At 41.3% G+C, this 144,179-nt stretch overlaps 4 protein-coding genes and 1 pseudogene across 7 annotated transcripts in view; 3 read left to right on the top strand and 2 right to left on the bottom strand.

Annotated features, from left to right (window-relative positions):
• pth4 (parathyroid hormone 4) overlaps positions 1 to 148 on the top strand; it is a 13,538-nt gene extending 13,390 nt beyond the window's left edge. Inside the window, exon 3 of the mRNA XM_062056138.1 lies at positions 1 to 148. This exon is cut by the window's left edge and continues 1,599 nt beyond it. The gene's annotated coding sequence lies outside the window, so the exon portion shown is untranslated.
• Positions 149 to 10,881: 10,733 nt separating this feature from the next.
• LOC133647046 (uncharacterized) lies at positions 10,882 to 11,876 on the bottom strand (annotated as a pseudogene).
• An 18,321-nt stretch (positions 11,877 to 30,197) lies between these two features.
• Positions 30,198 to 61,835, top strand: cept1b (choline/ethanolamine phosphotransferase 1b). The gene is made up of 10 exons (XM_062056057.1): positions 30,198 to 30,460; positions 37,744 to 38,010; positions 43,734 to 43,908; positions 49,192 to 49,339; positions 49,585 to 49,726; positions 49,822 to 49,906; positions 50,639 to 50,770; positions 50,848 to 51,006; positions 51,080 to 51,205; positions 59,831 to 61,835. The coding sequence occupies exons 2-10, from the start codon at positions 37,817 to 37,819 to the stop codon at positions 59,951 to 59,953; spliced, it is 1,284 nt and encodes a 427-aa protein (XP_061912041.1). The 5' UTR covers positions 30,198 to 30,460; positions 37,744 to 37,816; the 3' UTR covers positions 59,954 to 61,835.
• A 4,279-nt stretch (positions 61,836 to 66,114) lies between these two features.
• Positions 66,115 to 104,050, top strand: dram2b (DNA-damage regulated autophagy modulator 2b). 3 transcript variants are annotated; one of them, XM_062056079.1, is made up of 9 exons: positions 66,115 to 66,306; positions 81,438 to 81,587; positions 83,230 to 83,297; positions 85,032 to 85,250; positions 96,270 to 96,412; positions 96,481 to 96,658; positions 96,730 to 96,812; positions 103,071 to 103,163; positions 103,222 to 104,050. In XM_062056079.1, the coding sequence occupies exons 1-9, from the start codon at positions 66,271 to 66,273 to the stop codon at positions 103,281 to 103,283; spliced, it is 1,032 nt and encodes a 343-aa protein (XP_061912063.1). In that variant the 5' UTR covers positions 66,115 to 66,270; the 3' UTR covers positions 103,284 to 104,050. The 3 variants fall into 3 exon arrangements, with proteins under 3 accessions (XP_061912063.1, XP_061912071.1, XP_061912081.1); XM_062056087.1 differs by having other exon boundaries at positions 66,116 to 66,306; positions 85,146 to 85,250; XM_062056097.1 differs by lacking the exon at positions 85,032 to 85,250 and having other exon boundaries at positions 66,126 to 66,306; positions 103,222 to 104,047.
• A 7,335-nt stretch (positions 104,051 to 111,385) lies between these two features.
• On the bottom strand, positions 111,386 to 134,674 carry lg01h6orf89 (linkage group 01 C6orf89 homolog). Of its 2 annotated transcripts, XM_062055998.1 has the most exons (8): positions 134,464 to 134,669; positions 125,616 to 125,824; positions 122,785 to 122,950; positions 116,182 to 116,330; positions 115,968 to 116,119; positions 115,769 to 115,904; positions 115,590 to 115,713; positions 111,886 to 112,124 (listed from the first exon to the last, which is right to left on the bottom strand). In XM_062055998.1, the coding sequence occupies exons 1-8, from the start codon at positions 134,606 to 134,608 to the stop codon at positions 112,042 to 112,044; spliced, it is 1,164 nt and encodes a 387-aa protein (XP_061911982.1). In that variant the 5' UTR covers positions 134,609 to 134,669; the 3' UTR covers positions 111,886 to 112,041. The 2 variants fall into 2 exon arrangements, with proteins under 2 accessions (XP_061911972.1, XP_061911982.1); XM_062055988.1 differs by lacking the exon at positions 116,182 to 116,330 and having other exon boundaries at positions 111,386 to 112,124; positions 134,464 to 134,674.
• Between the last annotated feature and the right edge of the window lie 9,505 nt (positions 134,675 to 144,179).

Here is a 144,179-nt window from a genome sequence, read left to right as displayed (position 1 = left end):
CACTTTAAACATGTATGTACATAACAACACACACACAACTTAAACATGCATGTACATAACACACACTCAAACCACTTAAACATACATGTACATAACACACACACACACAATTTAAACATGCATGTACATAACAACACACACACACACACCATATAAACATGCATGTACATAACAACACACACACACGCACACAATTTAAACATGCAATTACATAACAACACACACACAATTTAAACATGCATGTACATAACACACACACACACAACTTAAACATGCATGTGCATAACACACACACACACACACACACAACTTAAACGTGCATGTACATAACACACACACACACACACAATTTAAAGATGCACATACATAATAACACACACACACACAATTTAAAGATGCATGTACATAACAACAAACACACACACATTAGTAGAACTCGCCTACATAGTCTTCTCCAGTTCTTTTGTGTTGTTTGTGTCAATCTGCGAATATTATCTCCTCAGTATTTGCTGTCACATAACTTATAACAACTGTTCATGAGGGTCAAGCTCTGGTTTGGATCAAGGGTGTCCAACTCAGTCGCACCTGGGACCAAAACTCAAAGCACCGTTAAGATACACAGCATAAACATTTATAAACATTTAAGAGTTCTATTTTCCGACAGTTTAGAAGTCCATAAATGTGTCTTGGCTGGTGATTGGATGAGGGAAAAGGGGGCGTGTGTGTGTGTGTGTGCATGTTGTAGATGTTGTTTCTTCTAATAAAGTGATTGTTGATCCAGCGCCTCCTCGTCATCCTTGCAACATCCAGCTAAGGCTGCGATATTTGATCTTCCCCACACCAAAACCTCACATTACAGGAGATTGGTAACTTCAGTCACCACTTTCATGAACCAAGGTAATTTCCCAGAGTTTTTGGACTGTGATTTCATCAACATTTAGGCCCTCCTGTCCCAATCCAAATTTTGGGGTCCAGTCTTCCTCTCAGGGAATAAAACACACAGTCAATCCCAAATTCTTTTGGATGACATGTATGTTAAGTAAAGAGGACCACCGAGACAGAATAGTACTTGGCCGAGTTTTACTAAAGCTTTAGGACACCAGCCCTTACAACGCGACAATAGCATCAGCTAGAGGAGGTCTAAATCCAAACAAAAAGAGTCAGTTTATGAAAAGCGAAAACAGCCCCTCTCGCCCAGAAAGAAATACAGCTGCTACTTCAGAACAGATAAGGAACTGGTCAAAACAGCTCTGTGAGCCGACAAACAGGAGCCCTTAAGACAAAACAAAGAGTTTACTAGCGGACATAAGATAAAAGCAAGGAGGTCACGAGGGAAAATACTAGCTGCTTTAAACATGACTATGGATTAAAAAAGAACACTTAAAAATATCTAATTCTCACAGGCCTCAGATCAGATCTCTTTCAAGTACCAATCCCATACTTTGACACTAGTTTATGAACTGACAATGTTTTAAAGCAAGTATTTATAAAGTGTCTCTTATTATATTTACAATGTGCTAGTATTGTTGCGAATCAGACGACCCAGTAAACATGTGGTATTGAACGCAACACCAGGCTTCACAAAGCTACTTCAGTGACTACCGTGCAGTAATACTGACGCCCATCATCAATACCTGCTTTGTACGGGTAGTCATTGAACGCATCAGAACAATGCTCACTGCACTTTCAGTTTGCATATCTTAAAGTTCTGTAGCAAATGTACACTGAAATTCACTGAAATGCATACATTTGTCTTGAACTTCACTGCAGGTCATGTCTTGTTTATTCTTAGTTGAGTGTTTTGTTTGGGTTTCAGTGCTCGTTTCCTTCCTTATTTTGATGACCTTTCTTGTTGCTAAGTGCACTTACTGTTATGATCCACTGCCCGGATCATAGTCTGTTTACGTTTTCGAGTCACTTGTGTTTTTTACACCTTTTGAGTTTGTGTGTTTCAGTTGCCATGACGGCAGATTACACTAACCTGCCTCTGGTTAGTGTTCGGGACGCTCACCTGTTTCCTGGGCACTAATCAGAGGGCTATTTAGTATATACCCTGGCCTCGCTCGGTCTGGTGGTTTTGTTTGCTCCCATTCAACAAGTTACGTAGTCATTTACGCTCCTAGTCTGTGTTGTTACTAGTATCTTTTGGCTACCCTTCTTGTTTTCCGTGCCTTGGCCACCGTGCAGCATATTTTTGTCTGCAACTAGAAGAAATAATTTCTTCTCACCTGCAAGCCACTTCCTGACATCCCTTTGCATCTTGAAAAGATGACCTCCGGCATCACAATGCCTCGCCACCGTAACAGAAAACCACCAGCATACAGTCTTTTCGAAGAGGCCGTGGAGGATCCCGGCTACGGGACGTGGCTGGTCTTGAAGGCGATGGAGACGGAGACTCTCCAGTATCCCCCCTTGAAGCTCGAAGACTTAATGTGGGTCCCAATCGACTCCATCTGGCCCGGGGATGTTCGCTCATAGCCAGCCCGGACGCGTCAGCGAAAGCGCAAGTCATCCAAGAAGGCTTCGGCTCGCGGCAGAAACGCGCCAATCCTGCAATGTCCTACTCCGGAATGCAGCACGCCACAACCTGCTTCGACTTCTCCTATGTTTGGTAATCCAATCGATCACTTTGCCAAACATTTCACTGCATGGGCGGTCGAACAAATTCCCTCTAGCTCCGATGACGTCACTATCGGAGCGTGCGGCGATGACATCACTCCGCCAGCATCATCAAGGAAAGACACTGAGCAAGATTTTTTCCCAACTTCATTGTGTCAGCCGCCTCCCAAGGATTTTAATTCCATAATCGAACATTATCAGAACATTTTTTTGAAATTTAGATCTTGTCAGTCCCAACCGCCTCCTAATTTCCAAGCTCCGCCCCCTATGGCTCAATCTCCGCCCACTTCTCTGTTTTCTCCCTCATGGTCTTATTCACAATCAGCTACTGGGGTAGCTCAGTTACTGCAAGCTGAACTGCCACGCACTGTAAGACCTTCTTTGCCTGTAACTGAAGCCTTGGACGACATTACTTCAGCTCAGGCTTTGGATGACTCTCCTCGACAGTTCCATGTTGGGGTGTCTAATAGACTTTTTGGACAATCGAGAAGGGAGTAGTCTACTCCCCTCATTACCCCCACCCTCCCACACCCACACCACTGCACCCACCCCTAAAGACTGTTCCAGATAGCACAGGAAGCGTCTGGTATCCGCTTCTTGAGGGGGGGGCTAGTGCTGGGAGCTGTGCTAGTGGGGTGGCACAGTTGCGCCCAGCCAGGCAGCAACCTCCGGCCCGGCCATCACCACCAGTCCTTTGGCATGCCAAGCCGCAACTCCCAGCCAGGCCACCTCCGCCAGAGTCACGGCCAGTACTGGCTCCACGACTGGTTCAAGCACCATTTCCCGCACCTCGGCAAGCACCAGTTCCTGTCCCGGCACCTCGGCAAGCACCAGTTCCTGTTCCAGCACCTCGGCAAGTACCAGTACCTGTTCCGGCACCTCGGCAAGCACCAGTTCCTGTTCCGGCACCTCTGCAAGCTCCAATTCCTGTTTCTGCACCGAGGCAAGCTCCAGTTCATGTTCCTGCACCTCGGCAAGCTCCAGTTCCGGTTCCTGCTCCACGGCTGCTTCCTTCGCCTGCCGCTCAAGCTCCTGAGGTGCCTCCACCTTCCTCGTCTTCGGCGGGCCCTACAACGGCGCCTCCACCTTCCTCGTCTCCGGCAGGCCTTCCCACGACACCGCCACCCTCCTCGTCTCCGGCAGGCCTTCCCACGGCGCCGCCAACTTCCTCATCTCCGGCGGGCTTTCCCATGGCACCGCCACCTTCCTCGTCTCCGGCGGGCCTTCCCACGGTGCTGCCATTTTCTTCGGCGGGCCTTCCCACGGCGCCGCTCTTGTCCTCATCGCCAGCATCGTCGCCTCCGCGACCTCCAGCTGGCCGGCTGCGCAAGCAGCCATCAGGCACCTGCATGCGGCTCTCTCAGGGGTCAATGAATGGACGCCAGTGAACCAAACAGCAGTGACGCCCAGGACGTAGGCGCAGAACTCTCCGGCTGCTGAACTTCTGGCACCACTCACGCCCACCTTCTCGTCGGCCACTGATGTGGCCTTTCCGTGGTCGCCCGCCTCACCAGTTGCAGCGGCGTTCAACGCGTCGCCGCCACCTGACTCTCCCTCACTGGCTGCGGGGACACTTGGCAACCCACCACCAAGTCCTCCCTCCGCCCTCCCTTGACTCTTAAACTGTCTCTTAGTTTTGGGGTTTTTTCTTTTCCAAGGGACATCTGGAATCTGTCCTTAGGGGAGGGGGGGGGGGTACTGTTATGATCCGCTGTGCGGATCATAGTCTTTTTACGTTTTCGAGTCACTTGTGTTTTCAGCACCTTTTGAGTTTGTGTGTTTCAGTTGCCATGACAGCAGATTACACTCACCTGCCTCTGGTTAGTGTTCAGGACGCTCACCTGTTTCCCGGGCACTAATCAGAGGGCTATTTAGTCTATGCCCTGGTGTTTTGTTTGCTCCCATGCAACAAGTTACGTTGTCGTTTACGCTCCTAGTCTGTGTTGTTACTAGTATCTTTTGGCTACCCTTCTTGTTTTCCGTGCCGTGGGCACCGCGCAGCATATTTTTGTCTGCAACTAGAATAAATAATTTCTTCTAACCTGCAAGCCGCTTCCTGAAATCCCTCTGCATCTTGAAAAAACGACCTCCGGCATCACAATGCCTCGCCACCGTAACACTTAGTGGGCACACCAACCTCTGGTTGTTGGTTAGGACGCACCTGCTGCCAATCACAATAATGTCCTTTTTATTCAGTTTTTTTATTTACTCATGTTTGCCTTCAGTACTGGTTTGCTTTACCCGAATACTTTATGTTCTAGACTTGGTATTTATGCTAATCTAGGCTTTGCCTCGACTTCTCGTCCACCTTTGAGGGTACGGTACCCAGGCATGCAGGTAGACTTTTGATTGGTTGGAAAATGGTGTTGCGTTTGACAATTGGCCAAAATGTGCAGGGAAAGTTGCCAGGTCGCGCATCATTTGCGGGCTTTAGTTGAACTTGCGCTAATTGCCACGATTGCAACATCTGAAAATCTTAAAAGGGACTGACTAATATTCCATAACTGCGATTTGGCCCACAGTTCCTTTAATGTAAACACAATTTGGAAAAAGTTTAGACAAAATTTGGACAAAGTCTGGACAAAATTTGGACAAGTTTGGACACAGTTTGGGCAAAATTTGGACAATCGTCTGACAAAGTTTGGAAAGATTTGGACAAAATGTTGACAAGTTTGGACAAAGTTTGCATAAAAGTTTAACAAAGTTTGGAGAACATTTGGACAAGTTTGGACAAAGTTTGCACAAAATTTGGACAATTTAGACATAGTTTGGGCAAAGTTTGGACACCGTTAAGACAAAGTTGTGACAAAGTTTGGGCAAAATTTGGACAAAATTTGGACAAAGTTTGCACAAAATGTGGACAAGTTTGGACAAAGTTTGGGCAAAGTTTGGACACAGATAGGACAACGTTTAGACAAGTTTGGACAAAGTTTGGACACAGTTAAGACAAAGTTTGGACAAAGTTTGGACAAAATTTGGACAAAGTTTGGATAAGTTTGGACAAAGTTTGGATGTGTATCAGCCAATTTGTTTTGAGTCCTCATGCTCCTTGACCTGAAGGTGAGCGAGCAGATGTCTCCTTTCAAAATAAACCCTGACTGGACTTTAAAGACCTACTGAAACCCACTACTACCGACCACGCAGTCTGATAGTTTATATATCAATGATGAAATCTTAACATTGCAACACATGCCAATACGGCCGGGTTAACTTATAAAGTTCAATTTTAAATTTCCCGGGAAACTTCCGGTTGAAAACGTCTAGATATGATGACGTTTGCACGTGACGTCAATGGTTGAAGCGGAAGTATTGGGACACATTGTATCCCAATACAAACAGCTCTGTTTTCATCGCAAAATTCCACAATATTCTGGACATCTGTGTTGGTGAATCTTTTGCAATTTGTTTAATGAACAATGGAGACTGCAAAGAAGAAAGCTGTAGGTGGGATCGGTGTATTAGCGGCTGGCTGCAGCAACACAACCAGGAGAACTTTGAGTTGGATAGCAGACGCGCTATCCGATGCTAGCCGCCGACCGCAGCGATGATCGGGTGAAGTCCTTCGTCGCGCCGTCGATCGCTGGAACGCAGGGGAGCACGGGTGTTGATGAGCAGATGAGGGCTGGCGTAGGTGGATAGCTAATGTTTTTAGCATAGCTCTGTGAGGTCCCATAGCTAAGGTAGCTTCAATGGCGTCGTTAGCAACAGCATTGTTAAGCTTCGCCAGGCTTGAAAGCATTAACCGTGTAGTTACAGGTCCAGGGTTTAATAGTATTGTTGATTTTCTGTCTGTCCTTCCAGTCAGGGGCTTATTTCTTTTGTTTCTATCTGCAGTTAAGCCCGATGCTATCACGTTAGCTCCGTAGCTAAAGTGCTTCGCCGATGTATTGTCGTGGAGATAAAAGTCACTGTGAATGTCCATTTCGCGTTCTCGACTCTCATTTTCAAGAGGATATAGTATCCGAGGTGGTTTGAAATACAAATCCGTGATCCACAATAGAAAAAGGACAAGTTTGGACACAGTTAAAACAAAGTTTGGACACAGTTAGGACAACAATTGGGCAAAATTTGGACAAAGTTTGGACAAAGTTTGCACAAAATTTGGACACGTTTGGACAAAGTTTGGACAACGTTTGGGCAAAATTTGGACAGAGTATGCACAAAATTTGGACAAGTTTGGACAAAATTTGGACAAAGTTTGCACAAAATTTGGACAAAGTTTGCTCAAAATTTGGACAAAGTTTGCTCAAAATTTGGACAAAGTTTGAACACAGATAGGACAACGTTTGGCCAAGTTTGGACATAGTTAAGACAAAGTTTGGACAAGTTTGGACAACAATTGGGCAACATTTGGACAAAGTTTGCTCAAAATTTGGACAAGTTTGGACAACGTTTGGGCAAAATTTGGACAAAATTTGGACAAAGTTTGGACAAAGTTTGCACAAAATTTGGGCAAAGTTTGAACACAGATAGGACAACGTTTGGACAAGTTTGGACAACTTTGGACACAGTTAAGACAAAGTTTGCACAAATTTGGACAACAATTGGGCAAAATTTGGACAAAGCTTGGGCAAAGTTTGGACACAGATAGAACAACGTTTGGACAAATTTTGATCAAGTTTGGACAACGTTTGGACAAAATGTGGACAAAGTTTGGACAAAATTTGGACAAAGTTTGGATGTGTATCAGCCAATTTGTTTTGAGTCCTCATGCTCCTTGACCTGAAGGTGAGCGAGCAGATGTTTCCTTTCAAAATAAACCCTGACTGGACTTTAAGCGGGCACACCAACCTCTTGTTGTTGGTTAGGACGCACCTGCTGCCAATCACAATGATGTCCTTTTTATTCAGTTTTTATTTTTATTGATGATTGCCTTTAGTCCTGATTTGCTTTACGTGACTACTTTATGTTCTAGACTTGGTATTTATGCTAATCTAGGCTTTGCCTCGACTGCTCGTCCACCTTTGAGGGTACGGTACATATTGCTGGGTATTGTGGCCAAATAGCTAAATTTTTGTTTCATCTGACCACATAACTTTCCTCCAGAAGATCTTATCCAGGGGTCCCCAAACTTTTTGACTCGGGGGCCGCATTGGGTTAAAACAATTTGGCCGGGGGCCGGGCTGTGTGTATATATATATATATATATATATATATATATATATATATATATATATATATATATATATATATATATACATATATATATATATATATATATACTACCGTTCAAAAGTTTGGGGTCACCCAAACAATTTTGGGGAATAGCCTTCATTTCTAAGAACAAGAATAGACTGTCGAGTTTCAGATGAAAGTTATCTTTTTCTGGCCATTTTGAGCGTTTAATTGACCCCACAAATGTGATGCTCCAGAAACTCAATCTGCTCAAATGTCAGTTTTGTAGCTTCTGTAACGAGCTAAACTGTTTTCAGATGTGTGAACATGATTGCACAAGGGTTTTCTAATCATCAATTAGCCTTCTTAGCCAATGAGCAAACACATTGTACCATTAGAACACTGGAGTGATAGTTGCTGGAAATGGGCCTCTATACACCTATGTAGATATTGCACCAAAAACCAGACATTTGCAGCTAGAATAGTCATTTACCACATTAGCAATGTATAGAGTGTATTTCTTTAAAGTTAAGACCAGTTTAAAGTTATCTTCATTGAAAAATACAGTGCTTTTCCTTAAAAAATAAGGACATTTCAACGTGACCCCAAACTTTTGAACGGTAGTATATATATACATATACAGGTATATATATATATATTAGATATATATAACCCACTTTCCGTGCGCGCGATGATGTCACGTTATCGATGAGAAAATGCATTTTTAGACAATATGATTTGCCTGAGCAGCTAGTAGACACCGTGAGTAGCAAGCGGTACAAAGTGGATAAGAAAAGACAGAAAAAAAAAAATATATATATATATATATATATTATATATTTTCTTTTTTTTTTTTAAACTTGGGACTTCCCGCGGGCCTGATTTTGGACGCTGGTGGGCCGAATCCGGCCCGCGGGCCGTAGTTTGGGGACCCCTGATCTTATCTTTGTCCATGTGATGTCAGCTGAAACCAAAATTGAGCTGTTTGGCCACAATACCCAGCAATATGTTTGGAGGAGAAAAGGTCAGGCCTTTAATCCCAAGAACACCTTCCCTACCGTCAAGCATGGTGGTGGTAGTATTATGCTCTGGGCCTGTTTTGCTGCCAATGGAACTGGTACTGTAATGGCAATCTTCACCTTCAAATGTTCCAATTTATTGTCATTACTCAACAGGTTTGAGGGAGTGATCCTACGCAGTAGCAAACATTGCATATGAAGTGAGGTCCAGTCGCAAATCCAGTTTATGCATATTTATTAACGAATTTGCAGGGTGAATGAAACATACCAGGGATTATTGCAGTGATATTGTGTTATATGTTCTCCTGCCTGTTGCTGTCTGCTGTTGTCTGCTGTTGGTAAGAACGGTTTGTGCTCCCACACCTGAGTCCTTCCTCGTTTGGCTCACCTGTGCTCCTACATATGCCTTCCCCCCTGCCTTGCTCAACCAAAAAGCCCGCCACCTAGTGACAAAAGAAAGTAATGCCAACACAAAAATAAGGATGCCTTAAATGGCTCCTACATACCGGCCCTTCATTGTTTACACTGTAACAATTACTTGGAAGGGAGCCATTCAAATTCACTTTTACGCGATTCTTCTTCTCAGTTTTTTTTTTCGTTTTTTTTTTTTCATAATTTCAAAATAAAAATGTTTGCATTTATAGTTCATTAATCTTGAATCTTCATTAATCTTCAATTTCAGTCTTTTGGAGGAGACATATCTTGGTTATTGGTCTTTCCAGTATGTTGTTTTTGGTCTTTAGTCGAACTGTGCGTACAAGACCTTTTGCATCAGGAATAGTTTCCAGTATTCTCCCCAGTAACCAGGATCCTCGTGGGGCAGTGGAATTGACCACCACCACAATGTCACCAGGGGCAAAACTTATCTTGGCTCTGGTCCATCGCTGACGTTCTTGGATTAAAGTTAAGTATTCTTTTGTCCATCGTTTCCAAAAGAGATCTGCCATGTATTGTACTTGTTTCCATCAACGTTTGATGTACAGATCCTCCTTTACAAAGAGTCCAGGTGGCAATATTGGATTGGTTTTTAGCAAAAGAAGATGGTTTGGGGTCAGCGCTTCCAGGTCCATGGGGTCATCAGAGGATTTGGTTATGGGTCGGTCATTTAAGATTGCTTCAACCTCACACATTAAAGTTTGCAATCCTTCATCATCAAGTACTTGTTGATGAAGAACAGAGCGCAATACACTCCGTATCATGCAGATTAGTCGTTCCCATACACCACCGTGATGGGACGCTGCAGGGGGATTAAAGTTCCACTTTATAACTTGCTGTAGCATAGCGTTCTGGATTTTATCCTGATTCAAGCTGTTCGATGCTTTCTTTAATTCTTTTTCCGCTCCTACAAAGTTTGTACCATTGTCCGATCTCAGAGATGAAACTTGACCTCTTCGACAGATGAATCTCCTTAATGCATGGATACAGGAGTCTGTGTCAAGTATATGTGCAACTTCCAGGTGTACTGCCCTGCTTGCCATGCAGGTGAAAATTACACCATACCTTTTAACAAGACTCCATCCTCTTTTGATTTCTATAGGACCGGAGTAGTCCACTCCTACATTCGTGAATGGAGGTTTGTCTGGTTGAATTCTTTCCAAAGGTAAGTCTGACATTTTTTGCTCTCCGACTTTACTCCTCTGTCGTTTGCACACAATACAGTCATTTATGACTTTTCTTGCAGCAGAATTGGCTTTGATGATCCAATATTTTTTGCGGGGACAAGACAGCATGTAATTTCTTCCTGCTTGTCCGAGTTGCTTATGGATGTGGCATAATAGTAGTGTGGATATGTGGAGGTCCTTAGAGAGAATAATCGGATGTTTGATTTTTTCAGGCATTGCTAGCCTATTCAGGCGACCACCCACTCTGAGAAGTCCATCCTCCAGCACTGGATCCCATTTGTACAAATGACTGTTTCTTTTGACATTTTTCTCATTCTGTAGAACAGACATTTCCCCTTGAAATCTTTCACTTTGACTGAATGAGATGACTGCATTCTCTGCTTGGATTAGATCTTGGTGAAATAAGCACTGTCCATGAAGTGTGGCTTTAAATAGTGTGGCTTTAAATACTTGCATCTCCTCTTCAATCTTCTTCTTTAATTTGACAGGATCATTTTCAACACAACTCACAGCAGTTTGAACTTCTTTTCTTTTCCTAGTCAGTTGCAAGAGTGCGGTCTTTACTTTTAAAAGCCAGGCTATTGCAATCTTCAGTCTCATCCAGGATGAGAAGTAGTGGATGAAATAGTTAGTTGGGTTCAACTGACTTTTGACAATGGCATTTACTGTGATGCCAGGTTTGATCTCTGGATCATCAACAGAGATTTTGGATTCAACTTGCAAGATTGACCATTCTTGGCTTGCTTTCCAGAGAAAATCTGGTCCTCTTATCCAATTTTTGTAGCCTAGGAAGCGATCTGCTGTCAGCCCTCTTGATGCTGCATCTGCAGGGTTTTCCTTTGTGCTCACGTATCTCCATTGTGAGACTGTTTGCTACAAATGTTTTAAAGCGTTTGGTTTCGTTGCTTATGTATTTAAGCACGGTTGTGCTATCCCTCCAGAAAAATGGTTTCTCCAGTTTTAACTGTAGATCCTTTCGCAGCATTGTGTCAACTTTGACAGCGAGGACAGCTGCAGCCAGCTCCATTCTGGGAATTGTCATTTGTTTTAATGGTGCCACTCTTGATTTTCCTATGATGAATGCAACATGCACTTCTTTGTTTTTGTTTTCCAGTCTTACATATGAGACGGTTCCGTAGCCACTCTCACTGGCATCCGAAAAGTGATGCAGCTGTGAGTGTGTGATTTGACCAAAGTGTGTAGGCTTCATGCACCGGTTAACTTTAAACTCCTTCATTTTGCTGAGATCTGCTAGCCATCCTGTCCACTGTTGAGAGAAAACGTGTGGTATGGTTTCATCCCATTCAAGCTTTTCCTTGCAGAGCTCCTGCATAATCATTTTGGCTGGCAGAGTAAATGGTCCTAGAAATCCTAAAGGGTCGTATACAGAGCTGACCACAGACAAAATGCCACGTCTAGTGTGTGGTCTTTCTGGTACAACAACTGTGAACTTGAACACATCAGTTTCCACACACCAGTGTAGTCCTAGGGCTCTTTCCATTGGTAGATTTTCCTTGTCCAAATCCAACTCCTTGATTTATTTAGCCCTGTGCTCTTGTGGAATAGATGTTAATACAGCACGGCTGTTGCTGATCCATTTGGACAGAGTAAACCCACCCATCTTTTACTAATTGTACTGCTTCTTGTTCTGTGGGAAATGAACGTAAACAGTCATCTACACAAAAGTTATGGCGTACTGTGTCTGTCACCTCAGGTGGAAAATGAGCTTGGTTGTCTTCAGCAGTTTTCCCCAAAGCGGTGGCAGGTGAGGCGAGGCCTCACCTGCCATCATGGAAAGAAAAAAAATGTAAAAAGAAAAAAAATTAATTAAATTGTTATATGTATTCAGTGATTATACTAGAAAGATTATTTTTATTCAAAATCGCTGAATTTTCACATTTGCCGTTCAAATACTGAGAAGAGACGGTGCGGTGATCAGCAGCCAGTTGAGGCACGTCACTAAGTTGTGCCTCACCATGGATTGCGCACTCAGCTAACTGCTGGCCTGCTGTGCAGTGAGACCGTATTGCTATATGAACTTTATTATACATTTTCATAGTTTAGTTAGCTGAGGTATATAATGTACAGTGTATTTTGTCAACAACTGTATGTGTGTAAGTATTTCTTGTGCTGAGCGATCATAAAACTGCTGCGAAGATGCACTGTGAGAGGCTCGCAGTAATCCCGCCTCCTTGTGCCGGTTAATGCACACCCGCCGCAGAATGCACCCCGGGCCCGCCACACCAACCAAAGCCCACACCCAAACCCTCCACGTGCAAGACCGAATCCACCCAAAAAAAGTCACTTAACAAGAAGCCAAAAAGTGCAAAAACAACAATGCTCGCGCCGGAGGAGCCGTGAACGACTGCAGGGACACAAAATTAGGTACACCGGCAGACTGAAGCACTGATTTCATATTTCATTCATTCACAACTCCTCCAACACGAACACCACTGTTCCCGCACTTATACCGTATTTTTCGGACTATAAGTCGCAGTTTTTTTCATAGTTTGGCCGTGGGTGCGACGTATACTCCGGAGCGACTTATGTATGAAATTATTAACACATTACCGTAAAATATCAAATAATATTATTTATCTCATTCGCGTGAGCGACGAAGCAAATGGCAGCCATCGTCACACACACGTCAGCAATCGTCACTCACACGTCAGCCAATAAGAATTCGGCGGGGGCGGGTCATGGCAGAAGTGCATTGTGGGTTTTGGAATGCTAACTGCTATATGCTATACGCTACTGCGGAGCTATTAAAATGGATCACATCAACGTTGGCGGTAACTTATAAAAACTGAGAAGGACTGAACTAAAATGGAAATCATATACTGCAGATTACAAACTGGACGTAGTGAAATATGCACCAGAAAACGGCGATCGCGCAGCAGAAAGAATGGACGCTAGCGGGCATACCAGGAGTGACACCGAGGAGGAAGATTTCATGTTATTTAGCGATCGGGAGTGACAGATTGTTTGGTAAACGTATAGCATGTTCTATATGTTATAGTTATTTGAATGACTCTTACCATAATATGTTACGTTAACATACCAGGCACGTTCTCAGTTGGTTATTTGTGCGTCATATAACGTACACTTATTCAGCCTGTTGTTCACTATTCTTTATATATTTTAAATTGCCTTTCAAATGTCTATACTTGGTGTTGGATTTTATCAAATAAATTTCCCTGACTTATACTCCAGTGCGACGTATACATGTTTTTTTTCTTCTTTATTGTGCATTTTCGGCCGGTGCGACGTATACTCCGGAGCGACTTATAGTCCGAAAAATACGGTAAGTAAAGGTAAGACCATAATAACGTTTTTTTTAATTAAATGTGCTTTTTTGTGTGCTACAGTTTGTATGTGTAAAGTTAAAGTTAAGTTAAAGTACCAATGATTGTCACACACACACTAGGTGTGGTGAAATTTGTCCTCTGCATTTGACCCATCCCCTTGATCACCCCCTGGGAGGTGAGGGGAGCAGTGGGCAGCAGCGGTGCCACGCCCAGGAATAATTTTTGGTGATTTAACCCCCAATTCCAACCCTTGATGCTGAGCGCCAAGCAGGGAAGAATGCTGGTATGAGCTTTTAAACATAACCCGTTAACTTCTGCCAATCAAATGGTGAATAAGATACTCTTTAGGGTTCATATGTTTGTAAATCTGACTGTGATGAAGTCAGTGCCTCACCAGTCATGAACTTCACCGCACGTCACTGCCGTCAGGCCACCATAAGAATCTCTGGTAGTCGACATGCTTATCAGACACCTTAACCTGATGGAACATGGCTTTAATGTCTGCCATCAAGGCAACCGGTTCTTGTCTGAATCTGATGAGGACTCCGATAAGTGAGTTGGTAAGATCAGGACCCTGAAGTAGTTCACAGTTCAGTGATGTTCCTTTAAAGACTGCACAACAGTCAAAAACAACTCTTAATGTTCCTTTTTTTGAGTGGTACACACCATGATGTGGAATATACCAGAGTCTTCCATCTTTTCTATTCAGCTGGTCTGCTGGTACCAATTCAGCATAGCCACTGTCAATCATATCTGTGAGGAAAGATGTATATTCTTTATGGAACTTTTCATTTTTGTTGAACTTGCATTTCAGGCTCTGGATGCGTTGCTCTGCAATACAACGGTTGTTCGACATGATGGGATCTTCTTCTTTAAAAGGTAAATTTAAACAGTAATGTTCATCTTTAATCTTTGCAGAGTGGCTCACAATATCAAGAAACGTTTCCTCTTCTCTTGACATTTCCTCTGTTTCCTTTCTGGATCTTTCACTGCAATCTTGGTTGTACTGTCTGACTAATAACTCCTCCAGGTTTAGAATAGATATTCTATTGACATCAGCAATAGGGCAGCCATTATGCCTGCTGGTGTCATCTCCTTTTAAAGTACCATAAATGACCCATCCCAATATGGTCCTCACTGCGTATGGCCCGTCCTCCTGGCTATTGACCACCTCCCAGGGTTCCAGTACCTTAGAGGCATTCGTGCCAATGAGGAGGTCGATGTCAGAGTCAATTTCAGGTAATGTGACATGATTTAGATATGGCCAGTGTTTCAAATCCTGCTGTTTTGGAATATTGTGTGGTGAAACTGGCATGGTTTTGTGCGTAAATACATCAGGTAATTGAATAAAATCATTCGTATTTACCCTGGCTATTTCCAGTCCAGTGATGTGGTAGCTGGTTTCGGGTTTCACTTGATTCATGGTTTTGAGAAGGATGGTTGTTCTTTGTCCTGTAATGTTCAGTCTTAGCATCAGTTTTTCTTTGCAGAATGTGGAGGTGCTTCCATGATCCAAAAATGCATATGTTTGTAACACTGTGTCTCCCTTGTTGCTTTTAACTTGTACAGGTACAATGGAGTAGATGGAGGGGTCATCCCCAGCCCCAATATGACCCCAAGTATGCTTGGGAGGTGGGACAACAGTATTGGTTCCAATTGATTTGGTTTGTGTTTGTTCTGTCTGTTCAATGTGGAGTATTTGTGGATGTTGTTGTTTACAGATTTCACATAATAGACGATTTCTGCAGTCTCGACTTAAATGTCCTATTTTCAGACAGCCAAAACAGACTCCTTTTTCCTTTAAGAAGTCTATTTTTTCTTTGTGCTTCTTCCTCTTGAATTGTGGACAGCACTCCAGTGTTCTTACAGAACAGACAACTGTGAGATTTGACAATCACATTCCTTTTTCCTTCATTTGACTCCACAGTTTCTATGGGTATTAATGTTATTGCAAAGCTACTTCTTGGACTGGACTTTACTCTTGGCTTAGGGACGGATGAGGGTTTGACAGTTGATTGCTTAGCGTCCTGAATGTTACCAAACAGTGGATCAGAGAGTATTTTGACTTGTTTTTCAATAAAGTTCACAAGGTCTGGGAAAATGGCACGATGGCCTTGCTTCTCCTGTAGGTCACAGGCCTTGTTCCTCCACTGCTCTCTGAGCTTGTATGGAAGCTTTAGGATGATGGTCCTCATATTAGAAACAACATTCATTTCTTCCATATAGGCCAGATTTCCCATTGCATTGGAACAACTTCTGAGGAATAGAGAGAATGCTCTCAATCCTTTTATATCCTCCAATTTAATTGTTCCCCAGGAAAAAGCATTTTCCATATACAGTATGCTGTTGCAATATGATATTCATTACCAAAATGTTCCTTGAGTAGCTGTCTTGCCTTCTGGTAGCCCTGGGACGGAGGCAAATGTTGGCAACTTTGAACCAGCTCTTTTGGATGCCCTCTAGTATATTGTTCCAAATAAGGCAAACAGTCATAGGTGTCACACTTTTTCTCCACTCTATATTCAAATGCACTTATAAAGGTTTCATACTGAAACGGATCTCCATCAAACACAGGTACGTCTCTTGATGGTAAAGAGGAATGGACATTCTGCTTAACCAATAAGGCATTGAAATCATGTTGTCCTTTTAGTAAATCAAGAATGTGATCTTGTTTGATGGCATTTGTGACAGGGGATGTAGTGTGAACTGTATGACCTTTAACATCATCTTTTTTCATTTGTATAGTTTATTTTGACAGATTTTCAGTTTGCATTAAAGAGAGAGCAGCCTGTCTTGGACTCATGTAATGAGCTTTGGTATATTTTTCATATATGAATTGTTTTGGCTTCCCAACCTGTGTGTCAGAGAGGGGCATTGTTTTCTTTGGAGCAGCAGCTCTCTTGTGTGATTCAGAGCTCATTCTTGACACTCTTGATCAGGGGTGGGCAATTAATTTTTACCGGGGGCCGCATTAGCAACCCGAGCACTGCTGGAGGGCCACACCGACAATATTTCAATTAAATTTTGCTCAAATTATTTTTGATATACCGTAAGATAAATAATAATAATAATAATATTTTCATTTAACCTAACTTATCTTTATACAAAAGCAGATGGCTTTTGATGGTTTTATTTTTAACACTTTCTTACACAACACTTCCTGATGTATATTACAATGCAAAAATTTCAATTTCTGTCACTTTATCCTGCATCCTCTTTGTTGTGAACGCAGCACGCCTGTAAGGTAATTGGCGAAGAAGGAGGAAGCGTTGCTGTTGCGGAAATGAGGAGTGAGGATAGACGTGCGTGTGGAAAGAACGAGATAAGTTGAGCTGTGTTAGTATAGGTTGCTCAATAAAAGTTTAAAAAGAGCGTCAGACTTGGTGTGCACTTCTTCTGGACGCTACAGTGTCAGAAGTGGGATGAAATGCCTCCCAGTTCGCCTTGCCATCAAACCTGGGAGTCTTCATTGAGGGCGGAATTCCCCGATGCCAAGCAGCGTGCGCCGCACCTGTAGACGCTGCCTCACTCTTCCTCCCTCTCTCTCTCTCTCTTTGCGGCGAGCTTCTCACGTCCGGGATACACACATACATCTGCAGTGCTGCCGGCACCTTAAGTGTTCTTCCCCTCCCGTTTAATCTTGACAAAGTCGCCAGGAAACATCATGGCACGTACCTTCCGATGACGTAGCAGGCTGAGCACATGCACAAGCAGCGCAGTATGCGCACACAATTAAGCAGCGGCAGTATGCACAAAGTTTTACTTCTGATACCAATTGTAGCGTCCAGAAGAAGTGCACACCAAGTCTGACGCTCTTTTTAAACTTTTATTGAGCAACCTATACTAACACAGCTCAACTTATCTCGTTCCTTCTACACGCACGTCCATCCTCACTCCTCATTTCCGCAACTCAAAAACACAACATCAACTTCAGCAGGTCGTTACACTATATTCTTTAAACACAGCAACCTGTGCAGTCCATGTCTTGTTGAAAACACGCCATTCGTCATTAACTTTTCTTTTTTTAGCGTCTCTGGGATAACCGGGCATCACTTGTCGCTGTGCGCCTTCACTCATACGCCCATAAATAACACTTTTCAAAATAAAAGCAGAACAGTTGTATCGCACGCACGACATAGATGTTTTTTTTAAATGTATTTTGTAATTTGTGATTGCCGCTGCGCGCACGAGCATACGTCCACACGAAAGTAATACAAATAACGCTTTTCAAGACAAAAGCAGCACCGTTGTATTGCACACTCGAAATAGATACTTTTTTAAATTTATTTTGTAATTTACGATTGGCCTCATGCGGGCCGGACAGGGACGTACAAAGGGCCGGATGCGGCCCCGCGGGCCGCAGAATGCCCAGGTCTGCTCTTGATCCTTCCCTAGTACCATGGTTGCAAAAACTTGCTCCCTTGCATTTGCTGCTGCCAGCTTGGTTTCCATTTCCAACTTTTCCTTTTCCATTCTGAGTTGTTCCTGTTGTTTTGTGAATTGTTCCTGTTGAATTATTTGTTGTGATTCAATCTGATGTTTTTTCTCCAATGCAGCAGCCTCTGCCATGAGAGCAGCCTTTTCGGCCTGGGCTCGAATGCGAGCAGATGAGGTAGAAGAGGTTGTTGTTATGGAACTGCGTGTGATTGAGACATTTGATGCACTGTCCTGGGCTCCAATATCAGAAAGAGTAACACATAAATGTTCATCATGGGCAAGTGGGACATGCATTTCATCTTGGACTTGCGTTTCAACTGAGCCATGTGTTTCAGAGACATGCAATTGTGACTCCTCTTCCACAGGGGCAGTATCATGTGTGGTTAGCTTTTTCACTTCTGATAACCATTCATGCACAAGTTTTATGAAACCTTCTAGTATCTTAATCTTTTCTTGAAACCAATCATTTTTTCTATCAAGTTCCTCTTCAGGCAATGGTAAGGCAATCAATGAGGAATGATTTCCCCTTGCCTCTCCACACAAATGAATCAATTCATCCAAGTGACCTCTTACAGCATTTGCATTTTCATCATTTTCATTTGAATGCATGAGTTGTTTCATTGTGTCCCTTATTTTAGCAGCTTTTTTAACACATGCTCCTATTGCTTTATGATAATTGTCAACTTTCATTTCCAAGCCTTTGGGAGTATATACGTTATGGCTCTTTTTTCCTTTTCAAAATATTGTACATTTTCCTTTTCAGGATCCACATTTTCGCCACCTTGTGGCTGTACATCATCTTTGCCACCAGGCATAATTGGCCAAGTCTCTCCCTTGTGCTGCTTTCAGCTCCACACAACTCACCCTATAGAGCTGGCAGGTGTTTCCAATCACCCTGGCTGATGAGCAGCAGCGTGGCCGTGGCACAGTTCGTCCTCTTGCGGCTTTTTGATGTCCTTTTCACTCGAAGAGCAGAATTCTTACTTGAATGTAATGGCAATCTTCACCTTCAAAGGTTCCAATTTATTGTCATTACTCAACAGGTTTGAGGGAGTGATCCTACGCAGTAGCAAACATTGCATATGAAGTGAGGTCCAGTCGCAAATCCAGTTTATGCATATTTATTAACGAACTTGCAGGGTGAATGAAACATACCAGGGATTATTGCAGTATTTTTGTGTTATATGTTCTCCTGCCTGTTGCTGTCTGCTGTTGTCTGCTGTTGGTAAGAACGGTTTGTACTCCCACACCTGAGTCCTTCCTCGTTTGGCTCACCTGTGCTCCTACATATGCCTTCCCCCCTGCCTTGCTCAACCAAAAAGCCCGCCACCTAGTGACAAAAGAAAGTAATGCCAACACAAAAATAAGGATGCCTTAAATGGCTCCTACAGGTACTTTACAGAGAGTAAATGGGACAATGAAAAAGGAGGATTACCTCCAAATTCTTCAGGACAACTTAAAATCATCAGCCCGGAGGTTGGGTCTTGGGCACAGTTGGGTGTTCCAACAGGACAATGATCCCGAACACACGTAAAAAGTGGTAAAGGCTAGAATGAAGGTTTTGGAATGGCCTTCCCAAAGTCCTGACTTAAACGTGTGGACAATGCTGAAGAAACAAGTCCATGTCAGAAAAACAACTAATTTAGCTGAACTGCACCAATTTTGTCAGGAGGAGTGGTCCAAAATTCAAGCAGAAGCTTGCCAGAAGCTTGTGGATGTCTACCAAAATCGCCCTATTTCAGTGAAACTTGCCAAGGGACATGTAACCAAATATTAACATTGCTGTATGTATACTTTTGACCCAGTAGATTTGCTCACATTTTCAGTAGACCCATAATAAATTCATAAAAGAACCAAACGTCATGAATGTTTTTTTGTGACCATTAAGTATGTGCTCCAATCACTCTATATCACAAAAAATAAGAGTTGTAGAAATTATTGGAAACTCAAGACAGCCATGACATTTTGTCCTTCACAAGTGTATGTAAACTTTTGACCACGACTGTATATACTCAGTGACCAGAAATGTGTTTGCAATCATCCATCCATCCATTTTCTACCGCTTGTCCCTTTTGGGGTAGCGGGGGGTGCTGTAGTCTATCTCAGCTGCATTCGGGCGGAAGGCGGGGTACACCCTGGACAAGCCGCCACCTCATCACAGGGCCAACACATATAGACAGACAACATTCACACACTAGGACCAATTCAGTGTTGCCAATCAACCTATCCCCAGGTGCATGCTTTTGGCGGTGGGAGGAAGCCAGGATACCCAGAGGGAACCCACGCAGTCACAGGGAGAACATGCAAACTCCACACAGAAAGATCCCGAGCCCGGGATTTAACTCAGGACCTTCATATTGAGAGACACATGCACTATCTCCTGTTCCATTGTGCTGGAGTTGCAGTCATTATTGTCTTATTATGAGATCCAATCATTGAGTGACAATATGCTTATCATTGCATCATGCTAACAGGTGTTTTTTTTAATTAATATTTGACGTCACCAAATACTTCTCTGACAGTGTCAATCGAGAAGTGAGCGTTATTATCTTTGAGAGAGCATGGTTTATTGCAATAGATCAGATGCCCTCCCGGTAACAGTTAGAGATGCTACCTCAGTAGAAGCATTTAAGTCCCATCTTAAAACTAATTTGTATACTCTAGCCTTTAAATAGACCCCCTTTTTAGACCAGTTGATCTGCCGTTTCTTTTCTTTTCTCCTCTGCTCCCCTCTCCCTTGTGGAGGGGGAGTTGCACAGGTCCGGTGGCCATGGATGAAGTGCTGCACTGAAAAAAATTTGGAGTGCTATTTACTTAAAAAAAGCTAGGTAACAATTTCCACACAGAAATTCTTTGTAACTTTTACTTAGGAAATAGTCAAGTAAAGTTTACTTGCCAGCAAGAATTATTTGTTATCAAAAACACTCAAGTAAACATTACTAGAGATTTTCTTTCTTAGAGACAAAATGTACTCACTCTTTGATAGTAAATTTTACTCAAAACTACCTTTGTATCTACTTACAAAACCCTTATAAAAATGCTTGATTTTTCAGGATAATTTAACTAGTTTTTCTTTACTTTATTCGGAGCAATATTTAAGTAATATTTACATAATATTTAAGCTACCACCTACACCACTATTGTAATATGAATGTGTTGTATTTTTAACATGGCCTACTGTTAATTAAATTAAATTATCTTAACACATCTTCTACAAATATGAAATGATAACATACTTTCAAACAAGAGCACCTTTATTACATTTTCCAGCAGCATTACCAGACAAAACATTATAAAACAGTGATTTTTTGTTTTAGAACATTCACAATAATGCGAACAATTACAGGTAAAAGATCCAATAAAATGTCCTGAATTGTAACTTTTAAGCACAACAGCAAAATCTTTCAACAAGTTCCATTGACAAGCGTCATGTACTGCTTCCACACACCAAAGAACAGCTATATGCTAGAACAGCATATGTACACTGTGGAAACACTCACAGTAGAAGTTTATTTGGCAAAGACCGTACCTTGGGTGACATTTTCAGAAAATCCAGCTCTAGAAACAGCTACTGAAACACTTCAAATGTGTATTTCAGTTTCAGTGGGTAACTCAAGTTCATGGCGTAGATTAAGCCCATGAGCAGAAGGCAAGCCTTTGCCACGGTTTTGCAGACATCCAGAACCTCTTTTCCTTCGACGATGACTGACATATGGGCAGGATTGTGGCCTTCCTGTGCTGCATTTCCACTGATGACGAGGATCTTGAGGACATGATGAACAGAGTCTTCTTCACCTACATCCTGTGAAAAACACGTGATTCTGTGCTCAGGAGTCAATATTATACACATTTTTTCTCTTAAGTTCCCAAGAGGTGATTCATGATGTTAAAACAGCCAGTTCATATAACCTATACATACAGAGACCACGGCATTGGTTAAATGCTGGGGAAGTATTTAGGTAACTATTGATTTTATTTTATTTGATCTTTGTCTGGGTTAACCCAGGTTTACACTTTAATTTGTCAGTGTACACTTGGGTCACTGAGGCAACCATCATTTTTTTCAACAAGATTGTCTAAAAAATCCAGAAGGTTGTTTTAAATACCATTTTTCATACTTTCAAAACATTTGCTTTTCAAACATTTCAGATTCAGAACCAGTTGAAAAATTGGGACACATTGCAATTAATTGCAAATTTAAGTTAATGGCCTAATATTTGTTTATCTGAATACAAATGTTTTTCCTCATATAGAGTGGCACATGTGACTTTTATGTAAATACATTAATACACAAAGAACAGAGTTTATAGTATTAGGTTGGAGAATAGATACATTTACTATGGTGAGAATAATCATCAGAATGTACCTGGCAGTCTTTGATCAGCTCCTCTCCCGACTCTCCAAGGAAGTCCATTAGGCAACGTATGATGAGATCTCTTCTGCCTTCAACATGTTGCTATAAAACAGAGAAGCAAATTTATTGCAAAGAACATGTATATGCAAACAGATACACAAAGTTCACTATGCCATGTAAAAGGCAGCAGCAGCAGCAGCAGCAGCAGCAGCAGCAGCAGCCGTTGTCAGTCCACTGCTGGACGAAAGCCTCAGCATGTTTCTGCCATAGTGAACAATCTCTCTTGGCGTACTCTTCATGCTGGTTATTAGCCTACACCTTCCACGCTGGCTTGGTGCGGGTTGGAAGGGGTATTTTATATCAGAGATCCTTCTCTTAGACTAATTGCCTTACTGGGCTGTTGAACTTAGTCTGTCCTGTTGGTTGTCCGCGCCCCAATTACCCAGGGACCCGCTCAGCTTTATGGCGCTGACCGCCCGCCAGTCACAAGAGAAGGTGCAAACGGTTCTTTGTGTGCATTTTATAGACGTTAGTTGGGACTCACTAACCCCACACACAACCTCCCATCTCATGCCTGGATGTAGTTTAACGTCATACCCATGCCTGGATGTAGTTTAACGTCATACCCAGGACATGTAAAAGGCAATGTAATTAAATTATATTAATTTATTTATTTAATTTGAGAGAGAGAGAGAGAGATAGATAGACAGAGAGAAAGCGAGAGATATAGAGAGGTAGAGAGATAGAGAGAGCGCAAGAGATAGAGATGGATAGAGATAGAGAGAGAGAGATGGTAATAGCTAGCTCAGTGTGTATGAGCCCAACACAAGATGACTGACACAAATTACATTAAAGGCCTACTGAAACCCACTACTACCGACCACGCAGTCTGATAGTTTATATATCAATGATGAAATCTTAACATTATAACACATGCCAATACGGCCGGGTTAACTTATAAAGTGACATTTTAAATTTGCCGCTAAACTTCCGGTTCGAAACGCCTCTGAGGATGACGTATGCGCGTGACGTAGACCGGGGAACACGGGTATGCCTTCCACATTGAAGCCAATACGAAAAAGCTCTGTTTTCATTTCATAATTGCACAGTATTCTGGACATCTGTGTTCGTGAATCTGTTGCAATCATGTTCATTGCATTATGGAGAAGGAAGCTGAGCAAGCAAAGAAGAAAGTTGTCGGTGCGAAATGGACGTATTTTTCGAACGTAGTCAGCAACAACAGTACACAGCCGGCGCTTCTTTGTTTACATTCCCGAAAGATGCAGTCAAGATGGAAGAACTCGGATAACAGAGACTCTAACCAGGAGGACTTTTGACTTCGATACACAGACGCCTGTAGGGAACTGGGACAACACAGACTCTTACCAGGATTACTTTGATTTGGATGACAAAGACGCAGACGTGCTACTGTGAGTATGCAGCTTTGGCTTCTAAACATTTGATCGCTTGACCGTATGTGCGCAACTTTTTTTTGCGTATGTACGTAACTTTTTTTTTAAATATATAAGCTTTATGAACCTTGGGTTAGGTGAACGGTCTTTTGGGCTGAGTGATTGTGTGTGTTGATCAGGTGTTTGAATTGTATTGGCGTGTTCTATGGAGCTAGGAGCTAGCATAGGAGCTAGGAGCTAGCATAACAAACACGCAGGTGTTTTTATGCAGGATTCATTTGTGGCATATTAAATATAAGCCTGGTTGTGTTGTGGCTAATAGAGTAAATATATGTCTTGTGTTTATTTACTGTTTTAGTCATTCCCAGCTGAATACCAGGTACCGTGAGTATGCAGCCTTGGCTGCTAAACATTTGATAGCTTGACCGTACGTGCGCGTCACGTACGTAACTTTTTAAAAATATATAAGCTTTATGAACCTTGGGTTAGGTGAACGGTCTTTTGGGCGGAGTGATTGTGTGTGTTGATCAGGTGTTTGAATTGTATTGGCGTGTTCTATGGAGCTAGGAGCTAGCATAGGAGCTAGGAGCTAGCATAACAAACACGCAGGTGTTTTTATGCAGGATTAATTTGTGGCATATTAAATATAAGCCTGGTTGTGTTGTGGCTAATAGAGTATATATATGTCTTGTGTTTATTTACTGTTGTAGTCATTCCCAGCTGAATATCAGGTACCGTGAGTATGCAGCCTTGGCTGCTAAACATTTGATAGCTTGACCGTATGTGCGCGTCACGTACGTAACTTTTTAAAAATATATAAGCTTTATGAACCTTGGGTTAGGTGAACGGTCTTTTGGGCTGAGTGATTGTGTGTGTTGATCAGGTGTTTGAATTGCATTGGCGTGTTCTATGGAGCTAGGAGCTAGCAGAGGAGCTAGGAGCTAGCATAACAAACACGCAGGTGTTTTTATGCAGGATTAATTTGTGGCATATTAAATATAAGCCTGGTTGTGTTGTGGCTAATAGAGTATATATATGTCTTGTGTTTATTTACTGTTGTAGTCATTCCCAGCTGAATATCAGGTCACCCCCGGCTCTCACAGCATCTTCCCTATCTGAATAGCTTCAACTCCCCACTAGTCCTTCACTTGCACTTTACTCATCCACAAATCTTTCATCCTCGCTCAAATTAATGGGGAAATTGTCGCTTTCTCGGTCCGAATCTCTCTCACTTCATGCGGCCATCATTGTAAACAATAGGGAACTTTGCGTATATGTTCAACTGACTACGTCACGCTACTTCCGGTAGGGGCAAGCCTTTTTTTTATCAGATACCAAAAGTTGCAATCTTTATCGTCGTTGTTCTATACTAAATCCTTTCAGCAAAAATATGGCAATATCGCGAAATGATCAAGTATGACACATAGAATAGATCTGCTATCCCCGTTTAAATAAAAAAAATTCATTTCAGTAGGCCTTTAATGTTCCTGTAACTTTACCTGGCCAAGTGAATCCAGCATCAGTCTGATTTTCGTGCCTGCAACCCTGCCCTTTGTCCTAAATATCTCCAGGAATTTGGGAGTGTGTGTGTCCAGTTTTGACAAAAAGGTTCGCTCCAGATGAACTGTTGTTATCCTTCTGAACTCGTCTTTGATCTGAAACAGAAGATAAAAACACAACTTGATCAAGACACGCACCTTGCTAGAACAATTAATACTGTAGTCTCCCCAGTATAATATAATACTACTGAGCATCAACACAAACGTCTGCCTTCAAAATTAGCATACATACCTATAGTGTTTTAACAATACTATTCGCTTGTCTGATTCAAAAATACACATCTTTCACCTCCATCTCATGTTGAGGCACCTGTAAAATAAATTAAACATCTCATAACTAAACCATATTGGTGTCAATAAAAAATTCAATTTAAACCTTCAACAGCACTAGTTTGATTTTACCTTGCGTAAGCTGTTGAGACCAAATTCCTGAGAGTCAACGTCCTTCAATATTCTGTGAAATATATTGAGAAATTATATTATGACATGTCATTAAAATACCATGTGTTGCAATATGAGAAATTAAAGCAAATGTTTATTTGAAGAACACTGATGACCCAGAAAGTTCCCCTAAAATATTTTTGACATAAAAATGACCACGGATGGTGTAAAGTAAATTAACCTTGCTCCAAAATTACGAATCCCACCAGACAGGTTTAAGTTACAATTGATATATTTTCAGGTCCTGAAGAGGGTGTGCTTGTTGCTGCAAATTGCAATTTTTTCTCATTGGAATACTTGTTTAAAGAAATAGTTGTTGTTTTTTTTTTAAATAAATCCCGCTCCCCCACAGTAACCACAAAACTGAAACCAATAGCATACTTTCTGAATTTAAAACAGCATGTCAACAACTGTTTATGAGCAGATATTACTGATATTTGCCACAGATCATATTATATATTATAAACATGAGTCTACTATGGCTGGACCCGAATATCCGATCTTTGTGGTGGTATAAGCGGTTCGGGAGGCGGAAAGAGGACCCGACAGAAAGGACACTGCTGCTGGACTACCGCCAAAAAAAAACAACAATAAACAGCAGGAGATATCCATGCTAATGCTGTCGGACTCCGGAGCAAACAAATTGCTATTTATATATATATCATAAATGAAGCCTTACAGGTTTAGTAAAAATACAAATCTCCTGTTCTGCAACCGTAAAAAGTAGCCACATGCCACAATGCCAAGTTTGCAGTTGTTAGCAAGCTAGCTAGCTGGCAGGCCGCTAAACGGGTTAGCTAATGTTAACGTTAAGTATTCCATATTCCAACACTGACTTGAACAGATAAGCAAAGGCGACGTACAAAGTTAATTAAGCATATAACCTACCCATGTGGCTCCATATCCATGAACTTTCTTGTTAAATGACAGTCCAGCCATCTGCTGTCCTCCAGTGAAAACTTGATGCCCCTGGGAGGAAAAGCGCAAACGATCCTCTGACGCATGCGCTGAGTGGCCACAAGGTGGCGAGGTTCACTGCTATTACCCAAGTATATTTTACTTTCTGGTATTAAGTTGTAAAATCAATATATTAGTTAAGTACAAATTTACATATAAAAGTGAGGATACAAAGTTACAAACAACCATCAAGTAAGACATTAAATAAAAGGTGAGATTTTAAAGTAAAAGTGAAATAATAAATCCTTGTAAAATTTACATTAATATCCGTGGTAACAATTACCAGGCCAAAAAAAATCATTTTTTTCAGTGTGGCTGTCCAGAGTCGGGACCCGGGGTGGACCGCTAGCCTGCGCATCGGTTGGGGACATCTCTGCGCTGCTGACCCGTCTCTGTTCGGGACGGTCTCCTGCTGGCCCCACTATGGACTGGACTTTCGCTGATGTGTTGGATTTACTGTGGACTGGACTTTCACAATATTATGTCAGACCCACTCGACATCCATTGCTTTCGGTCTCCCCTAGAGGGGGGGGGGGGTTACCCACATATGCGGTCCTCTCCAAGGTTTCTCACAGTCATTCACATCGACGTCCCACTGGGGGGAGTTTTTCCTTGCCCGTATGTGGGCTCTGTACCGAGGATGTCGTTGTGGCTTGTACAGCCCTTTGAGACACTTGTGATTTAGGGCTATATAAATAAACATTGATTGAATGATTGATTGATTGATCAGGCCTGGGCAATTATTTTGACTTTGGGGCCAAATTTAGAGAACAATATGTGTCTGGGGGCCGGTGCATCTGATTTTTAGGAACAATAATACAAAAACTCACAGTAAAGTCTGATTGAATGCTAAACATGTTATGACAGACTGCCTTGAAAAACGGAATGAAATTTTAATTTGTTTTACTGAATGAGACACCCAGAATGTACATGAAAATAAAGAATGTGGGATTTACAATAAGGATAAACCACTGAAAATTGACAACATATGAACGTCACACTCCCTCTCGATCCTCATTATTTACAATCAAGAGAAACACAACAAAAATGGAACAAACACAGCAAAATATGAACGCGAAGGGTAAAAAAAAAAAACACCTACAATCTGATATAGTGTCTGATATATATCAGCTTTAGAACTTTGTTGTAAAAATCTCCTTCCGCATCTGTCCCCGACACCCGCATTTCAGGCTGGCCGCTCTGGAAACACTCTGTGGAAACGCTGCTCCCCCCACACTGCTTGGTGCCTCGTCTGAGCTGCTGTGACTGTCACTTAGATCAGTGTTTTTCAACCTTTTTTGAGCCAAGGCACATTCTTTCATTGAAAAAATCCAAAGGCACACCACCAGCAGAAATCCTTAAAAAAATGTAACTTGATATTGATAATAAAAAGTCGTCGTCGCAATTGTTGAATATGAATTTAAACCAGTGGCGTGCGGTGAGGTTAATGTCTGGTGAGGCACTGCATCATCACAGTCAGATTTACAAACATATGAACCCTAAGTAATATCTTATTCACCATGTGATTGGCAGCAGTTAACGGGTTATGTTTAAAAGCTCATACCAGCATTCTTTACACAACTGTAGCACACAGAAAAGCACATTTAATTTAAAAAAACATTATTATGGTCTTACCTTTCTTGCTGGACATCCACACAGCCAGCCTTTGCGTGTGTACCACGCCGTTTGAAAAGGACGGGTCTTCTGTCCCGAAGTCAAAAGCAAACCTTTTAGCTCCGGTGTTGGTCTACCTTTAATTATTACCTCCTGCTTCGATTGAAAGTCCAGTTTAGAAAACTGTTTTATTTTACATATGTAATCCTCCATGATTTTAATAAAAGTCTAGGCGAGAGGAAATAAACAATCGCTGCAAACTTCTTTTTTTTTCTTTTTTTTCTTCTGCGGCCGAGGAATGATCTCTGGGATCACTACCGCCCTCTACCACCAGGAGGCCGGATTACTGCAAGCCTCAACCAGTACGTCTTTTGCAGCAGATTTATGAATGCTCAGCACAAGAAATACGATACACACATACAGTTTTTGACAAAATACACTGTACATTATATACCTCAGCTAACTAAACTATGCCATAGTTTAGTTAGCTGATATAATTAAAATGGCAATACAGTCTCACTGCACAGCAGGCCAGCAGTTAGCCGAGTCATTGCGCACAATCAATGTTGAGGCACAAATCAGTGACGTGCCTCAACTGGCTGCTGATCACCGCACCATCTCTTCTCAGTATTTGAACGGCAAATGTGAAAATAAAAATAAAAATAATCTAAAACTGGTGAAGTTAAATGGAAAATAACTTTAGTATAATCACTGGATACATATAACAATTTAATTATTTTTTTTTTCTTTTTACATTTTTTTTCTTTCCATGATGGCAGGTGAGGCCCTGCCTCCCCTGCCTCTAGTGACTGCACGCCACTGATTTAAACCATAAGCAACCATGCATCACTACACAACCCCCCCCCCCCCATGTACCATGAATTGATTAAGGTGGACCCCGACTTAAACAAGTTGAAAAACTTATTGGGGTGTTACCATTTAGTGATCAATTTTACGGAATATGTACTGTACTGTGCAATCTACTAATAAAAGTTTCAATCAATCAAAAAACGTGTCTCAAAGTACTGTCACATCACGCCGTGACTTATTTTGAGTTTTTTGGTGTTTTCCTGTGTGTATTGTCTTGCGCTCCTATTTTGGTGGCTTTTCCTGTTTTGTTGGTGTTTTCCTGTTGCAGTTTCATGTCTTCCTTTGAGCGTTATTCCCTGCACCTGCTTTGTTTTAGCAATCAAGACTATTTCAGTTGTTGCTATCCTTCTTTGTGTGGACATTGTTGTCATGTCATGTACGGATGTACTTTGTGGACGCCGTCTCTGCTCCACACGCTGCAAGTCTTTGCTGTAGTCCAGCATTCTGTTTTTCTTTTAGTGTGCAGTGGCACAGTGGTAGAAAAACTCTTAGATTACTATGGAGTCGGACCACAATGGAAACAAGCATTTTGGCTTTTTGTGCCATCCATTTGCCTTTTTAAATCATTACATGGATTCAATTCTTTAAGATGTCAATAAACTTCTCAATCAATCAATCAAACCACAGTAACTAGTATATCATGGAAAAGCGCAGATTCCAACCATTGAAATACTCTGTATAGTTCAAGACTTCCCGTAATTTGAAAATATCACTGCACATCATAATGGCAGCTACACTTTCCATCTTAAAGTTCTAAAAAAAATTATTTGAGAATGTCAGGAGGGCCAGATTGAAAAGCTTAACGGGCCGCCTGTGGCCCCCGGGTCTTTAATTTGCCCAGGCATGCAATAGATTGTTTGTGGTGGTGCCTTGTAGTCTAAAATATGGCATGAATAATCCCAGCTCATTAAACGCAACGCGAGACTTCCACCAGCGCGAGCGTCAACGAACGGGGTTGTGACAGCCAAAGACACCGGTTGAAGCTGACTTGTCCCCGGCCACTCATTACCGCCGCAAGTCTAAAAGGAGGCCATCTCCACTCAAGCGACCAGAGAGGGGCTTCTGTCTGTCGGCGTGAAGAGCCTTCGTCTCCCCCTCAGCCTGTCTGGAGCTGTCGCCTCGTCCTCGTCTAGGTCTGTCTGTCCTGTTCATGCTAGTTAGCATGTGGCTAGGCTAGGCTAGGGCTGGGCTGGGCTAGGCTAGGTTAGGCTAGCTGGAGCTCGCCGCAGCCCCACAGGAAGAACCGAGTGTGTTGGCTGCTCTTACCCACAAGCACTGACACGACCGGCGGCATTTTCATCGGTGCTTCGTGACATAAAATGACATTTACACAATCGCAACAGCGCGGCTTAGAAGAAGCACAGCATCACAAGGTTGATGTTTGCAGAGGAGTGGAGGCGAAAGCTAGCTGGCTAATCGTCAACATCAGCAAAATAGCCACCACTGGGAACTAACGTCATCAAAAACTAGTCATTAAAAAACTAGCTTATATGTAAGATAGTTTTTGATTGCTGGATTGTCATGTTTGTTGACGCGCACCAGTAGTGTTTACTGCATATTATGTGCAACTTTGTATATTTTTACTTCGTTAGAAATAATAAAAAATTACGTTTTTGTCTGGAGGTTTCTGCAGGCTTCACTTGGTCGTGGCATTCATCTTGCCTAGCCAGTTGTTTGATAGAAAGTATTCCAACTTTTGTTTTTGTTGTTTGACTATCTCCATTATAATCAAGTGTCATTGTTATGTTTGATTCTACTAATTATATTGTCATATGTTCCAAAGAAGAGCAATTCACTTATGATGTTATTCATCCATGTGCTGTGGCTTGCTCAAGATTCTCTCCAAAATTGCGATTGCGAATTTAAAATGCTCTGTATTTCTATTTCTCATCACTATAGAATTGTTTACTATTGTATGTCAGGTTCAAACACCAAACTATCTATTAAACGAGACAAGAAGCAAGGAATCAAGCAGAGACAGAGTTTAATTTTGCTCATGGGGAGAGACGTATTGGGCTGTACACTCAGTTACAGTTTCACCCTACGCTCTAAGGCAGTGGTTCCCAACCACCGGTCCGGGTACCGGTCCGTGACGCATTTGCTACCGGGCCGCAGAGAAACATTAAATAATTTATAAACGACTGCATTTTCTACGACTTAACTTTTGTCTGTCCCACGGGACACACCAACAAGCTTATAGATAATAAAACTCCTCATAAGAATTTTCCATTTGATGTATTTTTTTTATAACTTTGTGACATGATACAATGCACATTAATGAACATATAAAATATAAATGTGACAAATTGTAGCCAAAGGCTGATTTCCATCTGCATCTCATTGCAAAGAAACAAGTCCAGGGCTCCCACTAATTCAGCGTTACAGTGAGTTGTATTTTTCATGCCCTTATTTTTGCTGTATTTATCTGGCACAAGTGGAAAGCCGGTCCCTGAAAATAATGCCTACACTAAACCGGTCCGTGGTGCAAAAAAGGTTGGGGACCACTGCTCAAAGGTACAGTCTCACGTGCTCCTCTATTTATTTGGGAGGTCCCTAGTTAACATCACTGAGGCTGCTTCTGAAGGGAGGAGTAATGCAAGCAGCCCCAGTAGACACAATACATGATTATTCAGAATGGAAATGTGCTGACACTCGTGATTTCACCGTCTCTGTTTTATCTGCGTTGAGGTACTCGATGTCCGTCCTTGGCTGTCAGCAGGCAGGGTCTGGAAACAAACTGCTGATACGAGACAACTCGCAATGGAAGATTACATGTTGTGCCTTTGCACAGATAGAAAAGTACAACTTCAGCACAATTGATAATAACTATAGCAACGGCCTTTAAGCATACGAGTTGTGTGATAACTTATCAGAATCAGAATAGTTTTATTGCCATTGTTTGAGAACGGGTTCACAAACTAGGAATTTTTCTTGGTGCAATCGTGCAACATAAAACACATATAACACATATTTGGTAATAAAAAGAGCTGTAACTGAGCTATCAGATCTTGTTGTAGACTTAGAAGGAATTCAAGGAGCTATTGTTAGGAGTTATTGTTCATGTGCCTGATGGCCGAGGGGAAAAAACTGTTCAGGTGGCGGGAGGTGTGGGTCTGGATGGAGCGTAGTCTCCTGCCTGGGGGAGAATAGTGTGTGTCCAGGGTGAGAAGAGTCAGCTGTGATCCGACCCACACGCCTCCTGGTCCTGGAAGAGAACAAGTCCTGGAGGGATGGGAGCTTGCAGCCAATCACCTTCTCAGCAGCATGTACGATGCGCTGCAGTCTTTGCTTATCCTGGATTGTGGCGCCGGGGAACCACACTGTGATGGAGGAGGTCAGGATGGACTCTTATGATGGCTGAGTAAAACTGCACCAGCATCTCGGTCGGCACCTTAAGTTTCCTCAGCTGCCGCAAGAAGTACATCCTCTGTTGCGCTTTCTTGATGAGGGAGCTGATGGTCGGCTCCTTTTTGAGGTCTTGGGTGATGGTGGTGCCCAAGAAACGGAAGGAGTCCACAATGAGGACGGGGGTGGGAGAGTCAATCAGGGTGAGGGGGGATGGTGGGGCTGTGACTTTCCTGAAGTCTATGATCATCTCCACTGTTTTCTGGGCGTTCAGCTCCAGGTTGTTGAGGCTGCACCAGGACCCAAGCCGGTCCACCTCTCTCCTGTAGGCGGACTCATGAGCCCGATGAGGGTGGTGTCATCCGCAAACTTGAGCAGTTTTACGGACTGGTGTCTGGAGGTGCAGCAGTTTGTATACGGGGAGAAGAGCCAGGGGGAGAGTACACAGACCTGAGGAGTACCAGTGTTCGTGGTTCGACTGTCCGAGACAATCTTCCCCAGCCGCACGTGCTGTCTTCGGTCTGTCAGGAAGTCATTGATCCAACTGCAGAGGGAGTCAGGCACGCTGAGCTGGTAGAGCTTGTCTCGTAGCAGTCCAGGGAGGATAGTGTTGAAGGCAGAGCTGAAGTCCACAAACAGAATCCTAGCGTAGGTTCCTGGGGAGTCCAGATGCTCCAGGATGAAGTGGAGGGCCAGGTTCACTGCATAATTATTGTAACATTGTACTTAAAGCTGCAGCTATCTAATATTGTAGTAATCGAGAATTCTATCGAATATCCCGATCGATTAATCGAGTAATCGAATAAATCATATTTTTGCTTAATTAAGGTTTAATTATACATGTTAAAGGCCTACTGAAACCCACTACTACCGACCACGCAGTCTGATAGTTTATATATCAATGATGAAATCTTAACATTGAAACACATGCCAATACGGCCGGGTTAACTTATAAAGTGCAATTTTAAAATTCCCGCCACACTTCCGGTTGAAAAACTCCTTTGGATATGATTTATGCGCGTGACGTCACAAAATCCACGGAAGTGGTTGGACCCCATCGGACCCGATACAAAAACCTCTTGTTTTCTTCGACAAAATTCCACAGTATTCTGGACATCTGTGTTGGTGAATCTTTTGCAATTTGTTTAATGAACAATGGAGGCTGCAAAGAAGAACGTTGTAGGTGGGATCGATCGGTGTATTAGCGGCTAAGTACAATACTTACAGCAACACAACAAGGACTACTTACGGTACTTAGCAGACGCCTAGCCGATGCTTGCCGCCAAACCCACGGATGAAGTCCTTCGTCGTGCCGTCGATCGCTGGAACGCAGGTGAGCACGGCTGTTGATGGGAAGATGAGGGCTGGCTGGCGTAGGTGGAGCGCTAATGTTTTTATCATAGTTCTGTGAGGTCCGGTTGCTAAGTTGCTAAATTAGCCTTAGCGTCATTAGCAACAGCATTGTTAAGCCTTACCAGGCTGAGAATTTTTAACCGTGTAGTTACATGTACATGGTTTAATAGTATTGTTGATCTTCTGTCTATCCTTCCAGTCAGGGGTTTATTTCTTTTGTTTCTATCTTCATTTGAGAACGATGCTATCACGTTAGCTCAGTAGCTAAGTGTGTCACCGATGTATTGTCGTGGAGATAAAAGTCACTTTAAATGTCCATTTCGCGTGCTCGACTCTCATTTTCAAGAGGATATAGTATCCGATGTGGTTTAAAATACAAATCCGTGATCCACAATAGAAAAAGGAGAGAGTGTGGAATCTAATGAGCCAGCTTGTACCTAAGTTACGGTCAGAGCGAAAAAAGATACGTCCATCACTGCCTCTCTAGTCATTCACTGTAACGTTCCTCATCTACGAATCTTTCATCCTCGCTCAAATAAATGGGGTAATCGTCGCTTTGTCGCTCCGAATCTCTCTCGCTCCATTGCGAGTCATACCAAAGACTATAAAAATGGGACCCATAACCTCCCTGCTTGGCACTCAGCAACAAAGGGTTGGAGTTGGGGGTTAAATCACCAAAATGATTCCCGGGCGCGGCGCCGCTGCTGCCCACTGCTCCCCAAGGGGATGGGACAAATGCAGAGGACAATTTTCACCACATCTAGTGTGTGTGTGACAATCATTGGTACTTTAATCTTTAATCTTAAACATAGGAAAATTGTGAGGAATATTACCTCCTCTGACATCACGCTACTTCCGGTACAGGCAAGGCTTTTTTTATCAGCGAGCAAAAGTTGCGAACTTTATCGTCGATTTTCTCTACTAAATCCTTTCAGCAAAAATATGGCAATATCGCGAAATGATAAAGTATGACACATAGAATGGATCTGCTATTCCCGTTTAAATAAAAAAAAATTCATTTCAGTAGGCCTTTAAGATGTGCCCTCAATGTTTGCGTTTGGCCTCATTGTCTTTAATTTCTAAACTTCTGTTTTCATTATTGAAGGCTGACACGCACAGCTAAAATGTGTCCGTGGTTGATTGTGCCGATTTGTGTGTGCTAATAAAAACAGGTGCGCTCACAGCCCTATGTGCTGTGTGGTGTGATTGCATAAACAAAGTGCGTTTTTGATGATTATTATACGATGCCGTTTAAACGTTGGTTTCTCCACGCAAATCCGCTGAGCTGTTTTCAACCTGCCAACAGTACATAAACAATATAGAAAGACACACCACTTAATAATGACAACAGTTTAACATTTTAAGAATGCTATACAGTTCACTGCATTCATGCCATGCAAAATAGTAATCAATGTTCATTTTGCCATCATAACATGTTTGAGATGAAAACACATATATATATAAAATTAGTTCAAAATTAATATTCGCTGAGAAAGTTAAAATAAAAATATATTCTTAGTATTAAAAAGAAAACAATAAGAACAGTTTTCATTATATCAAACATAATAAGTGGATTAAGTAGTGCCTTTAATACTGCATTTGAAATGTGCAACTTCTTATTCACAACCAATATGGCTGACAGGAACTTGGCACACAAGTGCTACCACTGTGAACAAGAACTTGGAACTCTTACATTCTACAGAGACTATAGTGGATGCAAGTGCAAGCTATCCAAGTAGCATGTGGTTGCATGACTTGAATAACCCGAATAACTTTGCACGACTACTTTTAAAGAAAGGCTAATTGAACACAACAGCTTGGAAAGCTTTACGTGGACTGGCACCTCAGTATATCTCGGACCTCATCCAAATTTACACTCCTGCGCGCGCTCTGAGGTCCGAGAGCCAGCTCCAGCTCGTGGTGCCCAAGACCAGACTTAAATCCAGGGGAGACAGGGCCTTCTCTGTGGTCGGCCCTAAGCTCTGGAACACTCTGCCCCTCCATGTTCAAACTGCTCCCACAGTGGAGTGTTTTTAGTCTCGTCTTAAGACCCACTTTTATTCTTTGGCTTTTAACACTACGTGAGTTGTGTGGTCCTCTGTCCTCTGTGGGTTGTTTATTTTATTTTATTTTATTTTTTGTTTTTTTTTATTTTGATTTCTATTTACTGTTTTAATTGGTTTTTCCCTTTTAAAATGGTTTTTAATCATATTTATTTTTATATTGTTTTTATATTGGTTCTATATTTATTTATTTTTTGTATTTATTCAGTCATTGGTGGAGCTAAGGATAATATTTGATTATTGTTTTTAATATTGTTGTGCAGCACTTTGGAAAAACTTTTGTTGTTTAAATGTGCTATATAAATAAAGTGGATTGGATTGGATTGGATAGCGTTGTTAGTTTTCAACACCTTTTGGCGGTATTTGATGACTTTGCGGGAGTGAGAGAACACATCCTGGTTAACATAATGAATAACATTTATTTTACTAACACAACTTTTGCGTTTACATTTGATAATAGATGACTTACCTTGCCTCCGGACGTCCCTCAAGTCGAATGCATTCTCGACAGGTGCTGCAGTATCAAACTTGTGCTATTGTAGTATGCAAGCTCCACTTTGCAATGTTTGCAAACTACTGCGTTTCCTTCCATCTTACTATGAAGTGTTCCCACACGTTAGACAACTTTTGTTGCTTCTTAATTCCCTCGTTTTGCTATGGCTCTTGTCCACTGCTTTCTGCAGCGTCTGCCATTGCAGGTTATGTCGGCGAAAAAGTTTTCTAAACTCAAGCGTATTTAAAAGAGCAGTGTTGTGCAGTGCAGGGGGCGTATGATCTGTGACGTAAACACGCTGTGCAATACCTAAACATTCCGTGCGAAACGTGAGCTTTGACTACTGTGTATTAAACGAGGCAAAATGCCCTAAAAAAAAAAATTCCGACGCCTCGAGGCAGCAAAAATTCCTCAAATATATTTTTTAATCGAATTACTCGAGGAATTGTTTCAGCTGTAATTGTACTGTAACTGTTATTCTGAATAAATAAACAAAAAAATAAAGTGGACTTATCTGCGTAAGCAAAAATGTAACTTAAATAAATGTTGAACATCCTCACGTGTATTTTTTTCTCCAGTTGGAAAAACGAGGCCCGACATTGTCTTTTTGTTTATTGCCATCCCAGCAGTTTCCGTGTTGATGGGCTCATATTGCCCATCCTATTTGACGCTGAAATAGTCCCACAACGGGACATTTGGCTTTGTAATCATATTTTTTTCCTCTTAATTTTTGTTATTGTGCGGCACTTCTTACTCACGAGTCGTGAGGCTTCCTGTGTGTGTTAAGCTGGCGATCTCGCTGTGAGTCCACCGGGACAAAGATTGTCAATGAGTGAAAAGAGGTGTCACTGCATTCAGTTAATTCTACTGTTAAATAAACATGCTCAGGTGTTCAGAGCCATGCACAGTTAGACGTGTTTCTCCCGGTTTGAAGCGAGAGACAACGTGAGGCTCAACAATTGTGTGTGGCCAACATGTCTATCGCTCAAATGGCGGTGACAAAAACAAAAAGAACCTCATTATCTTGCGGTTATTTAAAAAGTTCGTCAATCGATTTCTGTATGATTTGGGTTTGTGTTTTCTTTGATCTAATTGAAAAAATAAAGGCTTACAATTCTAAAGTTTGACATCTAAAAGCACACTGCTCTCCCTATCTTTCCAGCTCCATAGTGGAACTCTAGCCCCTCCGTCAGGACCGTGGCAGTGTGTCGAGGACCGGCGGCCAGCGGGGCTCCATGAGTGCGACGGGGCAGCAGCAAGGGGGGACCCTGCGCTCCCGTCGGGGGCTCTTGCGGGACAAGGAGCCCGCCGGGCAAGGCATAGGCATGGAGGCGAGCTGCTGGCTAGCCCCCGGGGTCCTGCGCCGGCTGATTGAGCTGCCCTCGCCCCCCCTCTCCAGACACCAGCTAAAAAGGCTGGAGGAGCACAGGTAGACATTTATGATATGCACACATGCTTGTACAACCCTGAGTTGGTCTGAATGGTGAAACACTTTACAGGAAAGAATCTGTTCAAGGGTCAAACTCGGGCCGTTGCAAGACATTTTAATGTACAGCCAATGTGTTAAGTTAAAATTCTTGACTGTTGTTCAAGTGTACAAAAAAATTTCTGCATAAGATTAGGTTTGGTTACTCTGATTAGTGCCTGAAGGTAAACTTGTTTTACAGCCAGCAAGATCAGGAAATCCACAGACAAAAGTACAGTCTTAGACATGCAATAGATTATACTCGAAGCTCCCCATAAAAAAGGTTAAAACGTATAAAATCCCAATCAGATAAGATTTGGGACAAGCCAGAATAAAACACCATAAGTAGAATAATAAATTGCACTAAAATAAGAATAGGCAAAAAGAAGTACTACAGCGTATTTAGTTCTGAGATGGCCGCTGGGACCGTTTTGTTTTGCCTCTCGGGACTAAAAACCTCGGTCCAGATGGGAGTAGTGAGATACATCAGTTGAAATGGAGGAAGCTATTCTCGCTTCTTGGTTGTTGTAGACCAGGGGTGCTCACACTTTTTCAGCAGGGGAGCTACTTTTCGAATGACCAAGTCGAGGTGATCTACCTCATTTTCATATGTGTGTGAATATATACAGTACAGGCCAACAGTTTGGACACACCTTCTCATTTCAATACGTTTTCTTTATTTTCACGTCTATGACACCTGTGAAGTGAAAACCCTTTCAGGTGACTACCTCATGATGCCTGTCACGTCACTTTCTGTTTTGGAGTTCGCGCGCGTCTGGCTGGCTGTTTTCGACGTGGGGCTGTCGAGTTTGGCAATCGCCTTGTGCAAAGCCAGCACATCTTTTTGTACTTTTTTGTACTTTTTTTGTTTGGCTTCGCTGTGTCACTGTGCCGTGACACCTTGCAGCTTGTGTCGATCGGTGCTGCGGGCTAGGACACCGAAGCCGGCTAGCATTAGCAGCCTGAGATACGGAGGTGGGATTATTTTCTTCTGTTGCTGGATGCGTCGGCAGATAGACCATCGTAATGCCTGCACCAAGGAAAAGCCCGACATCGGAGGAGTTCGAAGAGATGAGGCTCACACTACACTCCCTATGCGGCGATATGACTGCTGTAAGAGAGCACCAGGAGCAGCTTTTGGGCCTACTGGAGGAGGTAAAACAACTACGCCTCCAGAACGTGGAAAAAGACCGGCATATTGTGGACCTGGAGCGGCGAGTGGATGAGCTGGAACAATACTCCCGCATGAATGATGTGGGCATCACCGGCATCAAAATCAAGCCGCGCTCCTACGCGCGTGCGGTGGCCGCGGACAGCGGGGAGCCCAGCGTGCAGGAGATACAGTCGGTGGAGCAGCAGGTGGCTTCCTATTTCCAGAGCAGGGGGATAGAGATGGACCTGGAGCACATCAAGTCTTGTCACCCACTGCCCATGAGGAACCAGAAATCACCAGCTGTCATCATGATGTTTTCATAAATGAACATTTGACCAGGAAAAATGCTGACATCGCAAGGATCGCACGACAACTTAAAAGGCAAAGCAAGATTCAACAAACCTGGGTAACAATCTGTAAGAACTTCATCAAATTAAATGGGACGCCGGAGGAAGCAAAAGTCTTGGTGATAAGGAACAAAGAAGATCTTGATAAGTATTGACATTGATGCAGTACTTGGTATCAATGTAGCTTTGTGACCTTTACATCATCTCAATGCTACCCACACCAAGAACACAGACCACACCAAGTATTGATATGGACATGTTACAGAAGATCCTACAACATCAACAAAAAGAACTGGACATGTGTGAGTATCAAGAGCACGCCACAACAGAGACTGATATGGAGATAGACCCTGATAATAATTTTTTCTCTGCGATTGTAAAAAACTGTAATTATTTTACCTGTGAACAATATGAAAACAGTGTAAAATCAGAAGATAGTCTGTCAATAGTCGAAGCATGTACACTAACTTTGAGGCTATCAAGGATTACTTGAAAGAATTTAGTCATCCATTTACCATTATTGCAATTACTGAAACCTGGTTCAACAATGATAAAGGTATTGATTTTAGTCTGAATGACTATGAATGAAGATACATAAACAGAATAAATAAAATAGTAGGAGGGGTCGCATAGTACATTCATAAATCTGTTACATTTAAAGTTTTAACAAACATGACCATAGCAGTCGATGGATTATTTGAATGTTTAACAGTGGTCATCCTAAATGACAAAAAGACAAATATCTTCATGAGCTGTGTATATCGGGCACCTGGTTCAAGCATAGAAACTTTCAATGAGTTTTTTGTTTTTTTTACACTGTGGCACTTTGAGGTTGTTTGCTCAACGTAAAGTGCTTTTTACAAATAAAATCTATTATTATTATTATTGAGTGGATGGGTAAACTATTTTCCTCTGTGAACCATAAAACCATATTTATCTGTGGTGATTTTAACATCGATTTGTTAAACTCAACCAAGCACAAACATGTTGATGACTTCATTGACACAATGTACAGCTTGTCTCTATATCCAACCATAACCAAACCAAGCAGAATAACAACACATAGTGCCACAGTCACCAGTGGCCTATTTATATGTGATATCACTGACCATTTACCTGTTTTTACTTTATATGACTGTCATCTCAAGAATGACAGTCATATATCATGTCATCCATGATGTCGTTCACAACAACACAACAGATGACATGTGTTGTGGGTTTATGATTGTTTGTACATTGATGTTACATCCATGATGTCGTTCACAACAGATGAGATGTGTTGTGTGTGTATGATTGTTTGTACATTGATGTTACATCTATGATGTCGTTCACAACAGATGAGATGTGTTGTAAGTGTGTATGATTGTTTGTACATTGATGTTACATCTATGATGTCTTTCACAACAACACAAACAGATGAGATGTGTTGTGGGTTTATGATTGTTTGTACGTTGATGTTACATCTACGATGTCGTTCACAACAGCACAACAGATGACGTGTTGTGGGTATATGATAGTTTGTACATTGATGTTACATCTATGATGTCATTCACAACAACACAAAGAGATGAGATGTGTTGTTGGTGTATGATTGTTTGTACAAACCCTGTTTCCATATGAGTTGGGAAATTGTGTTAGATGTAAATATAAATGGAATACAATGATTTGCAAATCCTTTTCAATCCATATTTAATTGAATGCACTACAAAGACAAGATATTTGATGTTCAAACTCATAAACTTTTTTTTTTTTTTGCAAATAATAATTAACTTAGAATTTCATGGCTGCAACACGTGCCAAAGTAGTTGGGAAAGGGCATGTTCACCACTGTGTTACATGGCCTTTCCTTTTAACAACACAGTAAACGTTTGGGAACTGAGGAGACATTTTTTTAAGCTTCTCAGGTGGAATTCTTTCCCATTATTGCTTGATGTACAGCTTAAGTTGTTCAACAGTCCGGGAGTCTCCGTTGTGGTATTTTAGGCTTCATAATGCGCCACACATTTTCAATGGGAGACAGGTGTGGACTACAGGCAGGCCAGTCTAGTACCCGCAGTCTTTTACTATGAAGCCACGTTGATGTAACACGTGGCTTGGCATTGTCTTGCTGAAATAAGCAGGGGCGTCCATGGTAACGTTGCTTGGATGGCAACATATGTTGCTGCAAAACCTGTATGTACCTTTCAGCATTAATGGCGCCTTCACAGATGTGTAAGTTACCCATGTCTTGGGCACTAATACACCCCCATACCATCACAGATGCTGGCTTTTCAACTTTGCGCCTATAACAATCCGGGTGGTTCTTTTCCTCTTTGGTCCGGAGGACACGACGTCCACAGTTTCCAAAAACAATTTGAAATGTGGACTCGTCAGACCACAGAACACTTTTCCACTTTGTATCAGTCCATCTTAGATGAGCTCAGGCCCAGCGAAGCCGACAGCGTTTCTGGGTGTTGTTGATAAACGGTTTTCGCCTTGCATAGGAGAGTTTTAACTTGCACTTACAGATGTAGCGACCAACTGTAGTTACTGACAGTGGGTTTCTGAAGTGTTCCTGAGCCCATGTGGTGATATCCTTTACACACTGATGTCGCTTGTTGATGCAGTACAGCCTGAGAGATCGAACGTTACAGGCTTAGCTTCTTACGTGCAGTGATTTCTCCAGATTCTCTGAACCCTTTGATGATATTACGGACCGTAGATGGTGAAATCCCTAAATTCCTTGCAATAGCTGGTTGAGAAAGGTTTTTCTTAAACTGTTCAACAATTTGCTCACGCATTTGTTGACAAAGTGGTGACCCTCGCCCCATCCTTGTTTGTGAATGACTGAGCATTTCATGGAATCTACTTTTATACCCAATCATGGCACCCACCTGTTCCCAATTTGCCTGTTCACCTGTGGGATGTTCCAAATAAGTGTTTGATGAGCATTCCTCAACTTTATCAGTATTTATTTCCACCTTTCCCAACTTCTTTGTCACGTGTTGCTGGCATCAAATTCTAAAGTTAATGATTATTTGCAAAAAACAAAAAATGTTTATCAGTTTGAACATCAAATATGTTGTCTTTGTAGTATATTCAACCGAATATGGGTTGAAAATGATTTGCAAATCATTGTATTCCGTTTATATTTACATCTAACACAATTTCCCAACTCATATGGAAACGGGGTTTGTACATTGATGTTACATCTACGATGTCATTCACAACAACACAACAGATGAGATGTGTTGTGGGTGTATGATTGTTTGTAGATTGATGTTACATCCATGATGCCGTTCACAACAACACAAACAGATGAGATGTGTTGTGGGTGTATGGTAGTTTGTACATTGATGTTACATCCATGATGTTGTTCACAACAACACAACAGATGAGATGTGTTGTGGGTGTATGATTGTTTTTGCCAGCTTTAGCTTCTTAGTTTAGTGGTTGTTTTAAGTGACCGTCTTGTGAAAGTCCAGTCCATTGGTAGACCAGCAGGGGATCATCGTGAATTAATCTTTCAATTTCTCTACTGTTTTTACCTCACTGGGATCCCTGAATGTGGCTCTCACTGGGATGCTGAAGTGGGAGGTCTATAGGTTCCTGTTTAGATGAAGAATTAATCATGAGCCCCATGCAGGTTGGGGAAAAAAAGGTGCTGCAAACAAGCATTTTTGTGTTTCTTTCTGCCAATCTCCGGGTCGAAGTTGAATGTCAAAGTTGACCAACTTGTGGGTTTATGTCCACAACCGTCTACTATCCAGGTGAGAGGCATGATTTATCATCTAGAATGAACTTCCACCAACTCAGAGCCCACGCAGCAGCTCAATATGTCAATGTAGCAGCATAAGCTAGTTAGCGCTCTGTGATCACCCCGCTGCTAGTCCCTTAACGTTAGCACTTATAATAACAATACTTGGTTAATATTCTGGCCACAACATGTAGATGGACTATTATTGGCGCTTTTTGGATGTTTTTAGACTGTATGGGCGCATCATGAATCCCATGAGCTCTATTGTTAACTTTTGCTAGCGTTTATTTACAATTTACAATAAATGTGTTCTTTTCTTCCATAGGTATAGTGAATGACAGGCAAAAATAAAAAGAAGTATTGTTGCCCTTTAAGTCCACAAATATGTCCGCATGTTCAAGTAGCCTTACCCAACTCCGTTCTTCTGGCCTCTCCTCTTCTGGGCCTGCAGGTACAGCAGTGCAGGCCGCTCGCTGCTGGAGCCTCTGATGCAGCGTTACTGGGAGTGGTTGGTGGCTCGCGTTCCTGCCTGGATCGCTCCCAACCTAATCACCATTATTGGCCTGGCTACCAACATCTTCACCACACTAGTGCTGGTCTACTACTGCCCTACAGCCACCGAGCAGGTCAGCTAAAGTCCGCCTTGTCTTCCACGTGGATGAAAAGGCATTTACATGGCACATTTATCTCTAGGATGTGTTCTGCTGACTTGCATAATTCCTAGGGTTGTCCCGATACCAATATTTTGGTACCGGTACCAAAATGTATTTCGATACTTTTTGATTCTTTTCTAAACAAAGGGGACCACAAAAAATGGCATTATTGGCAAAGACAAAAAATCTTAGGGTACATTATAAATATGTTTATTATTGCAAGTTAGTCCTTAAATAAAATGGTGAGCATACTAGACAACTTGTCTTTTAGTAGCAAGTAAACAAATAAAAGAATCCTAATTAGTCTGCTGACGTATGCAGTAACATATTGTGTCATTTATCATTCTATTATTTTGTCAACATTATGAAGGACAAACTTTAAAAAATTATTATTAATCTACTTGTTCATTTACTGGTAATATCTGCTTATTTTCTGTTTTAACATGTTCTATCTACACCTCTGTTAAAATGTAATAATCACTTATTCTTCTCTTGTTTGATACTTTACATTACTTTTGGATGATACCACACATTTAGGTATTGATCCGATATCAAGTAGTTACAGGATCATACGTTAGTCATATTCAAAGTTCTCATGTGTCCAGGGACATATTTCCTGAGTTTATGAATATAATATGAATTTAAAAGAAAAAATATTTTGTGACGATAAAAAATATCAATGTAATCATAGTAGTATCGACTAGATACGCTCTTTTACTTGGTATCATTACGGTGGATGTCAGGTGTAGATCCACCCATGGCATTTGTTTACATTGTGACGCCGGTGAACTATTGTATCCTCCTACGGTGTGTAGTGAAGCATGTTTAGCTATTCCTCGTCCTGCAGTGATAATAATACTTGTAAGAAACTTACTTTATTTGTTGCCATGGAGGCGAGGATTAGTGATATAGAAGTAGCTAAAACACTGCCGACTGCGGAAGGATGTTAGCTGCTAGCTAGCTAGCCATGTCTTGAAGCACCTCTTCCTGTGGGCGTTTCAGTGTTATAACTTCACCTTTATCGTTAGTTTTTAAGCCAAAATGCGTCCATTCTCCCTTTTCAGTCTACACAGTGTGTCTGCTTGAAAGCACTCCGTGTGTGCGCGCTGCCGAACATGCTCCTCTGTTCGTAAAACCAGCAATGTCACGACGTGACGACGACGCGCCGTCATGCCTGTAAAAGAAAACAAAAAAAAACGAACTGGTACTTTTCAAACAGTGTATAGTCACGTTTTTGATTCATTAGTACCGCGATACTATACTGGTACCGGTTCTTTTTGGACCGGTTACTAATTGGTAAGTAGACCGTTGAAATTCTGGACAAATGATATGGCTATCGGTATGTTTTTATCCAGCTGACCGTCGTAATTATGACACACTGTCACATTCACATTCAAAAAGACAAAAGACACAAGTAGATGAAAATCAGCTTGGAATAATCACAAATAAGAAAGGAACACCACACAAAAGTTTGTAACACAACAATATTTCCTCCCTCAAAGTCACGCACAGTAATTTTAAAAATGTTTTTATTTTTTATTATTTTGTTTATGACTATATTTATTATTTTATTCTGGAATGTTTCTGTTGTTGTATCATGCTGTATACTTGTTTTGATGGTACTATTTGTATTTTAAACATATGAAGCATTTTGAGCGCTCTTTGTGAGAAGTGCCGTTTAAAATCCAATGTACTTACTAATAAGAGTTGTCAGTTCGAAATGAACGCGCTTTGCTCACAACCGCCGCTACCACGTTTCATCAACCGTCCTCGTAGCGATCCAGTCATCCACAGGCCAGTATTATCCCACATAAAAAGGTAAGAAAAATGGAAGTTATCGCTGGTTCTTTTAATTTATATAGTACACGCTACACAGACATCGGTAGCTGTCAAAAGTACAGTCCGTCACTCAAATACGTCCGTGTGCAACTTAAACAAATAATTCCTATTCTTACAAAATGCACAGCCACCTAAATTGCTAATTGATTGTATTGATTTATATGATATATTTGATATGTGCTTTGCACGTGAATATTATTTGCAGCTGAATAATTGTCATGTATAGAACCATAGTGATGGATATGTGTGCTCTTTACAAGATGGCCCCTTGCACTGCAAACATAGCAGCTGTGGATAAAAGACTTCCCCGCTGTTAGATGTTACATGATGTTGCTGGTGTACAACTTTTTGCGTTAATAAAATTATTTCCACATCTTTATTTACACCAATTTAGGGTTGTACAGTATACAGGTACTAGTATAGTATTGCGGTACTAATGAATCAAAAACGTTATTATACTCTGTTTGAAAAGTACCAGTTAGCCATATTTTTTTTTTTACAGGCATGACAGCGCGTCGTCGTCACGTCATGACATTGCTGGTTTTACGAGCAGAGGAGCATGTTTGGCAGCGCACACGGAGTACTTACAAGCAGACACAGTGTGTAGACAGAAAAGGGAGAATGGACGCATTTTGGTGTAAAAAGTAAAGATAAAGGTGAAGTTATAACACCGAAACACCCTCAGGAAGAGGTGCTTTAAGACATGGCTAACTAGTTAGCGGCTAATGTCCATCCGCATTCGGCAGTGTTTTAGCTACTTCTAAATCACTAATCCTCGCCTCCATGGCGACAAATAAAGTAAGTTTCTTACAGGTATTATCACTGGAGGACGAGGAATAGCTAAACATGCTTCACTACACACCGTAGGAGGATACAATAGCTCACCAGCTTCACAATGTAAACAAATGCCATGGGTGGATCTACACCTGACATCCACTGTAATGATACCAAATACAAGAGTGTATCTAGTTGATACTACAATGATTACATCAATATTTTTATCGTCACAAAATCTTGTTTCTTTTAAATTCATATTATATTCATAAACTCAGTAAATACGTCCCTGGACACATGAGGACTTTGAATATGACTAATGTATCATCCTGTAACTACTTGGTATCAGATCGATACCTAAATGTGTGGTATCATCCAAAACTAATGTAAAGTATCAAACAACAGAAGAATAAGTGATTATTACATTTTAACAGAAGTGTATATAGAACATGTTAAAACAGAAAATAAGCAGATATTGTGGTTAGAGTGTCCGCCCTGAGACTGGGAGGTTATGAGTTCAAACCCCGGCCGAGTCATACCAAAGACTACAAAAAATGGGACCCATTGCCTCCCTGTTTGGCACTCAGCATCAGGGGTTGGAATTGGGGGTTAAATCTAAGGCTGCAGCTAACGATTATTTTTCTATCGATTAATCTATAGATTATTTTTTTCCATTAATCGGTTAATCTATAGGTTGTTGTTTTTTTCGATTAATCCATAGATTATTTTTCCTTTTACCGATTTTTTTTTTAATTTAAAATGAAGATGAAAAAATAAATGTAGGCCAGTTTTTTAAAAAGGCATGGCTTTTATTTACAAAAAAAAAGAAGTATGGCCACTCAGTCAACATTGACAACAACATGACAAAATATTCTGTAACAATGTAAACATTTAAAACTTTTAACATTTTAATGTGCAAATATAAAAGTAAACATCCAGTGCAAATCTTAATATTCTGCAATAGTATAAGCATTTCAAAAGTAAAAGTATTGCTTATTTTGCTTTAAAATGTGCAAAAATAAAGATAAACATCCAATACAAAAAAGTGCCAATCTAAATATTCTGGAGCACTGTAAACATTAAGTATTGCTTTTAAAATGTGCAAAATAAACATCCAGTCCAACACAGTACACAATAACCAATTCTACTCATTCCAGTGAGTGACTAACAGTTGTAATGAAGAAAGGTTAGCATGTCTACATGCTCTGGTTCTTTTCTTGTTTACAATATTCCCAGCAGCTGAAAATAGGCGCTCAGAAGGGGTCGATGTGGCTGGAACTTAGAGGTAATTAGCCTTCACCTCAAGCCAGGACTGCAAGTGAGCTGAGCTGCAGTTTAAGTTTCTATAAGGGTAACGGGCTCATAGTGATGTTACTAGTAGTTGACTGGGAGGTGTTTATTATCATTTGGGGAGAGTCCGCTGCCTGATGCTCACCTGCTAAACACCTATCTGCTCCACGCTAAAGCGCTGACTACATGCGCTCTGAATACGCACTGCTGATTGGCTGATAATGCTTTGTGTGTACCAATCAGATGGTTGTGTGGGTGGGACAATGCTGCGTGCTGAGACAGAGGCAGAAGGGGCAAAGCAGCTTGTTAAGACTTTAGCTTTAGCTTAGAAACTCGTTCGGTACACCCCCGTACCGAACCGAAAGCCCCGTACCGAAACGGTTCAATACAAAACACGTACCGTTACACCCCTAGCAGATACAAATGACACATTCATGTTTTTGTGTAATGATGACAACGTATGCTCACGCGGACGATTGACTAGTTGATGGTTTTCTTTTCAAATGTTCGTTCATAGCCGTTGTGCTGCTATGATAGGCCATTTCCGCTCGACACAGTGTGCATACAACAACATTATTAGGCCGTGTATTGAAATACTCCCACACTTTTGACGACTTTTGGCGTGCTTTTTTCCCCCTCGCTTGCACAGTCTGCTTTGCGCTCCGCCATGACGGTAGTGTGACGTAAATATGCGACGCGTCGACGCGCAAAAACGGCGTCGACGTATTTACATAACCGATGACGTCGACGCGTCGTTTCAGCCTTAGTTAAATCACCAAATGGTTCCCGAGCGTGGCCCACTCTGCTGCTCACTGCTCCCCTCACCTCCCAGGGGGTGAACAAAGGGATGGGTCAAATGCAGAGGACACATTTCACCACACCTAGTGTGTGTGTGACAATCATTGGTACTTTACTTTAACTTTTAATTAACAAGTAGATTAATAATCAATTTTTACAGTTTGTCCCTCATAATGTTGACAAAATAATAAAATGATAAATGACACAATACGTTACTGCATACATCAGCAGACTAATTAGGAGTCTTTGTATGTTTACTCACTACTAAAATACAAGTTGTCTGGTATGTTCACTATTTTATTTAAGGACTAAATTACAATAATAAACATATGTTTAATGTACCCTAAGATTTGTTGTTAAAATAAAGCCAATAATGCCATTTTATGTTGTCCCCTTAATTTAGAAAATTATTGAAATACATTTTGGTACCGGTACTAAAATGTTGGTCTTGAGACAACCCTACACCAATTACATATAGTACCAATAAGAGTAGATACAATCCTAACGATGTACATCCTAGTAAATATTCTTGAATGAGGTGTTTGTCTTTACCAGGCTCCTCTCTGGGCGTACCTGCTGTGTGCGGTGGGTCTCTTCGTGTACCAGTCGCTGGACGCCATCGATGGCAAGCAGGCCAGGCGCACCAACAGCAGCTCACCACTGGGGGAGCTCTTTGACCACGGCTGTGACTCCCTCTCCACCGGTGAGTTGTGTTGACTCGTTTTGCCACATGACAGAAAGAAAGAAATGCCTCTAAGGCATTCTGTACGGTTAGCAACATGTTTTGTTGTTTCACTCTCGCTTTTACACTTTCCATAACAACTAACCATGCTAAAGTGTCAGCGAAACATTCGCTGTGTGCGAGGAAATGTCAAACGGTTTCCTTCAGAGGGTCCGTCGTGTGTTTCCTTTCTTTGCAAATGTGTAATGCAAGGGTGGTCTGTGCAGTGTTTGTTGTGTTGGGGACCAGTATAGCTGTGCAGCTGGGCACAAACCCGGACTGGATGTTCTTCTGTTGCTTTGCTGGAATGTTTATGTTCTACTGCGCCCACTGGCAGACCTACGTGTCGGGAACGCTACGATTTGGCATGTGAGTGGTGTACATTTCTGCCCAAAGATCATGGAGGAGAGGAAACAAGCATGTCATTTCTCAGATGCTTATTAGCGTAAGTGTTTCTCCTTCAGCATCGACGTGACAGAGGTGCAGCTCTTCATCATCACCATGTACCTGCTGGCCGCTGTGGGAGGCTCTTCGCTCTGGCAGTCACTGGTAAGTCCGACCTCATGCTAACGATTGGGTGGTATGCTATCATCACACACTGTATTAAGGTGTGTGACGATAGATGACAGCTGTCTTTCAGAAAGCAAACATAAGAACAAGCTTAAAAAGTAGATGTGTTTCTTTCAGGGGGGTTCATCTGTGGAACAGCTTAGATCATTCCTTAAAATGTTCCAGTTCCATTCACACATTCAAAAAACACTTTAAGACCAATGTCTTGGAAAAATATATCACTCTTGAATCAACACAGTAGTTAATATTATGATCAATGTTAATTACAAACTAAATGTGGGATATAAATAATAATGGCAGTATAATTGTTTGTATATAGCATATAATTGGTACAAAGGTTTAATTAACACGTGTTAAATTAACACAAGGATATTTCACATGTCTTTACTGTGTATATAACTGAACAGTGTTTATGTTGTGTACATAGTGCATTTATAATATGTTGTGCAAAGGAAATTTCATATTTTTTGGAAGCTCATCTTGTATTTGACATTGTTTACAGGGTTAGGCGCAATAAGTGTTCAACTTCAGCCTAAACCCTTTCGGTGTGCAACATTTTCAATTTATGAATGTACAAATGTTTGTTTATGTAAAACTGTTTGTTTATGTTGTTGACCACTGACCGAAGAAATAATAAACTAACTAACACACCGCATTAAAGCTACCAGATGGCTGCCCCAATATTACCTCTCCTCCTCGCTCCCTTCCCAGATTCCCATCCTAAATATCCAGATGAAAATGGTTCCTGCCATTTTCACATTTTTAGGAGCCATCTTCTCCTGCACCAATTACTTCCGAGTTATCTTCACAGGAGGCGTGGGCAAGAACGGCTCCACAATAGCGGTAAGCGCGGCCTCCATGTCTGCGCGCTAACACAAAGGAGGTCTGAGAGCTAATGTGTGTGTTGTCTTTGTCCTCAGGGAACCAGCGTCCTCTCTCCCGTCCTGCACATTGGTTCTGTTATAGTCCTGGCCGTCATGATTTACAAGAAGTCTTCTGTCCAGCTGTTTGAGAAACACCCGTGTCTTTATATTCTGGCGTTTGGCTTCGTCTCCGCCAAAATCACCAATAAATTAGTTGTGAGTCAACCAGACTTTTGAAGAAATGCTGTTCAGCAGACTTACTTTGTGTGTGATGTCTTTGTGTCCTCAGGTAGCACACATGACAAAAAGTGAGATGCACCTCCACGATTTAGCCTTCTTGGGACCAGGGCTCCTCTTCCTCAATCAGTATTTCAATAGTTTTATTGACGAGTACCTGGTGCTGTGGATTGCACTGGTGAGTGCCTGCAATAGATACTTCATTTTCATTGTGTCGTATTCCAAATCTTAAATAGTACTTTATTGATGTATTTGGACAATGTCCAACACATGATGGCAGACATACAGTACAGGCCAAAATTTGGACACACCTTCTTTTCAATGCGTTTTTTAAATTTTCATTACTATTTACATTGGAGATTGTCACTGAAGGCATCATAACTACACTATATTGCCAAAATTATTTGGCCACCCATCCAAATGATGAGAATCAGGTGTCCTAATCACTTGGCCCGGCCACGGGTGTATAAAATCAATCACTTAGGCATGGAGACTGTTTCTACAAACATTTGTGAAAGAATGGGCCGCTCTCAGGAGCTCAGTGATTTCCATCCGAATGTCATAGGATGCCACCTGTGCAACAAATCCAGTCGTGAAATTTCCTAACTCCTAAATATTCCAAAGTCAACTGTCGGCTTTATTATAAGAAAAGTGAAGAGTTTGGGAACAACAGCAACTCAGCCAGGAAGTGGTAGGCCACGTAAACTGACAGAGAGGGGTCAGCGGATGCTGAAGCGCATAGTGCCAAGACATTCTGCACAGTCAGTTGCTACAGAGCTCCAAACTGTAAATGTTCTGTTTTTGCATTGCGCATTATTATGGTACACTCTTTTAGTGTATTTACGGTAACTCCCAGCATGCATTGCTCTATGCGCGGGCTCCGGTGGTTAGTCGATTATGTGAACGGCAGTGGCCGGTTTGTTATTGTGTTCCCTGAACTTAAACTCAGTAAAGTATACGTATAAAAGAAATGTGGATACGTGTTACCGACCTCGATAAGGAGAAACAAGCGTTAACTGTTGCTCCCTCACTGAGGGGGAGAGCTAGAGATACAGCTTTGGAAATACCTGTGGATGTTTTGAACAAAGATGATGGGATGAAGACCCTTGTAGAGGCATTGGATAATGTATTCTTAAAAGAAGAAAAGGACAGAGCTTATGATGCATACACGGACTTTGACAAGATCCGGAGAGAAAACAAAGTTTCCATGGTGGATTACATCGTTCAGTTCGAGCAGAGGTACAACAAAATGCACAAATTTGACATGGTTCTTCCCGACGCTGTTTTGGCATTCAAGTTGTTGGATACAGCCAGTCTCGATGTTAAAGATAAACAGCTTGCGCTTACAGCTTGTTCAACACTTACATTTGCAAGCATGAAGTCAGCTTTAAAAAGGATTTTTGGAGACAATGTGCAGCCGCTCACATGCACCGGGGGAATTCACATGCGCGAAGATATTGCTTTTTATGTGGATCAAAGGAAAAGAGACGGAAGGAAATTTCGTTCCCAACACGACCAAAAGAGGGCGCCATTGAATGGCTCAAACCCACTAGATAGGTTCGGCAGGAGGTCTAAGTGTGCTATTTGCCAGAGTACATTTCACTGGGCTAAGGACTGCCCAAATAAGGCTGAACATGTAAAAATGACAGAGGAGAATGCAGAGACAATTGAAGAGTGCAATGTTACATTGTTTTCTAAAGAGTCAGTTTCTGATGCTGAAATATTCATGGTAGAAGCCTTAGGTTCAGCTGTAATTGACACTGCATGCACCAGAACAGTCTGGTGAAAAATGGCTGGAGAATTCCATTCATACACTGAAGGAGAGTGACAAGAAAAAAATGGAAAATACACAGAGTAGAAGAGCTTTTAAATTTGGTGATGGACAAGTTGTTCATTCCATAAAAAAAGTAAAAGTCCCAGCAAAAATAGGACAAACCAGGTGCCACATAGAGACTGAGGTGGTCTCAGTGAACATTCCTTTACTACTAAGTAAAACGTATCTTAAGAGGGAAAAAGCAGTGCTTGACATTGAGAATGATAAAGCCACAATGTTTCAGAAACTAGTGCCTCTTGAGATTACATCCTCAGGACACTACTGTGTAAACATAGTGGACAGAGATTGCACAGCCACCCGTGAGAATGAACCCCAAACTGATGAAGTTCTGGCCATAAGAGATGGCATGAGTAAAGATGAAAAACACAAAGTATTGGTGAAACTTCACAAGCAGTTTGGACATGCCTCAGTTGATAAACTCAAAAAATTACTAATTAGTGCTGGAAGTAATGATGATGAGAGTGTTACTATTCTGAAGGACATCGTAAGCAGCTGTGAAACATGTCTCAAGTACAACAAGCCCAAACCAAAGCCATCAGTTGGTCTACCAATGGCTTCAACGTACAATGAAACTGTGGCATTAGATCTCCACAAGCTAGAACCAAATGTGTGGTACCTCCACATGATTGATCACTTCACCAGGTTCAGTGCTGGTAGCATTGTTACCACAAAAAAATCCAGTGAAATTGTGAGGAACTTTATTCATTCCTGGGTGAGTGTTCATGGAGCCCTATCTAAGATTTTTTGTGACAATGGAGGTGAATTCAATAATGAGGAAGTGAGAGATATGGCTGAGAACTTTGATATTGAAGTGAAAACCACTGCTGCCTACAGTCCATGGAGTAATGGATTGATGGAAAGACATAACCAGACCCTTACAGAGATCCTGTTAAAAGTGAAGAAAAGCAGTGTTTGTGACTGGAAAACAGCCCTAGATTGGGCCTTGATGGCAAAGAATAGAATGCACAATGTGCATGGATTTAGTCCATACCAGCTGGTGTTTGGACAAAACCCGAACCTACCTTCTGTACTGGTTGATAAACCGCCTGCCCTGGAGGGCACTACCATGAGTAAATGGGTAGGACAGCACATTTCAGCATTACATGAAGCAAGGACAGCGTTTACTGAGGCAGAGTGATTCTGAGAGAATCAGGAGAGCTCTGCGCACACAGTTTCGCAGCACAGATGAATACAACGAAACTGGAGATAAAGTGTAATACAAAAGAATGGACTGCAATGAATGGAAAGGCCCTGGGGTGGTAATTGGACGAGATGGGGTGGTAATATTTGTTAGACATGGAGGCTCCCATGTCCGGGTGCATCACTGTAGACTTCACAAGGCCACAGATCACTACACTGACACGTCTCGTGACAGCCAAGAAAGGCAGACAGAACTTAATGCAGCAGAATGTGGCATTGAACATGTTGAAGATCTACCCGATACTGTATCTAGTGATGTAGACAGTGTGCCTGACACAGAGAATGCGGCAGGGAGCTCTAATAATGACAGAGACAGCAATGAGCATGATAATGATCCATCCGACAGACAACCTCCTATCATAAGAACAGACCGTAGTATGAATCTAAAGGCAGGACAATTCATTATGTGGAAAGAGACACTGGAATTTCACACACACCAAAAGTGCTAGGTCGAGCGGAAAAGGCAACTGGAAAACGCAAGGACTGGTACAATCTGGAGTACACTGAGCCAGTTAACCTCACTGGCACAACAAGGTCAGCTGACCTTTCACAGGTTGACACACTGCAGGTTCAGTCATCGGACATGGTGGAACAGCCATCTGATCACGAGGATGTACTTGTTACAAAGGATGTGTAATTTGAATCAGCTAAACTTACTGAAATCAGTAACTGGGAGAAACACCGTGTGTTTGATGAAGTAAAAAACATGGGACAAAAATGCATTTCCACAAGATGGGTGTGTACACTCAAAGACACACCAGACGGCATAGTTCCAAAAGCAAGACTAGTGGCGAGAGGATTTGAAGAGCTAAACACAAAAGATCTCCCAAAAGACTCGCCAACATGTGCCTCAGAGTCTCTTAGACTACTCATGTCTGTGATATGTCAAAACCGATGGACACCCCACTCTATGGACATTAAGTCAGCATTCCTTCAAGGAAATTAGTTATCCCGGGACATCTATGTTCGTCCACCACCTGAAGCTAAGAGTGAGGGAACTCTATGGAAGCTAGACAAATGTGTTTATGGACTAAATGATGCATCACTGTACTGGTACAATAGGGTTAAAGAAACAATGTTGCAAACTGGAGGAAAGATGTCTCAAATTGACTCTGCTATATTTTATTGGTTGGATAAAGATTGTAATGTGTCTGGGGTGCTTGCTTGTCATGTTGATGATTTCATCTGGGGTGGTTCACAGATGTTCACAACAACCGTAATCCCTCACCTGCAATCTGCCTTTCAAGTGGGCAGAGAAGAACATGACAGCTTTCGCTATGTAGGCATGGAGTATGTCACTGCAAATGGAGTAACATGTATGCATCAAAACAATTACATACAGAATCTCCAGCCAATTCACATAGACCTCTCCAGAGCCATAAGACGGGATGCTCTTTTGACTGAAAGTGAAATTGATGACCAGAGATAAAAAATAGGTCAACTTCTGTGGGTTGCCAGACAAAGTAGACCGGATATTATGTTTGATACATGTGTCCTTGCAGCTAACATAAAACATGCTACTGTGCAGACTTTACATGACACAAACAAGGTGGTGAGAAAATTGAAATCAGAACAAGTGACACTGAAGTTTCAGAACCTGGGAAAAGACAGTTCTCTAAAGCTAGTAGTATTCTGCGACGCCTCGCTGGGAAACCTTACAGATGGAGGCACTCAAGGGGGACATCTCATTCTGCTGATGGGTGAGGAAGGAAGATTCTCACCTGTGTATTGGCAGTCAAAAAAGATCAGGAGAGTCGTACGGAGCACTCTTGCTGGAGAAACTCTTGCCCTTGCAGATGCTGTTGACCGTGCCATTTCTTTATCTGACCTTCATGCAGAACTTACCACAGGGAATGTATCACAACATGTCTTACCAATAGTGTGTGTCACTGATAACCACTCCCTTGCAGACGCCATCAAGTCTACTAAGTCAGTGACAGAGAAAAGGCTCCGCCTTCAAATAAGTGGCATCAAAGAACTTCTTCAGAGTAAAATAATCCAACAGATTCTCTGGGCACCTACAGGAGAGCAGCTAGCTGACTGTTTGACAAAACGAGATGCATCCGCACTTCAGCTCCTAAAGGCACTCAGTGTTGGAGAGTGGAAACTGGAATAGAGACTATTCTTTTGTGGACAGTTTTTTTTTTGTATAAGTTTTTTTTGTTGGTCACCATGTTCTTACATTTTCATACTTATGGACATTAATAATAGACTGTGATTTTTTGTGTTGAAAAAAAAACAAAAAGAAAAAAGTGGGAGATTGTAAATGTTCTGTTTTTGCATTGCGCATTATTATGGTACACTCTTTTAGTGTATTTACGGTAACTCCCAGCAAGCATTGCTCTATGCGCGGGCTCCGGTGGTTAGTCGATTATGTGAACGGCAGTGGCTGGTTTGTTATTGTGTTCCCTGAACTTAAACTCAGTAAAGTATACCTATAAAAGAAGAAGGTTGTCGTCATTGAATTATCACAAACTTCATGTGACCTTCCAATTAGCCCACGTACAGTACGCAGAGAGCTTCATGGAACAGGTTTCCATGGCCGAGCAGCTGCATCTAAGCCATACATCACCAAGTCCAATGCAAAGCGTGGGATGCAGTGGTGTAAAACACGTCGCTACTGGACTCTAGAGCAGTGGAGACGCCTTCTCTGGACTGATGAATCACGCTTTTTCATCTGGCAATATGATGGACCAGTCTGCGTTTGGAGGTTGCCAGGAGAAAGGTACATTTCGGACTGCATTGTGCCGAGTGTGAAATTTGGTGGAGGAGGAATTATGGTGTGGGGTTGTTTTTCAGGAGTTGTGCTTGGCCACTTAGTTCCAGTGAAAGGAACTTTAAATGCTCCAGGATACCAAAACATTTTGGACAATTCCATGCTCCCAACCTTGTGGGAACAGTTTGGAGCAGGTCCCTCCCTCTTCCAACATGACTGTGCACCAGTGCACAAAGCAAGGTCCTTAAAGACATGGATGACAGACTATGGTGTGGATGAACTTGACTGGCCTGCACAGAGTCCTGACCTGAACCCGATAGAACACCTTTGGGATGAATTGGAACGGAGACTGAGAGCCAGGCCTTCTCGACCAACATCACTGTGTGACCTCACCAATGCGCTTTTGGAAGAATGGTGGAAAATTCCTGTGAACACACTCCGCAACCTTGTGTACAGTCTTCCCAAAAGAGTTGAAGCTGTAATAGCTGCAAAAGGTGGACCGACGACATATTGAATCCTATGGGTTAGGAAGGGGATGGCACTTCATATGTGAGTCAGGGCAGGTGGCAAAATACTTTTGGCAATATAGTGTATGAATGAACACATGTGGAGTTATGTAAAAAAAAAGGTGAAATAACTGAAAACATGTATTATATTCTAGTTTCTTCAAAACAGCCACTCTTTGCTCTGATTACTGCTTTGCACACTCTTGGCATTCTCTCGATGAGCTTCAAGAGGTAGTCACCTGAAATGGTTTTCACTTCACAGGTGTCATAGTTTTGATGTGACAATCTGCAATGTAAATAGTCATGAAAATAAAGAAAACACATTGAAATGAGAAGGTGTGTCCAAACTTTTGGCCTGTACTGTAACACTTCAAATCTTAAGGGCTGTTCTGTCCATGTCAAAGCATAAACCCTGTTGCTAACTTGTGGCCTGCTTTGGACCTTTTGCAGCTATGTGTCAACTACACATCCACCCATTATCCACACCGATATTTGGTCCTGTGCAATATATCAGTATCCACCTGTTTTTTACAACTATATGATATATGCACATATGATACCAGTATTAAGTCTTTAATAAATACATAATTAGTCAAGTAGATGGTAGGGTTGTCCCGATACCAAAATGTATTTCAATACTTTTCTAAATAAAGGGGACCACAAAAAATGACATTATTGTCTTTATTTTAACAGAAATCTTAGGGTACATTAAACATATGTTTATTATTGCATTTTAGTCCTTAAATAAAATAGTGAACATACTAGACAACTTATCTTTTAGTAGTAAGTAAACAAAGACTCTTAATTAGTCTGCTGACGTATGCAGTAACATATTGTGTAATTTATATTCTATTTTGTCAACATTATATAGGACAAACTGTAAAAATTGATTATTAATCTACTTGTTCATTTACTGTTAATATCTGCTTATTTTCTGTTTTAACATGTTCTATCTACACTTCTGTTAAAATGTAATAATCACTTATTCTTCTCTTGTTTGATACTTTACATTAGTTTTAGATGATACCACAAATGTAGGTATCAATCCGATACCAAGTAGTTACAGGATCATACATTGGTCATATTCAAAGTCCTCATGTGTCCAGGGACATATTTACTGAGTTTATGAATATAATATGAATTTAAAAGAAAAAAGATTTTGTGACGATAAAAAATATCAATGTAATCATAGTAGTATCGACTAGATACGCTCTTGGACTTGGTATCATAACAGTGGATGTCAGGTGTAGAGCCCCCCATGGCATTTGTTTACATTGTGACGCCAGTGAGCTATTGTATCCTCCTACGGTGCTTTAACACATGGCTAGCTAGCTAGCAGCTAATATCCATCTGCAGTCGGCAGTGTTTTAGCTTCTTCGAAATCACTAATCATGGCCTCCATGGCGACAAATACAATTTGTTTCTTACATGTACCATTATCACTGGAGGATGAGGAATAGCTAAACATGCTTCACTACACACTGCAGCTTGCCGGCGTCACAATGTAAACAAATGCCATGGATGGATCTACACCTGACATCCACTGTAATGATACAAAGTACAGGAGCGTATCTAGTTGATATGACTATGATTACATTTATATTTTTTAGCATCACAAAATCTTTTTTTGTTTTTTTGAAATGTATATTATGTTTATAAACTCAGTAAATACGATCCTGGACACATGAGGACTTTGAATATGACTAATGAATAATCCTGTAACTACTTGGAATCGGATCGATACCCAAATTTGTGGTATCATCCAAAACTAATGTAAAGTAAAAAGAAGAATAAGTGATTATTACATTTTAACAGAAGTGTAGAAAGAACATGTTAAAACAGAAAATAAGCCGATATTAACAGTAAATGAAGTAGATTAACAATCAATTTTTACAGTTTGTCCCTCATAATGTTGACAAAATAATAGAATATAAATGACACAATATGTTACTGCATACGTCAGCAGACTAATTAGGAGCCTTTGTTTGTTTACTTACTACTAAAAGACAAGTTGTCTAGTATGTTCACTATTTTATTTAAGGACTAAATTGCAATAATTAACATATGTTTCATGTACCCTAAGATTTTTTGTTAAAATAAAGACAATAATGCAATTATTTGTGGTGCCCTTTATTTAGAAAAGTATCAAAAATACAATTTGGTACCGGTACCAAAATATTGGTATCGGGACAACCCTACATCAAACATTATGTCACTACTGGTCTAACCTTTCCCGAAATATAATGTTCAAAAAACATCTTCAAGCCTTGTCCAGATGTTTACTGACATATAATATTCATGTTTGAATTACTTTTACTGTAAATGAATATCACCTCCAAATATTGCTTATCGGCCCTGACTACTAATAACCGGTATTGGCCCTGAAAAAGCTGTATCTGTCGATCTCTAGTGTTTGTTTTGATACCAGTGCAACGATAGCGCGACAGTCCGACATCCTCCATGAACCAGGAAGTGGTCTGCTATCATAAAATAAATATGACTGATTCTCTTGCAGTCCTTGTAAGTGTGGTCCTCGTGTGTCTGCAGGTCATTTCCTTGTTCGACCTGGTGCGCTACAGTATCAGCGTCTGCAACCAGATCGCCAGCCACCTCCACATCTTCGTCTTCAAGATCAAGCCGTGTTCCGTCCTCGGCTCGCCCAAGCACTGAGCTCCCTCTCGGCCGTCAATGACTCCACCATCAGTCGCTCTCGCCCCTCCTGTTCCCACGTAGGCCGCCGTGTAAAGTGAATGTCAGGACAAATCATCTGTCCTAATGGTACTGCAGTGTGTTTTCTTTCCACACAGGACATTGTTCAGGTGCTACCACACCAGGGAATCCACTCCCTGCGAGAAAAGGTCACCACTCCGACTCTTAGATGTTCTGTCGTTACATTTCTGCTACTGTAAATACAAAGCTATGACTTCTTTCTTCAGACCCTCTGCAGAGCACCTATTATTATTATTATTATTAGTGTACATTCTGTTAACTGATTTACTGATCCTATTTGTATTTATTTTCCAACGTGGCTGCAGCGTTGTTGTCATTGTAAGAACACTCAGCAGCCAACTTTCTTTTCGCCTCGACGCTCAAGCAGCGGCCCGAATCGTCTTACGCACTTTTGATCTTTGTTCAAATTTAGGTTGGCTAACCAGCGGTTTCTTCAGAGGTCAGCAGCAAGTAAGTACAGTACAGTACAGGCCAAAAGTTTGGACACACCTCCTCGTTTTCTTTATTTTCATGACTATTTACATTGTAGATTGTCACATCACAACTATGAATGAACACACGTGGAGTTATGTACTTAACAAAAAAAGGTGAAATAACTGAAAACATGTTTTATATTCCAGTTTCTTTGCACACTCTTGGCATTCTCTGGATGAGCTTCAAGCACACCTGTGAAGTGAAAAACATTTCAGGTGACTATTTCTTAGAATAGAATAGAAAGTACTTTATTGATCCCTGGGGGAAATTCAGCCCCACAGTTCGCTCACAATAGACAATAAACACTTGGGTATTTTTCACGTGTGAATAATATAAATACAGTCTATTATACAACATTATTCACATGTGAATAATATACAGTAAATACAGTATTATACAGCATTATTCACATGTGAATAACATACATACAGTCTATTATACAGCATCATTCACATGTGAATAATATAAATACAGTCTATTATACAGCATTATTCACATGTGAATAATATAAATACATCATACATTTACAGTACATGTGCAGTACTTGAAGCCTATCGAGAGAATGCCAAGAGTGTGCAATGCTGTAATCAGAGCAACGGGTGGCAATTTTGAAGAAACTAGAATATAAAACATGTTTTCAGTTATTTCACCTTTTTTTTTGTTAAGTACGTAACTCCACATGTGTTATAGTTATGATGTGACAATCTTCAATGTAAATAGTCATGAAAATAAAGAAAATGCATTGAATGAGAAGGTGTGTGCAAACTTTTGGCTGGTACTGTACCTGTGGAAAACTGGTTTCGCTGGTTTATAGTTGGAAGCTTCAGATGCACACCATTTGTCTTATATCTGATGCCGCTTCTAGCAACTTCCTGGTGGTCCACATTGGCATTATCCCTGCTACATTCCAATCAAACTGACGGTCGCTAAGGATTGAAAAGACACAGCCTCATCTAATATACCTATATCGCTCACTATTAACAGGCTGCCACTCACCTTTCTTCATTTTGCACATTGTGCCTGTTTCTTGTTTTGAGCCGCAGCAAAGAGTATCTATAATGTTGACTGTTGTCGTCTTAACGTGGCCGCTTCGAAAGGTTTATTTCACCCAAATCTTCAAAATCATTTGTCTTCTAATGCCTTCAGGGGGAATATCTAGGGAATGGTCATAACTCTTTGTAGAATGAAGATGTCAAGTTCAGACGGGAGAGCAGTCGGTGTTGTTACCAACGTCTTTGTTTGGAGTATTTTAAGTCCACATGTGCATGAATTGGATTGAGAAACCACATTCAGTATAAGAAAGAAAAGGTCATGTAGAATAAAAAAATAAAGCCATTATTTTTTATGAGATTAAAGTCGTTTGGGTTTTTTTTGGTACATAAATCATTTTGATATGCGTCTTTAAATGTTAATAACTAGCTATGTTTGACAATATTGTAAGTGTTGAAGTTCCACTTCTCAATTATTTTCTGTTACACCCGTCTAGGAAGGAAAAAACTTTTCGCTCTCTATAATTTGTCTATAAAATTGTTGTAAGTACACCTCTGCACAACACTGTATCCTTATTTACAAACCCCGTTTCCATATGAGTTGGGAAATTGTGTTAGATGTAAATATAAACGGAATACAATGATTTGCAAATCATTTTCAACCCATATTCAATTGAATGCACTATAAAAACAACATATTTGATGTTCAAACTGATAAACATTTTTTGTTTTTGCAAAAAAATCATTAACTTTAGAATTTGATGCCAGAAACACGTGACAAAGAAGTTGGGAAAGGTGGCAATAAATACTGATAAAGTTGAGGAATGCTCAAACACTTATTTGGAACATCCCACAGGTGAACAGGCAAATTGGGAACAGGTGGGTGCCATGATTGGGTATAAAAGTAGATTCCATGAAATGCTCAGTCATTCACAAACAAGGATGGGGCGAGGGTCACCACTTTGTCAACAAATGCGTGAGCAAATTGTTGAACAGTTTAAGAAAAACCTTTCTCAACCAGCTATTGCAAGGAATTTAGGGATTTCACCATCTACGGTCCGTAATATCATCAAAGGGTTCAGAGAATCTGGAGAAATCACTGCACGTAAGCACCTAAGCCTGTGACCTTCGATCCCTCAGGCTGTACTGCATCAACAAGCGACGTCAGTGTGTAAAGGATATCACCACATGGGCTCAGGAACACTTCAGAAACCCACTGTCAGTAACTACAGTTGGTCACTACATCTGTAAGTGCAAGTTAAAACTCTTCTATGCAAGGCGAAAACCGTTTATCAACAACACCCAGAAACGCCGTCGGCTTCGCTGGGCCTGAGCTCATCTAAGATGGACTGATACAAAGTGGAAAAGTGTTCTGTGGTCTGACGAGTCCACATTTCAAATTGTTTTTGGAAACTGTGGACGTCGTGTCCTCTGGACCAAAGAGGAAAAGAACCATCCGGATTGTTATAGGCGCAAAGTTGAAAAGCCAGCATCTGTGATGGTATGGGGGTGTATTAGTGCCCAAGACATGGGTAACTTACACATCTGTGAAGGTGCCATTAATGATGAAAGGTACATACAGGTTTTGGAGCAACATATGTTGCCATCCAAGCAACGTTACCATGGACGCCCCTGCTTATTTCAGCAAGACAATGCCAAGCCACGTGTTACATCAACGTGGCTTCATAGTAAAAGAGTGCGGGTACTAGACTGGCCTGCCTGTATTCCAGACCTGTCTCCCATTGAAAATGTGTGGCGCATTATGAAGCCTAAGATACCACAACGGAGACCCCCGGACTGTTGAACAACTTAAGCTGTACATCAAGCAAGAATGGGAAAGAATTCCACCTGAGAAGCTTAAAAAATGTGTCTCCTCAGTTCCCAAACGTTTACTGAGTGTTGTTAAAAGGAAAGGCCATGTAACACAGTGGTGAACATGCCCTTTCCCAACTACTTTGGCACGTGTTGCAGCCATGAAATTCTAAGTTAATTATTATTTGAAAAAAAAAAAAAAAGTTTATGAGTTTGAACATCAAATATCTTGTCTTTGTAGTGCATTCAATTGAATATGGGTTGAAAAGGATTTGCAAATCATTGTATTCCGTTTATATTTACATCTAACACAATTTCCCAACTCATGGAAATGGGATTTGTACATTAAAGAAGACAGAAATAGATGAATTTAAGATAAATAACATTGTTTTTTAGTCTGTAACAGAAAAAAACTTAAAAGGCATCAATTTACCTGAAATTTTAAAAATAAATCCTTATTTAAACTAAAAGAAAATGTTGACTGACTTGAACCATTTGAAACTGAAAAATAAACTAAGAGTTATTTTCTGTTACACCCGTCTAGGAAAGAAAAAAAAAATTGCGCTCTGCTGCAACTATAAATAGTATCATTTGTCTGTAAAATTGTTGTAAGTACACCTCTGCACAACACTGTATCCTTATTTACATTAAAGAATACAGAAAAAGACAAATAGATGAATTTACGATAAATAACATTGTTTTTTAGTCTGTAACAGAAAAAAAACTTAAAGGGCATCAATTTATCTGAAATCTAAAAAATAAATCCTTATTTAAACTAAACATTTTTGACCGACTTGAACCGTTTGAAACTGAAAAATAAACTAAGTGTTATTTTTGGTTCCACCCGTCTAGGAAGGAATAAAAATGTCGCTCTCTGCCGCGACTATAAATAGTATCATTTGTCTGTAAAATTGTTGTAAGTACACCTCTGCATAAAACTGTATCCTTATTTACATTAAAGAAGACCGAAAAAGAAGAGCTAAATATAGATGAATTTACGATAAATAACATTGTTTTTTAGTCTGTAACAAAAACAAACTTAAAGGGCATCAATTTACCTGAAATTTTAAAAATAAATCCTTATTTAAACTAAACATTTTTTGACCGACTTGAACCGTTTGAAACTGAAAAATAAACTGGTATTTTCTGTTAGACCCGTCTAGGAAGGGAAAAACATTTCGCTCTCTGCTGCAACTATAAATAGTATAAATTGTCTGTAAAATTGTTGTAAGTACACCTCTGCATAACATTGTATCCTTATTTACATGAAATAAGACAGAAAAAGACGAGCTAAATATAGATGAATTTACGATAAATAACATTGTTTTTCAGTCTGCAACAGAAAAAAACTTACAGGGCATCAATTTACCTGAAATTTAAAAAAAAAATCCTTATTTAAACTATTTTTTGATCGACTTGAACCGTTTGAAACTGAAAAATAAACTGTTATTTTCTGTTAAACCCATCTAGGAAAGAAAAAACATTTTGCTCTCTGCTGCAACTATAAATAGTATAATTTGTCTGTATAATTGTTGTAAGAACACCTCTGCAAGGCAAGGCAACTTTATTTGACCGACTTGAACCGTTTGAATCTGAAAAATAAATAATGAATTAAAATTGATCAGCAACATTAATAACCTAATATACATAAAATAATGTAACATACAAAACAAAAATGATTGCAACAATTGTGATTATTTGTACTTTTTATGAATACAAATGAGGACGTCAGGATTATTGGCTACAATGAGCACGTTTTACAGTGCACGTCTTCTCCAAGTGCAGTTAGCGCGATACTGATAAAGCAAGTTCCCCAGGGTCACACGCGCGCCCCACTATTTGAGAAGGACTGCGCCAACTGTTAACATAACCGCTCGGTTTTACTCACACTTCATTAACCACTGTGTTGTTTATTTCAGTGTTTTTCAACCTTTTTTGAGCCAAGGCACATTTTTTTCATTGAAAAAATGCGGAGGCACACCACCAGCAGAAAACATTAAAAAAAATTAAACTCAGCAGCCGATATTGACATTAAAAAGCCGTCGTCGCAATTGTTGGATATGATTTTGAATCATAACCAACCATGCATCAATATAGCTCTTGTCTCAAAGCACTGTCACCACCTGTCACATCACGCCGTGACTTATTTTGAGTTTTTTGCTGTTTTCCTGTGTGTAGTGTACAGTCCTTGTCTTGCGCTCCTATTTTGGTGGCTTTTTCTCTTTATTTGGTATTTTCCTGTCGCAGTTTCATGTCTTCCTTTGAGCGATATTTCCCGCATCTACTTTGTTTTAGCAATCAATAATATTTTGGTTGTTTTTATCCTTCTTTGTGGGGACATTGTTGATTGTCATGTCATGTACGGATGTACGTTGTGGACGCCGTCTTTGTAAGTATTTGCTGTCGTCCAGCATTCATCTGTTTTTGTTTACTTTGTAGCCGGTTCAATTTTAGTTTTATTCTGCATAGCCTTCCCTAAGCTTTAATGCCTTTTCCTAGGGACACTCACCTTTTGTTTATTTTTGGTTTAAGCATTAGACACCTTTTTACTTGCATGCTGCCTCCCGCTGTTCCCGACATCTACAAAGCAATAAGCTACCGGCTGCCACCTACTGATATGGAAGAGTATTACACGGTTACTCTGCCGAGCTCTAGACAGCACCGACACTCAACACCACATAATTTGCGGACTATAATTACTGACTTGCAAAAAATATTTTTAACCCTAATAGGTGAAATGACATAATCTCCCACGGTTGAAAAACACTGGTTTATTTGATGTTTGTTTGTGCCTGCGAGACAAGCGTGAGGGCAGTAATAAGGTAATGGCGCATGCGCACTTCGCAGCAGGAGTGACTACTGTCATTTCAAAGAGGCGTCCTACTTAAGTAAACTACCGCGTTTGACTTTTTAGGCAACACTATTGATGTTTAACGGCGTCTACAGAGGCGGGAAACTTGAGTCTGAAATGAGAGACAACGCATGGTCGTTACTTTGACGTCGCACCGCTCGAATAACGTGAGTATCATTTAAGTTGTTGAAAGATCAAAGGGAAAAAATACGGAAGTAACGCTAAAGCTAGCTAGCTGTTAGCCAAAGTAATAACGATTTAAGACTAAAGTTGCTAGAACATGTTGCTAATCGAATGTTTTACTTACGCCGAATTGTGCCAGGTATCCCAAACTATTCAGAAACGTGTAGTATTTTCACATGATGGTGTCAATTTAGTTCCGGTGTTGTACCGAAATCTGTTACCCATCGGAATTTGTAACTCCAGGGGGCGATGTTCCCATGGCGTTTGTTTGATGGTTAAACGGCAAGCCCAAAGAGGAGGAGAAGAAGAACGCTTGCGTAAATGGCGTAAACTATCCTTAATGCTGAAACGTCAGTTGTCAAAATTTCAGCATTAATAAATTACACATATTCTGGAAATCAATGACTTACTTTCATTATAGTATGAGTCCATTGTATCAGCTGTTGATTCTCTCTCACACACATACATTTTCCGGATTAAAAGCTATCATGGAATGTATATGTGTAATTTATTAATGCTGAAATTAATAAATTACTGAATTAATAAAATGCTGAATATGTGTTATTTATTAATGCTGAAATTCTGATGGGTAACAGATTTCGGTACAACACCGGTGTCTTAATTTAGGGTGTTTTTCAATTAGGTTTGGGTTCACCAGCCTAACTGCGCCCAAAAGTCACATTTTGATGCTATTTACTGTTTACCGTTGACCCTTTCTCTATTTGGTTGACTGAAAAAAGTTCAGTTCAGTTTCAGTTTCAGTTTATTCGGAACATGCATACAATACAATGTGGTGCATCACACATTTCCAGTTGTTTCATTACAGCACGTCCGAAAAGGAGTAGGAAGAAGCTGAGCTTATCCTACCCCTTTTCATACCATAGCAAATTTATCCCATCTCCTTGTTCTCTGTAACAGAACAGTGAACAAATAAATAATATACAATAGTATGCAAACAAATATTAAATACATAAATATTTGTCTCAATAAAAAAAGGGTTCAAGATGTTCATCATAATTCTTGTTCTGTGTGCTTTGTGAACACTTGTAGCTTGAACAGTCTCTTAAACTGAATTATATTGGTGCTTTGTTTGATTTATTTGCTTAATCCGTTCCATCATTTAATTCCACACACTGCTATACTAAAGGTTTTAAGTGTTGTACGTGCATACAAATGTTTTAAATTAGATTTTCCTCTCAGGTTATATTCCTCCTCTTTTGTAGAGAATAATTGTTGTACATTCTTGGCTAGCAGGTTATAGTTTGCTTTGTACATCATTTTAGCTGTTTGCTAATGCACCAAATTGTTGAATTTCAATAATTGTGATTTAATAAATAAAGGGTTTGTATGTTCTCTATATCCAACATTATGTATTATTCTAATTGATCTTTTTTGTAAGACCGTTAGTGAATGAAGCGCACATTTGTAGTGGTTTCCCCATATTTCTACACAATAACTCAGATATGTAACACTAGTGAACAGTAGAGAATATGAAGTGATTTTTGGTCTAGAACATGTTTTGCTTTATTCATTATTGACGTGTTTCTTGCTACTTTATGTTGTATATTTTTGACATGAGATTTCCAATTCATTTTATCGTCTATTATTACACCCAAAAATGTATTTTCTTTTACCCTTTCAATATTTACTCTGTCTTTCTGTGTTTGACTTTCTCTTCTACTGTTACCAAATAGCGTTATTTTAGTCTTACTGAGATTCAAAGATAGTCTGTTTTTGTCAAACCATCTTTTTAATTTGTTAATTTCTTCTGTTATTATTTGTATTCTCTTCTGTGTGTTCTCTCCTGAACAAAATGCTGTTGTATCTTCTGCAAATAATACTAACTTTAAATCTTTTGTAACTTTACAAATGTCATTTATATAGAGATTGAACAATTTTGGTTTGATTGATTGATTGATTTAAACTTTTATTAGTAGATTGCACAGTGAAGTACATATTCCGTACAATTGACCACTAAATGGTAACACCTGAATAAGTTTTTCAACTTGTTTAAGTCGGGGTCCACTTAAATTGATTCATGATACAGATATATACTATCAAATATATACTAACATCATAATACAGTCATCACACAAGATAATCATCAGAGTATATACATTGAATTATTTACATTATTTACAATCCGGGGTGTGGGATGTGGAGGGGGGGGGGTTAGGTTTGGTTGGTATCAACACTTCAGTCATCAACAATTGCATCATCAGAGAAATGGATATTGAAAGAGTGTAGGACTGACTAGGTAGGATATGTATAGCAGGTAGTGGACATAGAGAGAGAGATCCGAAAGTATAAGAAAAAGTGTAAGAAAAAGTCTCTACATTTGATTGTTTGATTGTTTACATTTGATTATTTATAATCCGAAGAGGTATTATGTGGAAGGGATGGTGTTAGTTTAGGGTTGTACTTGCTTGGAGGTGTTCTTTTAGTGCGGTTTTGAAGGAGGATAGAGATGCCCTTTCTTTTACACCTGTTGGGAGTGCATTCCATATTGATGTGGCATGTTCGAGTATTGATCCCTGAGGTACGCCCCAAGATATTTTTAGCTCTGTGGAAGTTTGTTCGCCTATCTTCCCGTGTTGCTTCCTGTTGGTTAAGTAGCTTCTTATCCAGTTCAAGACCAAAGTGAAGTGAAACTACTTGACGTGATGTGATCGTGACCACTTGACGATGATGTCGCTTCTTTGTTTCGTTTGTTTGAAACACAGGTGTCAAACTCAAGGCCCGGGGGGCCAGATCTGGCCCGCCACGTTATTTTTTGCGGCCCGCGAAAGCCTGGAAATAATATGCGTTAATAAAATGCTTATTAAATATATTTCCCTTTTGACATTAAAAATCATGTACTGCATGCAATTGCATATCTTTTAAAATTCAATATTATCAAAATCAAAATATTTTGTCATGTATTCCAAAAATATTTATTGTTAAAACAATGATAAATACGGTACTTAAATATCTGCTTGACTTATGATTTCAAAACAAATTATCAATCAAATTGTAGACTGTAAAATGGACAATAGATTTTACGGTTAAATTCCGCCGACTGAGTTTTTTACCGTAAAATCAACTTTGGTACTGTTTTTTTCCATATACAGTAAGACACTAAAACATTAAAAAACAAACCAAAAAAAACGTTAAAACAAGATGTTACGGTAAAAAAAACAAAAAACTGGCAGCTCTGTTGCTTGAATTTTACTGCTAAAAACATTGGTATTGTTTCTCCATTCCATCCATAATAAAATGCTTAATCTTTTCTTACTAAATATATTTGTTCTTTCCCTTTTGAAATAATATGGGTTAATACAATCCTTACTAAATATACTGTATTTCCCTTTTGACATTAAAAATCGTGTACTGCATGCAATTGCATGTCTTTTAAAATTCAATATTATCAAAATCAAAATATATTGTCATGTATTCCAAAAATATTTATTGTTAAAAAAAAGATAAATACTGTACTTAAATATCTGCTTGACTTGTGATTTCAAAACAAATGATCAATCAAATTGTAGACTGTAAAATGGGCAATAGATTTTACGGTTAAATTCCGCCGACTGAGTTTTTTACCGTAAAATCAACATTGGTACTGTTTTTTCCCATGCATAGTAAGACACTAAAACATTAAAAAACAAACAAAAAAAACGTTAAAACAAAAAGATTTTTTCGGTAAAAAAACAAAAAACTGGTAGCTCTGTTACTGCTAAAAACAGTGGTATCGTTTCTCCATTCCATCCATAATAAAATGCTTAATCTTTTCTTACTAAATATATTTGTTCTTTCCCTTTTGAAATAATATGCGTTAATAAAATGCTTACTAAATATATTTTCCTTTTTACATTAAAAAAGCATGTACTGCATGCAATTGCATATCTTTTAAAATTCAATATTATCAAAATCAAAATGTTATAATGTAGTCCAAAAATATTTATTGTTAAAATAAAGATAAATACTGTACTTAAATATCTGCTTGACTTATGATTATGAAACAAATTATCAATCAAATTGTAGACTGTAAAATGGACAATAAATTTGACGGTTGGATTGAGTTTTTTACCCTAAAATTAACTTTGGTAGTCTTTTTTTCCATACACAGTAAGACACTAAAGATTTTCGGTAAAAAAAACAAAAAACTGGCAGCTCTGTTGCTTGAATTTTACTGCTAAAAACAGTGGTATTGTTTCTCTATTCCATTCCATTTATTCCAATTTTTTATATGCTGTAAAATTCTGGTGACTGAGGTGCCAGTTTTTTAAGTAAATAAAAAAAATTGCAGCTTATGTAACAAAATATATTGTTAATGTATTATATACATGTACATTCATATATTACTCTTTGTTAAAAGTGGCCCTCTGATGGCAACCATAACTGCGATGTGGCCCTCAATGAAAACGAGTTTGATACCCCTGGTTTAAAAGATGGCCGCCATCAGGGCAGTCACTTACCTCGGGTCTTAACTAACTGCCCAGCAACTAGCAGTGATGGGGAAGTTACTTGGAAAATGCAGTGAGCTAAGCTACAAGTTACTCTCCATTAAATGTAACTAAGCTGCATTGTGGACAATTGTAGCAAACTACATGGCAAAAGTAGCTCCATCAAAGCTACATTAAAGGCCTACTGAAATGAATTTTTTTTATTTAAACGGGGATAGCAGATCCATTCTATGTGTCATAGTTGATCATTTTGCGATATTGCCATATTTTTGCTGAAAGGATTTAGTATAGAACAACGACGATAAAGTTCGCAACTTTTGGTCTCTGATAAAAAAAAGCCTTGCTCCTACCGGAAGTAGCGTGACGACACCGAAGGAAGGACTGCTCATATTTTCCTATTGTTTACACCAGCAGCGAGAGAGATTCGGACCGAGAAAGCGACGATTACCCCATTAATTTGAGCGAGGATGAAAGATTCGTGGATGAGGAACGTTAGAGTGAAGGACTAGAATGCATCTTTTTTCGCTCTGACCGTAACTTAGGTACAAGCTGGCTCATTGGATTCCACACACTCTCCTTTTTCTATTGTGGATCACGGATTTGTATTTTAAACCACCTCGGATACTATATCCTCTTGAAAATGAGAGTCGAGAACGCGAAATGGACATTCACAGTGACTTTTATCTCCACGACAATACATCAACAAAGCTCTTTAGCTACTGAGCTAACGTGATAGCATCGGGCTCAAATGCAGATAGAAACAAAATAAATAAACCACTGACTGGAAGGATAGACAAGATCAACAATACTATTAAACCGTGGACATGTAAATACACGGTTAATAATTTCCAACTTGGCGAAGCTTAAAAATGCTGTTGCTAACGACGCCATTGAAGCTAACTTAGCTACGGAGCTAACGTGATAGCATCAGGCTCAAATGCAGATAGAAACAAAATACATAAACCCCTGACTGGAAGGATGGACAGAAAATCAACAATACTATTAAACCATGAACATGTAAATACACGGTTTATGCTTTCCAGCTTGGCGAAGCTTAAAAATGCTGTTGCTAATGACGCTATTGAAGCTAACTTAGCAGCGGGACCTCACAGAGCTATGATAAAAACATTAGCGCTCCACCTACGCCAGCCAGCTCTCATCTGCTCATCAACACCCGTGCTCACCTGCGTTCCAGCGATCGACGGAAGGACGAAGGACTTCACCACGATCATCCGTGCGGTCGGTGGCTAGCGTCGGCTAGCGCGTCTGATATCCGAGTCAAAGTCTTCCTGGTTGTGTTGCTGTAGTCCGCCTCTAATACACTGATCCCACCTACAACTTTCTTCTTTGCAGTCTTCATTGTTCATTAAACAAATTGCAAAAGATTCACCAACACAGATGTCCAGAATACTGTGGAATTATGAGATGAAAACAGAGCTATTTTGTATTGTATTCAATGGGGTACCGATACTTGCGTTTCACTGGTTACGTCACGCGCATACGTCATCATCTAAAGACGTTTTCAACCGGAAGTTTAGCGGGAAATTTTAAATTGCACTTTATGAGTTAACCCGGCCGTATTGGCATGTGTTGCAATGTTAAGATTTCATCATTGATACATAAACTATCAGACTGCGTGGTCGGTAGTAGTGGGTTTCAGTAGGCCTTTAAGGGCATTTCTGTCTATGGGCCCACAAGCATAATATCAATGTTCATGTAACAGAGAGTGTACAAATGGACCCAATAAGAGTCCATTACTATAAATTATCTGTCATTTTGCTGGGGACACCCTGCAACTACCTCTAGAGGTCCCCGCACCCCACTATGTACAAAACCAGTGTAGTTGTCACGTTGTGTAAATGGTAAATAAAAACAGAATCCATCCATCCACCCATTTTCTACCCCTTATCCCTTTTGGGCTTGCGGGGGGTGCTGGAGCCTATCTCAGCTGCAATCGGGTGGAAGGCGGGGTACACCCAGGACAAGTCGCCACCTCATCGCAGAGCCAACACAGATAGACAACATTCACACTCACATTCACACACTAGGGCCAATTTAGTGTTGCCAATCAACAAGTCTGGGCGATATATCGATATACTCGATATATTGCGGGTTTGTCTCTGTGCGATATAGAAAATGACTGTATCGTGATATTCGAGTATACAGGTAGGTTCTGTTGCGTTTGGACCAGATTTTCCTCCAAGGGAATTTAAGTTACTGGTCAATCCCAAGTTCTTTCTAATGACATATATGCTGAGTATGAGTGAAGACCCCAACAGAATTGGTATTTTGCAATTTATTCCAAAGCTTTGGCGAGACCAACCTAAAAACAACACTTTCAAATCGCGTCGCCAAGTTGATCTAAAACTCTTACGGAAGCGCTCTCTTCTTCAATATGCCATAGCCCCCATCCTTCAGAAGGAATACACAAGTCCATTGTTCTACTCTGGATGAGACAGGATGAGGTAAAAAAGGAGTACTTCTACTCCCCACATTCCCAAGCTCAAGGTAACTCACAGTGCACCATTGGACATGAAATGGAGAAAAAATAGAAAGAGTACAAATTGAAAACACTAGCTATTTCAAATATGACTATAGAAAGAAATAACTCTTAAATACGGATATATATATATATATATATATATATATATATATATATATATATATATATATATATATATATATATATATATATATATATATATATATATATATATATATATATATATATATATATCCGTCAATCCCCCTTCAGATCTTTTACAAAAGATCTCTATCACAAGTGCAACACTTCTAAAGCACGCCCCACATTAAAGTAGGTGCTGTTTTTGTCTTTTGAACAAGCTAGCAATAAAATAAAAGCACAGTTACATGGGAGATGGATGGAGGGAGTCCACGTCAATGTAGTCATGGTCAGGGAAGGAAACTAGCAATTTTCGAAAGTCACCACTTTGCTTGACCCCCTTCAGAGACATAGCAAACCCAGAAACAGGGTTGACCTTCGACAGCTCTAACAATGATGTGGGTGCATAGAGACCTAGCACAAGGGGCGATAAAGCACCTTCATGAGGCTATGATGGCCAAGAAAACTCTCAACGGAGACCAGGGCAGACTTAATTAGGTCAGTCCACCTGCCAAAGGTGTTTTGGAGCCAATCTTTAAAGGGGTCAGAGACACCGGAAACTTCAGTAAGTTCCTTAGACAGGGCTTGGAGGCCTTCTAAGGCCCTCTGGACCGAGGCATCGGGGGCGGTGTTGTTAGGAATGAAGGTACAGCATTGGTCGCCAAACATTGCACGCACACCTTCTTCCTTGGCTATGATGCGGTCAAGGGCTATGCGGTTCCGGACGGCCATGAGGGAGGTCGGGGCAAGTTGTTCAGCAAGTTCCTCAACAGCGTCACAAGTCAGGTTGGTCAGTCTCAACAGATTATAAAAAAACATAGTTAATGCGTTCTACATTTTTAGTAGCAGTCACAGGGAAAATAGCACCAATGATAGGAAGGTTCTCGAAATTTGCACAAGATTCACACCACAATTTGTGTTGTGAGGGGACCCCCCATGGGTTGTCTTATTGCATCAAAGTAAACACCATCAGGGTTAATGCTATTTGGTAACAGTAGAAGAGAAAGTCAAATACAAATAGACGGAAAATAAATTGAAAGAGTAAACGAAACCAAATTTCTAGGTATAATGATTGATGATAAATTGAACTGGAAATCTCACATAAAAAATATACAACATAAAGTAGCAAGAAACACGTCAATAATGAATAAGGCAAAACATGTTCTAGACAAAAAATTTACTTCATATTCTCTACTGCTCACTAGTGTTACCATATCTGAGTTACTGTGTAGAAATATGGGGAAATAATTACAAAAGTACACTTCATTCATTAACGGTGTTACAAAAAAGATCAGTTAGAATAATACGTAATGTTGGATATAGAGAACATGCAAATCCTTTATTTATTGAATCAAAGATACTGAAATTCCACGACATAGTGAATTTGCAAACAGCTAAAATTATACACAAAGCAAACTATAACCTGCTACCCAAGAATATACAACAATTCTTCTCAAAAAAAGAGGAGAAATATAATCTTAGAGAGAAATGTAATTTAAAACATTTGTATGCACGTACAACACTTAAGACCTTCAGTATATCAGTATGTGGAATTAAATTATGGAATGGATTAAGCAAAGCAATCAAACAATGTACTAATATGATAGATACACTTCAAGAAACTCTTCAAACTTAAAGTGTTTACAAAGTACAAAGAAGAAGAACTATGATAAACATTCTGAATTTATTTAATTCATCCATTCTTTCACTCTCATAATAATCTTACTTATCTCATCATATGAAATGTAACTTACTTCACCAATTATTATTAATTTATTTATTTTTATTGTGATTACTTATGGAGTATATTGTGAATAAATTGAGAACAGGAAGTGAACAAAAGTTTTAGCAACTGGTATGTAAAAGAAAAGGGGTAGGATTAAATAAGCTCTGCTTCTTCCTACTCCTTTTCGAACATGTTGAAAAGAGAAACTGGAAATTGTGATGTATCATGTTGTATGCTTGCATGTTCAAAATAAACTCAAACTCAAACTCAAGGGTTTGTCATCAAATCAAAGGAGCCCGTTACACTCCTCCGAGATAAAATATGGCGGCGTCGGCGGGAAGTTAGAGAGGCCGCGGAAACTGGAGTTCCAAGGGGTGTTAATTTGGTACCCCCTAGGGTGAGTGGGGTCACCAGTCTAACCATAGCACAAAGCCCAACGGCTGACGTCGGGATTCTAATGTACAATCTCAGTGGCCAAGTGGTTAGAGTGTCCGCCCTGAGATCGGTAGGTTGTGAGTTCAAACCCCGGCCGAGTCATACCAAAGACTATAAAAATGGGACCCATTACCTCCCTGCTTGGCACTCAGCATCAAGGGTTGGAATTGGGGGTTAGATCACCAAAAATTATTCCCGGGCGCGGCACCGCTGCTGCTGCTCACTGCTCCCCTCACCTCCCAGGGGGTGAACAAGGGGATGGGTCAAATGCAGAGGACAAATTTCACCACACCTAGTGTGTGTGACAATCATTGGTACTTTAACTTAACTTTAATCTATGCTCCCCACAATACCATAATAAGTCAGCCCGTACCCAAGGGCCTATCCTTGAGCCATCTAACAGTGTGGTGCACCAGGAAGGGTCAATGTCACCCAATTTGTTGGGGGACGAAGACGGTCCTGTGAATTGAAAACATGTGTAATTCAGCTTTTGGGCCACAAAGGGAGGAAGTCGGGTGGAATTGTCAACAGGAGGGTACACACTAGCCAACAAATCGCAACCTGGCGGCGTGGGTTCAGAAAACAGGGAAATAAGACAGTTAGAGCCATTTGTATCAGTCAACTTAAAAGGGGCGGGATAAGTGTGTGGAAAGGGACGTCCAGCGGAACAAGCAACACAGTCACCCAGGTCTTGGCTCTTGGCCATGCTAGTCATCCACCTGAGCCACAGGTTGCCTGCACCTGCTCCTAAGGTCAAAGTTACCAGGTCTTTGGTGGTGATGTCATTAGTATACATAGATGTGAGAGCCTTTGAAACGTCACCGAGGTGGAGTGGCACTTTAGGTGCTACAGAGGGTGTAGCACCTAAATATACACACGAGCAAGCAAGCGCTCACGCACACACACGTAAGCACTCACGCACGCGTAAGCACTCACGTACACACACGCGCACGCGTAAGCACTCACGCACACACACACAAAAGAAAAACCTGCACGAAAGCTCTTTCTCTGCGTTTCACTTTACCATAAAACTTCGTTACTTTTCTAATTTACCAAAAGTTTGAGTTCACGACTTTACGAGTGTTGTAAACTCCCTCTTAACCCTTTCAAGAAACGTTCTCTTTTTTCTTTTTGAACTCTACCTGCTAATTCACATTCAATTGACCATTAAATGGTAACCATTCATCACATTTTCCCACCCGCCATCACATTCCTGTCTGTCAAACTCCGTGGCCATTGTGTCTCTTTTGTCTTAATTTTATTGCACACTTTAGTGCCTCCGGGATCTTTATTGTAATATTACAAATGGTCTCCAACCGTGAAATGTATCGTACCATGCGAAGGGTCTCGAACCCGTTACTCAGAATTTATCGTACTATACGAAGGGTCTCGAACCCGTTACTCAGAATTTATCGTACCATACGAAGGGTCTCGAACCCGTTACTCAGAATTTATCGTACCATACGAAGGGTCTCGAACCCGTTACTCTTTTAGGCGACGACCCAGGGTGAGCCACACCCGACTATTAGTTCACTCGTCAATGAAACTGCCCGTCACGGTAGTCCAGACACAATGACGTGAGTTGGCCGCTATTTATAACTATTATGTGGTGGCGGGTCAGGCAAAAATGCAACCAATCTATCAAAATCTCCACTCTGTGTCTGGGATACAAAACGGTGTTTGACTTACAGACTTCAGGACAGACTCCTAATGCAGATTTTACAAAAATATGTTGGCCAAGTGAGTCTGTCCAGAAGATTGCAAGAGGTGTCCAATTCTCAGCGTGTCATTCCCGGACGATAGCCCCCAAATTGTTGCGTTTGGACCAGATGTTCCTCCAAGGGAATTAAAGTTACTGGTCAATCCCAAGTTCTTTCTAATGACATATATGCTGAGTATGAGTAAAGACCCCAACAGAATTGGTATTTTGCAATTTATTCCAAAGCTGTGGAGAGACCAACCTAAAAACAACACATTCAAATCGCATCGCCAAGTTAATCTAAAACTCTTACGGAAGCGCTCTCTTCTTCAATATGCCAATAGCCCCCACTCTTCAGAAGGAATACACAAGTCCATTGTTCTACTCTGGATGAGACAGGGTGAGGTAAAAAAAGGAGTACTTCTACTCCCCACATTCCCAAGCTCAAGGTAACTCACAGTGCACCATCGGACATGATAACTCTTAAATACGGAGCTATGTATATATATATATATATATATATATATATATATATATATATATATATATATATATATATATATATATATCTCCGTCAGTTCTCACGCAGTTGCTTTTAGCTGCGGGCATAACACTACAGGCGTTTCTCCCTCTTTCTTGTCTCTGCTTCTCACAGAGACATAAACAAGCACACCTTCTTACATACGTCACGCGTGCACAACACACGCCCTCCCCGAGCAGAGAGGTAGCTACATGGGTAACATTAGCTGTGATGCTAACGGTGCGTTGCGAGTGGTAATACGAGAGAAAGAAGGTGTGAATCTGGTAACAAATGGAGGAAGAATTAATTCCCAAGAAAAACAGCACGGGGTGCACCATCTGGCGATGGTTTGGCTTCAAGCGGGAATATGTTGAACAAGTATGCGGCAAAAGCGTTGCTACAAAAAGTAGCAACACTGCTAATTGTTAGCATCATTTGAAAAGTCACCCGCTAGAGAATGAAGAGTGCTTGAAACTGCATGTCAACATCTCCGTTCGGTGCCACACCCAAAAAATGCCGAAGCAACAATTTCCAGATCAACACCGTATGAAAAAAAAATCAACAACAGAAGGAGATCACGTCCGCAGTAACCTAGCACAGAACGAAGGACATACACTATTTGATTTCCTATTATGCAGCTCATTTTTATTTGACAGTTTTTGAAATATCTTGTGTGACATCATGCACAAAAGTGCACTAATAGCTTGTTTTAAAATGTCTCTGACAATCTTGCACTTTCTGTTTTGGAAATGACATAAATGTTTGTGCCACTGCTTAATAACTGTTTAATAAATACAGTTTTGCTAAATTGACTTAGTTGTGATTTCCCTCTCTGCATGAAAGTTTAAAATGAGCATATATTAACGTAGTATGAAGAAGAATGTTTTAATGTAGACACATAGAATCATCATACTGCTGTGATTATATGCATCAAGTGTTCATTCAAGACTAAGGCAAAATATCGCGATATATATCGTGTATCGTGACATGGCCCAAAAATATCGAGATATTAATAAAAGGCCATATCGGCCAGCCCTACAATCAACCTATCCCCAGGTGCATGTCTTTGGAAGTGGGAGGAACCCGGAGTACCCGGAGGGAACCCACGCAGTCACAGGGAGAACATGAAAACTCCACACAGAAAGATCCCGAGCGCAGGATCGAACCCAGGACCTTTGTATTGTGAGGCAGACGCACTAACAATGATTTGCAAATCTTTTTCAACTTATATTCAATTGAATAGACTGCAAAGACAAGATACTTAACGTTCGAACTGGTAAACGTTTTTTTTTTGCAAATAATAGCTCATTTGGAATTTGATGCCTGCAACATGTTTCAAAAAAACTGGCACAAGTGGCAAAAAAAGACTGACAAAGTTGAGGAATGCTCATCAAACACTTATTTGGAACATCCCACAGGTGAACAGGCTAATTGGGAACAGGTGGGTGCCATGATTGGGTATAAAAGCAGCTTCCATGTAATGCTCAGTCATTCACAAGATGGGGCGAGGGTCACCACTTTGTCAACAAATGTGTGAGCAAATCGTCCAACAGTTTAAGAACAACATTTCTCAACCAGCTATTGCAAGGAATTTAGGGATTTCACCATTTACGGTCCGTGATATCATCAAAAGGTTCAGAGAATCTGGAGAAATCACGGCAAGGCTAAAAATCAACATTGAATGCCCGTGACCTTCCAACCCTTCAGGCGGTACTGCATCAAAAAGCGACATCAGTGTGTAAAGGATATCACCACATGGGCTCAGGAACACTTCAGAAAACCACTGTCAGTAACTACAGTTAGTTGTTACATCTGTAAGTGCAAGTTAAAACTCTACTATGCAGAGCCAAAGCCATTTATCAACAACACCCATAAATGCTGCTGGCTTCGCTGGGCCCAAGCTCATCTAAGATGAGTGGAAAAGAGTTCTGTGGTCTGACGAGTCCACATTTTTGGAAACTGTGGACGTGGTGTCTTCGGGACAAAGAGGAAAAGAACCATCCAAACTGTTATAGGCGCAAAGTGTAAAAGCCAGCATCTGTGATGGTATGGGGTGTATTCGTGCCCAAGGCATGGGTAATTTACACATCTGTGAAGGCACCATTAATTCTGAAAGGTACATACAGGTTTTTGAGCAACATATGTTGCCACCCAAGCAACGTTATCATGAACGCCCCTGCTTATTTCAGCAAGACAATGTCAAGCCACGTGTTACAACAGTGTGGCTTCATGGTAAAAGAGTGCGGGTACCAGACTGGCCTGCCTGTAGTCCAGACCTGTCTCCCATTGAAAATGTGTGGTGCATTATGAAGCCTGAAATACCACAACAGAGACCCCCGGACTGTTGAACAACTTAAGCTGTACATCAAGCAAGAATGGGAAATAATTCCACTTCAAAAATGAGTGTTGTTAAAAGGAAAGGCCATGTAACACAGTGGTAAAAATGCCCTTGTGACAACTTTTTTGTAGTGTGTTGCTGCCATTAAATTAAAAAATGAAGTTTCTCAGTTGGAACATTAAATATCTTGTCTTTGCAGTCTATTCAATTAAATATACAGTTGCGATCAAAAGTTTACATACACTTGTAAAGAACATAATGTCCTGGCTGTCTTGAGTTTCCAATAATTTCTACAACTCTTAGTTTTTTTGTGATAGAGAGATTGGAGCACATACTTGTTGGTCACAAAAAACATTCATGAAGTTTGTTTTTTTTATGAATTTATTATGGGTCTACTGAAAATGTGGGCAAATCTGCTGGGTCAAAAGTATACATTGTTGCACTTGTAACGCGAAAACAAGACAACTTGAAGTATCTTTTTGACACACAAAAACGTGTGCGCCGTGTATTCTATCAAAGACGAGACTGAATTACTGCTTACATCAAAGACAACAAACCCACACCTTTGGGTAAATCTCCTGACGGTCACTTATAGGGGCCGCACCGAATTACTCACTCTTAACTGCGTACTGTATATGAATGCTAAACAAGAACAACATTGTTATGTGCACAATAGAACAATGACAGTGAATAATGACGACAAAGTCAAGTAAACAGGTGTGGTGAATTATGTCCTTAAAGCAACCTCTACAACATACAGCAATGTTACCTCCAAATTGTTCAGGACAACCTAAAATCATCAGCCCGGAGGTTGGGTCTTGGGCGCAGTTGGGTGTTCCAACAAGACAATGACCCCAAACACACGTCAAAAGTGGTAAAGGAATGGCTAAATCAGGCTAGAATGAAGGTTTTAGAATGGCCTTCCCAAAGTCCTGACTTAAACGTGTGGACAATGCTGAAGAAACAAGTCTATGTCAGAAAACCAACACATTTTTTGTATTAAATCAACATAAGAAACACAAGATACACTTACAATTAGTGCACCAACCCAAAAAACCTCCCTCCCCCATTTACACTCATTCGCACAAAAGGGTTGTTTCTTTCTGTTATTAATATTTCTGGTTCCTACATTATATATCAATATAGATCAATACAGTCTGCAGGGATACAGTCCGTAAGCACACATGATTGTATTTTTTTATGACTAATTTTAAGCGTTGACCGGTCCGCAATTACAAAACGGTTGGGGACCACTGATCTACAGTACATATTTACACACTTCTTTGAGAATGACTATGAGCGCACTTTCATAAGGTTTGTGTTGTACAGGAAACAGACGGAGGAGGTGATGTGGTGGTTCCAGCAAGGTCTCAGCTTCTTGCCGGCTCTTCTGGTCATCTGGACTTGGGCGTCATTCGTCTTCGCCTACGTGACAGCGGTGCTCCTGAGACATGTGGACCCTCTGGTCCCGTACATCAGGTAGTACTTCACATCCTGCTGACCATTGGCACTGTGACTGCAGGGACGTTTGAGAGCACTTCTAAATCCAATCAAGTCTTTGAATGGCTCGACTGCGCCTGGTTACGGTTGCTAAGCTGTGATTGGACAATCAGGCTTGGGAGCGCCAGATGATGACAAAAATTGTATTTTTGGTTAAAAAAAAAACAAATATGTCTTGGTATCCTCTAGGGTTTTCTAGATACCAATATTTTGGTACCGGTATCAAAATGTATTTCAATAATTTTCTAAATAAAAGGGACCACAAAAAATTTCATTATTGTCTTTATTTGAACCAAAAATCTTAGGGTACATGAAACATATGTTTATTATTGTAATTTAGTCCTTAAATAAAATAGTGAACATACTAGACAACTTGTCTTTTAGTAGTAAGTAAACAAACAAAGACTCCTAATTAGTCTGCTGACGTATGCAGTAACATTTTGTGTCATTTGTCATTCTATTATTTTGTCAACATTATGAGGGACAAACTGTAAAAATGGGTTATTAATCTACTTGTTCATTTACTGTTAATATCTGCTTATTTTCTGTTTTAACATGTTCTATCTACACTTCTATTAAAATGTAATAATCACTTATTCTTCTCTGCTTTGATACTTTACATTAGTTTTGGATGATACCACAAAAGTAGGTATCGATCTGATACCAAGTCGTTACAGGATCGTACAATGGTCATATTCAAAGTCCTCATGTGTCCAGGGACGTATTTACTGAGTTTATAAACATAATATGAGTTTTTAAAAAAGGAAAAAGGATTTTGTGACGATAAAAAATATTGATGTAATCACAGTAGTATCGACTAGATATGCTATTGTACTTGGTATCATTACAGTGGACGTCAGGTGTAGATCCACCCATGGCATTTGTTTACATTGTGACGCCGGTGAGCTATTGTATCCTCCTACGGTGTGTAGTGAAGCATGTTTAGCTATTCCTCGTCCTGCAGTGATAATGTTACTTGTAAGAAACGTACTTTATTTGTCGCCATGGAGGCGAGGATTAGTGATTTAGAAGTAGCTAAAACACTAGACTGCTGATGGATGTTAGCTGCTAGCTGGCTAGCCATGTCTTAAAGCACCTGAGGGTGTTTCAGTGTTATAACTTCACCTTTATCTTTACTTTTTACACCAAAATGCGTCCATTCTCCCTTTTCTGTCTACACACTGTCTGCTTGTAAGTACTCTGTGTGTGTGTGTGTGTGTGTGTGTGTGTGTGTGTGTGTGTGTGTGTGTGTGTGTGTGTGTGTGTGTGTGTGTGTGTGTGTGTGTGTGTGTGTGTGTGTGTGTGTGTGTGTGTGTGTGTGTGTGTGTGTGTGTGTGTGTGTGTGTGTGTGCTGCCGAACATGCTCCTATGCTTGTAAAACCAGCAATGTCACGACGTGACGACGCGCTGTCATGCCCGTTTAAAAAAAAAGGAGGGGGGAGGGGACCGGTACTTTTTAAAAGCAGTATAGTACCGAATATGATTCATTAGCACCGCGATACTATACTAGTACCAGTATACCGTACAACCCTAGTACCCTCAAACGTTGTGGATGAGTGTCATTGATGGTAGGTGCTGATGTTGTCGTGATTATTGGAAGAAATCTCTTCTCTGTTTGCAGCGACACAGGAACCATGGCGCCAGAGAGGTGCGTGTTTGGCTTCATGCTGGACGTATCGGCCTTTTTAGGTAAATACCAAACACTAAACATAGCATGTACTAGGAGACAATGATGTGAAGTACTCAAGCACTTAACTAGTGAGTGCAACAACTCCAGCAAGGTAAAGTTTTCCTGGTCACTTCAGCGTTTCAATCATGAATTCATCATGTAGGAATACAGATTCATCCACCACACACGCTTTACCTTAAATGACATCCTGACAAGAACGTTGCATTTGTGTCTAATTATTAGGGGTCTTTTTCAAAGTTAATTTCAACTATGCACGCAGGTCATTCACAGCGATTTATCGTGATCAATCCAAATGCACAAGTGTGATTAATCCGATTAAATAATGTGTTTAACAGCACCAGTTTGAAGTCAATGATATATGCTTTGAATTTTAACTTTTGAAGGTCAAGGCAAGTGTTGCCTTAAAGTAGGGCTCATATTTATAAATGTTTGTTCCATCTGACATCACATGGACAAAGATAAGACCTTCTGGAGAAAAGTTCTGTGGTCAGATGAAACAAAAATTGAGCTGTTTGGCCAAAATACCCAGCAATATGTTTGGAGGAGAAAAGGTGAGGCCTTTAATCCCAGGAACTCCATTCCTACGGTCAAGCATGGTAGTGGTAGTATTATGCTCTGGGCTGCCAATGGAATTGGTGCTTTAAATGGGACAATGAAAAAGGAGGTGTGGAGGGGGCCGTGGCCTGCGGGCCTGCCGCGGACCAGCCTCGAAGACAGCGACAGGTACGTAGATGGCCCAGGTGGGCCTTGTTATCTAATTACCTGTCGCCTTTATTAGCAGCAGCCGGGAGGAGAGACGTTATTGGAGCTGGAGTGAGAGCGAGCAAAAAACAGACACGGAAAGACATTTGCTTGAAAGCTACCCGCTGCACTAACTTATAAAAAATAAAACAGTGTTGTAACCCTGATCCGGGCTCTCATGGCGGTGTTTGGTGGTCTGAGGAACCCACTGGAGGGCAACCTCCACAATTTTGCGCCCAAACAAGCCGGACCACCTGAGGGGATGGAAGCCGACTCCCTGGCAGCAGTGACAAACATTCTCGCAGAGGTGACAGCGGCCAGCCAACGGCAGCTGGAGGCGGTCCGCCAACAAGTGGCCCAGCAGAGCCACATCCTGCAGGCGCTGGCGGACCGGGTGGGAGCAGCACGGCTAACATCAGCGGCCGTCTCCATACAGCGCATGGGGGAAAAGGAGGACCCCCCATGCCTTCATAGACATTTTTGTGGCCACGGCGGAGGTATGCGCGTGGCCAAAAGAAGAGTGGGGAGTGCGACTGCTGGAGGGGGAGGCGCAGCGAGCGGCGCTCAGCCTACCGGCGTTCAGCCTACCGGCGTTCAGCCTACCGGCGCTCAGCCTACCGGCGGCCTCCCGCATACACTTCCCGGACCTGAGAAGGGCTGGACCGGACCTGTTGCACCACCGAGGACCACCGGCGCCAGTTCCGGGCGCTGCGTCTGGGGACGGCGATGCGCTGGCTGCAACCGGGCAAAAGCGACGTCCAGGTGATGGAGTGGCTGGTCCTGGAGCAGTTCCTGGAGGCGATCCCAGCGAGGACGGCGGCCTGGGTCCGCTACCACCGGCCCCGAGACCTGAACGCAGCGGTGACGCTCGCCGAGGACCACCTGGCAGTGCACCGCGAGGCAGCCGAGCGCCCAGCACCAACACCGCGCGAACCGAACGTGTAGCGGGAGGAGGCTGCGCCACCAACTCTTTGTCTGCTTTGTGCCCACAGGACCCAACGAGCCCAGCACCAGCACCGCGCAGAGCGAGCGCGAGGAGGGAGGAGGCGGCGCCACCGTTTCCACGGCGCCGCGCAACTGACTCTTTTGTGTGTGCTTCCTCGCAGGTCCCGGCTGCTGCGAATACGGTGCTTCCCGCGCAGACGGCCCCGCATGCGTGCTGGAGGCGTGGGCAGCCCGGTCACGTGCGTCAGGGACCTCCACGTGTCGAGGTGAGGCAGGTGATCCGGGTTGCCGGCCCTCCAGCGCCCTCCCCCAGCCCGGGTGAGACGTACTGTATGCAGGTAAGGATACAAGGGAGTACATACCTGGCGATGGTGGATTCGGGCTGCGAGCAGTCCGTGATCCACAAGAACCTGGTTTGACCCGGGGCTTTGAGGCAGGCAGCACGGGTGAGAAATAGATGTGTTCATGGGGATGTGCACGAATACCCTGTGGTCCCGGTGGAAATTCAATACGGCGGTCAAAAGCATAGTGTCAAGGTTGCTGTAAGTGCGCACCTTACGCACCCCTTAATCCTGGGTACTAATTGGCCGGGGTTTAACAATTTAGTGACGCAATGTGTAGGGGTGCGTTCACGACCAGTAGGAAAGGGGATTATCTGCGCGGTTCTCAGCGGCAACGCAGGTTCATCCGACACTGCCGAGGGGGAACCAGCGGGGGCTTCGCGGGAAGCCCCCCCGCCCCCCCACTGGCACCCTACGGAGGATTTCCCCCTCGAGCAGTCCTGGGATGACAGTCTGCGCGCGGCCTGGGACCAGGTAGTTTCCATCGATGGTCAGCTGGTGCGCCCGGGAACAGCGTGGATATTCCCTCACTTCGCAATTATTAGAGATAGGTTAAACCGAGTGAGTCGTGACACTCAAACAGGAGAGGATATCACCCAGTTGTTGGTGCCGAAACGCCGTTAGGAAATGGTTTTCCAGGCGGCGCACGTTCACCCTATGGCCGGACACATGGGGTATGATAAGACACTCCACCGGGTAATGGTCCGTTTCTATTGGCCAGGCATCCGGGCAGATGTGCGCCGCTGGTGTGCGGCCTGCCTGGACTGCTAGCTGGTCAATCCAGCGGCCACCCCCAGGGCGCTTTTGCGCCCATTACCACTCATAGAGGTCCTGTTTGAGCGGATTGGCATGGACCTCATCGGACCATTTCACCGGAGCACACAGGGATATCGTTTTGCGCTAGTCCTGGTGGATTACGCAACTCGTTATCCTGAAGCAGTGCCGCTGCGCTCCATCTCTGCAAAGAGTGTAGCGCAAGCGCTGTTTCAGGTCATCTCCCGGGTCGGAATCCCGAAAGAGATTCTGACTGACCAGGGCACGTCCTTTATGTCACGCACGATAAAGGATTATTGGGGATCAAATCCATTCGGACCAGCGTCTACCACCCTCAGACCGACGTGTTGGTGGAGCGGCTGAATAGGACGTTGAAATCCATGAAATCCAAATTGGCATAAATGGTTGGATCCCCTGCTGTTTGCAATGCGGGAGGTTCCCCAGGCCTCCACTGGGTTCCCCCCCCCCCCCCCCCCCCCTTTGAATTATTATACGGCAGGTAGCCGCGCGGGGTTTTGGACCTCATTAAAGAATTCTGGGAGGTAGGTCCAAGCCCCAGCAAAAATGAAATTCAATACGTCATGGACCTGAGAGCAAAACTCCACATGGTGGGGCACTTGTCACGCGAGAATTTGCTCCCAGCCCAGGAATGTCAGCAGCGCTTGTACAACAGGGTGACGCAGCTAAGGAAATTTTCACCGGGAGAAAAAGTGCTTGTATTACTCCCGATGTCCAGCTCGAAATTACTCACCAAGTGGCAAGGATCCTTTGCGGTCACACGGCGAGTGAGCGGGGCGGAGACACTCAAATTTACCATCTCAACCTCCAGAAGGCATGGAAGAAGGCGCAGCCTGTTTCCATGGTGACGGTGGTCGAGGAGGAGGAGGAGTTCCCGCGCTTTGCCCCGGCCTACCCCCTCCTCTGTGATAATCAGCTCACGTTAGCGCAGAAAGCAGATGTTGCCAAGCTGCAGCAGCGCTTTTTCTGATGTGTTCTCCCCTCGGCCCGGCCGCACAAACCTCATCCAACATCACATTGAGACCAGCCCGGGTGATACGGTGCGGTCTCGGCCCTACAGGCTCCCCGAACACAAACGCAAAGTGGTTTGGGAGGAATTAAAATCCATGCTGGAGTTAGGGGTAATAGAAGAGTCACACAGTGCGTGGTGCAGCCCCATCTTTCTGGTGGGGAAGAAGGATGGGTCTGTGCGGTTGGTTCTGTGTGGATTACCGCAAGGTAAATGAGGTGTCACGTTTTGACGCCTACCCAATGCCGCGGGTCGACGAGCTCCTGGATCGGCTGGGCACTGCTCGCTTTTTTACAACACTGGATTTGACCAAGGGCTACTGGCAGATTCCCTTGTCGCCAGAGTCCAAGGAAAAAACGGCATGTTCCACTCTGGAAGGTTTATACCAATTTGTGACACTTCCGTTCGGCTTGTTCGGTGCACCTGCCACGTTCCAGCGCCTCATGGACCGGGTTCTGCGCCCTCACGCTGCATACGCGGCCGCCTATCTGGATGACGTCATCATCCAGAGTGGCGACTGGGAAGTCTGTGAGTCCCTAAAGCAGGCGGGGCTCACCGCCAACCCGGCAAAGTGTGCAGTTGGCTGGAGGGCAGTACAGTATTTGGGGTACCACTTGGGAGGTGGGCAGGTGTGCCTGCAAGTAGATAAAACAGCGGAAATTGCGGCCTGCCCAACCCCCAAGACGAAAAAAGAGGTGAGACAGTTTTTGGGTCTGGCAGGTTACTATCGGAGGTTTATCCCCGGTTCGCAGAACTGACCAACCCACTAACTGACCTCACCCGAAAGGGTGCTCCAGATCTGGTCCAGTGGACGGAGCAGTGCCAGCAGGCGTTTGAGAGGGTTAAGAAGGCCCTCTGCGAGTAGCCGGTCCTGCACATGCCTGATTTTTCTCTCCCGTTTTGTCTGCAGGCTGATGCGTCTGGCAGAGGGCTGGGAGCTGTTTTGTCCCAGCAGGTGGGGGGCGTCTACCGCCCCATCCTGTACATCAGCCGGAAGCTCTCTGAGCGGGAGGCGAGGTACAGCCCCCTGGAGAGGGAGTGCCTCGCCATCCAGCGGGCGGTCGGTGCCCTCCGGTACTACCTCCTGGGGCGCTCATTCAGCCTGTGCTCGGACCACAAACCCCTCCAGTGGCTCCACCGCATGAAGGATGCCAACGCGCGGATCACCCGTTGGTATCAAGCTTTACAACCCTACAATTTCAGAGTGATCCACAGATCGGGGGCGCAGATGGCCGTGGCTGACTTCCTCTCCCGCTCCCACACGGGGGAGTGGGGGGGAGTAGGGGCGGCCGGACGGCTTCCCGGCCTGAGTCTGGCGGTGGAGGTATGTGGAGGGGGGGCGTGGCCTGCGGGCCTGCCGCGGAATGGGGTTTGCCAGGACCAGCCTCGAAGACAGCGACATGTGCGTAGATGGCCCAGGTGGACTTTGTTATCTAATCACCTGTCGCCTTTATTAGGATTAGCCGGGAGGAGAGACGTTGTTGGTGCTGGAGTGAGAGCGAGCGAGAAACAGACACGGAAAGACAGTTGCTGGAAAGCAACCCGCTGCACTAACTTATAAAAAATAAAAGTGTTGTAAACCTGATCCGGGCTCTCATGGCGGTGTTTGGTGGTCTGAGGAACCCACTGAAGGGCAACCTACACAGGAGGATTATCTCCAAATTCTTCAGGACAACCTAAAATCATCAGCCCGGAGGTTGGGTCTTGGGCGCGGTTGGGTGTTCCAACAGGAAAATGACCCCAAACACATGTCAAAAGTGGTAAAGGAATGGCTAAATCAGGCTAGAATGAAGGTTTTAGAATGGCCTTCCCAAAGTCCTGACTTAAACGTGTGGACAATGCTGAAGAAACAAGTCCATGTCAGAAAACCAACACATTTAGCTGAACTGCACCATTTTGTCAAGAGGAGTGGTCAAAAATTCAAGCAGAAGCTTGCCAGAAGCTTGTGGATGGCTACCAAAAGCACCTTATTGCAGTGAAACTTGCCAAGGGACATGTAAGCAAATATTAACATTGCTGTATGTATACTTTTGACGCAGCAGATTTGCTCACATTTTCAGTAGACTCATAATAAATTCATAAAAGAACCAAACTTCATGAATATTTTTTGTGACCAACAAGTATGTGCTCCAATCACTCTATCACAAAAAAATAAGAGTTGTAGAAATTATTGAAAACTCAAGACAGCCATGACATTATGTTCTTTACAAGTGTATGCAAACTTTTGATCGCGACTATTAGTGTGCGTGTGTGTGTGTGTGTGTGTGTGTGTGTGTGTGTGTGTGTGTGTGTGTGTGTGTGTGTGTGTGTGTGTGTGTGTGTGTGTACAGTACAGGCCAAAAGTTTGAACACACCTCATTTCAATGCGTTTTCTTTATTTTCATGACTATTTACATTGTAGATTGTCACTGAAGGCATCACAACTATGACACCTGTGAAGTGAAAACCATTTCAGGTGACTACCTCTTGAAGATCAACGAGAGAATGCCAAGAGTGTGCAAAACAGTAATCAGAGCAAAGGGGGGCTATTTTGAAGAAACTAGAACTAAAAACATGTTTTCGGTTATTTCACCTTTTTTTGTTAAGTACATAACTCCACATGTGTTCATTCATAGTTTTGATGTGACAATCTACAATGTAAATAGTCATGAAAATAAAGAAAACACATTGAATGAGAAGGTGTGTCCAAACTTTTGGCCTGTACTATATGTATGTATGTGTATATATATATATATATATATATATATATATATATATATATATATACACACACACACACATACATGCATACACACACATATACATATATATATATATATGAGGCTGAGGTTGCCGAGGTAGTTTAAAAGCTCCTCGGATGCTGTGGGGCTGTCTTGGTTGACAAGACTCTGCAACATCGCGTGGACATCGGGGGCGGTACCTCTGGATGTGTATATATATATATACATATACATACATACATACATACACATATATATATACAAACCCCGTTTCCATATGAGTTGGGAAATTGTGTTAGATGTAAATATGAACGGAATACATCCATCCATCTTCTTCCGCTTATCCGAGGTCGGGTCGCGGGGGCAGCAGCCGAAGCAGGGAAGCCCAGACTTCCCTCTCCCCAGCCTCTTCGTCCAGCTCTTCCCAGGGGATCCCGAGGCGTTCTCAGGCCAGGCGGGAGACATAGTCTTCCCAACGTGTCCTGGGTCTTCCCCGTGGCCTCCTACCGGTCGGACGTGCCCTAAACACCTCCCTAGGGAGGCGTTCGGGTGGCATCCTGACCAGATGCCCGAACCACCTCATCTGGCTCCTCTCGATGTAGAGCAGCAGCGGCTTTACTCTGAGCTCTCCCCGGATGACAGAGCTTCTCACCCTATCTCTAAGGGAGAGCCCCGCCACCCGGCGGAGGAAACTCATTTCGGCCGCTTGTACCCGTGATCTTGTCCTTTCGGTCATAACCCAAAGCTCATGACCATAGGTGAGGATGGGAACGTAGAGCGACTGGTAAATTGAGAGCTTTGCCTTACGACTCAGCTCCTGAACGGAGTACAATGATTTGCAAATCCTTTTCAACCCATATTCAGTTGAACGCACTACAAAGACAAGATATTTATTTTTTTTTTGCAAATAATTAACTTAGAATTTCATGGCTGCAACACGTGCCAAATTAGTTGGGAAAGGGCATGTTCACCACTGTGTTACATGGCCTTTCCTTTTAACAACACTCAGTAAACGTTTGGGAACTGAGGAGACACTTTTTTTAAGCTTCTCAGGTGGAATTCTTTCCCATTCTTGCTTGATGTACAGCTTAATTTGTTCAACAGTCCGGGGGTCTCCGTTGTGGTATTTTAGGCTTCATAATGCGCCACACATTTTCAATGGGAGACAGGTCTGGACTACAGGCAGGCCAGTCTAGTACCCGCACACGTGGCTTGGCATTGTCTTGCTGAAATAAGCAGGGGCGTCCATGGTAACGTTGCTTGGATGGCAACATATGTTGCTGCAAAACCTGTATGTACCTTTCAGCATTAATGGCGCCTTCACAGATGTGTAAGTTACCCATGCCTTGGGCACTAATACACCCCCATACCATCACAGATGCTGGCTTTTCAACTTTGCGCCTATAACAATCCGGATGGTTCTTTTCCTCTTTGGTCCGGAGGACACGACGTACACAGTTTCCAAAAACAATTTGAAATGTGGACTCGTCAGACCACAGAACACTTTTCCACTTTGTATCAGTCCATCTTAGATGAGCTCAGGCCCAGCGAAGCCGACTGCGTTTCTGGGTGTTGTTGATAAACGGTTTTCGCCTTGCATAGGAGAGTTTTAACTTGCACTTACAGATGTAGCGACCAACTGTAGTTACTGACAGTGGGTTTCTGAAGTGTTCCTGAGCCCATGTGGTGATATCCTTTACACACTGATGTCATTTGTTGATGCAGTACAGCCTGAGGGATCCAAGGTCACGGGCTTAGCTGCTTACGTGCAGTGATTTCTCCAGATTCTCTTAACCCTTTGATGATATTACGGAGCGTAGATGGTGAAATCCCTAAATTCCTTGCAATAGCTGGTTGAGAAAGGTTTTTCTTAAACTGTTCAACAATTTGCTCACACATTTGTTGACAAAGTGGTGACCCTCGCCCCATCCTTGTTTGTGAATGACTGAGCATTTCATGGAATCTACTTTTATACCCAATCATGGCACCCACCTGTTCCCAATTAGCCTGTTCACCTGTGGGATGTTCCAAATAAGTCTTTGATGAGCATTCCTCAACTTTATCAGTATTTATTGCCACCTTTCCCAACTTCTTTGTCACGTGTTGCTGGCATCAAATTCTAAAGTTAATGATTATTTACACAAAAAAAATGATTATCAGTTTGAACATCAATTATGTTGCCTTTGTAGCATATTCAACTGAATATGGGTTGATAATGATTTGCAAATCGTTGTATTCCGTTTATATTTACATCTAACACAATTTCCCAACTCATATGGAAATGGGGTTTGTATATACATACATACATATACACATACATACATACACATATATATACATACATATACACATACCTATATACACACACATATACATATATATATGTATGTGTATATGTATGTGTATATGTATGTATGTATGTATATATATATGTGTGTGTGTACATATGTGTGTATATATATATGTATGTGTATATATATATATATATATATATATATATATATATATATATATATATATATATATATATATATATATATATATATATATATAATGTGTGTGTGTATATATATATATATATATATATATGTATACATATGTATATTATATATCCAAAAAGGAGGTCAGTGTTAATCCGAGAGATGCTTTTTGCAGACGATGCTGCTCTTGTTACCAACACCAAGGAAGCCTTACAATGTCTAAGTGACTGTTTTGCGAATGCTTGTGAACAGTTTGGACTTACAGTTAGCCTGCGGAAAACCAATGTTAGCGTTCAAGCTACTGCAAATCCTGCTATCAAGATGAATAGTGTCACTTTAGAAGTAGTAGATAATTTTATATACCTAGGCTCAACAATCAGCTATAAACTCTCACTTGATGTTGAATTTCACAGGAGGCTTGGAAAGGCAAATACCATCATGGCTAAACTAGCAAAACGAGTATGGGAAAACAACGCTCTTACTCAACATACAAAGATCTGAGTTTATCAGGCCTGCGTTCTCAGCACTTTACTCTACGAAAGCGAGACCTGGACTACTTACATGAGACAAGAGCGTCGACTTAACGCTTTCCACATGCGGTGCATCAAACGTATCCTTGGTATTAGTTGGCAGGACTATATTATACACAGTGTCATTCTTCAGCGGGCTAATATCCATAGCATGAACTCTCTGCTTAGCCAGCGCCGTCTTCAATCGCTGGGACATGTTCGGCGGATGGAGGACGGACGGCTTCCCAAAGACATCATGTATGGACAATTGGCTGCTGGTTCCAGACGTGTTGGTCGTCCATCCCTCCGGTTCAAGGACGCATGCAAGAGAGATCTGAAGGCGTGTAATGTTCCTCTAGACAGCTGGGAGATACAGGCGGAGAACCAAAATGTCTGGCGCCAAGCGGTTAGACGTGGAACTGTGGACCAGCTCTATACTCTCGGCAGGGTCCTTGAGGGTGCATGGGAGTTTGCCCAACCAGTCTACATGTGCTTTGTGGACTTGGAGAAGGCATTCGACCGTGTACCCCGGGAAGTCCTGTGGGGAGTGCTTAGAGAGTATGGGGTATCGGACTGTCTTATTGTGGCGGTCCGCTCCCTGTATAATCAGTGTCAGAGCTTGGTCCGCATTGCCGGCAGTAAGTCGGACCCGTTTCCAGTGAGGGTTGGATTCCGCCAAGGCTGCCCTTTGTCACCGATTCTGTTCATAACTTTTATGGACAGAATTTCTAGGCGCAGTCAGGGCGTTGAGGGGATCCGGTTTGGTGGCTACAGGATTAGGTCTCTGCTATTTGCAGATGATGTGATCCTGATGGCTTCATCTGGCCAAGATCTTCAGTTCTCACTGGATCAATTCGCAGCCGAGTGTGAAGCGACTGGGATCGGAATCAGCACCTCCAAGTCCGAGTCCATGGTTCTCGCCCGGAAAAGGGTGGAGTGCCATCTCCGGGTTGGGGCGGAGATCTTGTCCCAAGTGGAGGAGTTCAAGTACCTCAGAGTCTTGTTCACGAGTGAGGGAAGAGTGGATCGTGAGTGCAGCGTCTTCAGTAATGCGGACGCTGTATCGATCCGTTGTGGTGAAGAAGGAGCTGAGCCGGAAGGCAAAGCTCTCAATTTACCGGTCAAGCTACGTTCCCATCCTCACCTATGGTCATGAGCTTTGGGTCATGACCGAAAGGATAAGGTCACGGGTACAAGCGGCCGAAATAAGTTTCCTCCGCCGGGTGGCGGGGCTCTCCCTTAGAGATAGGGTGAGAAGCTCTGCCATCCGGGAGGAGCTCAAAGTAAAGCCGCTGCTCCTCCACATCGAGAGGAGCCAGATGAGGTGTTTCGGGCATTTGGTCAGGATGCCATCCGAGCGCCTCCCTAGGGAGGTGTTTCGGGCACGGTAGGAGGCCACGGGGAAGACCCGGGACACGTTAAATGATAAATTGGTTATACTTGTATAGCGCTTTTCTACCTTCAAGGTACTCAAAGCGCTTTGACAGTATTTCCACATTCACACATTCACACACACATTCACACACTGATGGTGGGAGCTGCCATGCAAGGCGCTAACCAGCAGCCATCAGGAGCAAGGGTGAAGTGTCTTGCCTGAGGACACAACGGACGTGACTAGGATGGTAGTAGGTGGGGATTGAACCCCAGTAACCAGCAATCCTCCGATTGCTGGCACGGCCACTCTACCAACTTCGCCACGCCGCTTCCCGTTGGGAAGACTATGTCTCCCGGCTGGCCTGGGAACGCCTCGGGATCCCCCGGGAGGAGCTGGACGAAGTGACTGGGGAGAGGGAAGTCTGGGCTTCCCTGATTAGGCTATATATATATATTTATATATATATACACTACCGTTCAAAAGTTTGGGGTTACCCAAACAATTTTGTGGAATAGCCTTCATTTCTAAGAACAAGAATAGACTGTCGAGTTTCAGATGAAAGTTCTCTTTTTCTGGCCATTTTGAGCGTTTAATTGACCCCACAAATGTGATGCTCCAGAAACTCAATCTGCTCAAAGGAAGGTCAGTTTTGTAGCTTCTGTAACGAGCTAAACTGTTTTCAGATGTGTGAACATGATTGCACAAGGGTTTTCTAATCATCAATTAGCCTTCTGAGCCAATGAGCAAACACATTGTACCATTAGAACACTGGAGTAATAGTTGCTGGAAATGGGCCTCTATACACCTGTGGCAGTCCCCACTGCCATGCGGGTTCTCAGGACCATTTCAGGGAAGACATTTGCGTGAGACGGGTTAGACTGCTTTATTTTTACACCAACAGAGTCTTTGGCTGCTTTCCAGCAGCTGCCTCTTACATGAGCACCAGGTTGGTTTCCCTCCGTCCGCCGTCTGCTTTTCAGCAGCACGTCACCTTCGGTTGCCATCTACTTTTCAGCAGCACGGCTCCGTCGTGCCCGTGGTAGCCGAGGATGGTTTCCTCCCGTCTGCGTCTGCTTTTCAGCAGCACGTCGCCTTTGGTGTGGTCTTTTAGCAGCTGCCTTTTCTCCGTCTCCTCTCTCCCTCGTCGCTGTCGGCCGCGCCTTTTAACCGCCGCGAGGGGATTAGCTGATCGTGACCAGGTGCGCGATTCCCGCACCTGGTCACAATTGCGGCGTCGCTCACGGCGCACACAGTCTCGCCGTCCACGCCGCCATCTTGGAGCGGGCGCCGTCGGTCCGCCGGCCCCGCCTCCCCACAACACCTATGTAGATATTGCACCAAAAACCAGACATTTGCAGCTAGAATAGTCATTTACCACATTAGCAATGTATAGAGTGTATTTCTTTAAAGTTAAGACTAGTTTAAAGTTATCTTCATTGAAAAGTACAGTGCTTTTTCTTCAAAAATAAGGACATTTCAATGTGACCCCAAACTTTTGTGTGTGTGTATATATATATATATATATTTATATATATATATATATATATATATATATATATATATATATATATATATATATATATGAGGTAGATCACCTCGACTTGGTCTTTTGAAAAGTAGCTGGCCTGCTGAAAAAGGGTGTGCACCCCAGATGTAAATACCTACAAATTGATGTTTCGTACGCTGGCTTAAATATATTTCCAGGGTGATGGTTTATCAAGTAGCTCGTATTTCCCGCAGTGTGCTCCCACCAAGAGATTTTCCTCCACGCCGTGACCAGCTACGGGTCGGCGCTCGAGGCGAAGGTGGTGCACTTTGCTTTGCGGTACGCCAACTTTATTATCTCCGCTCAAAGAAGTTCTGTTTCCGCCAGGGTTTGTTTGTTGGTTTGTGAGCAACAAAACTCCCCCCAAAAAGTTCCTCTTATCTACTATGAGCACACTTCTCTGTAACATCTCTACACATCCCAGCAAATATCACAGGATGTCAGTCATTTGCATGTGATGGAGCTCCCTGTCCTTCCACCTGCTATGTGAGTCAAAGGGTATTTTGCCTGCAGGCATGGCCACCGTGTACGTGCGCTACAAACAAGTGGAGGCGCTGACAGACAACAGCGAAGGCCGCCTCCTCAAAGTGAACCGCTTGGGTTTGCTGCTGGGTCTCTTCAGCTCCTTGGGGATGTGTGTGGTGGCCAACTTCCAGGTGAGCTCTCCTGGTCCTGGATGTGTGTGTGGAGTCTTTGAACACATGGTGTGTGTGTGTGAGCGCAGAAGACCACGCTGTTCTCGGTTCACCTGCTGGGGGCGGTGCTCACCTTCGGTGTGGGAGCCATCTACATCCTGGTGCAGACGCTGCTGTCGCACTACATGCAGCCTCACGTGCACAGCAGGAGCATCTTCCTGCTGCGTCTCACCATCGGCCTTTGGACCCTCGGCAGCGTCCTCAGCAGTATCCTTCATATCAAGCATGACTGTGATCTAGCAAGACTGTTGTTGTCCCTTCCTTAGGTCTCCTCTCAGTGTTTGTGTCGTCCGTGGTCATGTACAGCAGCCTGCCTGGAGTGGACGTCACACACAAACTGCACTGGACGCCTGGAGAGACGGTGCGTTCAATGAGCATTTATTCCAATTTGTTCATATATTGTGGGAATGTCAGAGAATAAAAGAGTTATGCTTGAAAACAACAAAAGAAGCAATCACATTCCTAAATATAAACATCCCAATGACACTGCAACTGTGTATTCTTGGTGATCTGCATCACTTTAGTCACGTGTCATCAAAGAGTAAACATGCATTTCTTTCAATATGCATAGTAACAAAAAGGGTAATATTAAAAAAATGGATAGATGTTGATAGTCCAACTCATACTGACTCGTATACACACATAAAAAATACTGACTGGTATACACACATAATAAATACTGACTGGTAGGGGTGTGGTAAAAAATCGATTCAAATTCGAATCGCGATTCTCACGTTGTGTGAGTCAGAATCGATTCTCATTTTTAAAAAATCTATTTTTTTAATTTTTTTTATTTTTTTTTATTAAACAATCCAACAAAACAATACACAGCAATACCATAACAATGCAATCCAATTCCAAAACCAAACCCAACCCAGCAACACTCAGAACTGCAATAAACAGAGCAATTGAGGACACACAAACACGACACAGAACAATCCGAAAGTAGTGAAACAAAAATGAATATTATCAACAACAGTATCAATATTAGTTACAATTTCAACATAGCAGTGATTAAAAATCCCTCATTGACATTATCATTAGACATTTATAAAAAAAACAAAAAACAATAGTGTCACAGTGTCTTACACTTGCACCGCATCTCATAAGCTTGACAACACACTGTGTCCAATATTTTCACAAAGATAAAATAAGTCATATTTTTGGTTAATTTAATAGTTAAAACAAATTTACATTATTGCAATCAGTTGATAAAACATTGTCCTTTACAATTATAAAACCTTTTTACAAAAATCTACTACTCTGCTTGCATGTCACCAGACTGGGGTAGACCCTGCTGAAATCCTATGTATTGAATGAATAGAGAATCCTTTTGAATCGGGAAAAAATCGTTTTTGAATCGAGAATCGTGTTGAATTGAAAAAAATTCGATTTTAAATCAAATCGTGACCCCAAGAATCGATATTGAATCGAATCGTGGGACACCCAAAGATTCACAGCCCTACTGACTGGTATACACACATAATACATACTGACTGGTATACATACTGACTGGTATGCACGCATAATAAATACTGACTGGTATACACATAATACATACCGTATTTTCTGCACTATTAGGCGCACCTAAAAACCTCCAATTTTGTCAAAAGCTGACAGTGCGCCTTATAATCCGGTGCGCCTTATATATGGACCAATATTGAGCCACAACAAACCTAAACTTCATTTTCAGAAAGTTTAGGTCTCGCAACTACAGTAAGCAGCCGCCAACTTCATTTTCCCCCGTAGAAGAAAAATGTATTCTTCTACGGTAAGCAGCCACCCCCGTAGAAGAAGAAGAAGCACGCGGTGCATGCTGGGATATATGACTGCGCGAGGCATGCCGTTTCATTTCCACTTATTTGTTTCTGTAAAGACCCCAAAATGGCTCCTATTTAGAGACACGCTTACGACGCAGAGTTTAAACTTAAGACGATCAGTCACGCAGTAGAACACGGGAATAGAGCAGCAGCAACACTGACTCCATTAATGACGACTTCGACGAGACGGAGCCGGGCATGTTGGATGCCGTATCCGCCCAACTGTTTAATTCAGACACTGAAGAAGAAGAATTTGAGGGATTCGTGGATGAGGAATAACTTCATAAAGTGAGCTTTACATGTTTATTTTGTGTGTTGTGTTGTGTGACATTAACGTTTGAGCAACGTTGAGTTATTGATATATTGTTATTGCTCTGCACTATTTCGAGTGTTACTATATTGTGATTGAACTAACGTTTGATTTACCGTAACAGTATCACTGTTTTTTACGTGTTTATTGTATCAGGAAAAAGTTCCCCTCCACTATGTGATATAAATGTTGCACTACATGTTATACCTTGCTGTTGTTAAAAGATAAACAAAAGCTATGTCACTGACTTTACCTCGGGGAAAATAATACATCAGCTGTTTATTCATTTTGGGAGTGAACAGAGTTGTCAGAACGCTGGTTTGTAATTTATTAATAAAGTTTGACTGACCTATCTGACTGTTTTGTTGACATTCCCTTTAGCGCAGCTCCATCTAATGGATGCATAGGTGCGCCTTATATATGAACAAAGTTTTGAAATATGCCATTCATTGAAGGTGCGCCTTATAATCCGGTACGCCTTATATACATACTTGCCAACCTTGAGACCTCCGATACCGGGAGGTGGGGGGTGGGGGGGCGTGGTTACGGGCGTGGTTAATAGGGCAGTATATTTACAGCTAGAATTCACTTTTGAACGGTAGTGTGTGTGTATATATATATATATGTGTGTGTATATATATATATATATGTATGAAATACTTGACTTTCAGTGAATTCTAGCTATGTATACACTACCGTTCAAAAGTTTGGGGTCACCCAAACAATTTTGTGGAATAGCCTTAATTTCTAAGAACAAGAATAGACTGTCGAGTTTCAGATGAAAGTTCTCTTTTTCTGGCCATTTTGAGCGTTTAATTGACCCCACAAATGTGATGCTCCAGAAACTCAATCTGCTTAAAGGAAGGTCAGTTTTGTAGCTTCTGTAACGAGCTAAACTGTTTTCAGATGTGTGAACATGATTGCACAAGGGTTTTCTAATCATCAATTAGCCTTCTGAGCCAATGAGCAAACACATTGTACCATTAGAACACTGGAGTGATAGTTGCTGGAAATGGGCCTCTATACACCTATGTAGATATTGCACCAAAAACCAGACATTTGCAGCTAGAATAGTCATTTACCACATTAGCAATGTATAGAGTGTATTTCTTTAAAGTTAAGACTAGTTTAAAGTTATCTTCATTGAAAAGTACAGTGCTTTTCCTTCAAAAATAAGGACATTTCAATGTGACCCCAAACTTTTGAATGGTAGTGTGTATATATATATATATATATATATATATATATATATATATATATATATATATATATATATATATATATATATATATATATATATATATATATATATTTATTTTATTATACATATAAATTAAATAAATACTTGAATTTCAGTGTCCCGGAGGCTATCCAGTAAATGGCAGTATTGTCCTGTTTAACTTCTCCATTCATGACTGAGTATATCATTTCGGCCACCGTGTTCAATGGAGAAGTCTATTCTACAAATTGTACAGGCAACATACATACCCCTTCCCCTTCGAACTGTCCTGGATGAACTGAAATTCTTGTTTCCATTCGTTTTGGAACTTGCAAGCGTATTTCTTCATCTTGCTCGTCGACGGCGTCGCCATGTCTGTAACTTCCTCGTTCTTCTGCTTCGTCTCCTTGTTGTGTGCGCAGTTGTGCACTCTACTCTCTAAAAGCCGTAGATGTTATGACGTCATTGGGCAGGCAAGCTGTTTATATTGTGGGAAAGCGGACGTGAGAAGTGGCTGTCCCCACTCAGGTCCGCATTGAGCTGGAGGGGGCGTGGCCTCCAGCTCCGGCTGAATACCGGGAGTTTGTTGGGAGAAAATTTCTGCCGGGAGGTTATCGGGAGAGGCGCTGAATACCGGGAGTCTCCCGGTAAAACCGGGAGGGTTGGCAAGTATGCTTATATATGAACAAAGTTTTGAAATATGCCATTCATTGAAGGTGCGCCTTATAATCCGGTGCGCCTTATAGTGCGGAAAATACGGTACTCACTGGTATACACACATAATACATACTCACTGGTATACACACATAATACATACTCACTGGTATACACACATAATAAATACTGACTGGTATACACACATAATACATACTCACTGGTATACACACATAATACATACTCACTGGTATACACACATAATAAATACTGACTGGTATACACACATAATACATACTCACTGGTATACACACATAATACATACTCACTGGTATACACACATAATACATACTCACTGGTATACACACATAATACATACTCACTGGTATACACACGTAATAAATACTGACTGGTATACACACATAATACATACTCACTGGTATACACACATAATACATACTCACTGGTATACACACAATACATACTGACTGGTATACACACAATAAATACTGACTGGTATACACACATAATACATATTCACTGGTAAACACACAATACATACTGACTGGTATACACACATAATACATATTCACTGATAAACACACAATACATACTGACTGGTATACACACAATACATACTCACTGGTATACACACATAATACATAGTGACTGGTATACACACATAATACATACTCACTGGTATACACACATAATAAATACTGACTGGTATACACACATAATACATACATACTGGTATACACACAATACATACTCACTGGTATACACACATAATACATACTGACTGGTATACACACATAATACATACTCACTGGTATACACACATAATAAATACTGACTGGTATACACACACAATACATACTCACTGGTATACACATATAATACATACATACTGGTATACACACATAATAAATACTGACTGGTATACACACATAATACATACTGACTGGTATACACACAATACATACTCACTGGTATACACACATAATAAATACTGACTGGTATACACACATAATACATACATACTGGTATACACACAATACATACTCACTGGTATACACACATAATACATATTGACTGGTATACACACATAATACATACATACTGGTATACACACATAATAAATACTGACTGGTATACACACACAATACATACTCACTGGTATACACACATAATACATACATACTGGTATACACACATAATAAATACTGGCTGGTATACACACATAATACATACTGACTGGTATACACACATAATACATACTCACTGGTATACACACATAATAAATACTGACTGGTATACACACACAATACATACATACTGGTATACACACAATACATACTCACTGGTATACACACATAATACATACTGACTGGTATACACACATAATACATACTCACTGGTATACACACATAATACATATTCACTGGTAAACACACAATACATACTGACTGGTATACACACATAATACATACTCACTGGTATACACACATAATACATAGTGACTGGTATACACACATAATACATACATACTGGTATACACACAATACATACTCACTGGTATACACACATAATAAATACTGACTGGTATACACACATAATACATACATACTGGTATACACACAATACATACTCACTGGTATACACACAATACACACTGACTGGTATACACACATAATACATACATACTGGTATACACACATAATACATACTGACTGGTATACACACATAATACATACTGACTGGTATACACACATAATACATACTCACTGGTATATACACATAATAAATACTGACTGGTATACACACATAATACATACATACTGGTATACACACAATACATACTCACTGGTATACACACATAATACATACTGACTGGTATACACACATAATACATACTCACTGGTTTTCACACATAATACATACTCACTGGTATACACACATAATACATACTCACTGGTTTACACACATAATACATACTCACTGGTATACACACATAATAAATACTCACTGGTTTACACACATAATAAATACTGACTGGAATACACAAGCTATGGAAATTATATGAGTAGAAAAAACTGCATTTAGTTGAGATAATAATGAGTATATATAATAATGAGTCATATATTGGAATATGGGATCCATTATTTAAATGTAACTATTAAATGAACCTAAAATATGACTTATTTTTATCTTTGTGTAAAATATTGGAGACAATGTGTTGTCAAGCTGATGAAATGTGATGCAAGTGTAAGTCACCGTCACACTATTGTTTATCTTTTAAATGTTTAAAATATTCTATAAACGGCTGTGATGATAATGTAAATGAGGGATTTCTAATCACTGTTATGTTGGAACTCTTATTAATATTGATACTGTAGTTGATATTATTCATTTTTGTTTGACTACTTTTGGATTGTTTTATGTCATGTTTGTGTGTCCTCTCAATTGCTCTGTTGATTGCTATTCTGAATGTTGTTTGGGCTGGGTTTGGTTTTGGAATTGGATTATTATTGTATTGTGTATTATTTTGTTGGACTGATTAATTAAAAAAGTGCAACATAGTTGTGAGCAGTGACCATGTGTTTGTATGTCCAGGGCTACACGCCTCACCTCATCAGCACCGTCTGCGAGTGGTCTCTGGCCTTCTCCTTCATCAGCTTCTTCCTCACGTACATACGAGACTTTCAGGTACTTGTCCACGTCATTTCAACCTCTTCACGTCCTGACCTTTGTCCTCTCCTTCCAGAAAATTACTTTGCGGGCCGAGGCAGACGTACAGAGCACTCACCTGTACCACTGGCCGCGTGACGACAAACCCCGAGTCTCTGAGTCGTCGCCGCTGCTGTCAGGAGCCCCGTGATGCAAAAAGTACACCTCTGCTACATAAAACTATCTTTTCTGCACTCTGCTTGCTTCTTCCTCGGCTGCAGTAAATGTGTACCTAGACCTTGTCAGGGTTGCATTTCATTTTGCCCTACAACTTACATGCACGCACATATTGAACGTATTGATGTTTGTTAATCCAGCAAACGGTTGAAGAGGGGACGGACAAATTGGAAAGCAATCGCTGCGATTAGGGAGAAATAACTTCAGCCATATTTGTTTAGAGCCTACGTGTCAAAGTCAAGACCCGCGGGCCGGATCATATTTGATTAGTATTAGAACACAGCCGCATGCTGCTGTTTTGCACGCACCAATACTCCATCAGTGTTGGCGCCATAGACATCTTATAAGTAGACGCAGCATTGGCTGCTGTGACGCGAGAAATTGGGCCGCCATCTTGAAGTGGTGATGAGGAGCCGGCGAGCAGCCTAAACTGACAGTTGACAGGTAGAAAACAAAGATGTCGGGCTGGTGTTCGGCGTTTTCCTGCTCAAATGAGCGGACTGTTGAAAATAAAAATCGGGGGATTACTTTTCACAAGTAAGTATTAACATTAACCTACTATTGGTTGTATTTTGTGAAAATAATATTACCACAGAGTTGAGAAGGAGCAAAGATCTTCAATAGTACTGAAATCGTAGCCGCTAGCAAACAAGAGTATGACCATAATAGAATTGCTTGTCAATGAAATTAATTACATTTAAAAATGTCATACTTGAATAAAGTTCTGCAAACCTATGGCGGCATCATGCCTTCAGTGTGCATATTGTATATAGTTCTCTGCAAACCTATGAAATGTTTTATTTTGTCAGAATGCACCAGAATGCTTCATTTGTATGTGAAAATCACAAAGAAATCTTCTGGGGGAGGATGACGCCCCTACAGGGGTTTGCTTTACAAACTTTCAGCCCCACCTAAAACAAAATTCAGCAGCCGCCACTGATTATGATGCATTCTCATTTTAGGCAAAGTATAAGACAATACTTTCTTAACAGTATAATTGTAACCAGGAATAAGTCTTCAAGTAACAATATTCAAATACTAACATTGTTGGGTAAGACAGAATTTGGCTTTATTCTGAATCCAGTGAAACAGATTGGTGGTTTTAGCTGATATGAAGACTTTCAGGTGTTTATATATGTTTATGTTTAAGTATTTGGCAGATGCTTTTATCCAAAGTGACATACATAAAAAATACATATAAAACAATCACTGTAAACATGATCATTTAAGGGAAGAATGTAATAAAAAATATCAATACAAAGTGTCAAGACAGAATAAACTCTCTGCTGCTGCTGCAACAGAGATACAGTCCCTAAGATACTATATAGATATCTAATGTATTCATACATTGTTTATGTAGGATATACACATGTATATATAACCTAATCATATTGTTTCTTCAATTTAAAAATAGCTGACCGTTTTTTTACCCTTCTCTGGGATTATATTCCCAGTTTTGATCTCGGACGTCTGGTCACTTATAGCATATAAGAATATTATATTACTGTTAAGCAAACTATGAATAATAAAACATGTGTCCTTTATCATAGCTACACGTATGACAAAAAGCGCGTGAAAATCAGGGGTATTCAGTGAGGTAAAATGAATTAAATGCGCTGACAGTTCATTGCTCCTGCCAAATGAATTGCACTGAGTGGAGCGGATCACCACTCCAAGATCACCACCCCGCGTCTCGTCAGCGCCAGTAGGCAGTAGACTTAGACTTAGACTTCCTTTTTATTGTCATTCAAATTTGAACTTTACAGTACAGATAAGAACGACATTTCGTTACATTAGCTCATGGTAGTGCAGAATAAAAAAACAATAAGGTGCATATATAAATAAATAAATAGGTTACTGTACAGATAAATATATTGCACTTTTTCATATGCATCCACGTTTATGGATGTATGTTATATTGTCTTTTTTATTCCAGTGAGTTAATCCATTTTGGGGGGAGTTGAGGGGATAATTTAATTATGATGCGTTCAAGAGTCTTACGGCCTGAGGGAAGAAGCTGTTACAGAACCTGGAGGTTCTGCTTCGGAGGCTGCGGAACCTCTTTCTAGAGTCCAGCAGTGAAAACAGTCCTTGGTGGGGGTGGGAGGAGTCTTTGCAGATTTTCTGAGCCCTGGTCAGGCAGCGGCTTTTTGCGATCTCCTGGATAGGAGGAAGAGGAGTCCTGATGATCTTTTCCGCCGTCCTCACCACTTTCTGGAGAGACTTCCAGTCTGAGGCATTCCAGGCTCCAGTCCAGACAGAGATGCTGTTGGTCAGCAAGCTCTCTATAGTGCCTCTGTAGAATGTGCTGAGAATGGGGGGAGGGAGCTGCGCTCTTTTCATCCGACGCTAAAGTGCATGCGCTGCTGAGCTCTTTTTACAAGAGCGCCGGATGTCTATGGTTGGCGCTAGGAATTTTCAAAATGGTCCATCCAGTCATAAAAATGGGGTCCCACAATACATTTTTGGGGTCCCACTTTTTTGGAAGCGTTTTGAAAACAAATGATAAATGTATGCATTATCCTGTTATATCTCACATTCTATATTGTGTTTTGGAAAAAGGTTGTCTTAAACGTTACTTAATTCGTTAAAAAAGTAATACAAAAGAAAACACATTTTTATGCAAATGTATTCAGTTATATCATTCATTCACTTTCTTCTTTAATTCATGGATCTAAACTTTACCGCTGCCGCTAGTTTTGTCTATATTTTTATTGTAATATTTTTTAGAATGTGTTTGTTCTTTTTTTGGCCAAAGTAAGACAAAGAAAACAATCTGAAGTTGTCTTCATCTATTTTTTTAATGCCATGATTTTAATGGTCCGGCACAGATTTTCCTTCATGCGGCCCGAGCTAAAATGAGTTTTGACACCCCTGGTTTAGAGTGTCCATTTTATAACAGTTGGGTGCAGAAGTTCCAGGGAATCGTGGATTTTTTTTGGAGGCCAATTCAATGGAATATTCAGCTGATATACACGAAAAGCTGTTATCTGCAAATGGAACCTAGTTGGTATCGATTTTTATTTATTCCGATTCTAAATTGAATAATCCATTTTGAGAATCTATTTCCATCCATCCATCCATCTTCTTCCGCTTATCCGAGGTCGGGTCGCGGGGGCAGCAGCCTAAGCAGGGAAGCCCAGACTTCCCTCTCCCCAGCCACTTCGTCTAGCTCTTCCCGGGGGATCCCGAGGCGTTCCCAGGCCAGCCGGGAGACATAGTCTTCCCAACGTGTCCTGGGTCTTCCCCGTGGCCTCCTACCGGTCGGACGTGCCCTAAACACCTCCCTAGGGAGGCGTTCGGGTGGCATCCTGACCAGCTGCCCGAACCACCTCATCTGGCTCCTCTCGAGAATCTATTTCATAAGGAAAAAAAAGTTTTGTTTTTTAAGAAGAGCATTTTTGGATTAAAGACATTACCCAACTGTTATTGGTATTGTTATTATTATTGATACTGTTGCTTTTAAAATATATATATATATATATATATATATATATATATATATATATATATATATATATATATATATATATATATATATATATATATATATATATATTGTTCCTCCTTGTATTCAATAAGTTTTGTATTTCTTTTCAATTGCTTTGTAAATCTCTATCGTAAGTATTGTAAAGCTGGGATCGGGTTTATGCTCGCATAATAGCTATAATTGTAGGTTTAAACCTAAGAAATCATATAATTTGATACTCGGGCTATCTTAGAAGCATGTTAACTTTTCCGATTTCATCATGCTAACGTTAGCATGCTAACTAAGTTTTGTATTTCTTCTCGATTGCTTTGTAAATCTCTATCCTAAGTATTGTATAGCTGGGATCGGGTTGAAGTTGCTATATTATTATATTATTTAAAGCAGGGGTCACCAACGCGGTGCCGGCGGGCACCAGGTCGCCCGTAAGGACCAGATGAGTAGCCTGCGGGCCTGTTCTAAAAAAACAACATTTTTTTTTAAATTAAATCTACATAGAAAAAACACAAGATACACTTTCAATCAGTGCATCAACCCAAACAACCTCCCCCATGCACACTCATCCACACCCACTCACACAAAAGGGGTTATTTCTTTCTGCTACCAATATTCTGGTTCCCACAACATAGACAACACATCTGCAAGGGACACAGTCCCTGAAGCACACATGATTGTATAGGCTGCTGGTCCACTAACATTTTCATTAATTACTATTTTTTATGTAATTATTTTTATATTGTTTTACTCTCTTTTTTATCCAAGAAAATGTTTTTTATTTATTTATCTTATTTTATTTTATTTTTTAAAAAAGGGCCTTATCTTCAACAGACCAGGTTGTCAATGAAATTAGATTTGTTCAAAGGTTTTTTTAAACCAGGCTCAGTCCAGATAATGTCCAAGTCGGACTCAGCAACACACACCTTCATTCATGTACACAGAAAAAAATTAGGGAACACAACAGATTGCATATAATTTATAAACAAAATTACATTTTCAAAATAAGCATTTATGTACAGTCCAGATTATGTCCAGGTCACTCAAATTAGGGAACACAACAACAGATATCATATAATCTATAAACATAATTATACTTTCAAAATAAGCCTTTGAGGACTTCTCATCTTTTTTTTAATGTTTTTTGGCATCATTATCGTTTTCAACCATGTAACTTTCTAAAATTAGAAAATACTGAATAAATGTTTTAAAGAAAGTAATACTAAGTGAATATCTGTTTTTGGCCTTAAAAATAAACCATTTACCGAGTACTATAATTAAATTGACTAAATCATGATTGTCAATGAACTCTCCTAAAAAAACAGAAACCACATTAAGCTTCATAAACAAACCAATCCTTAAACACATGTTTTCAACTTCCACCCAAAACAAAGACACAATATGACAATACCAAAACAAATGCAGGGTGGATTCAGGCTCCTGACAACAAAATCGGCAATCATCTGACTCTGTCATATTCCATAATTTTAACATTTTCCCTGTGGAAAAGAAGTTATAAATAATTTTAATTTGAAAATAACAATTTTGCACATCGATAGTGGTTTTATAGATTAGTTTGAATATGGCATCCCATGGCAACGGGCAGTCAAAAAAGTCCTCCCATTTTCCATTTGTGTTGTATGAGGCAGCCTTCAAAGATTTCTTTATTAAATAAAAATTATATATTTTTCTATTTATTTTAGTTCCTTTTTGCCAACTAGAATTTCTTATTAGAGGTTTACAAACTAATAATTTAGTAGTTCCATAATTAATTATTTGTTTCCATCTTTTCCCAATTACTCCAGTTAGTTGATAAAATGAAAAGCTTGAGCAAGCATCACCATACATAGCTCTAAATTCATCATACTTCATAATTTTACCATTCTCATTGATAATATCATTGACAAAAATGATTCCTCTTTCAAACATATTTTTCCAAAAGAAAGGCTTTCCATCTATTACAATATTAGAGTTCATCCATATTAACTGCTGCAAAATATCGTCTCTTTTTTCTGGCACATAAAATTGAAAACACCACTATGAGTGGATTGTTTCCTTTATGAACCCCGCCATGTTTCCCAGCAGACTCTCTGGGAGGGGATCACTTGTAAAAAAGGATACCATTTCTTTTGATACAGTACATGTTTTTTGTCCAACAGGACATTTGTGTACCACTCAATGTTTAAATACATCTTTGGAACAATTGATGCTTTTAAAGACAGACACATAGCTTCAAGGTTGAGAAGTTTCAGGCCCCCATATTCATACTCTTTGTACAAAACCTTTCTTTTATTCTTTTCTGGTTTGCCGTTCCAGACAAAATCGAAGACCCTCCGCTCATGAATCTTCAAAAAGTTTTGTGATGGAGCTGGTAATGACAAAAACAAATAAATAAATTGAGGAATAATTAACGAGTTGGCAATAGACATTTTACCATACAAGGTTAGGGATTTCCCTTTCCATGATTGCATAATTTTGTCCAGCTTTCTTAGTCGATTATCATAATTTACTGAGCCTAGATCAGGGGTCGGCAACCTGCGGCTCCGGAGCCGCATGCGGCTCCTTGACCACTCTGATGCGGCTCAGCTACATACATGCCGACCCCCCCGATTTTCCCAGGAGATTTATGGATCTCAGTGTCCCTCATAGATTACTCCCAGGGAAAAAAATAATCCTATTTACACTCTAATTACTAAATAAAGGGCGTGCCCTAATTGCACTGCAGTAATTGTCCTCTATAGCATTTACATACAGCGTGCCAGTCCAGCCACATGTTGCATGTTGTTATTACTTGCACACACAGGAGACAGCAAAGCATACTTACTCATCAGCCACACAGCTTACATTGACGGTAGCCGTATCAAACAACTTTAACATTGTTACGTTACAAATATGCGCCACACTGTGAACCCACACCAAAAAAGAATGAAAAACACATTTCTGGAGAACATCCCACCGTAACACAACATAAACACAACACAACCATTACCCAGAATCCAATGCAGCCCTAACTCTTCCGGTCTACATTATACACCCCCGCTACCACCAAATCCCCCCACACATCAACCGCCCCCCTCTCCGTGCGTTGGTTGAGCGGAAGAGTTAGGGCTGCATGGGATTCTGGGTATTGGTACCATCAGTGTAAGATGTGTGGCTGCTGAGTTAGTACGCCTTGCTGTCACTTACGTGAGCAAGCTGAAATTGCATTCTACGTGTGGTCGAGCAGGTACACTGTTAGGGCAGACTATAGAGGGCGCCAAATGCAGTGTTATCACGCTCTGATATTCGGGAGTCTCCCGGGAAAAATGAGAGGGTTGGCAAGTATGACGCTATCAAGCGCCATTCATTCAAAACTCGCGGGCTGCACTAACATCAAATTTCCACATTAAAGTGCGTGCCGGTGCGTGTGTCAGAGACCCCTAGTTAACATAGCACAAAGCGTTTAAGCTTTGTATGCGGTGTTTTTCATTTTAAATTTTAAAAAATTTTTTGTGGCTCCCATTACTTTCTTTAATTTGTGAAACTTGCCAAAATGGCTCTTTGAGTGGTAAAGGTTGCCAACCCCTGGCCTAGATCTTCCAGATTTTCTGGGACAACAACACCAAGTATGTTAACTGGTCCATCTGTCCACAAAACAGGCACTTTGCATTCCATTCGAAAGGACGTTCCCTTTAGATTTCCGATCCTTAACATTTTACATTTATCATAATTAAGCTTAAGGCCAGATTGCTGTGAAAATATGTCCAAAAGATTAAGAAGGTTCCGCAAACAATGAGGAAAAATCTTATCTTTGTGAATCAGCCTTTTCTGACATGAACTTCATCAGAACACGCCTCACTGATGCACATCTGCAAGACTCACTCAGAGTTGCAGTGTCAAGTTACACACCAGAGTACAACACACTAGTTAACAGCATGCAATGCCAGGCTTCCCACTAACTGACAAAGAAACAGATAACAGATTTGGTGTCCAGTTCAAAGTGTGACATGATTTAAAAATTTGAGAGTTTACTTTTGTATTTTACATGAGTTATTATTTGTACAAACATGGTGCAAAGTAATTCATGATTTGTTTAAAAATGTTAGTGGCTAGCTAGTTAAAATGGGATATTGTGATTTCACAAGACTGTCTTAGAAGTGATCATTTGAAAATGTTCAATTTGAAAAATGTGCACTTAGAGAAAATATAAAAATAAAGTGTTGCATATTGATATTTATCTGTTTCTATATATATTTATTGTGAGAAATCATTAAGATGATCAGTGTTTCCACAAAGATAAATATCATTAATTATTAATAATAACAGAGTTGAAGGTTAATTGAGCAAATTGGCTACTTCTGGCAATTTATTTAAGTGTGTATCTAACTGGTAGCCCTTCGCATTAATCAGTACCCAAGAAGTAGCCCTTGGTTTCAAAAAGGTTGGTGACCCCTGATTTAAAGGGAAACTGCACTTTTTTTTTAATGTTGGCAATCATTATGAGAGACAAGAGTACAACATTTTTTTTTAAACTTTGTAACATGTAAAAAAGTTCTCAGTGGTTAGCAATGCAGCTAATGAGTCCCAGGTATGCGAGAGCATGAATCCCGATTAATGGTTTCCTTGGGCCGCTTCCTTAATTCAATCGCCTCCTTAATCAATCGTTTGAATTTGTTTGTTGCTTCTGAAGAAGACTGCAGATGACAGTTTAAACATGTCAGGTAAAAATTCCATCTAATATACCGAAAATATGGTCTGATCACAAGAAAATCTGAAAAGGTATATGAATAAGAAGACATAATGAACCTTTTTAAATGTGTCTTTCACTAAAATGCTGAAAATAACCTCAGTTATTTATCTTTCTAATTAAAACCTTGATGTGGATTAATCAAGCAGTATTCAACTGTGCGGACAATAAAACACAAAGGCCTTTTAAAAAAAGGCAGATGCATATTTGTGATTTATTCATTTAATATTTTTGGTCCCATGAGTCGTCTCCACTGACGACCACCAAGAGCAGCTTGGAACGTACATCCAACAACATCAATAATTTACGAGAAGCAGCTTTGTATTTTGTGCAACAGGTGAAAGTCTCCATGTCCACTATGGCACATTGAGCTTGTTCAAACCAGACCAAAGCCACGTCCTCTTGTAAGACATCAGTGGGCGGAGCCTCCCAGAAGAGCGCCGCCAGGCTCCAGCAGGAAGTCCCCTTGAGCGTTAAAAGGTGGAGCCGTCGCACACAATGTTCTGGCCTCGTCCGGGGAAGAGCTCCATCTGCCAATAGCGAGGGTCGGCGTACACTGCGCAGGTCAAAGGTCAGAGGTGTATGGTCGAAATGATTTAAGGTGAACTACACAAAATAAAGGTAACGTTATTCAGGGTTTTCCGCAGCGCTTTTTTGCTAAGGCGGCCACCTAAACTAAGGTCTTAACAAGATCTCCAGCCACACGTGCGCATTTAAAAAACTCTCTGTCCCCAAGCAAACGCATACACTGAGTGTCATACGCATGCCAAAATACTGGGGGCGCTGTAGCCTAGGACTTCAGACCATTTTAGCCAATCAGAAACATCCAAAACGTCATTTCCGGAGTTGACATATAGCAAAAATAGCGGGTCACGGCAAGAAAGAATTATATGTGTGGACTGACAGAGAAGTAGAGCTACTTTTAAGCATCATTTTGGAGTTTAAAGTTAACAAACCTCAACAAAGTGTTGACTGGGAAACTTGCCAGTCCAAGTATGGTGACATTCTTACCCTACGGTACGGACATGGAGGGACATCTGAGGAATTTCCTCACCGGAAAGAGGACATCACAAAAACAACTATCAACACTAAACTGAAAGTGATTCGTGGAAAGTACAGACAAGCAGTCGACGCAGGTGGAAGAAGTGGTTACGGTAGAGTTGTTTTGCTGTACTTCCAACTATGCCAGCAGATCTGGGGCGGTTCTCCATCAACTACATCCATTCAATTTAGAATAGAAACATCAGATATTGACACAAGCTCTCACAGGAGTTCAGATTCTCCATTCACCCTTGACAGCCTGGTCACAGACAAAGATATGCCGAATGATGTACAAGAGCAGCAAGATTCCAATGAGAGCAATCCACAATCTTCTGTGGTGAAATATACTTCAGGTATGTGGGCGCTAACTTCATTGCTAGGAAGTAATATTGTTAAAAGGCAGATAGATGTTGTTTATCTTGGGCATCAAAACATTTTTATATGAACTGCACTGCAATTACAAATGCTCTCAGATGACCACTTTCAACAATGTGGAATCATATTTTGCCCATTTGTTTGAATATGATCATTGTTTGACAACAGTGTGACATAAATACTTGCTTTGGATTAGGGCTGGGCGATATATCGATACACGCAATATATCGCGGGTTTGTCTCTGTGCGATATAGAAAATGACTATATCGTGATATTCGAGTACACGTTCTCACGCAGTTGCTTTTAGCTGCTGGCATTACACTACAGGCTCTTCCCACTCCTTCTTGTGTCTCCTTCTCACAGACCGCAAGCGCACCTTCTACATACGTCACATACTGTCACGTCATACGTCACATACGTATACACCCTCGCGGAGCAGAGAGGTAGCGGCATGGGTAACGTTAGCTGTGGTGCGAGTGGTAATACGAGAGAAAGAAGGTGCAAATCTGGTAACAAATGAAGGAAGAATTAATTCCCAAGAAAAACAGCAGGGGGTCCATCGTCTGGCGGTGGTTTGGCTTCAAGTGGGAATATGTCGAACAGACAACCGTAATTTGTCAAGTGTGGGGCAAAGCGTTTCCACAAAAAGTAGCACTACTGCTAATATGTAGCATCATTTGAAAAGTCACCTGCTAGAGAATGAAGAGTGCTTACTCCGCATGTCAACATCTCCGGCCGATGCCACACCAACAAAATGCCGAGGCAAACATTTCCAGATCAACACCGTATTAAAAAAAGAGTCGACAACAGAAGGAGATAACGTCCGCAGGAACCTACCACATAGCGAAGGGCGAACACTATTTGATTTCCTATTATGCAGCTCATTTTTATTTGACACTTATTGAAATATCTTGTGTGACATCATGTTTTTAAACTATTGTAGTGGCATTCTGTACAAAAAGTGCACTTTAATTTAGTGTTGTTTTGATAAGTCATCTTAGTGACATCATGCACAAAAGTGCACTCATAGCTTGTTTTAAAATGTCTCTGACAATCTTGCACTTTCTGTTTTGGAATGACATGAATGTTTGTGCCACTGCTTAATAACTTGTTTAATAAATACACTTTTGGTCAATTGACTTAGTTGTGATTTCCCTCTCTGCATGAAAGTTTAAAATGAGCATATATTAATGCAGCATGAAGAAGAATGTTTTAATGTAGACACATAGAATCATCATACTGCTGTGATTATATGCATCAAGTGTTCATTCAAGGCTAAGGCAAAATATCGAGATATATATCGTGTATCGCGATATGGCCTAAAAATATCGAGATATTTAAAAAAGGCCATATCGCCCAGCCCTACTTTGGAATCAGAAGTCAAGATGGCAAGCATATATTAAAGTTCAGCTGTTATAGATGTATTTAAATAGGGTTGTATTAAAAATGCTTCGAGTAGTTTCTTGTAATAAATAATATTGAGTTAAGTAAAACTGCAGTTGCATTAAATGTTGTTTTTTTTCTGTCAAAATTTAAATACCTCGAAGTGCTTTATTGACACACATTGTTTCCCGCTGATGTTGAGGGTAATTTGGCATGTTGTAAATAACATGTCATTATCTAACACCTGTGCTAAAGTGGCTTTATCCAAAATAATGTATTCATGATTATTGAATGCAATTTTGTAAAAATCCTTGTAAAAAAATTTTTTTTTTTCACTAGGCAAAACTCAACAGCCACAAGCACGACAGACTAAAACGAAAACTTCCAATGGAGACAAAGTTGCTGAAAGCAGTAGAAGAAGACGTATTGCCCGTCCGCTTAAAAGGGGTGGAGTGGTCGCACTAATATACAATGAAACCTTAACCTTACCCCTAACCTAAGTAATAAATATAAATCATTTGAGGTGCTTACTATGAGGTCTGTCACACCGCTCGCTACCTTTCTACCTGGCTGTTATCTACCGCCCCCCTGGGCCCTATTCGGACTTTATCAGTGAATTTTCAGAGTTTGTCACTGATCTAGTGACGCACGCAGATAATATAATTAAAATGGTGGATTTTATCATCCATATGAATACCCCATCAGACCCATCCGTACGTGGCGCTACAGACTATAATTGATAGCTGTGGTCTTAAACAAATAATAAATGAACCCACGCATCGCAACGGTAATACGATAGATCTAGTCCTTGTCAGGGGTGTCACCTCCAAAGTTATGATACTCCCGTACACTAAAGTAATGTCCAATCATTACCTTATAAAATTCTAAGTTCTGACTCATTGTCAACAAGCTACTAATAACCACTGCTTTAGCAGCCGCAACATTAATGTTGTCACAACTATGACTCTTGCTGGCCTACTGCCTTCGGTAATGGTGCCATTCCCAAATTATGTGGGCTCCTTCGATAACCTCACTAACAACTTTAACCTCTAAGGTTTCTCGTTGTTCCCATTGAGTTGATGTGGGATCTGAGCCAAGGATGTCGTTGTGGCTTGTGCAGCCCTTTGAGGAACTTTTGATTAAGGGCAATATATATAAACTTCGATTGATTGACTTTGAGGTGTACATATATCATATCCGGATAGAGGAGACAGGAACTTACCCATGTCTCCGGGGTTGAGCCACAAGTTGAAGGAGCTGCAGTGTTTCTGGCAGCGTTGAACAGGAACAACTCGCACCGTGGGCAGCCCCTCCCCCACCACCAGCCAGCCCAAGACAGCCACACCCTACAGAAACACACGTGACTGCATGCAATCACCCGTTGTCCACGGTCTCACTCACCCTGCTCTGGGACTTGCTGCTGTGAGTGACCAAGCAGCGCTGCAAGACGCTCCCACCACTGTCCAGCAGAGGGCAGAGCTGCGCCTTGGGAAAGAGCCACCTCAGCACCTTCTCTCTGGCGGCCGAGCGGAACCTCCTGCAGCGAGGCGTGAGTGAGGATTTTTGATCATTGGGAGGCGTTCACAGAGGGTCAACGCACCAAAGCAAGGTGAAGTTGGCAGGTCCTTGCGGGAGGCCAGCACTCAGGTGCTGCACACCGTCGTCGTCTTCGAGCAGAACAGACACAGAACCCGAATGGGCCAAGTAGAGCTCCTCCAGCTGAGGCCGCGTGATGCTGAGGGACTGGCCGCCCTGCAGGATGGTCACCATGTGTGAATAGGAAGGGTTAGAAGCTGTACTAATGAACATCTGACCTTTAACAGGACAAGTTGTGGACCCCGGCGCATGGTCACGGTCCCACTCAGGCTCTCTGGGACTTCCAGCACTGAGGAGATGACTGCGCAGCCAGAACAGTTGACCAAGTTCTGTCTGAAAGAACCTGCACTCCACCATTCATGGAAGCCTGCACCAAAAGACAACTTGGTAGGAACACGCTGGGTAAGTTCGAGTCTAGCACTTTCTTCACTTATGTCTCAAAGCTACAGGGAATGTTTCACCACTGATATTGGTTGAACATGCACATCTGCCCACATTGAACACATCAGTCTATTAGGGCCTGAGCAGCATCTGGCTCAGCTCCCTCTTCATCACAACAGACCGGTACAGCGGCTGCATCGAGTGGCACCCATCCGTCTGTCAATCTCGCGTTCCATTCTTCCCTCACTCGTGAACATACTTGAACTCCTCCACTCGAGGCAGAACTTCACTCCCATCTCGGAGGGTGTAGTTTCCCACTGAGAACCATGGCCTCACATTTGAAGGTCCCAGCAGCTTCACACTCAGTGAACGCTGAAGGTCCCAGTCTGACGAAGCCACATCATCTGGCCACCAAACTGGAACCCCTCCACACCCTGACTGTCCATAAAAATTATGAACAGGACCGCTGAGAAAGGGCAGCCCTGACGGAGTCCAAGGTCCACTGTGAACATGTCTTGACTTACTGCCGGCCAATGCGAACCAGACTCCTGCTCTGATTGTACAGGGACTGAATAGCCCATAGCAACGGGCCCCCTAAAAGTTAGATAGCTGGCCAGATAGCGCAGGGTAACAAAACAATATGAGCTAAAAAAGCTAGCCTGCTAACACTACTATGCTAACTTTCTAACAATAACATGCTTACTGTTAGCATTAGTGTAATACCAAAATATAATGTGTGACACTGAAGTGTATACCTCTTCAATTAGCTAAAAAAAAAAAAAAAAAAGCTAACATGCTAATGTTAGCATGTTACATTACTAACTGTAGCATGCTTCAAGCACCAAAATATATTATTCTGCGATGTATACCTGAAAAATTGTTAAAAATGCTAGCATGGTAACGTTAACATAGGTCAAGTACAAAACTATGACCCTGGTGTATGCCTATAAAGTTAGCTGAAAAAGCTAGAACACTAACGTTAACATTCATCAAGTGACAAAATATTTGACACTGAGGTGTATATCTGCAAAATTTGCAATACAAAATACAAACCCCGTTTCCATATGAGTTGGGAAATTGTGCTAGATGTAAATATAAACGGAATACAATGATTTGCAAATCATTTTCAACCCATATTCAGTTGAATATGCTACAAGGACAACATATTTGATGTTCAAACTGATAAAAAAAAATTTTTTTGCAAATAATCATTAACTTTAGAATTTGATGCCAGCAACACAGGTGGCAATAAATACTGATAAAGTTGAGGAATGCTCATCAAACACTTATTTGGAACATCCCACAGGTGAACAGGCTAATTGGGAACAGGTGGGTGCCATGATTGGGTATAAAAGTAGATTCCATGAAATGCTCAGTCATTCACAAACAAGGATGGGGCGAGGGTCACCACTTTGTCAACAAATGCGTGAGCAAATTGTTGAACAGTTTAAGAAAAACCTTTCTCAACCAGCTATTGCAAGGAATTTAGGGATTTCACCATCTACGGTCCGTAATATCATCAAAGGGTTCAGAGAATCTGGAGAAATCACTGCATGTAAGAAGCTAAGCCCGTGACGTTCGATCCCTCAGGCTGTACTGCATCAACAAGCGACATCAGTGTGTAAAGGATATCAACTCATGGGCTCAGGAACACTTCAGAAAACCACTGTCAGTAACTACAGTTGGTCGCTACATCTGTAAGTGCAAGTTAAAACTCTCCTATGCAAGGCGAAAACCGTTTATCAACAACACCCAGAAACGCCGTCGGCTTCGCTGGGCCTGAGCTCATCTAAGATGGACTGATACAAAGTGGAAAAGTGTTCTGTGGTCTGACGAGTCCACATTTCAAATTGTTTTTGGAAACTGTGGACGTCGTGTCCTCCGGACCAAAGAGGAAAAGAACCATCCGGATTGTTATAGGCGCAAAGTTGAAAAGCTAGCATCTGTGATGGTATGGGGGTGTATTAGTGCCCAAGACATGGGTAACTTACACATCTGTGAAGGCGCCATTAATGCTGAAAGGTACATTCAGGTTTTGGAGCAACATATGTTGCCATCCAAGCAACGTTACTGCTTATTTCAGCAAGACAATGCCAAGCCACGTGTTACATCAACGTGGCTTCATAATAAAAGAGTGCGGGTACTAAACTGGCCTGCCTGTAGTCCAGACCTGTTTCCCATTAAAAATGTGTGGCGCATTATGAAGCCTAAAATACCACAACGGAGACCCCCGGACTGTTGGAACAATTTAAGCTGTACATCAAGCAAGAATGGGAAAGAATTCCACCTGAGAAGCTTAAAAAATGTGTCTCCTCGGTTCCCAAAAGTTTACTGAGTGCTGTTAAAAGGAAAGGCTATGTAACACAGTGGTGAACATGCCCTTTCCCAACTACTTTGGCACGTGTTGCAGCCATGACATTCTAAGTTAATTATTTGCCAAAAAAAAATAAAGTTTATGAGTTTGAACATCAAATATCTTGTCTTTGTAGTGCATTCAATTGAATATGGGTTGAAAAGGATTTGCAAATCATTGTATTCCGTTTATATTTACATCTAACACAATTTCCCAACTCATATGGAAACGGGGTTTGTAAGTTATCATGCTAACGATTGTGCTGCGGGCCATTAAAAATGAGCTATGAGCTGCAAGTGGCCCTCGGGCCGCACTTTGGACACCCCTGAACTACATCATTCCTGACCATTAGATCTTTTAGGAACACATGCTTTGTAGGGAGTCTCAATAAAGGTGCATTTAAATCAACTTTAACATGACCTTCTCTTCCATACTTTGCTTTAGTCCAGTAAATATACTTGGTCTCATTTAGTCTTAGACTTACATTGGTCACATCTAGTCTAAGATTGGTGACATCTAGTCTTAGAATTAGATTGGTCACATCTAGTCTTAGACTTAGACTGGTCACATCTAGTCTTAGAATTAGATTGGTCACATCTAGTCTTAGATTGGTCACATCTAGTCTTAGACTTAGACTGGTCACATCTAGTCTTAGATTAGATTGGTCACATCTAGTCTTGGACTGGTCACATCTAGTCTTAGACTTAGATTGCTCACATCTAGTCTAAGATTGGTGACATCTAGTCTTAGAATTAGATTGGTCACATCTAGTCTTAGAATTAGATTGGTCACATCTAGTCTTAGATTGGTCACATCTAGTCTTAGACTTAGACTGGTCACATCTAGTCTTAGACTTAGACTGGTCACATCTAGTCTTAGACTGGTCACATCTAGTCTTGGACTTAGATTGGTCACATCTAGTCTTAGACTTAGATTGGTCACATCTAGTCTTGGACTGGTCACATCTAGTCTTGGACTGGTCACATCTAGTCTTAGACTGAGATTGGTCTCATCGAGTCTTAGACTTAGATTGGTCACATCTAGCCTTAGATTGGTCACATCTAGTCTTAGATTGGTCACATCTAGTCTTAGACTTAGATTGGTCACATCTAGTCTTAGACTGAGATTGGTCTCATCAAGTCTTAGACTCAGATTGGTCACATCTAGTCTTAGATTGGTCACATCTAGTCTTAGACTTAGATTGGTCACATCTAGTCTTAGACTAAGATTGGTCTCATCAAGTCTTAGACTCAGATTGGTCACATCTAGTCTTAGATTGGTCACATCTAGTCTTAGACTTAGATTGGTCACATCTAGTCTTAGACTGAGATTGGTCTCATCTAGTCTTAGACTTAGATTGGTCTCATCTAGTCTTAGACTTAGACTGGTCACATCTAGACTTAGACTGGTCACATCTAGACTTAGACTGGTCACATCTAGTCTTAGACTTATATTGGTCACATCTAGTCTTAGATTGGTCACATCTAGTCTTAGACTTAGATTGGTCACATCTAGTCTTAGACTTAGATTGGTCACATCTAGTCTTAGACTTAGATTGGTCACATCTAGTCTTAGACTTAGATTGGTCTCATCAAGTCTTAGACTTAGATTGGTCTCATCTAGTCTTAGACTTAGATTGGTCTCATCTAGTCTTAGACTGGTCACATCTAGACTTAGACTGGTCACATCTAGACTTAGACTGGTCACATCTAGTCTTAGACAGGTCACATCTAGTCTATGACTTAGACTGGCCACATCTAGTCCTAGACTTATATTGGTCACATCTAGTCTTAGGCTGGTCTCATCTAGTCTTAGACTTAGATTGGTCACATCTAGTCTTAGACTTAGATTGATCACATCTAGTCTTAGATTGGTCACATCTAGTCTTAGAATTAGATTGGTCACATCTAGTCTTAGACTGGTCACATCTAGTCTTTGACTTAGACTGGTCACATCTAGTCTTACTCTTATATTGGTCACATCTAGTCTTAGACTCGTCTCATCTAGTCTTAGACTTAGACTGGTCACATCTAGTCTTTGACTTAGATTGGTCACATCTAGTCTTAGATTGGTCACATCTAGTCTTAGAATTAGATTGGTCACATCTAGTCTTAGAATTAGATTGGTCACATATAGTCTTAGACTTAGACTGGTCTCATCTAGTCTTAGACTTAGATTGGTCACATCTAGTCTTAGACCTAGATTGGTCACATCTAGTCTTAGACTGGTCACATCTAGTCTTAGACTTAGACTGGTCACATCTAGTCTTAGACTGGTCACATCTAGTCTTTGACTTAGATTGGTCACATCTAGTCTTAGACTTAGATTGGTCACATCTAGTCTTGGACTTAGATTGGTCACATCTAGTCTTGGACTGGTCACATCTAGTCTAGGACTGGTCACATCTAGTCTTAGACTTAGATTGGTCACATCTAGTCTTAGACTGAGATTGGTCTCGTCGAGTCTTAGACTTAGATTGGTCACATCTAGTCTTAGACTTATATTGGTCACATCTAGTCTTAGACTTAGATTGGTCACATCTAGTCTTAGATTGGTCACATCTAGTCTTAGACTTAGATTGGTCACATCTAGTCTTAGACTGAGATTGGTCTCAAGTCTTGGACTTAGATTGGTCTCATCTAGTCTTAGACTTAGATTGGTCTCATCTAGTCTTAGACTTAGACTGGTCACATCTAGACTTAGACTGGTCACATCTAGTCTTAGACTTATATTGGTCACATCTAGTCTTAGATTGGTCACATCTAGTCTTAGATTGGTCACATCTAGTCTTAGACTTAGATTGGTCACATCTACTCTTAGACTGAGATTGGTCTCATCAAGTCTTAGACTTAGATTGGTCTCATCTAGTCTTAGACTTAGATTGGTCTCATCTAGTCTTAGACTGGTCACATCTAGACTTAGACTGGTCACATCTAGTCTTAGACTTAGACTGGTCACATCTAGTCTTAGACTTAGATTGGTCACATCTAGTCTTAGACTTAGATTGGCCACATCTAGTCTTAGACTGGTCACATCTAGTCTTTGACTTAGACTGGTCACAACTAGTCTATGACTTATATTGGTCACATCTAGTCTTAGGCTGGTCTCATCTAGTCTTAGACTTAGATTGGTCACATCTAGTCTTAGATTGGTCACATCTTGTCTTAGAATTAGATTGGTCACATCTAGTATTAGACTGGTCACATCTAGTCTTACTCTTATATTGGTCACATCTAGTCTTAGACTCGTCTCATCTAGTCTTAGACTTAGACTGGTCACATCTAGTCTTTGACTTAGATTGGTCACATCTAGTCTTAGCTTGGTCACATCTAGTCTTAGAATTAGATTGGTCACATCTAGTCTTAGAATTAGATTGGTCACATCTAGTCTTAGACTTAGACTGGTCTCATCTAGTCTTAGACTTAGATTGATCACATCTAGTCTTAGACTGGTCACATCTAGTCTTAGACTGGTCACATCTAGTCTTTGACTTAGATTGGTCACATCTAGTCTTAGACTGGTCACATCTAGTCTTAGACTTAGACTGGTCACATCTAGTTTTAGACTGGTCACATCTAGTCTTAGACTTAGATTGGTCACATTTAGTCTTAGACTTAGATTGGTCATATCTAGTCTTGGACTTAGATTGGTCACATCTAGTCTTAGACCTAGACTGGTCACATCTAGTCTTAGACCTAGACTGGTCACATCTAGTCTCAGACTTAGACTGGTCACATCTAGTCTTTGACTTAGATTGGTCACATCTAGTCTTTTAGCTGACTAAAATGTTATTTCGTTGACTAAAACAAAATCCAATATCAAAGACCAAAATGAGACTAAAATATGTGTTGTCACAAGTGAATGGACAACAAAATGAAGAGTGGTAAGCGCTTAGTTCCTCTCCTTGTGAACGTTTACTTCAGTGTTCAGCTGTTTGCAGTAGAGGTGTAGCTGGATGGCACTATCTGCATGCCACAACACTTGCTGCCCTTCTTCACAGAGCAAAGTTGAGTTTCTCTGGGTCTGATTGGAATGCCTACATTCAGACAGGTGTGAGCATTTACAGAGGGGGCGGGGCCAGTCCTACCTTGTAGGTTGTATTTCTTGGCAATGGGCAAGGACAGCAGGCGCACGTGGCTGAGGGGCGACGACCAGTTGTAGGACCCCAAATGGACCAGACCCAACTGTGGGGAGCTCTGAGGGTACGAGAAGGCCAAGACCACGACGAGCAAGAAGCCCACTGCCAACGTAAACTACACACACACACACACACACACACACACACACACACACACACACACACATACACATACACATACACACAACACACTCACACACACACAGAGAGTCAGGATAGTGTTACATAAGAAAATAGTACCAGAAGAATATGTGATATAAAGCCATACATCCAGTAATGGATTCTATTTGACCTAAAGAGGTTTCCTGGGTTTACACCAAATTTTTCATTTTCACAAGCAATATATTTATTGTAACCATTAGGAGTATCCTCAATTTTGGTGACTGTTAAAGGTCCCGGGGTCCCAAAAGGGTCTCAGTCATTAAAGTGTTAAAAACAAGTCATATATTTATTTACTTTCGACGCTTAAACATCTATTAACTTTATATGGATCCGTTGACATACTATTTTTTATGTTTTATACATTTTATGGAAAAAACACAAAATATGCAATCTTTTCCCCCCAAAAATGTTGAAAGTTCAATATTCGATAAGTAAATAGGTAAGTAATTCAGAACAACATTGCTTTTGGTTTATGATTGTTTTGGAGTTCTGTTCAGACTAAAAGGTCTCTGGTATCCTAAAGGCACAACTCATATACAAGTGTTAAAATAGCTCATATATCAATATTATTTGACTTTCAACACTTAAATCTCCTAATTAACTTCAGCTGTAAGTTTTTATGTTATGTCCTTTGTCAAATAAAACCTTGTTATACTTATATGGCAACACGCAAAATATGCAGTATTTTCACCGTAAAAGTGGAATATTTCATGTATATATGCTAAACCCAAAAGCAGTGAAGTTGTCACCTTGTGTAAATGGTAATAAAAACAGAATACAATGATTTGCAAATCCTTTTTTCAACTTATATTAAATTGAATAGACTGCAAAGACAAGATATTTAATGTTCACACTGAGAAACTTTATTTTTTTTTGCAAATAATCATTAACTTAGAATTTAATGGCAGCAACACATTGCAGAAAAGTTGTCCCAGGGGCATTTTTACCACTGTGTTACATGGCCTTTCCTTTTAACAACACTCAGTAAACGTTTGGGAACTGAGGAGACACATTTATTAAGCTTTTCAGGTGGAATTCTTTCCCATTCTTGCTTGATGTACAACTTGAGTTGTTCAACAGTCCGGGGTCTCCGTTGTGGTATTTTAGGCTTCATATTGCGCCACACATTTTTAATGGGAAACAGGTCTGGACTACAGGCAGGCCAGTTTAGTACCCGCACTCTTTTATTATGAAGCCACGTTGATGTAACACGTGGCTTGGCATTGTCTTGCTGAAATAAGCAGTAACGTTGCTTGGATGGCAACATATGTTGCTCCAAAACCTGAATGTACCTTTCAGCATTAATGGCGCCTTCACAGATGTGTAGGTTACCCATGCCTTGGGCACTAATACACCCCCATACCCTCACAGTTGCTGGCTTTTGAACTTTGCGCCTAGAACAATCTGGATGGTTCTTTTGCTCTTTGTTCCGGAGGACACAACGTCCACAGTTTCCAAAAACAATTTGAAAGGTGGACTCGTCGGACCACAGAACACTTTTCTACTTTGCATCAGTCCATCTTAGATGAGCTCGGACCCAGCGAAGCGGGCAGTGTTTCTGGGTGTTGTTGATAAATGGCTTTCACTTTGCATAGTAAGAGTTTTAACTTGTACTTACAGATGTAACAACGAACTGTAGTTACTGACAGTGGTTTTCTGAAGTGTTCCTGAGCCCATGTGGTGATATCCTTTACACACCGATGTCGCTTTTTGATGCAGTACAGCCTGAGGGATCGAAGGTCCGTAATATTATCGCTTACGTGCAGTGATTTCTCCAGATTCTCTGAACCTTTTGATGATATCACGGACCGTAGATGGTGAAATCCCTAAATTCCTTGCAATAGCTCGTTGAGAAATGTTGTACTTAAACTGTTCGACAATTTGTTCCCAATTAGCCTGTTCACCTGTGGGATGTTCCAAATAAGTGTTTGATGAGCATTCCTCAACTTTCTCAGTCTTTTTTGAAACATGTTGCAGGCATCAAATTCCAAATGAGCTAATATTTGCAAAAAATAAAGTTTTCCAGTGTGAACATTAAATATCTTGTCTTTGCAGTCTATTCAATTGAATATACATTGAAAAGGATTTGCAAATCATTGTATTCTGTTTTTATTTACCATTTACACAATACAAGTTATCTTCTTCCCACTCCCTTTCATGCAAAACTGGACAATCATGCATTACATACTATACATTACCTTTTGCACTATATTAATTTATATTATTATGTGTTGTTAACTTTGTAATTTTTTATGTCATTGCCTGAAATAAATAAATAAATGAAAAAAAATAAATGAAACGTGACAACTTCACTGGTTTTGTATAATATTTGACTTTCAACACTTAAATCTCTTAAACTTCAGCTTTAAGTTTTAATGCCCTTTTTTGTCAAATAAAACCTTGTTATACTTATATGGCAACACACAAAATATGCAGTATTTTCCACGTAAAAGTGGAATATTTCATGTGAAGTAATTAGAGCCTTGAATAGTTCAATAATTATTACACCTGTTTGCTCTTTTAATCCACTTTTTATGTTTTTTTTGTAACAGTATTTCTAAAACTTGGCCCGCGGGCCACACTTTGGACACCCCTGGTTTAGGCCATCCCGTCCTAACCTTGATGGTGGCCCTGAGGATGGGGAACTGAGGCGGCTCTCTCCTGGGCTCGTTGCTTTCCAGCATCCGCTTGATGAAGCGCTCGATCTCCCGCTCTGACATCCCGTAGCGGTAGCCTGACTGGCGGAGGATGTCGATGCTCTCTGACAGCTTGTCGTAAATGCAAGGCTCGCTCATCGTCGTCCCCATGACAGCAGCGATGGCGGCGGCTCCAACGTCAAAACAGATAAGGTCACATGACCAACTACTCTGGGAAGTCGCCACTGATTAACACGCAATGTTTTGATTGTGCATCAATATATATTGCGTTAGACACATAATCGATATCAATATAGAAAATGCATTCGTTAAAACGTTCAACCGATATTATAAATATATATATATATATTTATTTTGGTCGGAAGAAACACGCTAAGCAGCCAATCGCATAAGAGTATCAACCGTCATGTTTGGTTGCGCCATCTCGCTGGTAATTCTCTACATGGAGTGAGAAAAGAAACTAAAAATGAGCGCTGCGGAGAGCCAAGAAATAGTCACATCGACAGTACGGCAGTCTTTTGTTTTTTTTTCTTCTCTCAAACAGATCGTAGTCCTTCACCACGCTGATCTTTTCTCTTCAACCCTCGTCCCGTTCCCTATTCGAATGTACGGAAACAACAGGTAGGAACTAAAGGACTGTGTAAATAAAATGAATAACAAAATACACCCAATGTGCTACTTTGAAATAGGGCTGGGCGATATATCGAGTTGGTAAGATGTATCGATATATTTTTAAACAAGATATGAATTAAGAAAATATGGTAATATCGATATAATTTATTTCACGTTAAAATTACCAAACGCCGCTTATTTCTTGTGTTCCTTGTTCCCCCCCCCCCCTCCATGGGTTACTAAACCCCTCCCCTTCCTCCTTCCTTTACTATGATGAGTCACGATTGGTTAGGGACAGGCCAATCAGAGGCAAGAAAGGGCGGCTCATCGAACCAGGAAGGGAAATCCCAAAGTGCATGCTGCAAATGTATTTTTGCATCCAAGTTTGACACATTTTGTATTATTTGCACAGCTATTTCATTTATTTTACGTAGAAATAATATTTTCTATTTTATTTACGTTATGTAATTCTGTGCTACTTAAACAGTTTCTTTCCTGAGCTGTTAATACCCATCTTGACTAGCTCGGTTAATAAAAGTGTCACTGACTGTTTACAGTACAGTTGTCATTCACTTCAATTTCACTGAATATCGCTAAAAAATTAATATCTTTATATAAATGGGTTATATTTGTATAGCGCTTTTCTACCTCCAAGGTAGGGCTGGGCGATATATCGATATACTCGATATATCGCGGGTTTGTCTCTGTGCGATATGGAAAATGACTATATCGTGATATTCGAGTATACGTTCTCACGCAGTTGCTTTTAGCTGCGGGGCATTAAACTGCATGCGTTTCTCACTCTTTCCTGTCTCTCCTTCTCACAGAGACTTTAAAACAAGCGCACCTTCTTACATACGTCACATACTGTCACGTGAGCAACGTCACACGCTCTCGCGGAGCGAGAGGTAGCGACATGGTAACGTTAGCTGTGATGCTAACAGCTAACGGTGTGGTTTGAGTGGTAATACGAGAGAAAGAAGGTGCGAATCTGGTAACAAATGGAGGAATAATTAATTCCCAAGAAAAACAGCACGGGGTCCATCGTCTGACGGTGGTTTGGCTTCAAGCGGGAATATGTCTTTACATCATGTCAACATCTCCGTTCGGTGCCACACCAACTAAATGCCGAAGCAACTATTTCCACATCAACACTGTAGGACATATACTATTTGATATGCAGCTCATTTTAATGTGACACTTATTGAAATATCTTGTGTGTCATCATGCACAAAAGTGCACTTATAGCTTGTTTTAAAATGTCTCTGACAATCTTGCACTTTCGGTTTTGGAAATGACATGAATGTTTGTGCCACTGCTTAATAACTGTTTAATAAATACAGTTTTGCTAAATTGACTTAGTTGTGATTTCCCTCTGCATGAAAGTTTAAAATGAGCATATATTAATGCAGTATGAACAAGAATGTTTTAATGTAGACACATAGAATCATCATACTGTTGTGATTATATGTATCAAGGGCGGCGTGGCGAAGTTGGTAGAGTGGCCGTGCCAGCAATCAGAGGGTTGCTGGTTACTGGGGTTCAATCCCCACCTTCTACCATCCTAGTCACGTCCGTTGTGTCCTTGGGCAAGACACTTCACCCTTGCTCCTGATGGCTGCTGGTTAGCGCCTTGCATGGCAGCTCCCGCCATCAGTGTGTGAATGTGTGTGTGAATGGGTGAATGTGGAAATACTGTCAAAGCGCTTTGAGTACCTTGAAGGTAGAAAAGCGCTATACAAGTATAACCCATTTATCATTCAAGGCTAAGGCAAAATATCGAGATATATATCGTGTATCGCGATATGGCCTAAAAATATTGAGATATTAAAAAAAGGCCATATCGCCCAGCCCTACTTCAAGGTACTCAAAGCGCTTTGACACCATTTCCACATTCGCCCATTCACACACACATTCACACACTGATGGCGGGAGCTGCCATGCAAGGCCCTAACCACGACCCATCAGGAGCAAGGGTGACGTGACGAGGTTGGTAGAAGGTGGGGATTGAACCAGGAACCCTCAGGTTGCTGGCACGGCCACTCTTCCCAACTGTGCCACGCCGTCAAAAAATATATCGAATATCGAGTTTAAGTAAAAATATATTGAGATATACTGGTATTATTATTTAAATTATAAAATATTATTATTATTATTATTATTATTTAAAACATGTTTATGCACGTACAACACTTAAGACCTTTAGAATATCAGTATGTGGAATTAAATTATGGAATGGATTAAGCAAAGAAATCAAACAATGTACTAATATGATCCACTTCAAGAAACTCTTCAAACTTAAAGTGTTTACAAAGTACAAAGAAGAAGAACCATGATAAACATTCTCAATTTATTTCATCCATCTATTCATTTTCAAAATAATCTTACTCATCTCACCATATGCAATGTAACTTACTTCACAGAGTATTATTTATTTATTTTTTATTGTGATTACTTCTGGAGTTTATTGTGAATAAATTGAGAACAGGAAATGAACAAAAGTTTTAGCAACTGTTATGTAAAAGAAAAGGGGTAGGATTAAATAAGCTCTGCTTCTTTCTACTCCTTTTCGAACATGTTGAAAAGAGAAACTGGAAATTGTGATGCATCATGTTGTATGCTTGCATGTTCCAAATAAACTCAAACTCAACTCAACTATTTCGTCCATATCGCCCAGCCCTACTTTGAAATAATAATATCTAAAATATATTAAAATAATTATTGCTGCATGACATAAATTCATTTCCGTACTTAAATAAGAATAACAAACCAAAATTAAATGTTACACAGACCACGTAACTAACTTCCTGGCAGTAAACCTGCAGAAAACCGCTCTTAGGTTTCTTTATGTTTACATTTTCACACTACTTTGTTACACTTTATTAGGCATTTCTTACATATTACTTATTTTTTGCGTTTTAACTTAAAGAGGTTATTAAGTGTTTTCAACACTTGTGTTGACATTTCTGTCCGCCTTGATAGCTGAGGGGATTATGGGTTATACTTGTGGGTTATACTTGTATAGCGCTTTTCTACCTTTTTAAGGAACTCAAAGCACTTTGACACTATTTCCACATTCACCCATTCACACACACATTCACACACTGATGGTGGGAGCTGCCATGCAAGGCAGCTAACCAGGACCCATTAAAGTGTCTTGCTCAAGGACACAACGGACGTGACTAGGATGGTAGAAGGTGGGGATTGAACCAGGAACCCTCAGGTTGCTGGCACAGCCACTCTCCCAACCGCGCCACGCCGTCCCCCCCATTATAACCAGAGGAAGGTTACATATGAAATAAAAATGTAATATATTTTTCTCCTAGTCCATATTTTCCATTGGCCGTGACAATATCAATAATTATCGATATCGACCAACGTAAACAACTTATGTTGTGATATAGTTTTCAGCCATTTATCCCAACCCTACTATAAACTGACCCATACTTTATTACTGTTTTTCAACCTTTTTTGAGCCAAGGCACATTTTTTTCATTGAAAAAATCCTAAGGCACACCACCAGCAGAAATCAATAAAAAACGATACTCAGCAGCCAATATTGACAATAAAAAGTCGCAATTGTTGGATATGACTTTAAACCAGGAGTGGGCAATTAATTTTTACCGGGGGCCGCATAAGCAACCCGAGCACTGCTGGAGGGTCACACCGACAATATTTCAATTAAATTTTGCTCAATATTATTTTTGATATACCGTAAGATAAATAATAATAATAATTAATAAGAATAATAATAATTTAATTTAACCTTACTTAACTTTATACAAAAGCAGATTTAACACTGTCTTACACAACACTTCCTGATGTATAATACAATGCAAAAATGTTCAATTCTGCACAGGGTTAATTTCTGTCACTTTATCCTGCATTATCCAACATTTTTCCCCGTCAGATTTGGACAACCATCTGTTGTTAAAGGCCTACTGAAATGAATTTTCTTTATTTAAACGGGGATAGCAGATCTATTCTATGTGTCATACTTGATCATTTCGTGATATTGCCATATTTTTGCTGAAAGGATTTAGTATAGAACAACGACGATAAAGATTGCAACTTTTGGTATCTGATAAAAAAAAGGCTTGCCCCTACCGGAAGTAGCGTGACGTAGTCAGTTGAACATATATGCAAAGTTCCCTATTGTTTACAATGATGGCCGCATGAAGTGAGAGAGATTCGGACCAAGAAAGCGACAATTTCCCCATTAATTTGAGCGAGGATGAAAGATTTGTGGATGAGTGAAGTGCAAGTGAAGGACTAGCGGGGAGTTGAAGCTATTCAGATAGGGAAGATGCTGTGAGAGTCGGGGGTGACCTGATATTCAGCTGGGAATGACTACAACAGTAAATAAACACAAGACATATATATACTCTATTAGCCACAACACAACCAGGCTTATATTTAATATGCCACAAATTAATCCTGCATAAAAACACCTGCGTGTTTGTTACGCTAGCTCCTAGCTCCTCTGCTGGCTCCTAGCTTCATAGAACACGCCAATACAATTCAAACACCTGATCAACACACACAATCACTCAGCCCAAAAGACCGTTCACCTAACCCAAGGTTCATAAAGCTTATATATTTTTAAAAAGTTACGTACGTGACGCGCACATACGGTCAAGCTATCAAATGTTTAGCAGCCAAGGCTGCATACTCACGGTACTTGATATTCAGCTGGGAATGACTACAACAGTAAATAAACACAAGACATATATATACTCTATTAGCCACAACACAACCAGGCTTATATTTAATATGCCACAAATTAATCCTGCATAAAAACACCTGCGTGTTTGTTACGCTAGCTCCTAGCTCCTCTGCTAGCTCCTAGCTCCTCTGCTAGCTCCTAGCTCCATAGAACACGCCAATACAATTCAAACACCTGATCAACACACACAATCACTCAGCCCAAAAGACCGTTCACCTAACCCAAGGTTCATAAAGCTTATATATTTTTAAAAAGTTACGTACGTGACGCGCACATACGGTCAAGCTATCAAATGTTTAGCAGCCAAGGCTGCATACTCACGGTACCTGATATTCAGCTGGGAATGACTACAACAGTAAATAAACACAAGACATATATATACTCTATTAGCCACAACACAACCAGGCTTATATTTAATATGCCACAAATTAATCCTGCATAAAAACACCTGCGTGTTTGTTATGCTAGCTCCTAGCTCCTATGCTAGCTCCTAGCTCCATAGAACACGCCAATACAATTCAAACACCTGATCAACACACACAATCACTCAGCCCAAAAGACCGTTCACCTAACCCAAGGTTCATAAAGCTTATATATTTTAAAAAAGTTACGTACATACGCAAAAAAAATTTGCACACATACGGTCAAGTGATCAAATGTTTAGAAGCCAAAGCTGCATACTCACAGTAGCACGTCTGCGTCTTTGTCATCCAAATCAAAGTAATCCTGGTAAGAGTCTGTGTTGTCCCAGTTCTCTACAGGCGTCTGTGTATCGAAGTCAAAAGTCCTCCTGGTTAGAGTCTCTGTTATCCGAGTTCTTCCATCTCGACTGCATCTTCCGGGAATGTAAACAAAGAAGCGCCGGCTGTGTACTGTTGTTGCTGACTACGTTCGAAAAATACGTCCATTTCGCACCGACAACTTTCTTCTTTGCTTGCTCAGCTTCCTTCTCCATAATGCAATGAACATGATTGCAACAGATTCACGAACACAGATGTCCAGAATACTGTGGAATTATGAAATGAAAACAGAGCTTTTTCGTATTGGCTTCAATGTGGAAGGCATACCCGTGTTCGCCGGGCTACGTCACGCGCATACGTCATCCTCAGAGGCGTTTCGAACCGGAAGTTTAGCGGCAAATTTAAAATGTCACTTTATAAGTTAACCCGGCCGTATTGGCATGTGTTATAATGTTAAGATTTCATCATTGATAAATAAACTATCAGACTGCGTGGTCGGTAGTAGTGGGTTTCAGTAGGCCTTTAAAAATCGTTTTTAATCATATTTATTTTATATTGTTTTTTATATTGGTTTTATATGTAATTATTTTTTGTTTTTATTCAGTCATTGGTGGAACTAAGGATAATATTTGAATATTGTTTTTAATATTGCTGTGCAGCACTTTGGAAACATTTTGTTGTTTAAATGTGCTATATATATCCAGTGGATTGGATTGGATTGTCACACCTGCCAGCTTGTCCCATTTCAGTCCTAACATGTCCAAACACGCATTTACCTATGTGAACAAGTCATTACCTGTGGTTGTCTCTTTAATTGACTGCATGGCTGCCAGCTCCTTCGTGATTTGAAAGTCTGTAGTTATCCCACGTAAGAAGATGAGCAGCTGGGCGGTGTCACGTACATCGCAGCTCTCATCCAAAACCAGCGAAAAACAGTCAAAGTCTCCGGCATATCAGCGCAACAGAGTCCAATAAGCACTCCTTAATAAACTATTTTTTGTGAGAAACGACGAAACTTGTCCTGACGGCTGCATTCTGGGGGTGTGAAATTTGGCAAAAAGTCCTTGTTGGGTTTGCAGTTTTACCACCAACGCATCAGCCTCCCTTGCGCGCGCTTCATCAGACAGATTCCGGTATTTTTCCTCGTGCTTCGTCGTGTAGTGGCGATTCAAATGATATTCTTTAAACACAGCAACCTGTGTACCACAAATAAAGCACAAGGCTTTACCTTTAATTTTTGTAAAGAAATACTTGGCAGTCCATGTCTTTTTGGAAACACGCCATTCGTCATCAACTTTTCTCTTTTTAGCGTCTCATCACTTGTCGCTTTGCACCTTCACTCACAGGTTACACCCGGACATACGCACATAAATAACACTTTTCAAAATAAAAGCAGCACAGTTGTATTGTATGCACGACATAGATGTTTTTTAAACTTTATTTTGTAATTTGTGATTGCCGCTGTTCACATTCACTCACAATCACACGCGCGCATACGTCCACACGGAAGTAATACAAATAACGCTTTTCAAAACAAAAGCAGCACCGTTGTATTGCACACTCGACATAGATACTTTTTTAAATGTATTTTGTAATTTATGATTGGCCTCACACGGGCCGGACAGGGACGCACAAAGGGCCGGATGTGGCCCGCGGGCCGCAGAATACCCAGGTCTGCTTTAAACCATAACCAAGCATGCATCACTATAGCTCTTGTCTCAAAGTAGGTGTACTGTCACCACCTGTCACATCACATGGTGACATATTTTGAGTTTTTTGCTGTTTTCCTGTGTGTAGTGTTTTAGTCCTTGTCTTGCGCTCCTATTTTGTTTTTTTCCTGTTTTGTTGGTATTTTCCTGTTGCAGTTTCATGTCTCCCTTTGAGCGCTATTCCCCGCACCTGCTTTGTTTTAACAAACAAGTTGTGCGGATGCTATCCTTCTTTGTTTGAAACTTTTATTAGTAGATTGCACAGTACAGTACATATTCCATACAATTGACCACTAAATGGTAACACCCGAATAAGTTTTTCAACTTGTTTAAGTCTGGGTCCACGTTAATCAATTCATGGTAATTGTAATGGTTGTGTGGACATTGTTGATTGTCATGTCATGTACGGATGTACTTTGTGGACGCCGTCTCTGCTCCACAGTAAGTCTTTGCTGTCGTCCAGCATTTTTGTGTTTTGTTTACTTAGCAGCCGGTTCAGTGTTAGTTTCGTTTTGCATATCCATGCCTAAGCTTCAATACCTTTTCTTAGCGGCACTCGCCTTTTGTTTATTTTTGGTTTAAGCATAAGATACCCTTTTACCTGCACGCTGCTTTCGCTGTTGTCCGCATATTGTGAACATGACACTACTGTTCCCGACATCTACAAAGCAATTAGCTACCTGCTGCCAGCTACTGATATGGAAGAGTATTATATATTATTATTAGTAGTAGTAGTACATCATTTACGGATTAATAATTACTTGTGTGCAAAAAATATTTTTAACCCAATTAGGTGAAATGACAATCTCCCACGGCACACCAAACTGTATCTCACGGCACACTAGTGTGCCGCGGCACTAAAACACTGCTGTGTAAAATATTAAATATAGTTTCTGAAATGTTAATGACATGAAGCAGTTACAATGCGGGTAAACATTAACTCAAGCCACAGTGTTACGTGTTAACTTACTAGTAACGCCATTTACATCGCTATTGGTAAGACAGAAGACGGGTCAGCTCACCTCGGAGGCAAAAACAAGGACCTTGACGATGGCGTCTTCGCTTAAAGATTAATGTAATCGATGTGTTTATCGCGACATTCCGCGACATGCAGTACAGCACAACGCATAACCACCGCTGTACCGGAAGCCGGCTCTTCTTCCCCATCTGATGGTTTTCGGTTTCGCTGTCGCCACCAACTGGTCGTCGTGGGGGGAAAAAGGACAATGTCTTCTTCTTCTTCTTCTTCTTCTTTTGTTTTTATGGCGGTTGGCAAGCAACCTTCTGGTGTGCATTACCGCCACCTACTGTAATGGAGTGTGGACCGAGGTGGATCCCTACTCTATATTCTTTTATTCAACCCAGTGTTTTTAAATATGTGTATATTGCTCTATATCCTATGTGCTTTGAGTTCAATCCTAATATCTCTTCCACTGCTAACCTAATATTCTTTTTCGCTAACTTACTTTCCAGTATTTCCCTTTCTCTATTGTATTTCCTACAATGTATTAAAACATGTCCTACACGTTGTATTTGATGGCAAGAATCACACAGTCCTGTAGTATGTTTCCCTATCAATTCCAAATGAACTATTTAGATATGCATGTCCTAATCTCATTCTAGTAATAATGTCTTCTTCCTTCCTATTTCTATTGCCTCCTCTCATTACACCTACTCTCCTCTGGACGTTGTAATACTCTCTACCTTTTCTTTCCTTATTCCAATTATCCTGCAACTTTTTATTGTGTTCTATCTTAATTATGTTCTTCACTTCTTCTTTACTGTGCTTAATCTCCATGTTTACTTCTGTTTTAGTGGTTGCTTGTTTTGCGTATCTGTCAGCTAATTCATTCCCCCACACAACTCCTACATGAACAGGAACCCAAAGAAATTGTTTATTTATTCTGTAGATTGCCTGAACTATTTCATAAACTAAATCTTGTCTTGTTTCTGATGCTATGTTTTTTATGCTAATCAATGCACTGCTGGAGTCCGAGCACACGACTGCTTTCCCTGCTTTATTTTCCTCTATCCAGTTAACTGCCATATAAATTGCAACCAATTCCCCAGTAAAAACAGATAACTTATCTCTGATTCTTTTATTTAATACTATGTTTCCTTGTGGAATAACTGCTGCAGCTTCTACTTGATTATTTATAGTTTTTGATGCATCTGTGTATATCATGATGTTGTCTAAAAATGTTTCCTCAATCCATTGTTCTATCTGGTAACTATTTAAATTTCTATTCTTTAGTAGTTGCATGTTTACCTTTGGGTTTTCACACATCCACGGTGGTATTGCAGGGATTGGTACTGTAGGGCTAACTTTAATATTGTCAATTTGAGCTTTATTACATATGTCTCCTATTATCCACCCAAAACTATTTATTTTTTTCTTCTCTTTTTCTTGGCAGTTTAGTAGCACTTGGTGAGTTGGATGTCCTTGTTTGGACCCTTTTAAGTTTGCCCAATAAACTGCTGACAGTTGATCTCTCCTCATGTCTAAAGGTTTTTCATACTTGTAATGCTGCAACTGGGGTTGATTTAGTAGCTCCACAACATAACCTTAAAGCCTGTGATTGGATCCTATCTATTTTCCCAAGTAAAGTTTTTGAAGCAGATTGGTAAATGATGCATCCATAATCAATAACAGATCAAATTAAAGTGATATATATTGCTTTCAATGTCTGCCTATCAGCCCCCCAATCTTTACCCCTCAAAGCCCTCATTATATTTAACACCTTTTTACTTTTCTCCTCTATTTTGCTGATGTGGGTTGACCAGTTAATATTTTTATCAAACCATATTCCCAAATATTTCAATACTTGTACCTCTTCTATATTTTCTCTATAAAGTTTAATTTGGAGCTTGTTTTGTACTTTCCTCTTTGTAAAATGTATGACTTTTGTCTTTCCAACAGAGAATCTTAAACCCCAAGCCGTTCCCCATTCTTGAACATCATTTACCGCTTTTTGAATCTTCTTTTCTACATTATTAGTATTTCTACCTCTCTTCCACATCACTCCATCATCAGCAAACAGTGCCACCTCCACTAACCCTTCCACTTCACTAAAAACTGCATTTATCATTATCGAAAAAAGTACTGGACATTTTATACTCCCTTGCGGGGTCCCATTTTCCACTTCATATTCTCTACTATATTCATTCTCTATTTTTACTAATATTGTTCTACTTGTTAAGAAGTCTTTTATCCATCTATACATTTTCCCTCTAATCCCAATTTTATTTAGTTTTATCAGCAACCCCTGTTTCCCCAACATATCATAAGCTTTCTGTATGTCAAAAAATACTGTAATTATACTTTATTTATTTATTTGTCCCTTTCTAATTTCCTCTTACAGCTGCACTGTTGGGTCGTTTGTGTTTCTTGCTTTGCGAAATTCACTTTGGTAGTTTTTTATTATTTCTTTTGACTCTAAATAATATACTAGTCTTTAATTAATGATTGTTTCCATTACTTTGCTCAAATTTGAGGTCAATGCTATCGGCCTATAACTACCTGCCTCTTCCGGGTCTTTCCCTGGTTTGCATATTGGAATTATTATAGCTTCTTTCCACTCAGCTGGTAATTTTCCTTATTGGTATTGTCATGTCTGTGTTAATCATCTTTTTGTTTTGCTTGGGTTTTGGGCTCTTTTTTTAGTTCCTGGTTGCACTTCCTTGTTTGGTTTGGTTTCCATGGTCACCCATTAGTTTTCACCTGTCTTGTCACGCACCTGTTTCACATCCTCATGTCACACACCTGTCTCACGTTTTCACTAATCATGTCACCAGTATTTAAGGCCATTGTTGCCAGGCAGTCGGCCTGGCATCACTCTGTTCACCTCTGCGCACTTCATGCCTTATCAAGTAAGTTTTTTCTATTCATGCCACAGTTAGCGACTTTTGTTCATGTCCTTAGTTTTTTGCCCATGTGCAAGTTTTTGTTTCATAGTCAAGTTTGTACCTCCGCCTTGTGCGCGCCTTTAGTTTGTTCCTTTTGTTATAGTAAAAAATAAATATGTCCTTACCTTCAAGCCATGTCCGCTCCAACTATTATTGCATCTCGGAAAAACGAACCCGCCATAGTCCACATCTTGACAGAATGTCGCCAGCACAAGAACGTTTTTCCGCAAAAAAGTTGGACGAGGGAGCGTGGGAAATCCTGCACGCTATGGAAGCGGAAACACTGCGCTTTTCCCCCAGGGAGCGCAGTGGGATGATGTGGGGGCCCGTAGGCAAGCTGGTGCCGATCGGCGCATCACTCCCGCCCCGGAAACGTCGCCAAGGAAAGACTTCCGCGAGTGGACAGGATGCACCACTCCTGCGGGCTCCTCCCCCTCCGGGCGGAAATAGAAGACAGCCAGCCTGGCAGCTCAAGGAGCACGCCACAGACCTGGAGATTTTTTTTCCAAATTCTTTATCCTGTCAATCCAAGCCACCCAAATTCCATGCCCCGCCCCCCAGGACTCAAGCCATGCCCAAGTCACAAATTTTTTTTTCACCCACAAAAGCTAAGGTGGGGGGGAAAGAAAGACTTTTTGGACAGTTTGGAGGGGAGGATTCTGCCCCCCTCCTGACCACCCTCCACCCACCCAAAGAAACGATTCCAGACCGCAGGGCGCGCGTCTGGTATCCGCTCCTTGAGGGGGGGGCTAGGGCTGGGAATTGTTCAGGTGGGGTGGCTCAGCATCGTCACGTCAAGCCACAGCCTCCAGCACGACCACCACCACCAGTCTTTCATCACGCCAAGCCACAGCCACCAGCTCGGCCACCACCACCTGTCTTTCGACCTGCCAAGCCACAGCCACCAGCACGGCCGCCACCACCAGTCTTTCGACCTGCCAAGCCACAGCCTCCAGCTAGGCCACCTCCACCAGCTCCACGCCAAGCTCCACCACGCCAAGCGCCACCAGTCGCAGCTCCACGCCAAGCGCCACCAGTCGCAGCTCCACGCCAAGCGCCACCAGTCGCAGCTCCACGCCAAGCGCCACCAGTCGCAGCTCCACGCCAAGCGCCACCAGTCGCAGCTCCACGCCAAGCGCCACCAGTCGCAGCTCCACGCCAAGCGCCACCAGTCGCAACTCCACGCCAAGCGCCACCCGTGGTAGCTCCACGCCAAGTTCCGCTACCTGCTCCACGCCGCCAAGTGCCGGCAGTTGCAGCTTCACGACGCCAAGTGCCGCCAGTCGCAGCTCCACGACGCCAAGTGCCGCCAGTCGCAGCTCCACGACGCCCAGTGCCGCCAGTCACAGCTCCACGACGCCAAGTGCCGCCAGTCGCAGCTCCACGACGCCAAGTGCCGCCAGTCGCAGCTCCACGACGCCCAGTGCCGCCAGTCGCAGCTCCACGACGCCCAGTGCCGCCAGTCGCAGCTCCACGACGCCCAGTGCCGCCAGTCGCAGCTCCACGGCGCCCAGTGCCGCCAGTCGCAGCTCCACGCCAAGACCAAGACACACCATGCCAAGACCAAGTCCAAGACCCCCCATGCCAATACACACCATGCCAAGACCAAGTCCAAGACCCCCCATGCCAAGACACACCATGCCAAGACCAAGTCCAAGACCCCCCATGCCAAGACATACCATGCCAAGACCAAGTCCAAGACCCCCCATGCCAAGACCAAGACCAAGACCCCCCATACCAAGACCCCCCATGCCAAGACCAAGTCCAAGACCAACCATGCCAAGACCAAGACCAAGTCCAAGACCAACCATGCCAAGTCCAAGACCAAGTCCAAGACCAACCATGCCGGGTCCAAGTCCAAGACCAACCATGCCAAGACCAAGTCCAAGACCAACCCCAAGACCAACCATGCCAAGACCAACCATGGCCACGACAAGCTTCGCCACGCCAAGCTTCGCCGCCTGCTTCATCTGCTGCTTCTACGCCTGCCATGACGACGACGCCGCATCTGTCTTCTCGTCGGCCACGGATATGGCCGCTGCCTGGTCGTCCGCCATGCCAAGTGCGCCCAGGTCATCGTCTGCCACGGATGTGGCCCTTCCCGGGTCGCCCACCTCGCCTGTGGCGGCGGCGTTCCACTCGCCGCCGCCACATGACTATGCCTCGGTGGATTCGGGGCCACTTGGCCTGGCGACCCACCGCCATGTCCCCCTCCCGCCCTCCCATGACTCTTGTTCATTTATTTGTGTTGGGACATCTGGGATCTGTCCGTAAGGGGGGGGCTCTGTCATGTCTGTGTTAATCATGTTTTTGTTTTGCTTGGGTTTTGGGCTCTTTTTTTAGTTCCTGGTTGCACTTCCTTGTTTGGTTTGGTTTCCATGGTCACCCATTAGTTTTCACCTGTCTTGTCACGCACCTGTTTCACATCCTCATGTCACGCACCTGTCTCACGTTTTCACTAATCATGTCACCAGTATTTAAGGCCATTGTTGCCAGGCAGTCGGCCTGGCGACATCACTCTGTTCACCTCTGCGCACTTCATGCCTTATCAAGTAAGTTTGTTCTATTCATGCCACAGTTAGCGACTTTGGTTCATGTCCTTAGTTTTTTGCCCATGTGCAAGTTTTTGTTTCATAGTCAAGTTTGTACCTCCGCCTTGTGCGCGCCTTTAGTTTGTTCCTTTTGTTATAGTAAAAAATAAATATGTCCTTACCTTCAAGCCATGTCCGCTCCAACTATTATTGCATCTCGGAAAAACGAACCCGCCATAGTCCACATCATGACACGTATATCCTATTATATAATTTCAAGACCACTTCTTCGCCAATGCTACTTATCTTTTTGATAATCTGATAAGTCACCTGGTCTTTTCCTGGTGTCGTATTTTTAACCTTTTTCAATATTCGAACCATTTCATTCAAAGAAAGTCATATCTATAGTGTTGGTAATGCTATTATTGTTGTCTTCCATCATTTCCCCAATATTTAGACTAATTGTTTCCTCTCTCTTTTGTTTTTCTACATTTTTCAAATTATCATTACTGTGCACTTTAACAAATGTTTTTGCTAAAAGTTCTGCTTTTTCTTCATTTTCTATGACACACCGTGTCCCATCTTTCATCACATGATTTTTATGTTCACTTCTGATCCCTGTCATTTTCTTGATCATTCCCCACACCTGGCCTAAAGGAGAAGTTCTATTTAGTGATTCACAAAATGTTCTCCAATAGTGTTTTCTTGTCTTTTTAATAACGTACCTTACTTTAGCTTGGTGCCTTTTATATTGGATCATATCTTGGAAAATATGTGTTCTTCTCATTATTCTAAATGCTCTATTCCGTTCTTTTAATGCGTCTGTACACGCTTGTGTCCACCACGGCACTATCTTCCTTCTTTTCCCAATTCTACTCCTTGGTATGCTTTGTTTGGCTGCTTCCATTATGCACTTTGTAATATCTGTATTTAGTTGTTCAATATTTTGATTTATATCAACTTCCTTTAATGTCATGTCGGTAATTTCCCTAAATTGTCCCCAATCACCGTGATTATACTTCCATCTACCTTCTATCTTAGTGCTTTCTGTCCTTTGATTTATGTTTATGTGAATGAAGATTGGGTAGTGATCACTTCCTATAGTGCTGTCTTTATTTACTTCCCACTCCACCTTTCCTGCTAACCCTTGTGACACTAGTGTTAAATCTATTGCTGTTTCTTTACCCGTAACTACATCTAACCTTGATCCCGACCCATCATTCACACACACCAGTTCTTTTTCCTCCAAAAATGCTTCCAATGTTTCCCCATTCCAGTCATCCCTTTCACCCCACATTGTGCTATGTGCATTAAAGTCACCACACCAAATGATATTGCCACTCCAGTGCTCAACTATTGTTTCTAGTTGATGAATTTGTAATTTCTTGCATGGATTATAGAAGTTTAGCACTTTGTACCTTTCTTTATTATTCTATACTTCTACCCCTACTATTTCTAGTTCTTGTTTTACTTTTAATATTGTATAATGCATGTCTTCTTTAATAAATATGGCACATCCTCCTCCTTGCACATCATTCCTATCTTTACGTATTGTTATATATCCTTTTATTATAAAGTTCAATTTTGGCTTCAGCCATGTTTCTTGAATACATAGTATATGTGGTTTATTTTTCATATTATTAATATATCCCTTTAGTTCCTGTCCGTTTGCTACTAAACTTCTGGCATTCCACTGCACGTTGGATTGTGGTAACATGACTCCTTCTCGTCTACTCTCTGTAGTTCACCTTGTACCTGTTCCCAAGATAGATATTTTAAATTTAAAAACTTTGCTGCTGCTTTGCCAATTATTTTGATCTTCTCAGTCTTTTTTCTTGCCTGTTCTGTACAGTTTAATACGTATGCCAGGAACACAACTAGCTTGTCCATGGAGATTCCTGTATTTGCTGCCTCTTGATTTTTATTACTTGAACTATTCTCACTTCTGTCTTGTTCTGCACTTTCTTGATTTCTTACTTTAACTGCCTCTGCGTATGTAATATTTTTTTCTACTCTGATTTGCTGTACTTCTGTTGCCTGTTTCCTAATGACACATCCCCCATACACTGCTGTGTGATTCCTGCCACAGTTACAACACTTGACCTGTTCATTGTCTCCACATTGTCCATATTCATGCACCCCTCCACACCTTCCACATCTCAACTTAGCATGGCACACACTGGCTATATGCCCATAGCGTTGGCACTTGAAGCAGCGTACTGGGGGTGGGACGTAAGCTCTAACGTAAAAGCTTAAAAATCCAATCATAATTCTTTCCGGGAGGACTTCCTCTACAAACTGTACTAGCACAGATTCACTCTCAGTTTTTTCTCCATTTCTAAATGCCATCATTCTTGTCATCATTGTGACAGTTCCCCCTTTTATTTCTCTTTTCAAATCATCTAAATTTTCACCTCTTGGGATTCCTGTCACGACTCCTCTAGCCCCCTTTCGTTCTCCCACTTCCATTTTTTCCTTTATTATCTTATTGCACAGCTTTTGCAACCGCATTGCTTTGTTCTTTTGCTTTCCATTTGTACATTTAATCAAAAGCTGCCCGTCCCTGAGCACCTTCGCTATCTCCACCTCTCCAATGTCCTTCTTTAACCCCTTAACCAGTGTCATCAAACTAACGTCATTCATGTCTTGACCTGATTTAAACGTATATATGATCTTTTAATTATCTGCCATAACCTTTTTCCTCTTTTCTACTCCATTTATCTTCTTCGTGTACTCTTTTAGCACTCGACTTTCCTTCATGCCCTCCTCTCCCCTTCTTTCCTCTCTCCCCTCTAGTCCTCCATCCATCCATCCATTTTCTACCGCTTATTCCCTTCGGGGTCGCGGTGGGCTGGAGCCTATCTCAAGCGGGCGGAAGGCGGGGTACACCCTGGACAAGTCGCCACCTCATCGCAGGGCCAACACAGATAGACAGACAACATTCACACTCACATTCACACACTAGGGCCAATTTAGTGTTGCCAATCAACCTATCCCAAGGTGCATGTTTTTGGAGGTGGGAGGAAGCCGGATTACCCGGAGGGAACCCACGCAGTCACGGGGAGAAAATGCAAACTCCACACAGAAGGATCCCGAGGCCGGGATTGAACTCACGACTACTCAGGACCTTCGTATTGTGAGGCAGACGCACTAACCCCTCTTCCACCGTGCTGCCCCCCCCCTCTAGTCCTATCCATGTCCATATCTTCCTCATACATCCCGTCACTATCCCCTTCCATCTCGATCCAGTCACAAAACAGTTTATGCACAACCGCCAAAAGATTTAGACACGCTCACTGTCAGCCACCGCTCCTTGGTTTAGTTCCGCTTCCGCCTCTCACGCCTCCTCTCTGTCCTACCAAACCACAAAAGGACAAAGTACAGTTGAATATGTTAATTATTTCTTTGATAATTAGCAGTTCGCAGTTAAATCATATATCTGGCAGTTAAATTATTTTTTTAAACATTTTTTTATGAAACAACAAACATACATTTATAATTCACACAGAAGTAAAAGCACTTTCAACATCAAGGAAAGAAAACAAAAGCAAATACAAATATTTAAAAAAAATGTTTTTTTAAAAAGACAAAAAGGGCTACCTAAATCACTTTAAATGTTTTTAACAAGAATATCAATTTAAGGGCTTTTGTACTCTTAATCATTCTCCAAGATTTGATTGATAATTGTAACCCATTATTAGCCAATTAGAAAATGTAGGCCTTACTTTCATAAATCGACATTTATGTAGAATTGTGCCTGGAGCATAATAATGTTGACAAACATTTCTATGTTCCAGTCGTTTACAAAAATACCAAATGTGATCTCTTCTATAGAGAATGGGGACATCTCGCCAGCCACCTTTGATCACGTGACATTGAATTATTCCACGATTCGATCACATTTAAACTGTGAATCGTCACTAAGATGTCGGTCTGGGCGAATATTTAAGGTTCCAAAAATAATTTGATTTACAATTTTCCCCGACTTTTTCCCTACTTTTAAAATTTTTTTTATTGAACAACAAACATACATTTATCATTTACACAACAGTCAAGGCACTTTCAACATCAGGGAAAGAAAACAAAAGCAAATACAGAGAGTATTAAATATAATAAATAATAATAATACAAAATATGAAAAAAAAGACAAAAATCCATCAATCAATCAATGTTTACTTATATAGCCCAACATCATGAGTGTCTCAAAGGGCTGCACAAGCCACAACGACATCCTCGGCTCAGATCCCACATCAGGGCAAGAAAAAACTCAACACAATGGGATGACAATGAGAAACCATGGA

The sequence above is a fragment of the Entelurus aequoreus genome, linkage group LG01 (genome assembly GCF_033978785.1).
Source record: "Entelurus aequoreus isolate RoL-2023_Sb linkage group LG01, RoL_Eaeq_v1.1, whole genome shotgun sequence".
NCBI classification, from domain to species: Eukaryota; Metazoa; Chordata; class Actinopteri; order Syngnathiformes; family Syngnathidae; genus Entelurus; species Entelurus aequoreus.
The sequence above is the reverse complement of the archived record's forward strand: the minus strand, read 5'-3'. Positions and strand labels throughout refer to the sequence as shown.

What these genes read in the sequence shown, in the direction of transcription:
- cept1b (XM_062056057.1), top strand. Translation starts at nt 37,817, where the DNA reads ATGAGTGCGACGGGGCAGCAGCAAGGGGGGACCCTGCGCTCCCGTCGG. An exon ending in AAAAGGCTGGAGGAGCACAG is followed by an intron (nt 38,011 to 43,733) that starts GTAGACATTTAT and finishes CTGGGCCTGCAG; the next exon opens with GTACAGCAGTGCAGGCCGCT. An exon ending in CTGTGACTCCCTCTCCACCG is followed by an intron (nt 49,340 to 49,584) that starts GTGAGTTGTGTT and finishes TGGTCTGTGCAG; the next exon opens with TGTTTGTTGTGTTGGGGACC.
- dram2b (XM_062056079.1), top strand. Translation starts at nt 66,271, where the DNA reads ATGGTCGTTACTTTGACGTCGCACCGCTCGAATAAC. An exon ending in CGTCGCACCGCTCGAATAAC is followed by an intron (nt 66,307 to 81,437) that starts GTGAGTATCATT and finishes TGTGTTGTACAG; the next exon opens with GAAACAGACGGAGGAGGTGA. An exon ending in CCTCTGGTCCCGTACATCAG is followed by an intron (nt 81,588 to 83,229) that starts GTAGTACTTCAC and finishes CTCTGTTTGCAG; the next exon opens with CGACACAGGAACCATGGCGC.
- lg01h6orf89 (XM_062055988.1), bottom strand. Translation starts at nt 134,608, where the DNA reads ATGGGGAAGAAGAGCCGGCTTCCGGTACAGCGGTGGTTATGCGTTGTG. An exon ending in TCCTCAGGGCCACCATCAAG is followed by an intron (nt 122,951 to 125,615) that starts GTTAGGACGGGA and finishes GTGTGTGTGTAG; the next exon opens with TTTACGTTGGCAGTGGGCTT. An exon ending in CAAGAAATACAACCTACAAG is followed by an intron (nt 116,120 to 122,784) that starts GTAGGACTGGCC and finishes ACCATCCTGCAG; the next exon opens with GGCGGCCAGTCCCTCAGCAT.